Source organism: Ascidiella aspersa, chromosome 1, assembly GCF_963924565.1.
Source record: "Ascidiella aspersa chromosome 1, kaAscAspe10.2, whole genome shotgun sequence".
NCBI lineage: Eukaryota > Metazoa > Chordata > Ascidiacea > Phlebobranchia > Ascidiidae > Ascidiella > Ascidiella aspersa.
The window spans coordinates 34094827-34208849 of record NC_139447.1 but is presented as its reverse complement, the minus strand read 5'-3'; the positions used below and the strand labels follow the sequence as shown (position 1 = coordinate 34208849).

At 37.8% G+C, this 114023-nt stretch overlaps 7 protein-coding genes across 10 annotated transcripts; 2 read left to right on the top strand and 5 right to left on the bottom strand.

Moving 5' to 3' along the window:
* The first annotated feature begins 298 nt into the window (after positions 1 to 298).
* LOC146169929 (protein STPG4-like) lies at positions 299 to 7810 on the top strand. Of its 2 annotated transcripts, none has more exons than XM_083389220.1 (6): positions 299 to 476; positions 3311 to 3382; positions 4460 to 4776; positions 5439 to 5493; positions 6202 to 6309; positions 6982 to 7810. In XM_083389220.1, exons 1-6 carry the CDS (start codon positions 321 to 323, stop codon positions 7093 to 7095), a joined length of 822 nt encoding a protein of 273 aa, XP_083245346.1. In that variant the 5' UTR covers positions 299 to 320; the 3' UTR covers positions 7096 to 7810. The 2 variants fall into 2 exon arrangements, with proteins under 2 accessions (XP_083245346.1, XP_083245347.1); XM_083389221.1 differs by lacking the exon at positions 299 to 476 and adding an exon at positions 2691 to 2853.
* A 4159-nt stretch (positions 7811 to 11969) lies between these two features.
* On the bottom strand, positions 11970 to 15589 carry LOC146169928 (uncharacterized). The gene is made up of 3 exons (XM_083390482.1): positions 15027 to 15589; positions 13770 to 14059; positions 11970 to 12360 (listed from the first exon to the last, which is right to left on the bottom strand). The coding sequence occupies exons 1-3, from the start codon at positions 15585 to 15587 to the stop codon at positions 11997 to 11999; spliced, it is 1215 nt and encodes a 404-aa protein (XP_083246608.1). The 5' UTR covers positions 15588 to 15589; the 3' UTR covers positions 11970 to 11996.
* An 8359-nt stretch (positions 15590 to 23948) lies between these two features.
* On the bottom strand, positions 23949 to 46534 carry LOC146169927 (RNA cytidine acetyltransferase-like). The gene is made up of 24 exons (XM_083391896.1): positions 46302 to 46534; positions 45463 to 45634; positions 44539 to 44661; positions 44161 to 44222; positions 43858 to 44029; positions 43315 to 43438; positions 42784 to 42938; positions 42454 to 42552; positions 42066 to 42202; positions 40691 to 40781; positions 40027 to 40202; positions 38979 to 39075; positions 38443 to 38559; positions 37852 to 37995; positions 36563 to 36721; positions 35585 to 35718; positions 34670 to 34806; positions 33632 to 33724; positions 32482 to 32702; positions 31719 to 31796; positions 29855 to 30016; positions 27819 to 27895; positions 26482 to 26562; positions 23949 to 24103 (listed from the first exon to the last, which is right to left on the bottom strand). Exons 1-24 carry the CDS (start codon positions 46499 to 46501, stop codon positions 23971 to 23973), a joined length of 3144 nt encoding a protein of 1047 aa, XP_083248022.1. The 5' UTR covers positions 46502 to 46534; the 3' UTR covers positions 23949 to 23970.
* A 1964-nt stretch (positions 46535 to 48498) lies between these two features.
* On the bottom strand, positions 48499 to 54855 carry LOC146169926 (uncharacterized). 3 transcript variants are annotated; one of them, XM_083383022.1, is made up of 14 exons: positions 54817 to 54855; positions 54112 to 54162; positions 53397 to 53457; positions 51721 to 53328; positions 50967 to 51059; positions 50683 to 50787; positions 50408 to 50527; positions 50177 to 50293; positions 49831 to 50006; positions 49578 to 49701; positions 49394 to 49513; positions 49220 to 49313; positions 49076 to 49153; positions 48499 to 48675 (listed from the first exon to the last, which is right to left on the bottom strand). In XM_083383022.1, exons 2-14 carry the CDS (start codon positions 54144 to 54146, stop codon positions 48515 to 48517), a joined length of 2892 nt encoding a protein of 963 aa, XP_083239148.1. In that variant the 5' UTR covers positions 54147 to 54162; positions 54817 to 54855; the 3' UTR covers positions 48499 to 48514. The 3 variants fall into 3 exon arrangements, with proteins under 3 accessions (XP_083239148.1, XP_083239152.1, XP_083239140.1); XM_083383026.1 differs by lacking the exon at positions 54817 to 54855 and adding an exon at positions 54572 to 54771; XM_083383014.1 differs by lacking the exon at positions 54817 to 54855 and having other exon boundaries at positions 54112 to 54771.
* Positions 54856 to 56129: 1274 nt separating this feature from the next.
* Positions 56130 to 63432, bottom strand: LOC146169925 (eukaryotic translation initiation factor 3 subunit D-like). The gene is made up of 10 exons (XM_083382080.1): positions 63286 to 63432; positions 62248 to 62385; positions 61409 to 61681; positions 60654 to 60824; positions 59994 to 60218; positions 59109 to 59244; positions 58674 to 58810; positions 58227 to 58372; positions 57621 to 57822; positions 56130 to 56589 (listed from the first exon to the last, which is right to left on the bottom strand). The coding sequence occupies exons 1-10, from the start codon at positions 63406 to 63408 to the stop codon at positions 56473 to 56475; spliced, it is 1668 nt and encodes a 555-aa protein (XP_083238206.1). The 5' UTR covers positions 63409 to 63432; the 3' UTR covers positions 56130 to 56472.
* A 4189-nt stretch (positions 63433 to 67621) lies between these two features.
* Positions 67622 to 69211, top strand: LOC146169924 (gremlin-2-like). Its single transcript, XM_083390834.1, has 2 exons — positions 67622 to 68137; positions 68480 to 69211. Exons 1-2 carry the CDS (start codon positions 67745 to 67747, stop codon positions 68666 to 68668), a joined length of 582 nt encoding a protein of 193 aa, XP_083246960.1. The 5' UTR covers positions 67622 to 67744; the 3' UTR covers positions 68669 to 69211.
* Positions 69212 to 75516: 6305 nt separating this feature from the next.
* LOC146169923 (glycoprotein hormone alpha-2-like) lies at positions 75517 to 106599 on the bottom strand. The gene is made up of 3 exons (XM_083389120.1): positions 106470 to 106599; positions 104718 to 104896; positions 75517 to 77304 (listed from the first exon to the last, which is right to left on the bottom strand). The coding sequence occupies exons 1-3, from the start codon at positions 106552 to 106554 to the stop codon at positions 77215 to 77217; spliced, it is 354 nt and encodes a 117-aa protein (XP_083245246.1). The 5' UTR covers positions 106555 to 106599; the 3' UTR covers positions 75517 to 77214.
* Positions 106600 to 114023: the final 7424 nt, after the last annotated feature.

Sequence of the window (114023 nt, the reverse complement as noted above, 5' to 3'; positions counted from 1 at the left end):
ATGGGATAGAAATTCTTCCAATTTTTGACCTAGAAATAAGTGAAATGTTCTCTTGAACAGTATTCCTTTATGAACGTGCCGCGAATTTAAAAGTAACCAACAACTTAGCAGGAAACCACAGACGGAACAACTCAAGTTTTTACAGTTCTGTTGTTCCAATCCCTGGCAAAACTGGAAACTCAAACTTTTCCAGTTTTAAAGAGCCTAAGAAAAAAGAAAAAAAAATAGTTGTGCAACTCTTTGCACTGCTTTAAAATTAGATTTTCAATTTCTCCAAAAAACGGGTTGTAGCTGTAGAAACGACTGAAACTTTCCGCAAAATGGCGAAAACCTCGATGGAACTCAGGCTTAATCCGGAACCCGGGATGAGCAGAACTACACCCCTAGTGGCCAGGAGGCCATCGAGAGCATTTTTGCGGATGTCCGGGATCAGAAGTTCAATCTCACTCCGGGAGCTGAGGACCATTCCGAGAAGAGTGAGTTAGTTTGTGCTTTAGTTTATCTTTTATTGAACTAGAGCAGCGTTTGGGAACTATATGGCCGTTTTGGTTACGCCATATAGCTGTTTTGATGAGGGAATTTTGCCCACAGATAAATCATAGCTATCATTCTAGCGTGGTGTGAATAAAACTGCACGCGGCCACTGCCCCTTTTCAAACTGCACTTTACTTTTTTAAAACTAGACGAGTAGCATATTTTTTTTCGAATTCTGTTTGTCCATTGGTGGCTGTTGTTCCGTTAGACGGAATCTCTTATTGTTCCAAAGGTCATGTTATATCATGCCATTCTTTATTTAATGTGTTGTAAACTTGGCCAATGAAATTATTTGCGCTTGATATGCCCTGTCTATTAAATAAGAACAGCAAAACAAACACCCGTATTTAAATTACCATTTTGTTTCAACATAACCTAGACTAGACGATGAAACATGTTATAGGACTCTCATCGAAATACAACCAACAGTATTCCGTTTTTATGACTAAAAGGTTCAGACTTGTGTTTGTAGCAGGTTGGCTCCTATAATACTACAGTCGTAAAGGTCAAATAACATAACATGGAATATATTTTACCCACGTTATTACGTTATCAAACTCCAATGAGTGGATTGATTTATATCTATCCTATTAGGGGCACGACAATAGGTTGATAACAAGACTGTGGAGTCGAAGCCGAACACGAGACTCGACAGTCAGAAATTTGGCTGGAATTTTACAACCCGGTTGCCGGATTCGTTTTTAAACCGACTCCGTATCCCTGCTACTGGTCACAAAATTGGCTTTTATATTTTTTTTATGGATAGAATTTCGAATTCATTGTCCAAATGCTTTATTGTTCATCGAAATCTGCACAATGGACAAGAATACCTATAATTTATCTCCATTTGTGTAGCCATTGGACCATGAAAACACATTTTTTGCGGCATTTAAACGCAGTCTAACTTACCAACGTTTAAACGGAACTTGTCTTATGTATCTTATTTATTAGATAAATCTGCAAATACAAACAACGTAAACTATAGATAGTTCTTATGAACTGTTTGATGACAGTTATTTTAGGTTTTATCATAAATAAATCACCAGCGCTTAATGTTCATATTCTTTGCTTGACTATTTCCATTGCTGAACTTCATTAGTAACGCTACTTTATTTGATATTAACTTGGTAATCACATTTTAGGCCAAAAACGGCATCATTAATTTTGTCAAATACTTAATTCGAATGAATCTTTATAATTAGGCTCATACTAAGCTTGTAAATCTCACTTAAAAATATACAAAAAGTTTAATTTATTTAAATAGTATGACCATACATTAAAGGGATCAACGATATATGGTAAAATCCCTACATTCAAACTGCGAAGGGCAAGGTAAGACACAAAAGCACAGCATTTAATTGCCTCAAAGGTTGAGCAAATAAACCACCAGTATTTGTATTCGTTCAAACAGGAGACAGTCCGTCTGTACGTCACACCGCAATATGTGACGCAATAAGCATAGCGAGAGAGAGTGAAAGACAGAGAGACCCACGCGCCGGTTTTACTGGCACGTGCTGTGACTAGAGTACAGTGCTGCGGTCGGGCCTTGTATTCGCTGTGTATGGCGACAACCAGGCCTGAATGGAAGTTTATTTCTGTGTAAACAGACCCAGGGTCATTACGATATTGCCACAGCGGGTTGGAGAGATAGGCCGAAGGGCGTTCTATATATGTATTGTCGCTTCTTTGAGTGAGCCAGAAAGCATAAGTGTCCAGCGAATTTGGTGACAGTTATGAGCAAAAACGCGTTGGAGTTTAATAGTTTTTTATAGGTCGATTGGACATTAGATATCAAGTTTTTCACAATTTAAGGTAAAAAAAGAAAGGTTTAGTTATTCCTTTTATTAAAACATTCGCCCGTGAACTACTCCAATCAAAACATTTATCGGATGCCCGCTTTAAACCGCGTTTTACCTTAATTAAAACCTTTTTAATTTTGTAAGTTTACTTTTGCAACAAGATGCATAGACAGAAATAAATCGAATTAGTAACACAGGATCAGCAGAAATACTGAGTCAAAACTGTACACTAATTGACTAATTTAATTTTAGCTTGTAAAGAATACTTAAATTACGACAGAGAGTAAATAAAACGCTACACAATCGTTTGCACCAGTTTTAGATTTATTATTTGTAGTATCCAATTACAGTGAAAGTTTAAAGAAAGCAATTAAAACCTGACAATGTATGTCACTTAATTAATGGAAGGACTTAAAACAAAATTACCACAATGACAACTCCAGGGTTGTCAGGAAGACTTAACAGCGTCGCCGAATCTTCAATTTTCCCTCCCTTGAAGGCTTACTCCACCTATACCAAGGTTAGGTTCACGAGTCGGGGAAAAAACGAACAACTCTACTTTTTAGCATTAATTTGAGATAACCCGCTAACAGAATAACTCGCGTATTGTTGTTTTTGGTGCTGAGTCAAGTCGACTAACAATTTGTGAAAAAAGTATTAAATATTTTTCATGTTGTTCGAAATCTCGTTTTTATCGATAGCATGCCAGAGAATAATAAATGTTGTCGAAATGGCAGAAAAAAACAGAAGCTGCATACAAGATATGCAGCTCATTAAAAAATGTCACAAGAAGATAACAACCTTTTTAATCAAAATAAGGTATTAGATGACGTCTTGATAATTGTAACGGTACTCCTAACCTAAACAAATATAAAAATGAAACATAATTCTTATCTGCGTCTCCAAACCCAGTCCACAAGAAATAGACGTGTAATTATTAAGTATCGCTTCATAAAAATAAAGCTTGTTTTTTGCAGGGCCGGAACACACCGAAAGATATTTTCACTGCTCCGGTGAGCGACAGGGAATGGTGGAGGGTCACTCTCAAGGTGAGAATAAGCCCACGAATGTTTTTACACAGGGTTTTTTGTGTTTGGTAACGTTATTGACTTAGAAAATCCCGGATACGAAAGAATATGCAACAAAAATCTTGCCCGTTCCGCGTATTTCTGAATTTAAACACGACACTTTTTGCTTCCACCCTTAATGGTTTAAAGCAGGGCTGCGGAGTCGGTTAAAAATAACCCGAGTCCGACTCCGGTCAAATTTGCGATTTTGTCGAGTCCCGAATCCAGCCCGGACACTACAGCCCGTATTTCACCAATTTACGTAACTAAAATAACGTTGATATTCAGCAATCCACTCATAGGGTTGTCGTATAATTCATTCACTCACAATACATGGTTGGAAAACATTCCGCCATATAATATTCCACCTTTACAATTTCCATTTGGCGGCCATACCAGTTTTAAAATTCGGTACTGCGCATGCGCATGTCGGACTCGGGACTCGGGTAGTTTTACAAGGTCTTACTCGAGTCCCGAGTCCCGAGTTCGACTCCAAAAAAACAAACCGACTCCTCGAATGCCGAGTCCCGAGTCCGACTCCGCAGCCCTGGTTTAAAGTACTACTTCTAAAATCGTATTGGAATCTGTCGATATTGAGGTAACAATGGGTTATTTACCTAAATTATTTGCACTTAAAATAGTTTTGTTTCGTTTTGTCGTACGCTTATCTGAAAAATACCCAGGTTCGATAATTAATGTACCATTTTTTTTTTGAACCAAATAACTTAGATTGAAAACTGACACTTGAAGTGGGACTTAATTTCGGAAATGAATTCAACTTGATTTGAGTTAAATTTTCTCAAATGGCTTGACTTATTAATTTTCGCAAAATGTCTTGACTTGGATTTGAATTAAATTTTCGCAAAGGAATTGACTTGGACTTGAGATATTTTTACAATTGGATTGTCTTGGATTTGAGCAAAACTTTCGCAAAAATGGCATGACTTAGACTTGATAATTTTCGCAAATGGATTGACTTTCATTTGAGTTAACATTTTTGCAAATGGCTTGACGGGAACTGAAGGCGTTTTAAAATACCTTATTTAAAATTCCGCGCAGGAGACTCCGGTACCCGGAACTTACGACATCAAGGACTTTCTCCAAGAGAAGGAACTCGACCGCATCAAGCCCACCTACAACTTCAAGAACGAGGGAAGAAAGAAGAGCGTTAGGTCCTCCAGGAACGGAGAGGTCCTCCTGCCCGGAGCATACGAGCACAGCGACTTCCTTGATCATCTCGAGAAGCTCCCGCTAACCTATCAGTTCAAGGGAGCTGGAAGAAAAAGAGAGCTTCCTGGAATCAAGGACCGGGAGTGCAACGTGTCGCCTTGCCAGTACAAGACTGAGCGGAAACCTGTGGCTAAGCTGCCCATCGCGTAAGTTTCGTGAACGTGTTTTGTTTTAAGACGTGGTAAAAATGTCCAAGCCCATACAGAAGTATTAGCAGTTTGAACGTTTCAAATAACTCTAAAGATAATGGTTGGAGGTTGTAGTAAGACGTAGTAAGAATGTCCAAGCACTTGCATAAGTATTAACATGTTGAACGTTTCAAATAACCCTTAAGATAATGGTTGGAGGTTATAGTAAGACGTAGTAAGAATGTCCAAGCACTTGCATAAGTATTAACATGTTGAACGTTTCAAATAACCCTTAAGATAATGGTTGGAGGTTGAAGACGTGGTAAGAATTTACCACATACTAAAACCCATACTGAAGTAGATGGAAAAATAAACCATGTAATGCATCCAGGTCTTCTTCCAAAATTTGAAGCATTGTCTTGTGTATTTAACTTAATTCAGTTAACTATTCCGAGTCCGTCTTCGACTTCGCAAACCTGATATAAAGCATTTTTAATGTTTCTAATTTAAACTTGATTTTGCCTTCCTAACTGAATTTCAGCCATTGTTTTATGGATTTAATTTATTCCAGATGACTTCGCTAAAATCCCAAAATTCAACTATAAACATTAATGGAGGTTAATTGTGTTTTGTTTAAGTTCCGCTACCTTAAACGTTTACGGTTCATTTTGTGTTTACAGACACGGAGCCTTCAAGTCGCAATCCTCACGATTTCCGACGAAATATTTTAACCCGGTGAGTTTGTTTAAAAAAAATACAACCTTTACAGCCCACTAGGTGGAGGTAGAGGTTTGCACAAGTACAAAATTAATAGTCAGTTAAACTTTAACCAACGACAAATACAGTTAGGTTCATCTGACGCATAATTAATAAATGATGTGACAGAAGATTTAACAACGGGATTACCGAATTTTGTATTTATTTTTCAGATAAGGATGTCCATAATTAACATTTTATTCCAATAGAGATACCAGTTTTTTAGACAAAAAATATCGCGATCTAATTCGATACCAAATGACGTCATTACTATGCTTAAACAAGGAAAATAGACGAAATTAAAACGTTTAAAGCACTTTGTTCAGGTTATTAGGTCAAATTTGCTTTAACGTTATCTCCAGCTGTTAACTTATACTAATTTTTTTGATAAATTAAGTAGAAATCACTGGGTCGCAAATCATGACTTAAATTCCTACATTTATTTGGTACCAGATCGTCGCCCATACCACCCTAGTGTCGAACAAGTTACGATACTGACCCTTTGCATCGGTTCCTATCCGATATTATCGGAAAATCCTTATTGTGGATATTTTTTCAATCGGAATTGTGTATATCACATCTAAAGCCTAGTTTAAATTTGTATATACTTCGACTAGCAAATAACAGAAAAACCCAAGCCTGTATATTTGGTGTCTGTAAAACATTAACGAGTTGCTTATTCCACAGAGAGAAGGTCCGCCACCTGGCAGTTACGAGCCACGAAGTGTTAATAAGAGCCCGGTCGTCTCATCCTGCTTTAAATCAAGCTCACCTCGCTTCAGAACGTCGCAAACGGTCCGTGTTTGTTTAGTTATATATCTCTGCCTATGAAATTCCCTACGCCTAAAGGTTGACAAACATAGTTCATAATTTCCACTATTTAAAGTAGTTGTATTGCTATGAACTTGCGTTTAACAATAAATGTGAAAAGGGCACGCTTGGACAACTAGATAATTCTAGATTTCTAAGTCGAATTAAAGCAAAATGCGGCTAATTTGTTTTAATAATTCGGTAATTCTAATTCTAATCCAAAATTGAGAAAACTAAAATGATCTAATTTTAATTTTAATCTAATTATAAAAAATTCTTGTATAAATCCAATTGTCCAAGTCTGGTACAGGGCAACCCCGATACCGGGACAGAAACATAATTACGAATAATAATTAAAATATATTTGGGGATTCTTATTTACTCTTTACCACTTTGGACAAATTTGGTTCGAAAAATGCCAACTATATTAACACACAATAAAAAACACACTTCAAGTGGTTAGAACTTAAAGTTTCAAAATGTTATTTCTGTTTGTTTCTATTATTTCTCAACTGGTATCAAACGATCTTTGTTTAAAACCCAGACAAAAATGAAAACCGTAGTTTGCAGTGCTAAAAACACCTTTAAAACATCAGTTTTAAAGCGTGGCAAATATAAGGCGCATTTTCACTTTGTCTTTATTTCATTTTCTTCCAGAAAGTTCCTGGTCCGGCAACCTACGCCCCCACAATACAAACCCCGCAGCCCAGCACCCTTATGAAGATGGGAAGAATGCACGGGCTGTTCTTCAGAAATGCCTTCGAAGTTTAAACCGCTGCCTACATGTCTCGCACAAATTTGGTCGCTTTGTTAACGGAGCTGTTCCCATAGGCTTAGTTAATTGGCTAGTTCTCTTTTTGAGTCGTTTATTTGTGCCTTTTTATATCGTATTTTGAAAATGCCATATTCAATAGATCACTTTAATTCTGGTGTAAACCGCACGTCGTATTTCTGTTGTAATGTTTTTTCGAGCGTATTATGAATTGCATGGCGCTATGAGATTGCATTTCTATAGTAATTTAGCAATTTCAAATAAAAAATCTTATTTTATAAAAAAAGAACTACAATTTCAAGGGCTAAAGCTAATTTTTGCCTGACAACGCGGAATACATTACCATTGCACGTTATAATTTTATCGATATTGTTCTTTAAATTAGATCATAGTTATTACGCCATTGCGTGTTACATATGACCGTCCCACCTGAAATATCAGGCAACTGTATCAGGTTAAGATACAAATGATCGATCAACCCCAGTCACTATGTCCATCTATTCTACCAACACCTTACACACCATATATGGTACATGTGATTCTCTCAATATGTATTCTATTGTATGTATCGCTGTGGTCGCCATTTGGCCTTAAAAGCACTTTCACTTGTCAGGCACAATTAATGGGCGTCGTGATTGTCTAGATTCGCCATCACATTCGGTTGCGTTTTGAACGGGGTATTTGTTCACTGAGCCGTTCCTATTCTTTGCAAAGCCAAGGAAACAAACAGAATTTTGTTACGTTTTGGCAAAAGGCCCGATCGTATATTTATGAAAACAACGTACCGTCCTTTGTTTTCTCAGCGCTTCAAACAGTTTTTTAAGTTTTAAAGAATTTTATCGAGTTGTGGGTTTCTTGTTGGTATTGTAGGTTAGATTTTAGGCCTAAACAAACAAAATTTATCAAGCTTATGTTTAAAACTTTAACCACTGCTTAAAATATTTTAAGCTTTTAACCATTCTGGCGTGGCTAATTCAGTCAAAGTTTACTAGTTTTTAGTAATGGAATGAGTTCAATCATCAATTGTTTTAATTTCAAACTTTTAAATTTGATGTTAATTACTAAGGCTTGAATTGGGCAAGTAAAGACTTAGACTTAAATACATGAATTGTCATTTGTTGATGATGACATGGAATTAATTTAAAAACGAATTGTTTATAACACTAAAACACGCTATTCTCTTAAAGCGCCCAGGGTCTATGTAATGGGTAAATGTGTAAACGATAGAAAAAAACGCAGTTCAAAAAAGTTTCCTTTTATCCTAGAGCGCAGCGGTTTCAACGCTGGTGGGACTATTGCTTACAACTACAAATATCAATATACAAGTGTTCGCTTAAAGTGATAGATGTATGATCCTGCGCAAAGTCAACCATTGAACCCCGTATCACTTTAATGTCAAAAGGCAAGAATCACGAGCAGCCCATAATCCGGGATTTTGGTTGGGAAGGGCAACGAAATAAATTCAGAGATGACGACATAATGTTACGTCAAAACGTGACGCCACAAAGAATTGAAATTAAGAACACCACATAGTCCGTTCTTTTTTATGTTGAACAGGTGTACTTTTAAAAGCTACATTACAAAACGACGTTGCCAATTCGCGGAAAGCAAGAAACAGCAGCGAGCCTTAGGACTAAAATGATTTTATTAAAATGGTATAAGACACTAGAAACGTATTTGCGTAGTTAACATAGCCAAAATATATTTTACGGGGGGACATGGCCACTTGCACATCTGGATCCGACCCTGCTATGGGCTGCCTGTCAATCTGGGCTAAGACAAGGAAAAGTTGCGCCATTAACCAGAAACTTGCAGGAAACGTTGGTCGCGTGATGCAAGGGCAACAAGATTAATAGGGAGACGAGGAAGTGGATTACAACAAAACAGCGTGGCCTCGTCGTGCTTGCACGTGATTTAAGCCAGGGTGGACACATTATAAAAGACCTATACAGCAACAACATCTAAATGTGACATAAAATCGTCGGGATAATACCTAAACTTGTCACAATAAGGCCTTAACTCGTCGAGAAATTGACGAAAATAACACCTATAACTGTATAGCGTAGGAAGAGGGCATGGAAAGATTGGGATCTGGCATCAGTTCTTTTCGTATCGACGTTTGGGCTTATCAGTTTAGGCGCCGGACTGTTCCCCCTGTTTGGGGTTAGGGACGGGTAATGGGGTGGGTTTGAATAAGGGTTTTCGTTGAAATTCAAGGGAGTTGGTCATAAGGTTCGGATTGTAGGTAGAAGTTTGCTAAGGCCTCATTTTTGCCATTTAGGTAATATTCCGACTGTACAATATTTCCGACGTTAATGTTAATGATTTTTAATTTGTCCTGTTGCTGGAGTCAAAATTATAACCTTGAAACAAAAACAAATATATTTAATCCGCCACCGCTAGCCGATACTTTTATCTTTAATTGTTAAGATAAAATTTTCTTTTTGTTACAAAAGATTTAACTTTCAAGGTGGGAAAAAGTTGTACAATAAATGTGTTAATTTGTTTATGTTGGGGCCGATATAACAACATAGCAGACTTAAAAAAAAAAATGGGAAAAGAAATGATGGTGTTCAACATAATATTATCACTCTTGCTTGTTTCGAAAGTATGCAAAGTCAAACTTTTTTTTCATCAAATAACTCCCGGGTTGGTGGCTAAAGAGTTTTTGTTGTTGTACCACCGAATCAAGTTGTATTTTATTTCAGTTCACGATCGCATATGTTGTTTACCACAGCCGCAATTTTGTCCACCGCTGTTTTCTGACGAACGATTGGCTATAGCTCAATAACGACCACTTTAATCATCATGTACAGGCCGTTCAGCTATTCCTGTCCACATCTAACGGTTTACAAACAATATTCACAGAAAGGATGTTCGACATTTAACGGTCGTACGAGCGCATTGTGCACATAAACGACGTGAAAAGTACGTTCTATACAAAACCCGTTGCAAAGTGCAAACCGTTAATCGGTAAAATTAATAACGGTAGAAAAATCTAGCCTTCAGAACCGCGTTTTACTGTGTATGAAATCAAGTTGACTTAGCATCAAAAATGAGTGTTTTTCAACTCTTTTGGTCGCGTACCACCTAATAACTAATGTTTTTACTCTCGCTGGTCATCACCTGGCCGCAAAGGGGTGCAACAAATGTTCCAATGGGGTGCTGTAATAATAAATCAGAGACAGAAAATATATTATTATTATTTCTTTGCTTAGTTAAATGTAAAACTAACTCACATTTTGGTGTTGTGGTACCGTTACTGTGTTATCAGGTACTTGTATAAAATAAAATTACAGAGCTTTTCCTATTTAAGCTATTCTAAAAGGAGGTGCGAGAATTGGTTGGCGATTTGATAGGGGGCGGTAAAAACATTAGCCAGTTTATATTAGTATTTTTTGATAATTATTACTTAAAGTGGAAGTATTAGTGCGATTGCAAATCATGCCTTAAATTCTTATTTAATTTGGTATCTAAGCGGCAACGACACTACTCTTGTATCGGACAAGTAACGATACAAACCCTTAGCATCGGGTATCGGCTCCGATCCGATATTATCGGACATACTGCATGGAACAAACATAAGCTGAATGTTTCACATTTATTGCGTTGTAACTTTGAAATGAAGAGTTAGCAACCTTGATAGAAAAATGGCACAGTTGTGATACTCCTAAGATACGCACACATATTGAAACAGCGCCAATTGGCAGGCTAAATAATCTCAAGCACTAGCACTTATTGCATGAAACAAGAAAATCGCAGCACAATTTGAAGAAAGTAAGAAAAAAGAGAACGTATAACAAACACATAGGACGTGATATTATGAACTTGCAGCAGTTTTACCCAAAGGTGGTGATAAGGAATTTTAGGAGAACAAGTAGCCAATTGGCATTTTGTGTTTGAAAAAAACATTTAAGGTAAGCGGACGTATTTTGGCGAATTCGCAAAATAGCCTATTCGAAATGTAAAACAAAAAATTATTTTGACAAATCTATACTTCAACCCACTTTCAGTTTTATACGGCAACAACTGCAACAAGTTGGTAAAAAACAATTTTTGGTGGCCTTGCTTAATTGATTGTTTGGATCAGCTTAAAGGCGAAATAGATATATTTAACTGAATGAAATCTGAAATTAATTTCGTTGATAAACTACAAACAATTTCCATTAAATTTGTAGTTATTTGAACGTTTGTAAATGTGTATAAAATAAAAAAATATGTAGTTAAAACGTAAACACAACGTTACGTTAGTTACAAATGGTCTTTGTATTTTGCATTTCAATACAACCCTCTATCATTTTGCTTCAAGCATGTTATAAATTTTGGTCCTTATTTTCACATCTATAGGGGGCGTTTGAAGGTATTTTTCGTAGGGCCATGGGCCTGGATAGTCAAAACACAATTACAGGAGTGCACAAGTGTCACTTCAGACATAATGGCACATCCTCGCAAAGAAGACTGACGTGGCCTTTTTACCAGCGACATGGAAGTGCATTATGGCGAACATTAGGCTATAAACGACCTGAGCGTCGTTTCCCAGGGCCAAAACTCATTCTCTCGCAGAAAATGGTAGGTGTAGCAAACTTATATTTGATTACGATCGACTGAAAGAGACTCTCGATCGATTGGTTCGGTAAAAAAGTCGCAAGAACACTTATTATACATTTTGAGCGTTAATCGCATTCCAAGCCAGCGATAGAGGTTAATTTGTTACGTCAAATAACGCCTTATTAGGCTTGTCCAGACAACAATTGGTCTTTTTAATGTTTCGCTTGTGTGTGACAGCTATTAACACATATCCGACGCGACCTACCAGGTGTTGGCTACCTCTGGGCTATAGCATTTGAACAGCCCTACTTTCCATCAAAATCTTGATTTGCAAGTAAGAAATACTGAAATACTACGAAGGCGCGTCCTCGACCGAAGCATTGTAAGACGCTTCTTTAACGCTGCTCATTAGAAAAGCCGGTCCTGGCGATGCGACCTTCTGTTCATCAATCGAGAGCAACTGTCGAGGACTGGCCGGGTCCTTAACGCTCGTTTGTGTCGTCACAAAGGCCGTCGTGCGGCTGCTAGTCCTCCTGAAGGAGCGCGGGGCAAAGATGCCCCCTTTGCTCCCGCCGGAGCAATTGTTCTGCCACCAGGCGAGCATCTTTCTCCTGAACTTCTTGCGGTTCTGGTGCGTCGCTAGGGAGTGGATCCAGGGAGCCAGGAGGGAGTTGAGCGAGATGAAGAGGCGGTCAAGACGGTAGAAGATACAGATTCTGCGCAGGATGAGAAAACAGACCGCGTTAGTATTAGAAAGAAAATTGTGCGCCTTACAAAAAAATAATACAGCAAACCAGAGAAAAAATTGCTATGAATTTATCAAAATAAATAAAAAAAATCCAGAGAAAAAATTGCTATAGATTTGACGAAAAAAATATACAAAAAAACAGAGAAAAACTGCTATAAATTTGACAAAAAAAATAATTCAGAAATAAATTGCTATAAAATTACCACAAAGAGTATAAAACCATCCAGGGAAAAAAATTGCTATGAATTTGACAAAAAGCAAAAAATCCAGAAAAAAAAATTGCTGTAAATTTGACAGAAAAAGTAAAAATATCCAAGATTGTCTGATTTTTATAAATTTAGGCAAAAATTGTTAAGTTCGACATTCTTTAGTCCATCCATATAATTTCACAATAGAAATTGTTCAAACACAACTAAAGAAAACTAGTAAAATCGCTTCAAAAAACAAACCTATCCATAAAAGAAAATGTAATCCACCACTAAGATAGTGGATTTTATTTAATGTAAGCTAAATTTCGCAACAGGATGTTTGACATTAAGCAGTCGTTTGAGCGGGTTAAAATATCGATCAAAAAGTACAATAAAAGTCATGGGGTGCTGCTGAATGAGAGGGTCAAATGGTCAAAGGCATTTAAATGGCTTGCTTCTCGACACGATAATTTTTGTGATGTTTGCGAAAATTGTTGTCAAAGCGTTCATTGTGGGATGTTGCTGTTATTTGCTTAGGGGAGGGGTAATTAGGTGGAGATGCGTGATTTCTCAATACCTTATACCTGTGTTTCACTTTGCAGCGACATAAACACTATGCCTTTAGTGGCGTAAGTAATGAGCGAAGCTTTTGCGACCCAATTACCTTTACTGAGCTTTTTGTAAGTTAACAAAACATAAGACATACATACATAAGTTTGAATTAACAAAAGCCATGTCTTACGTAAGGCATCAACAAAATTTCCCAAGGGTTAAGTCTGCAATACTAACAGATAATTTGCCTTTGTTTTTTCCAGGTTTGAAATCACTGCGAAGTGTTTAAATGTTGATGATTCAAAAAGCTTTATTATGTATGAAAGCTTTACTTTTCTTATGTATGTGGCCATTGGCTTGATATACTCAGGATTGAAAAATCGATATTAAAGCGATTCATAATAAAAAAGTGACAAGGTTTGCTACCGAAATATAAAAAATACTCAAGTTAAAAAAAGTGTAATTAATGTAATAAAAAAGTATAAATTTCAGATGATGTTTGAAACGAATAAAGAGCTATTCAAAACATTCAAAATGCTACCTACTTCAGTATTGACTTGATATTCTTATTACGTCTTACTACAATCTCCAATCAGCATGCTCCAAAATACAAATTTGATTTTCAACGTGTACTGACCTCTGCTTGCCCTTGACTTCCAGGAGCACCTCGGTGACCGTCAAAAAGGTGTAGAGAAGTCCGCAGAAGATGGAAAAGACGATCAGGTGGGAAAACTTGGTGATGAAGCGCCTCACCATCCTTCTCTTTGTGTCTGAGAAGGATCCGAAGACCTGAGGAGTGCTCATCCTCTGCGCCAGGTGTCTGGATGTGGAGAGGTAGCGGCGGAAGATGTGCACGAAGATGGCGATCACTAAAACCGCAGGGAGCAGCATCAAGAGGAGCGGGAAGAGGATGATGTAGATGCTCATCTGAGGGGAAACACAACGATGGGTTAGAACCAAGAAAGCGTAAATCGAATAAAAATACAGAGTCTCGAGTCCGACTGCGGCCAAATGTATACGATTTCGTGCAATCCGAAAAGGGCCCCCAACTGAAATAAGGTGGATATCAGCAATCCGCACCTTGGGGTGTTGTATAATTGATCCACACACAACACATCTAAAAATATCCCCCTATAGGGCCTATATGCTATTTGGCCGCCTTATCGGTTCAAATTTGGCAATGCGCATTCACACGTCGTATCGGGACTCGGGTAGTCCTACGGAGTCTTTTTCGAGTCTCGAGCCCCGAGTCCGACTCCCTAGGCCTGGTTAGAATCGCTATTGTGATTTTCGGCCAAGCGTTTTACTTGATTTCATGGATATTTCCTATAGTAAAATGTATATTTTTTCAGTTTTACAATTCTATATTGCAAATAGTTTAGTGGAATATTGGATGCGATTTGTATAGAACTTTCTTCTATTTTTTGTGATATATTTCTCCCTAATTTACTTTAACTGAAATTTTGTTTTTTAAATTAATATTTTTGTGAATGAAAATGTTAACCCAAAACCTTTTCGAATACGTGACATAACAAAAGAAATAGATTATTAAAGGTAACTGGAAAAAAAATATTCCAAGATAAAAAAAATATTTTCATTTTTAATCCCACCAGAAGCTTAACTTAGCTAAGTATTGTAACGCATAGTTTGTTTAAACCCTTGTAGTCTAAGGACTGGTCTAAGTTGAGGTAAAAAAGATTCTTTTTTTATTATCATTTTGTGCACACGAGAGCTTACGCGAAATAATTAAGTCTCGAATCGTCATTTTATGGTCTACTAACACTTAGCGGTTAACCTAAACCTAACCCAGCATTTCGAGCTCCTAATAGAGACCTAAGCATCCGTTTAACACAACGCAAAACAAGGAAGCTAATAACATCAAAAGCCAACTCACCTCCCAATGTTTAACATCACACAGAATCCGCTGGTTAATCCCGATCACTAGGGTTACAACCAACAGAGGATAGAGCCACGAGGCACCTATGCTTATCCAGAGCTTTAGCCTGGACATGCGCCGGTGGTAGTCCATGGGTCTGTGGCAGTAGAAGGCAATGTCCAAGCCCAGGGTTGCAAGGGCTACGTAGGGCGCCATTACGCAGAGAATGTAGATGGGCGCCCAGTAGGTGCATATACGAAGGCACACGGCCAAAGTGAGACCGCTAACTTGGTAGGCGCCTAACACGTCCAGTGTGTTGGTTACGAGCAGCGCAAACCCGCAGAGAAGATTGCTGACCGCCAAGTTTACGACAAAGTACTTGTTCTCCGGGTGATTGGAAGACTTGTGGGCTAAAGTCACCTTGATGGAGGCGACGTTTGAAAGCACGATGGCCAGACCGAATACAAGTCCGAGTATTAGTTCGTACACTTCCCTGGGACATGGGGTTAAGGGGTCGGTGCTTGTAGAATTGGCCGTTGGAAAGGGCGACCCGGTAAACGATTCTGTTGTTAAATCCATGACGACTTGGGGGGGGGAGGGCGTCTTTGTAGTTTCGTTTTTTCGAAAGCAAGACAGCTTATTACTATATTATACAAGTTTCCGCATTTCCTTTTGTTTATGCGGAAGTTGGTCTGCAAAACAGTTTAAGGTTAACTTGTTGGCAATTTGGACGTAATGAAATGTTTATTATTTTGCAAACCTGTAATTTTTATCTGTCCGTAGGCTACACTCTAAAATAACGTTAAAGTTTAAAAGTACACACAGTGTTGTATGAACCTTGTTATTATTTTTAACATTCAGATGTTCAAAAAGCATGAAGTTCCCTTTAATACGTCACACCTATGTTGGATATATCTATCTGGGGCGAACTTAAGCGCAGGTCTAGAATCCTACCTCAGCGTTCAAACAATTGTTAAATTAACGCACATTATTTGGGTTAGCGATTGGGTATTAGGCCTATTATATTTATTATTTGATAATAATGCCTAACTTACACAAGGCCAAACGCTAACTTGCACCCTAAAACCCAAATAATGTATGTTGTGGTAGGATTCCAGACCAGCGCCAAAACTTATTTACCCACACCTTGCATTGTCCTCACACAATAAACTTGATATGTTTATCTGCATAAGAGCAGGATTATAAAAAAAAAACTCTATGCACAAACCTCTGTCTATGCCCTCAAACTAAAAGGTCAATTCGCCAAATTATATCAGCAAATAGTTTATTTTTACTGCAGCTAAATCGGTATGAGTTCATGGCTCCTGTTAAAATGTCACAACAATCACATCGATATTAAGCTGAAGGTCACAAGTTTGAGACCTACAGGTGGCTGCGTTAATTAGGTCACATCTCAGAATAATCACCTGTTGCGTAACAAAGTCGTCGCAATTGTTGCTGTAAACAAAAATCTTACACTAGTAACTGCAAGAAACTCAATGTCGGAGAACAAAAAACGAACGTTGGAATATATTTAAAAGTATAATTTACAAGAAATATCAAACCACAAAGAGTAGTTAACATTGTAGCCTATATGTGGGCTAAAAATGTTCTCTGGTTCATTTTTAACTGATTCAGGTTCAAATCATTACACAAAAGGCTAGAAAAACATTTTTTGCCTGTTTAATTTTTTCCTTTTGCGAAAAAGACATGCTTACACTATGGTCATTAAAATACAAAAATCGAAACTAAGTTCTGTGCATAAACGGTAAATATTAGCTACAATACCGAGACGCACCATGAATAACAACAATATAGGGCGCTGGGTTCAGTTTATGTAAATAAATTTGACCCGTTCATTAACTAGTCTCGATTTTGGCGGTCGTCAGTTCGCCTCTCGTTTCAAAACAAAGCGAAAGCAGACTTTTTAATGGCTATTTGAACCGGTTTCAACACAGAGAGACTGCGACACTGATCAATTTCGACAAAACTCACCAAACTTAAAGCAATTAGAGGCCAGCGAAGGCTAAACGTGCTTGGATAGACTTCCACCTTTAACTGTAGCTAAAAGTCGTGCGCAATCAGCGACAAAGACCCGCTCGTATATTTGTTTACGCCGACGACTGGCTGACTGACTGACACCCGGTTAGTCCGCGTCGATCTAAACTGCTGAAAAGCACGCTTGCGTTTATATATATAGATAGATAGCGGCTGGCTACACACAAGCACATTAAACAACTTCCTGTCTTGCTGCTACCGCGCCATGGTGGGTCCACCACGCTTATGCAATCGCTTAAACACAACGCCGTCCGTCGGCCTTACGAGCTTGCCCTACCTGGCTGGAACGATGTTCGAGGTATGTTTGACAGCCTTGATAGCCTTGTTTATGTGGGCTTATGCTCTACTGTTGCTGCTTATTCGACCGCCTTTTCCGGGTTTCTGGCCAGCTAGAGCCTTGTTGCAATTTAAAGCAGTGCCTTGTCGGATGGCAAAAACAGGAAATTGGGTTTGGCCGCACTCGTGCAAAAATATATATCTGGGAGATGTCTAAAAGCGCTTTATTATCCCATGTGTTTTACAAGGGACTTGAGACTGTTTATGCTAAGCGACTTCTTTCTTTTTTTAGTTTTTATATCATGCTTATTTACACCCTTTACCCCAGTTGTTCGAAAAGGAAATTGTATTACGTTTGGGGCGATTTGCAATATATTTTCGAAACATCAAAATAAGGAAAACACGAACAAAAAAAAGACCGACGTCAAAAGCCAAAAAAACTCTAACGAAAACTTAACAAGAAACCGCTGACGCCCCAAAACTGTTTCACGGACCCCATTTGGTCTGCGGGTTTAAGGTAGGAATGAACCGCTGATCTTGATAGTTTTTTTTTCTTGCTTAAAACCGAACTTTTTCTTGAAGATGAAATCCTGGCTGATTTTAAGGTGACTGTAAACGCAATATTTCGAATTACTAGAATTGCCGCGTCCACTGGTCCAACCAAATCAAGTTGCGCTTTGCTAAGTGCTCTGACCAAATACAAAAACAAAATTCCAGGAAAACCACTACGCGACAACACTGAGGGGGGTAATATGGGGGTCTGGTGTCATTGACACTCTATACGTCTAAAATACGTCATTAAGTAAACAAATAAGCATGTTTGCCGTTCTTATCATGCTTGTTCTTAAAGAAGCTCGGTGAAACATTTTCTGGATAATGTGTAAACCTACTGCTGTTGAAACGATTTATATAAACCTCACGTCGTTTCACGCTTTTTTTCCATTCGGAAGTTGAATTTTAAAAGCGTTGCCCGAACTCGCCATTTGTTTAGCGAGAAAGCTTAATATAAACCAAAATCTCATATTTCTCCCATGGTTTCCAGGTGCAAAGCCAGCTGTTTTTTAGCCACCGCCAATCTATAGATATGGAGAAACCCACTGTTACAATGACTTAAGTCTTTGTTTGTAAAATAACTGAATTTATTTAAGACAAAACAAGAGCCTTAATTCAGACTTAAGGTATTTAGGCAAATTAATTTTCAAAGCTATCATTTATATATCTAAAGTTTTGAAAGTAAAAAGATTTGCTTCGTTTTTGTTGTTTGTTCGGAGAATATTGCTTAGAAAGAAGTGATTTTACTTATTTTAATAGTTAAACATTTATTAAGGCGCGACTTGGAATAGACTTGTCATGGCATTAAATTGGCATGTTACTGACTCGTTATTCAGGTCAAATGACTTGACTTGGACTTTGGCTTTTTTGCAAATTACGTGATACTGAGACAGCACTGACGAAAGCTCAAATGAAAGTAAACCACAAAAAACGTACATTTGAAAAGACACGTCTTGCAAGTTTTAACAATCTTTCGCGACAAAAAGCAGCAAATCATATTCAAGAAGAAGTAAAGCTCACAACCTTATAATTGTCTGTTCTTAACACCAAAAAATAAAAGCCCAGTTGCAGCGGTGATTGGCGATTAGCCGGGCTGACAAAGCCATGACTTGCAATTTGGCGACCCTACACCGATGAAGGTATAAGGATGAGATGCCATCACTAATTGTTGCGCCAGAATTTTAACGGCAGCCATATTAGTCAGGTTGATTCTGCAGACGGAACAGTTGGGAGTCACGAGGCTGCTAAGTCGTCTAAAGTTGGTGATTCACAACACGCCGCCTGATGAACGATTTCGCAATCCCTTGCATTTCAGCGCTTGGTTGTAAAGCTAAGCGTAAACATTCTATCCCGAAATAACTTTTTATATGGCTAGTACTGTCATTCACAAATTGTTTGGCTATTACTGTCAATCATACTGTTTATATTAGAACTGCATAGTCTACCCGTTGGTTTTATTTTCCAAATTAGTTGTTGCTTGCATTTTTTTAATTCTTTACCACCGCTTCGGTTGCGAAAACAAGCTAAAACTTGGTATTTATTAAAACATAAGTCCTTTGACACTTACTCTGAATCCAACGATTTAGAAAATATAGAAATTGATACTGCGCTTATAGTTAAAATGGTTTCCTAAAGTTATCGAAACGTTATGACTCGATAAATTCATATAGGGTGATGTCTGTACACGTATGCTGTTATTTTTCCCTTTTGTTTATTTTTGTGGTTTGCGTTAAAATATAGGGGAGTATTAAAGATAAAAAAAAAGGAAATAACAAAATATTTGCAGTAATTAAGAAAACATGACAATTCTAAAATTAAAGTCAAAACCTTTCGGTGCCAAAAAATATGACAAGCGTAAGCGTAGCATTACGAGGCACGAAAACGATTTTGATGGATTGCAATACTTTATACAGTTCCTATTTTCTACGCAGTGCAAGTTTCCCGGTCAACATCCACCATCATGGTAAAAACGATCACATATTATTATAGGGCGTATGTAAAGAGAAATTAACAAACAGCAGGATGTTTTTGTTGCTTGGTGTGACGTGGTTGTTGATTTCTACGTAAACAACGCTTTTACCGACTCATTATGGTCAAGTTCGCATGCGCAGTTTTACTATAAATAAAGACCTGGTAAATATCTGCGTCAAAAATTTCGGCTTTTTGGCAACAAAGTTTGTTAGGTTTCGAGGATTCCTCAAAAAAAAAAGTTTTTTAACCAATCAACCTTGAATACACAAATTGATTGAAGCAAACTAAGTATCTTATTGAATACACAAAGTACTGTAGTTTATTTGTATTGTTATTTTTTCGTTTTTTATGAATTTACTATAGTTAGGTTTTCATTCAAACCAGTGTTTTACTAAATAAGAAGTACGTCATGCATTGTTTAAACATTCATAAACCACTGGCGATACAATATGCGGATAACTCGTAATCAGGACAACGAACTTTAACAAAGAAATATACCATCTCCCAAGATTCCTTCGTGTTTTTGCTCATTAGACGATCCCATTGTCTGGTTCTCCACACAGGGCCAAAGAGCGTGATTGACGTGATTCCAATGACGTGAATGGGAAGTAGATTGTTCGTCACTCTATTAAGCCAGGTTAACGCCATTTCTGGTTTCATGTCAACCTTAACAAGATAGTTTATATGACGATGGAATACCAGAACCTTTTCATAAAATAGGGGGCCTGTATAGATTTTGTGGATTGTCTTCAAGGTGTTATTTATAAAAAGCATAGACTATATTTCTAACAATGGTTTTACGTTTCCTAAACACCGAAGAACTAGTTTTATAGGCACGAATTTTGTTTAAACATTGACCCCTTTTGTTCAAGCCTTTTATTTGCGCTTTATTTCCACTATTGGGGGTTCATTCGATTTTTAATAGATTTTGGTCCGATTTTACAGAATTTCACTCGCTTTGCACCAATAGTTTTGTAATTTTCATTGCATCAGGTTTTTTTTAAGGTAACCTAACACTGGTTTAAATAACTTCCCTTTCTTTTATGATTTTAGCATTCATGTAAACAAAGTTTGTAATAAAAACTCAGCATTTTTCTTTGTTAAGTTTCCAAGACAGCTACAAAGTCGGCCATCTTTTCATGTTTTTGTGATTCCGCGTTCGTGTTTTCCTGTCATCTGTCGGCAGCCCCCGAACGTCAACAAAGCAGGATTGGCAAGCGCGTACTTCTGCAACGTTGCGTCACTGTACGCGTTTTTTTTCGCGTGTTGTTGTTTCAAGGGATATTGGGGCTTTAACAAAATGTGCTAAGTTGGCAAGTGCGCCGTTCTTAAAAGTGCACAAAAGTGCGGCTTTGCAATGGTTGCTGATGCAACTATGACTAGGTACTTTATAGAACTGTGCAACATGCAATGGTTTTAAAGGTTACTGGTGAAATGTCGATTCTTTTTCGTAACACTTGACCAAACTGCCCCCCCCCCTAAAGATTACCCATGATTTATATTTAAATGTAAATTTGTGGGCACTAGGCCTACCAGTAAACTGTGAAATATTCCTTTCAGGTTAGGTGCAAACTTTGGTTTATTTTTTTATTGTCCAGAGTCGCATCGTTTATGGTCGGCCCATGATTTTTTTTGTCAGGAATGACTACGGTACACAAAGTTTCATCTAAACGTGCCGTCATAAGAAAGTAATCTTGAAAAACACTGCACAATTCGTTTAGGCCAATATGAAGTTTTAGGTTAGAGAGTTGATGCTCTCAATACAAAAAATAGATTACAAAAAACAACGACTTTATACTGTTTAGGTTGCAAAACTTTTTATTTTCGATGGTGCGATGAGACACACGGCACCCTTGGGCCAAAACAAATCCATCAACTTGGGGTACGACATACTAGAAACGTAATCGAGATTCGCGCGCAGCCAGAGGCCTAAAAACTGTTTTAAACGCCAGCGTTAGTGCATGGCTTGGGGGAAATAAGCGCGCGTATAGGATGTGTCAGTTGCATAATGGGAAAACCAACAGCTGGTGGGATGCTGACGGTCGTAGGCGTTGGTAGTGACGTCTTAGCTTGGAGACTGCTGAATTTTGGAAGTAAACAACTATTGTGACTCGACAATTATTTGACAAAAGAACAAATGGATTTGGAAAGGTTGTTGGTGGCGTGATTGAAAAATAAGTCGCATTTTCACCGGTGTACAATTTAAAACTTACACTAAGTCTAAAACTATTGTGTGATTAATAGCGACATCAAAGATACAGTCATGTCTCAATTCTTAAAACACTTATGGCAATGGGACTATAAAGCATTGTGTTTCAATTATTAAGTAATCACTCGAAGAGCATTACCTCTATAAGAGTTGTCAATCAATCCGAAATTGGGTCGCTGTCTTATCATGGTTAAATTTGTTAACATTGGTTCTGCGCAAGATTCCTTGAAATTTGATAACATTGGGGAAGCAATACGAAAACATTGCATAATTTGATTATTCATGCTGTTTGTATAACGTTTTGTCCACATACAAACAGACAATAAAAACTATTGAGTCGCCGAAGCTTGGCTGCCATGCTTAACGTTAGTTCGCAGAGAAAAAAGGTTTGGAAACATTGCTATAAATAAAACAATGTGAATCATTTATTGCGCAATCGCAAGAACATTACCAGTATCAGAATTGCCAATCATCAGCGTACGGCCTGGACTCGGTAATGTCATTGTTTGTTGTTTTGCAAAGCCTGTATATTTGCGGCATTTCCTCACGGATCCGTGTGGGTATGCATCTTCTTAAATCACCGAGCTATTTTTAGCGCTGACTGCATACAGCTGCTTTTAGCGCCATGCCCGGCAAAATAGACTGCGTCACGTAAAACTAATGGTGTTAAAATCTTGTCATTTTAATCAAAACACTTTATAATAACATAAGTGTAACCTGGATTTCTTAACCGTCCAGTTGTAATTAGGTCATTTTAAAATAACTTAAGTCTAAAGTCAAGTCATGTTTAGAGCAAGTCAATTTTCAGTGAAGTCATTGATTTGAAAATAAAAACTTTAAAGTGTTGAAAAAAAAAAAAACAACAAAAAAATGTCAAGTTAAGTAATTTTTCACAAATAACTTAAATCGAGTCAAGTCTTTTAAAAACACTAATTTGATTTCATATTAATCAAGTCTTTGACTACGTCACAACAACACTGTTAAAATCACGTCAACCTCATCCTAAACACTTTTTAATTAGTATACCCGTTGCTCCTATTCCTGGTATTAAGTGGCCACGTGCATATATTTCAATTATTATTAGTCAACTATATTTAAATTTGTGGTCTTCATTATGACAGAGCATTCCTTGTGAAGTATTTCACCAAACGTGTGCAAGGGGCTCACGCATTGTTGAGTGCCTATATAAAAAGGTGACACTCCTAACACTGGGTTAAAGTCTATGTAACGCAATTTAAAAGATTTTCCGCTCACGGTTCAAATGCCGATATTTTCGCATCGCAAGAAGTTCGACTTAAAGCGTAACATTCGTACAACCCAATGCTGCAAAGCTACTCGAAAAAAATGCAGCGCTGTTTCAACGATGGAAAATTACTCAAGGGTTACGTAATCCAATCCTTTGGTCCGGAGAAAAGTCGACTGCTATCGTTTGGAAAACCTGCGCAAACAACTTCTTATCGCGGTGTGTTTGGCAATTTATACAGGTGAAAGTTTGCAGAAAATAAAGTTTGTGTTAAAAGATTTGGAGACAAAGAGCTACTTACTTAAGGCAGGAGTGGACACTTCCTTATGCAAAGAAACCCCCATATGAGTTAAAGCAAGTAAAAATAAATAGGATGATTGTTTTAGCAACCGAAAGATGACGACCTTTCGATAATCCATTGGCACAAATATTTAAACATGTGCGCGCGATATTTTTGTCGCATTATCTTGCCTAGTTAAACAAGGTTTGCTCATCTCTTTGACTGTACGAAATCAGAACGCAAAAAAACGAGCAAAGTTTGACTAAAGGTTCGTTTATTGGCGCCTAACAGGTATTCGCGACTGTAAAGGGCCACGCCCCCTTTTCGCCAGTTCTGGATCAGCCAATCAGCGTCGATCAGCCTCGAATTGGCTTCAAGACTGGATCTTGGCCTTCTTCGATTTTGCTCCGGTCTTCTTCTTTCGCTTTTTCGCTTGCTGTTGCTTCGCGTCGCCCGTCGCGCTGTCGCCTGTCGCGTTGCCGCCTGTCGTGTCGCGCTTCCTCTCACTGCAAAGAAGATTGACGCACTTCCGTTAAGAGATGTATTGTTTCGCCGTTCGGTAAATCACGAGAGTGCCAAGCGGTGCTTTTGGGCAGCAGCAGCTGTACGAAACTGCTGGCAGCAGTTAGACTGGCATTGTTTTCAACGAAGAAGCCGCTTTAAAGTGCTTGTGTCTAATTAATTAAAATAACAACATGGAATGACCACATCACTGCAGTTTGCCAATTAACCTGTATGCCACTTAAACTCAAACATTTAACCGGGGCTACAGCTAAACCGCCGAACGACATAAAACTGCAAGCTTTTTTCAAGAATTCTATGAAGACAAAAAAGTGTGTTTCACCCCTCAAAAGGTGAAAATGAAAATAGCTTCCATGTTTTGCTCAGTTGAAGATTCGACTCACTATCATTAAACTATATTGGTACTTATGAAATTCTACAGCCGAGTATCAACAATGTGCCGTTGAAAATATATCATTTGGTCATTTAAAGAATTGGTTATTAACAGTTCGTGCGCGATAATTTTTTTCCAGTTCGTCAAGCAGTTTTATTTATTTGTGAAGTTACATAGGTTTCGAAAAAGTCAAATCAAATTTAGTTAAATAGGTCAAAATGTCTTGACGTGACTTAAATTTACTTAACTAATTCAGATAAATTACTTAACACGTCTTAAAGTAACTTAAAAATTACATGCTGGTATTACTCAACAAACATTGGATACCATATAGCTTTTGTTCGTTAGATTTAACGAAAGTTATTCGTTCAGATTTTTTCGAACTCGGTGCAACTAAAGTGCAATCTAAACAACAATCGACCATTGTTACGTCAGCTTGAAATGATGCCTGGCAAGTTTTAGATACATTGGTTGTCGCACAACATAATTTAAAATATTTTTTATGTGTTTTTTACCTTTTCAAGAAATAAACGACCCTTTAATACATGGGTCAAGTTTAGATGGGTATTTTTATATAACAATTGGTGCTATTATTGCACGAAAATTAAGTTTGTTGCTGTATTAAGTCTATTATGTTTTTCCAACTTAGCAACAAATGCTACACCAAGATATACGAAGTGCTGTCTAGAAGCATTCGTATTGTTAAGACTTAATAAAAAAATAAAATGCCATAAAAATAGTTTCCCTGTTAAAAGCCAGCGACTACCAAGATTCAGAGCCTCGTTTGTTATTTTTAGGTACAATAAAGGAAGAAAATGACTTGGCCAATCTTTAAGAGGCTTTCATTCCGCATAAAATTCACATTTTATTCTCGATGTACCAAATACCTTTCAGGTCACTAGAATTGACAAAAATAGAAAAAAGGGGCGCATATAGGACATGAACTGAATCTGACACCGACCGAAAAAAAAAAACACAACAAAAAAGGCCGATTTTTTCGGAGTAAAATGGTGATACAGGGCGGATACGGAAGTTGACATTGTTGTGTAAGTGATTAAAGCCGAGATTGCGACTTGTCATGAGTTGATTAATTGCGGTAAACGCGAGTAAATAACAACTGCGGGAAGTGGCCGTTGTCACACTGATTGTCACGCACGGGCCAACGTCAAGCGCCATATTTGGTCGTTCGATTCTCTTTAATCGAAATATGTTTTAACGGTTTTCGGCAAATTTAGATCTTACGTTGGTGGGTTAACGCCACTTTTTCGTGTAACGAGCTAAGCATCTTTCTATCAATTTAAACGCGCTTGTAACTTGAGAGAAAACATTGTTGGAGAGAAAAGTGTTGAACATCAAGCCGAAATTTCCTTAAAGTTCCATAATCCATAGGGTCACTCTTATACGATATCACTAAGTAAAACTAAAAATCGTTAAATTGATCACATCAGTTTATAGTAACTGCAATTTAGGTAAAGCAATGCTGCAAATATTCTCAGGAAAAAATCAAACTGAAGATACGCACACACAACTTGTTACCAACCGTTGGCTGGTTTGTTTACATTAACTCAGGGGTGAACATGAACATACTTTTTTCATACAGGGCAGGATAACTAAAAGGCCTGCGGGCCCGATAACTGTTGGGTTTTACGGTCGTGGGGCGAAATAAAACTTTTTGCCAAACTTTATCAACTTGTTTATCGTTAAAGATAGGGAATATAAATAACTATGCAACAAAAACTGAAATGGTCACTCAGTTTAAAATTGTATTAAAATTTGGTTTGGAATCATCCGATCACAGTTTAACTGTACTTTATTTTCATTAAAGAAATATGCCGCGGACCGGATTAATTTACCACAAGGGTCGGATCTGTGGGCCGTAGTTTGGTGACCGATGTATTAACTCCTCGTCGGGTACGTATAATAAACTACAGGAGGCATCCCGCTGTAATTCAAATGCTAAAAAGCGGCGACGTTAACATTTCTGCTTACCTTTTAACGCTTACGATGTTCTTGGTCTTTCCACTTGACAGTGCATCTTTCCACGCAGCGTCAGTGCCTCCAATCTCGTATCTACAAAGTATCAAGAAAAATATATACCAATGTTTTTTTATTACCGGGGGTTATATTGCCTCTTACGAGGTAAAAAATGACCAACATTAGGGCAAGTGTGCAAAATGTCGGTCCGTGTGATCCGGTCCATTGAAATCTTTTTTAATGGGAAATCCATTGTCTGTTGTTCTTTAGTAGTTTGCTCTTGCCCGAAAAGCGTTAACTATCAAAGTATATTTGACGTTGGGTAAAATATAAGCATTGGCATTTATTATCGGCAAAAAAGTGCAATACTTGTCCAAATGAAAATAAAATGGACTGTTAATAGTTTTATAATAATTTGCCTATTTATTTCGTGGTGATAACTATTTTATTCCTAAAATAGACTGTATTATTATTTTGTTACCGACAATGGTGTGTGCAATAATATTTTATTGGCTAATAAAATGAATTCTGTTTTACAAAGGCAGATAAAGGGAAATGTTATGGAAAATGTCATTTCTTTGCACGCTTAACCGTTTTCAAAGGGTAAACAAAAGAAAATGGTTAAGAATTGCACGAGCGAATTCAGCATGATTTCACCTGAAGTATACGAACTCATGGAAGGCATTACGTAATGGCACGTTTACAAGCTTGTAATTTATCATCTGTTGCTTGATATAGTTCCTACAACAATACATTACAAACTATACAACCCGGAATTATAAAACAAAAAAAAACTTTTGATGTATAGGTGTATTATTTTATGCTACGCGACATTTATATATATTGTTTTCGATTTGGAAGAATACAAACGGCAGATGTCACCAGGGTGACCATATTGGCCTTTTTACCGATTTATATTGACTACAAGCTATGCTTCTTTTTGAAGAATGTGCCTTGTAGTTTATATTGTGAGAATTTCAGCGAAACAGCTCGTCAATTAACCGCGGGGTCGCTAAAATAACACATGCTAGGAGACCAGGTGGGAAAATTTGGCCTGTTACACTATCAGTTGAAGCGCAAATTTTTGAATAACTGTATTACCGCCACGCAAGTTTGACCTTGATAAACGCCCCCTTTAATGCAACCTCCCAAATTTTGAATCTGGGAAGCGGATATTTTAACGATTGGTTTGTTCTCATATTAGTTGGAAGCAGTGTGTTAATGTTCAAAATCAATTTGGCGTTTTTTTTCTCTTTTTTAGGCCTTATTTCAAAAAAAGTTTGAGCAAGTTTTTGCATCTGGTAACCCTGGATGACACCAAAACATTGTTCGTTATCCAACACAGAACGTACTGTTTAAGGTCCATCGCCAACAGGGTCTTTTTCATTTCTTCTTTCTGTTTTCCCATCGCCTCATTGGCAGCTTCAGCCTACCAAGAAAAAAAAACGACCACAGTGTTATGCAAAATGCGATGTTGGTGTGTGTGTGTGTATGTATATCTTTTATTCAGTTCTGAAACCTTTTTATCTGCGATCTGAGGAATTTTTAACTTGTTTTGTGCTTTAGATACTATCAAGTAAATTTTATGGACGCCAAAGAGAAAGCCTATAAATCGTGTGAAGACCTGCTACAGTTTTACCTAATGTGATAACGCTAATTTTTATAGTTGGACAAATTCGGCTTCAGCATGAAATTAAAAATGCTGTTGGAATTCAAGTATTTAAATATACAAGTTTTTTTTGTCAAAAAGACTGGCACCTGTTGTAAATGATTTTAAATCAATAAAAATTTACACATTACAGTGTATCCATATGATTCATTAGTATTGCGAGAAATATGTCATGAAAGGAATACATTGTACGTCATCACTATGGCAACTTTGGCACAGATGTTCGTTTTATAGCAATGTTTTAAACAAGGGTTAAGATTTATAGATATAGTATTTGTAATCGTCTTGAACATTCCCAAAACAGTAAACTTGGAGTAGACAATTTTTTTGTAAATGTTTTACTATTTGTATGAAATAAATCAACGGCCTCAGATCGTGTTAAAGAAATAAAGCACCATCTGCATTATACAACACTAAATTAATTTTAAAATATCGCGAACACAAAAAAACACTTGGGCTCGCCAGTTGATGTGCGTCACAAATGCGCACGTGTGACGTAACAATCTCCATGTATAAATGTATTGCGGGGGACGGATGTGGTCAGTTCTGGAGGCTATTGTGCTGGTCTGGCAGTTTGAATAGAGTGAACAAACACAATTTCAATTGAGCTGATAACTAAATTTGAATGAAGGAAATAACTAGACTTGTTCACGTTTTTCAAGCGAAGAACAAAGTCGCAACACTTGAATGACGAACAAGCGGCCACACGAACGAAGAAGGCAGACATTTTGCGGAACTAAGCGGTAAAGTTATTCTTAGTGATGTGCCATGAGAAAAGAAAGTACTTGCCGAATCCGGATTGAATGTCGAAAAAACCAACGCCGAAACAAACAAAGAAAAATCAATTTAGGGCGGCGCGACGAAATAATTTTGCAGCATTATCAAAATAGGATGATGAATGCAAACAATTTAAAATTTACAAGTTTAAATTGGCCCTGTTGATTGAGTTAGCATTTTTTCATGAAAAAAATACCAACGGACAAGTTAAACTGCAAGATTTGAAGGGTCCGCTTCGAATTTCGCATAAATGATGGCCCAGGCGGCAAAATGACGTCATTGTGCGTGACGCATGCGCACGATGCGTTTTGTTGACAATTTATTTCGACTTGTCAACGAGTTTTAACTCACAAAGCCACTGCGTTTTTGCTCATTCTTACATAGCAGGAAGCCCGACCGAGCAATATAATGTCGCTATTTAAATGGTACTTGAAATATTGGCTTTCATAAATCGATATATGCGAAGCCTAATATATGATTTGCGTGTGTGTGTTTTTAAAACGCTTTGGCATAAAACTAAATGTTGGATGTTTCGAGTTCCATTAAGGATAATCGCAATAGCTTTTGAAGGACATATACCAGCATCCAAAACGCGCAGCTGGACTTAGCAAATTTACTTTTTAATACTTTTTAGCACTTAATTGGTGTTTACGTCTTACCACTTGCATACACAGAACAACACTTTAAATTTGAAGATCTTAAAATATAATAGGTTCTCGTGCGTATCTAAACAATAAACGCTGTAAAGACAAGTCTGTTTAAATTGGACGTTTTAACCCGTGTAGAGTTTAACATGTAATTATGCTGACGACCAGGGGCGCATAATTTCAAACATTGAAAAAATTGCAGCCCTGTGTGACAAAATATCACTAAGTCTCCAGTAAAAAAAATAGCTATAGTTTTCAATCTCCAAATGGTCATTAAGTAGAATTCTCTACAAACCAGCTCGCTGTGCAGTGATTCTTCAAGCGGGTTCATTTCGATGTCTTCTGCCGCGTGTGCGCCACCCAGTGTCGATTTGAGCGCCTCGGCGGCGGCCATTTTGTTTATGCCTTCCAAGTGTGACGTCAGCTTGCGGATGGTGCGGTTAAAAAGGCCGAGAACCTGAAAAAATGTTAACATAAAACATTTGATATAACCACCAGAATGGTTATGAATAGATCAGCGGTTCTCACCCAGTGGGGTATGGCTCACTGGTGGGCCATAATAACATTTTAGATGGGCCACAGACCAATTTAACAAAGATAGATTTATTGAAAAAATTAGTTTCATTTGTGCCACTATACTTAATTTTACAGGAACAATGGCTTGGGGGGAATTGAGTAGAAATGTAAATGTTTTGTTATATGCTCCGCTATATTTTGTTCTAAACCTTTTATAGTTTGTCCATTTATAAAAAATTATTGGGCCAAGGGCAACGAAAATGGGCCACAAAAGAAAAAAGATTGAGAATCACTGGAATAGATTCCGTCCTAAACCATACATTATAAACCAGAATTGGATCAATCGTTTTTTGTAATTGTAATAATTGAGGGATTTTTATTCTGCGTAATTGTTATTGCAATTTGCTAAAAAGTTTCAATAATGTTCCACGTTGTTTATGTTCTTTGGGGAGCGATGAGACGTAAACTGTTTTCCATATTTCAGCAGTAATTGTAATTTTGTGTTTTTTTAACGTAATTCAAAAACTGGGAGTAATTATAATTACAATTAAACTGAATATTGTAATTGATCGAACTCTGTTACAAACTGTCTGAAAGAAATTCAGACAACAAGGGATAAATGACCATTCGGGGAAGTTCAAACAACAACAAACAATACAAGCTATAGGACAGAAACTATTACCAACAATCTCAAAGAACTCAAACAACAACAAAATAATGAAGATGATTTGGGAAGAGATTCAAACAGCAACAAAACAGTACAACTGACTTCCACAATATTCGCATAACAGAAAAAGTAACAACAGACATTGGAAGATTCAACCAAAATAAACCTTAGAAATCGTGACCAAGCAAGGTTATTTACCGGAAATAAAACAGGTAACTTACAAGTTCTTTCCAAAGATGATTTAAATATATAGTTAAATACTTTGTGCTAATGAAAACGGTCAAGCTTGTAACACGCGAACTACAATGTTTATTTGCACAAACATAGACCATGACATCACAATTGGTGCCAAGATGAATTAATATTAACATATTCTATCATGTTCGCTACTTAAGTATGCACTTTAAAACCAGTGCTTCCCAACCTTTTTCAGTTTCGCGACCCACTTTTAATGCAACTATTATTGTGCGATCAATAAAGAGATATGACCAGGGTTTTTTTTAAGGTTTGGTTTGGGTGACCGCTTTAAGAGACCGCAAGTGTTTCATTTAAATACCAAAAAGTTGCAAGTCCAAAATTTGGGAAACCGCTGGAGAAATTTGGGGACCGTTTCGGTCCCCCAAAACACCTTAAAAAAACACTGGATATGACCAAACGAATGAAAAACAACTTAAATTTACTATCAATGTGAAACTTAAGCTTGCATATTGGATACTATGTGATCAAGCATAAATGTTACCTAATGATAAAACATTAATTTCCCGATCTAATAGAAAACTGTAACACCTAGAAATAATTTGCGACCCACCTGAAATAGCTTAGCGACCCATTAAACCAAAGATTTAAACTGTATGCTTTTTTTCGACATCTTGAACTTATACCTTTTTACAACTTTGTGAATACACAACCAAATTATTATATGTTAAAGCTTTTCGTGCGACAACACAAAAAGTCATTTAAACTCTCTGTAGGTCACCTGTGAGGATGGAAGGTCAATCTCAGCCGACACTTGATCGACGGATTTGTGCTGAAGGCCAACGCCGATTAGAATCGCCTGAAAGAAAGCGAATAACATTAAATGACAGTGGTTTACGGAAGAAGCATGACATTTGACAAACACTTTATGCACATTCTACGACAAAAAATAAGAAAAAGGTTAGTCGGTAGTGACTAAATTTACTGTTGCGCCGTCTGCATTCCCTATTACATTTCGAAAACTCACGCCTAGTATGATAGGTGGAAGTCGGATATTACTAAAAGTAGTTATACATTGGAAATGTCGCAAAGCGCTTTTAGAAATTATCTCATTTGCCGTTATTGGAACCGACTTAAAACACGCATGTTGCATTTCACTCGCGTTTATACATGTAATATGTGTGTAAGAACTCTCTAAGCAGGTTTTCCGCAGACCAGTAGTGCTTTCTTTCCTAGCCATACAATAAGTTCATAAGCCATACAATAAGTTCGGTTAATATTATTCATAAATTAATTTCCATCGTGCTTTCCTTAATTTCTGCGGGACACATAAATTCGATGACATTATATTTATTTTAAAAATGTTAACGTAAATCTAAATTTTCAAATTGACGTAGCACGGTCAATACTGAACCAAACGTGCTCAGATTTGTTTATGGGGTTTTAGACGTAACCTAACAATTCCATGGGGGTCCCCACTGAAATTCGACAAAAAAGGTTTTTTTGGACAACCCTATTATATATATTCTGCTCCGTGGCGCCACCTTCTGGGCTAGCGAGAGCCCTGTGTCGATCTTTTCGGTGAAATAGAGTCGGGCGAGGTTTGGGACGAGGTCCATGATCAGGTGGTAGTCGACCATTGATCGTGAGTACATCTCCAACCGCTTGGTGTCGTAGCTGCTGAAGAGGAAGTCCATCTGACTTTTGTCCAGCCGCACGTGGGCGCTAGACGCCTCGTTGGAATCGGACACCTTTTCGTTCTTGCCTATTTTAAATAATATATATAAGATTCACTTTTCGAGTTTCTTATTAAGAGGGTGGATCTTCCAAAGGTGATTCGAAAACTCTCGATTAATTGAAATAAAAAATTTACGACAAAATTAACCGTAAAATTCACCTAATTTTATTCAAATCAGAGTAACTATCTATTATTTTTTTTATTGTTTTGACATAAAAAAAATCTTTTTCAGAATATCAAAATGGTAAAATCAACTGCTGGAAGCGTTTGTTTTGTTGTCGAAGTTTTTAGCAAGCAACTATTTTATAATACAGAAAAAAATCGTAATTTGTGTTTTCCTGTTGTCGAGATATGTCATTCATTAAAGCAAGTGTGCTCCTAAAACAGAGTTTCTCAACCTTTTTTTCGCGGCGGCCCAAATACTAAGCGTAAACATACTATCGACGCTTCGGCGAATCAATTATATTTATTAATATATCTTCGTGTTGCTTTCACAACTTTCTCATTTTTTTAAGAAATATAGCTCAGAATCAATCTCAATAATTTTCCAATTAATTGGAATTGTTTTCGAAGGTTCTTAGTCGCAAAGCGCAACATTCCATCGTATGCATCGCGCTTTTGTGCTGATGAGACTCAAAAGACAAGAACATATCGCAAAACAAAAAGAAGTTTGTTTTGTGAAAATGCAACAAGATTGTTTTGTGCAGTGGATCTTTCAAAACAAAATGAAAATGTGTTTTAAGTTTTAAAATTTAGATCCATAGACAATGTCCTGTTATAGAAAATGCTTAACCGCGCTGTTTTTCGTTTAAAGTTGAAACATATATGGCTCCTTTTCCAGATAAAAGGGAAAGTGCCCTTTAAATTGCCTTCAATGGTCGTTTAACTGGCTGAAAAAATCCAAGTCAGTCAATTCGTTTTGTGGCACTTCTTTCAACAACAAAACCGAACCATACCTTTCTTTCTCCTGTGTAGAACCTGAAGTGCAGTGGAAGGCTTGAAAGTTGAGAATTGAAACGAGAGCAGAGAAATAAATCGGCGACGAAAATCTGCAAGAAACAAGTTCTAGTATTCGTTGAATATAACGCACTGCACACGTTTACCAGGAGATTTGCAATTCAACATGCGAGTAAGGTAGGCTAGAAAAACAATTAGCATGCAGTGAGGTTCGAACTCACGACCTCTGGTAATACCGGGGCCGACGCTCTACCAACTGAGCTTTACAGGCTCAGAGGGGAGCGTCGATAAAAAACACTAGGCCAATGCTTCTGATTCGATTCTCAAGAAGAATGAAACTAAAATACTACCTCTAATTACATTTAGTCAACGTTTACCCTGTAATCTATTTACATGTACTTGTACAGTTTGTCAAAGATTAAGTTCGAGCTGAAAATCACCGACGTTTTTAGACAAAGTAGGATTTTATTAAAACTAAAAGGCTCGATATTAGCACGCAATTAACCTGAAATACTCGGTTATAGTAGATCTTTTATAAGAAATAACTGTAATGTCTAAATCGCAGTGCTTGGCAACCTTTTGTAAAACAGTACACACTTTTACGTTTACTAATGAACTTGTACATCCCAGTCCACACAATGCACTGAACTTATAGAAACATACACCCTGTTGTACTGAAAAACGAACTATTAACCGTTAAGACCTAGTTAGTACCTCACAATAACGATTATCAAATTAAATATTTAGGTATGATGTCACAAATGGAATATAGCTACGCACGCATAAATACACCTTGTGCCATGTATTGTACACTCGAGTCAGTCTGGTAATAAACCCTGTTTATACAGTATATTATGATACCTGATCATTGGTTTATTGCAATGTGGTATATTTGTACACCCCAGAACACCCAATCAATGTGCTACACTTTTTAAGAATTTTTGTACAATACACCCGGTTAAAAACACTGGTCTAAAAATAACCTTATTAACCTGATTATAACATTTAACGAGTGAAATATAAAGCAACCCTCTCACCTGCCGAATATGCTTGCTGCCATTTCCCACCGCTCCCTGCCTGAAGGGACTTGATCATTACACAGGTGTGCTCACCAGTAAGGTCGTTGGCTGTCTGGCGCAAGTAGACGGGAGTGAAACCGCCCTTGCTCCAAAACCTGGATTGAAAGACGGAAAAGTGAGTGAGAAAATTTTTCACGGGTGAAAACCTGGAATCAGAGCCTAACTTCCCAGCGCATTCGGTTGCGAATTTCCTTTACGTTTTTCCTGAAGAATACAGTTGTAGGGGAGAAAAGGTATTCTTTAGGAATAAACGGCAGTGTTGTAAACAAGTCGTTTTTAAATGAATGGAGTGGGACTTGTCAAGTCATTTATAAAATTAACTCCCAGTCAAGTCATTTATAACATTAACAAGTCAAGTCAAGTATTTATCAGAGCAAGTCAACTCCAAGCCAAGAAATTGATATAAAAATGAAACGTTAAACTATTAAAATGGGTCAACTTGTCGTATTCCTAGCAATAACTCAACTAAAAAATAACAAAAACCAAAAGTAGAGCAAGCTAATTGTTAACGTCCAAAAAATAAGATGAATAACCCAGTTATATAAAATCATCTTAAATTAAAGCACTTAAACTTACCCAAAGTCATTTAACTTAATGAATTAAGTCCAAGTCAAGTGATTTGCCTAAAAGACTAAAGCCAAATCAGGGCATTTGAAAACAATTACTTAAGTGCACTTGGGAAAAACACCCTTGTATGCTTTATTGTTATTGGTTGTTCAGGTTTTAGAGCAAAATACGATTTTCTTTTTTGAAACAGACTGGACTAATTTTAAGTTCCTAATAAAAAAAGTAAGCCATTTTTTGTCGGGCAAGTTTTATGTTTATTGAAAATACATTTTGTTACGAAAAGTACTTTTATTCGAGTATAATTACTTAAGCAAGGGAGCTGTGAGTCCGTAGGACACCCCGAGGTAGTCGAGTCTCTCAGGGCGCCGCTCCTCCAGTTTCCATAGTAACGGGGGCAGGTTCTTCCGCGGAGCCAGAACCTCGTCCATTAAACCGACGCTCTGAAGAAAAATACATAAAAAGGGAAAAAAATACTTGTGGTGATGTAATTTGGCCTGTTGGCAAACAAGGCATGAGGAATTTCTAACCACTGTTAAATTGTAACTATTTTGTTGCAGAAGTAAAACATTAAGAGTATTTTTGTGAAACAACAACTTATTTAGCTTGATAATTAATAAATTGCAAAGCTATAAAGGTCGAGTAGATTGACATCACCTTGATTAAGACGTTTAGATACGAGCTTGTATCATCTTAATGTGACTGAGAAGTAAATTAAAGCATTGCTTATAAAAGGTTGGACGACATTGTTATCATTAACTAAAGATGATACAAGTTCGTATTCAAACGTCTTAATTAGCAAAAGTACAGTAGATGATGGAAAACGTTAAAAGTATAAAAGGCGAGCAGGCTACCGCGGTATGTTTTCAGGGTTGCCACGTACGTTTATGAAAAAAATTTAAAGACATTAAAAAACTTTAAAAATATCTTAGAGGTTTACTAAAATTAAATTGCCTGACTTTTTTTATATTTAATTAGTAATTACACTGCCACGTTGAACACAATAACAAATACTAAAAAGTTGTTTTACTGCGGAACTTTCTTAACACATAACAAGTTGCACATTAAAAAGTTCAAAGACGATTCAAAAACCTTTGCAAAAACACCGGATTTTTTTCAACAATTTTTTTTTTTGACAAATCCAAACAATTAAATACATTTAAAGATTTAACTTTTTTGTGGCAACCCTGGTTTTTCTGAAGTGGTCGAAGCGCTTAATCAAAGAAGAAGTCTTACAGTTTCGAAATCTAAAGTTTAAAGTGATCAAACCATAGGCGGAAAACTTACGTCATCACTGATGACGTTGGCCTCCTGTTGGTCGGCGGTCGATTCTGCTTCGTCCTCGTCCAGGTTGGCCAGCTGTCCCTCGTAATATCTCTCCAGTAGTTGAATGGCTCGACCACCGTAGCCCATCCCCTGGTAGTCGGGGTGGGTGGCTATACGAACCTACAATGCAAAAAAAGTTATGTAGACCTGAATGATTTACTTCACACATTACTTGAATTTGATTTTATTTGTAAAAAAAAAAAAAAAAAAAAAAAAAAAAAAAAAAGCAAAACTTGCCACTGAAGTTGTTTGTTAAAAAAATAACAAAATTGATTCGGACTTAAAATGTGAAAATGGACTTGGCTTGGATTTCGGTTATCTAAAAACGACTCGACCTGAACATTATTTATTTGATAAAGAATTGACTCGGAATTCAGTCATTTCGCAAATTACCAAGTCATTTGCTAAAACAATTGATTTGGGCCTGAAATGTGGTAGTCGGGGTGGGTGGCTATGGAAACCTGCAATTAAAAAAAGTTTTGTAGACCTGATGTGGATGTTAAGGATCGACTGAATTTGCCGAGCACGACGTATGTTAAACAGAAAGGAAATGTTCTTGCTTAACTTAACTTGATTGACAAGACTTGAATTTGGATTAATTTAAAAAGTAATATAACTTGACCCTAATTTACTTCACAAATTACTTAAATCTGATTTAGTTTTTACGGCGAAATTGGACTGAAGGTATTTGATAAACTTGATAAGGACTTAAAAAATCGACTTGACTTGCACTTTTAAAAATCAATTGACTTGGACATAAGATATATGATAAAACACTTAACTTGGACAGGGGTCATTTTGTAAATTACTTGAGTTAAAGTTAAGTTGTTTGACAAAACAATTGATTCGGACTTTAAATGTGAAAATTAACTTCGCTTGGACTCACGAAGTTATTTAAAAAAAATAATTGATTCGGGCTGGAAATTTAAAAATGGAATCGACTTGCTTCTATAAGTTATTTAAAAGCTGACATGATTTGGACTTGAGTTTTCTAAAACTTACTTGACTTGAACTGAAAATATTTGCTAAAAGACATGACTTTGACATCAGTCATTTGTCAAATTACTAAGTTATCTTAAAAATAATTGATTCGGACATGAAATATAAAAATGGACTCGACTTGGACTTTGGTCATACTCTAGTTGGAGGTTATTTAACACAATAATTGGTTTGAAGTTTAAATGACTTAATTATAGACAATCGAAAGTAAACGATCTAATACACAACGAACCGTAAATGAAAAAACTTACGATTCTTGCGCCGGAGAGGGCGGCAAAGTCGGGATCCTGGAATTGTTCGCTCACAGTCCACGGGATGAGGTCACCAGAGGCTCGGTTGCCACGCGACAAGCTCGCTGTGATCGACTTACGACTGATCTCGCCCTCGAGACAAATCTGGAAAAATTAATGCTATAACTGTTTAAACTGATTGAAACGAATTGATCTTAAAACAAGGACCAAAGTGAAAATTTATTATGTGTTGTAGAAGCATTGACACATGTCTGTAGAAAACTCTAAAAAAAATAACGACGGAATAGAAAAGGGGCTTCTTGCTTTGAGATATGCAAACTCGGATTAAGGATTCTTGTTTGGGGGCATGGACACACAGATGACGTCACAAAGTTCCGTTAAAACGTGACGTCATATGTCAGTAACATTAAAACAGCACAAAGTTCGTTTTTTTACGATTGATTTTTGACTTTAAAAAAAAAGCCCTTGTTTACAGCGGTTAGTAATTTCAAAATGAGTTGTTTGCCGAAACTGCCAAGCAAAATCAAAATTTATATGGGAGGCAGCGAAGCACAATAAACCAGATAGAATAGCAATAAATGGATTAGTTACCTGTAGAACGCATAGTACGTCCGGAAGTGACGTTTGTTCGCTGGTCACGGGTGGAAGGAGACAGAAGACGTGATGTGCTGGTGCGTCGGACAACATCTGAAGGTCGTTGGGTGTATTCTGGAAGCGAGAAGCTTTTTAATTGAAATAAAAATATAATTATTGTCATTTTGACTGTTGGGTTGCCCGAAATATCGCAAATCAGTTTAAAAAAGGGCAAGAATTCTTGAAAGGCAAAACTGGGTACCTTGTTTGTTTGTCATATATGTATATATATAATATCACTATACAATGAGGGATGCCAAATAATAACGCAACATTCCTAGTTTTCTACTTTGTAATTTGCTATAAAATGCCATATTAAAACTCAGTTTCCAAATGCTAAATCTTTGTTATGCCTAATCAAACGGATAACATTAGGATTTCACGTTAAATATATTTTTCATCACAGTTTGGCACCGGGTCGGAAGCACTTTTCCCCAAAAATAATCGGTATCGGAATAAATAGGAAGTATCGAACATCCCTTGTAATTACTCACCCTGTAATGCGAGGCGACGTACAAGGACATAAGTCGTTGGAGAAAGGCCTCCGACGCCTTGTGGTAACAAAACAAGGTGTCTCTGTTCACGTAATACGTGCAGACGCAAAACATAGCGTTAAGGCTTATCAAGTTTGCTTGTTGGAATAACGATAAAGGGTAATAGACGCAGCAGAGGAATGGAGAAACACAACATTGATCAAATAAGAGTCCTGTTATAAATTATTTTCCAAGAGATCGGTAGCAAAACCATACAAGCGAAGCTTTTGGCAATTTGTAAGATTCAAAATAAACAGTTACCTCATAAAATGCAAATCAACCGCCTAAGGAATTAAACCGTAAAAAACGTTAGATTTATAAGATTTTCTACTATATGGTAGCACCAGCTTTTTCCCTTATAAACAATAAGTATTTTATTGAAAAAGTTGTGTAGTACGATACTATTTTTCTCTTTCCTAACTAACTAAAATAAAGCAAAGGTAGGTGCAGTGGCTGTAATCTTCCCATTGGCAAAAAGTAGGCAGTAAATATCTAAGTGTCAGTGATTGTTTGAACCCAGTCCTCGGACAAAACCAATCTCCAGTATAGCGAGTTAGTGCCGCTACTTTGGGTAGGGCCTTTTGAAACCACGCATCGGCGCAAGGTTAACACTTTTGCTTTTGTTTGCGGTGTAAATAATGATATCAGTGTAAAACGGTTTGTGTAATTTTAAGTTTTACCGCCATCAAAAACCACAGGTTACCCACGAAAACAAAAGGCCCACGAAAACAAAATGGTCAGTGAAGATTACCGTCAAAATTAATACACTGACGAATTTATGCTCTATTAAAAGTCTTTTGTAAAAACATAGGGTTTTTTAGACTTTTCAACATGCAAACCAATTCACAGACATTCAAATACCTTGAAAGCTTTCTTAACACATAATAAGTTGCACATAAAAAGTTCAAAGACTATTCAAAAACTTTACAAACTCATGGGATTTTTTTAAACAAATTTAGAGATGCAAAGACTTCGTGGCAACCCTGCAAAATAAAAATCAAAAGGATATAGTTCGCAAGCGCTGGGCGGGGGAAGCCCCACCGCTATTCTCGAGTAGGGGGACGACCCGCAGTCGAGACAGAGCAACCGGTTGAGCCAGTCTTCGATCGGATCAGCGGGCGCATATCGTACGGACTCGTCGAGCGTGATTTCGTGCAGGCTTCGACCTACGGGACTCTCCGTAGTCTAAGAAGCACAAAACGAACATTTTTTCGACAACAATCATTGAAGTTCAAAGAAATTTGGATAAAATGTCCGGATTTAAGCATGCACAACAAGATTAAGTTACGGTTTAAGCGTCCTTAAAGTTACATTTTTGAGCGATCATTTCAATTAAACATTGTTTGACATAAGCTACGCTTGATTCATTAATTGCAAAGGGCAATTGTGACGTCATAAACACGACTGGTTCACTGCGGCGAAAGCCGTATAAACACAAATGTTAGACTGGTGGTTGATTTTATTCCTTCACAACTGCTGAACTTTTATTTCATATTGCTTATTTCTTATAAACCTTTAAATGTATTTTATCAAATACTACATGGCGACACCCAGGTTGGGAAACACTGGTTTACAACTATGTGGTTTATAATCTCATACCTAAGTTAAAAAATACTTGTAGCACAATTGTTGAAAAAAATACTACCTATCATTAAACAAAGTTATTACAGAACCTGTTTTTGGGTTGCCGAGTTTGAGGTTAGACTTTGCTGACGAAGTTGCTTGACGAGTTTGAGTGACAGAGACCGTCCGGTTCCTTCATATCTGAATGGGTGAAAAAATCACAGGTTACGCGTCAAATCAATGTTAATACAACAAAACAAGGTTTAAGTCACCTAATTTGGCTTTACCTGCCAAAGGCCGTTAGTTCGTAATGGAACGTGTGGGTACCTATTTTACTTTACGTTTGGAAAAATATGCTTCTTAGATCTCTAAGAATCCGTTTGAACTTTATTTCGGCCTCGTTTCCGTTTTGTTTAAATAAAAATGTTTATTTTATCTGAAAATTATACCAGTTTGAATATTTTGCGATTTTTTTGAAAGGATTTCAACAAAAATTAAATGTAAAAGAGTGTGAACATATTTATTTACTCTGGGTGAACACGTGTACGTGTAGACTATCTAGTGCAGGGTTTCTTAAACTTTTTGTAACGCGGACCCCTACATTTTGTTTTTGCCTCGTGTGGACCACTTTAGGTAAAAACGGTTTCAAAAACGACGTCATAAATTCAGTTCACAGTACAAATAGACCTCATAAATTTGCTGATTTCGATCCAAAAATTGGAAAGTGAAATGGAGTTTAAATCATAAACACAAAATGTCGTACGCATGTAGCCTACTTTATGTGGCCCGCAAAGAATATGCAAGAAATATTGTGGCCCGCGATGCTGTCAACCTTGGACCACCCTGGTCTAAATTCATTTAGTGCAGAACCGTTTTATTTTTTAAATAAACTCTTTTCTTTGATAAATTGATTACTTCTTAAATAATAAATAAGATTTCAATTAGGCTTTCACGGACCCCCTAAAAGTGGTTCACGGACCCCTAAAGGGTCCATGGACCCCAGTTTAAGAACCCCTGATCTAGTGTAAGAACCAGTGTTGTAATGACTTAAGTCATTGACTTGATTTGACCTGGACGAATGACTTGGGTTGAAATGAAGTGTTTTCATTAAGCATTTTTTTATAAAATCGGGATATTGATCTTAAGTTTTTCACACAAAACTATTTGCTTTGTATATGTTACGTTTTGTGTTATTTTTTACTTGATTGTTCATACATTTGGAAGAGTTTGCCAATTTTGATAGTTGAACGTTTTATGTTTATGACAAGGACTTGACTTGGAATGGACTTGCCCTATTTAAGACTTGATATTTGTTCAAAAAACTTGACTTGGACATAAGTCATTTTACAAAAGACTTGGGAGTTTGGTCCTTTCCATGTGACTTGTTCAAAAAACTGGTAAGGGCATCTTAGCTAAATTTGAATAATTATAGACTGATATTCAACACGCTAAGACGTTTTAATATGGGTCAAAACTAAACTTTACCCATTAATCGTGGACGACATAAAGACAAGGTAAGGACCCATCAGTTTCTGTACAAGTGGGAGGGGAATGGCAGCAGCTTCGTCAATCACAAGTAGTTCAGCTTGACTCAGTTTGGCTGCATCGGTGGGGTGAATGTACTAAAGTTCCCGAACAAGGCATAAAATTAATAATTGTGCAAGAGTTCATTGAAATATTAAATTGACTCTAAAGTAGTGAATAAACACAATACATTACACACAAAAGAAAAAAAATGACGAATTTAAATGCGAACTTGTGTACCACCACAAAAAGCACTAATGCATTTTCAGTACAGTTCATGTGTTCTCAAAACATATTAGAAAGTAAAACTTTTTCATCATTTTTAGATTTTTTTTTCATTTTTTTTTACCTGTATGGTCTGTCTGTGCTCCTTAAAAATGTTCACCCTGACCACAGCTTTGTTGAATTCTGGGTTCGTAGATTGGATTAGTTCATAATCCAAATGCTCCTGCAAATAAAAATACATGTCGTAAATGGAAAAATGGGCCAATCTGTCACAATTACAAAAATGTTGTCCTTAACCATTTCGAGAAACCTATCAGCAAATTACATAAAAAGTTAAATATATACTGTACTGCCAAAGATAAGTTAGCCGTGCATTTCCAAACTGTTTAAGCCTATAAATATTTGGCAATTTTTCATTATCTGTAAAACTATATCAGGTAATGTGCGCCCTAACCTGATATTCCAAGGCATCAAAGCCTTTGAAGACAAACTCAAAGAGAGTCTTAAGATTTTCTGGACTTGGCGAGGTCACAAAAATGTTGGAGTAACTGAAGGCTACTGCTGTAGCAATCGCAAGTCCAAGAGTAGCTGATTTTCCTCTACCTCTTGCTACAAATAATAAATAAAATTTTAACTTAATTACAAAAAACACAGATCTACAATTCGGCATACTTACACCTTGCAAACTTTGTAAAAAAATACCTAAAGTGGTACTATACCATGCAAGGTTTTAACAAAAGAACATGTTGATATCCATCAAATTTATTAATATAATACAATTTTAAATAACATTATTGTCCTTACATGTAAAAAAGAAGATTATTATTGCTTGATGTACATTATTCAAATAATATACAACTAGTCAGCAAAACAACACTTTATTAAAATCAAATTTATCACTTTTACTTGAAAATGCCATTATTGTCCTTTAGTAAGCAACACAGCGTATTATTGCTTGATAAATATGTTAAAAAAAGGAGCTTACCAGCTGTCATTACAATGGTGCTGCGAAGAGTTTTCTCAGTTATGGCTTCAACGAACTTTAGGAGACCCTTGCCTTGGTCAACCGTTTTGCAGCAGTTCACAATGGATCCAATTGGTTGTGTATCCTAAAGAATATATATTAGTCTAGATCTGTTACAAATGCTAGGATAAATTTAGAAATTCTAAAGCAGTGGTCTGCAAACTGTGATGCTGACCTTTTAGCAACTTTTAGTGGGTTGCATGTAGTTGTGGGCAGATTGATAGCCGTTCATTTATCGCACTATATATATTTTTATTTATTTTTTTTATGTTATCTAAGAGTTTTTATTTTGGCTCAATATTGCATCACAGACCAGGCCTGCCCATCCAAATAACTATACTTTTAGCCAAGTTTAACTATGTAAATACAATTGTTTTCGCCCTTTGCGCAAACTTTTTTTATTTAAATAATTTTTTTTACCCTATTCTGTTTGTTGCTCACTCAGACTTAAAGGATAAGCTTTATTTTAGAAAATTTCCCATTTGTTAAAGCAAAATATTTCACCTGCAAAGAGTCTTTTAATTCTGCCAGTTCTCTTTGTGTTGGGGTCATTGAATCATCCGCCAGTTTCGGGGGTATAGGGGTGATGTTAAGGGCGTACGAAGACACAGGAAGAACATTAAGGTCATCATCAATCACTAAGCAGTTTTTACACGAGGCAACAGAAAGAAGAAATCTAGACAACAAAAAATATTTTATTATACCTAACACAATAATCGTATATACAATGCATTCAGTTTTTTTTAAACCAATACTTTTTTTAGATAAAGTATAAGATAGCAAACTTATCAAAACATGATTATTTACCTTTCATTGAATCTTCCTACAACATCATGATGTGACTCTGTCCTATAACGTGAATGTACATCCTAAAATAAAATACAGACATTTGAAAATAAATTATTTGCCATACCTGAACTGGGAGTCAGGCAATGACTTTTAAAGGTCGCGAAGAAAGGCTACATATATAACATAGGTGTTTAATCTGTTTAAATGGTAGTTTTCTGACTTTTGATATACTAAGTTAAGCTAATAGCTACAACACAATTGTAATATGATACTCAAATATATATTTAAAAAAAATCATGTAGTAGCAGATAACCATATATGTACTGTTACTTGACATTTGGGGTATCTCATTTAACAAACAAAATAAACTAAAATTTATTATATTAGTAGGTTTACCATGGTTAAAGTGTAGAGCTGCTTCAGAGATTTCATGGAGCGTAGTAGAAAACAAATGATGCCACTTCCTTCAACAGTTTCAATGGTACGGGCAAGCAAGTTAGGAGTCAACGCTTCAAAATCCTACAGTTTTAAAGAATTTGTCACAATTTTAAAGTTGTAAATAATACAGTTGCCTATCAAGAAGATTTTTTTAGGCAAACTATTATTTCATAACAATGGATACGCCGAAACATATACAATATTGCCCATACATGCCACTGTACCACCAATACTGGGTAAGACATGTGGTGTTATCTATGATTGTAAATACTTTTGGTGGGAACACACAACAAGACCGATAAAGCAGCAATACCTATAGCAGAAAAATCTATAAAACCATAGTATTAAGACCAACGACATCATACAGCCAAAACGAAGTAATATCCAGTACAGCATAAGATCCAAATCGTCTGAATAACAGCTAAATCTGTCAGACTAAGGCCTAAATTCTTTGGAACAAGGCCTAAATTCATCGGAATAAGGCCTAAATTCATCTGAATAAGAACTAAATTCATAGGAATAAGGCCTAAAGTCATCGGAACAGGGCCTAAATATTTTGGCACCGGATTTTTGGTCCTGTTTGGGGTTATTGGTGGGTAATGGGGGGTGGGGTTAGAAAATGGGTTTGTGTTGAAATTATTAGGGGAGTTAGTGAAGGTGTTAGTCCTATTTTGGCCTTATTCCCAATTGTGTTTTATTCTGACATTGGTGCTATTCTTACCTCGGTCTTATGGCTGGAGTCCACTTTTGGTATTACTTTTATGTGGCTGATTTTAATCATCATGTTAGGGAAACCATGTTACAATGTGTAAATATTAAATCAAAATTATCAAGAAGAAGAAAAAGATACTTTATGTGGTAAAATTACCTTATTGCACTTACTTGTAAGACACACATCCCATATGTGTTTCCAAGGATCTTGTGAGTTTCTTTGTAATAGCAGTATCTAACGTTGGTTGCAGCAACAAAAAGTTCAAACGGATCATTTTCGTTAACGTCCAACGTACCACTGGATATTCTTTTCTGCAGCTGCTTCATTTTCTTTTTTCTGTGCCTGTTAGGACAAGCAGTATTTTAAAAACTACAAAAAAGACATGCATTGGATAACAGGCTGTTTTATAATTGTTGTAGGAGATGTCTTATAACTGGCCTAGTTGTGCATTGTCGCCACATCCACCAAGAAATACACTACATAAGTTGCAATCCAATCTCTCTCGAGAAAAAACCCAAATATATATATAAAAAAACTAGAGGTCGACCGATAGCGATACCGGATTTTTTACAATTTTGTCAACCGATACCCGATACCGATACCGATTTTTTTATATACCTAGAAAACGTTCAAAATTTGAATAAATTGAAAATAAAATCCAAATAACGTTTTAGTTTATATACCTATATATTAATTATTAAACTAATATTTTGCATATAAACTTGGTGTGATGCTAAAACCCAATATTTTTTCATTAAAAAATTGGTAATTTGTTTGTTCTACAGGAAAAATTATATTTATTTTCGCACTAAAATATCGTCCAAAGTATCGGCTCATATTTACCGATACCGATATATCGGTCTATCCCTAAAAAAAAACAATTTATTGGTAGTGGAACATATTATTAGTAAACCAATACGCCTTAGTATAAACTGCCTTTAAAAAGATCAAGCTAGAAAAGATCGGTTAAATTTTAATTTTAAAAAGTAATAGCAAACAACAATTTTACGTGCTAAATCCAAGCTCTTTCTTGTAGCACCAGAGAACCGATGGCCTGGCCTTTACCTGGGCCTTGGACAGCATGTGATGCAAAATGACAACTTGGTTGCGACACTGGTCACCAACGATGAAAAACATGCTTCTGTGTTTTGTCGCAACCCCATTTTCAATCAGCACCCGAATCCTGTTGTCCACTTTCTTTCTCACCATTTTTTTATTAAGATATGATTATATACTATAAAGAATTAGAGCAATTATATAACTGCTTTTCAAAGTAAGGTAGCAAACCTAATCCAAAAGCACACATATTACTGAAAGTATAGACCAGTGGGTCACTAAACTTCTTTCAGAAAGGGCCGAATAGTTATAAAGGCTGAGTATGGTGGCCTGGGTAAAAAAATTGGCACCAGTTTGGTCTATTACCCTACGGCATTTTTTACAGTAACGAAACAAGTTGTCAAAATTGAAATTGCAAGGAAGAGTTGAATATGAGAGAACAAATATAATAATAATACTTGACCCACCCAAATGTCACCCCAAATATAAAAAAAAACTCTGCAGGTAGGATTCTAGACCGGCACCAATTTTTTTTTTGTTGAACCTAATTATCCTTATACAAAGTAAATATAAATACCTATATGATAAAAAATGTAGAGCGTTCATAAAATGTTGTTCACATTGAAATTTATTTTTGCATTACGTTCAACAACATTTCAACTGTTATCTTCATTGAGGAAATATGCTGGGGTCCAGATTAATTAACCTGATGGGCTGGATATGGCCTGTCCGTGGGTCGGTGGCAGTTTGGTGGCCCCGGGTACTATTATAGACGAACCACAATTCCAAACGTAATTTACCAACCATAAGAGGTTTGCGAAAAAAATGTGTTTTTATGCAATCGTAGCTAAAGTACTAACCACCCAATGAAAAACGACTGCGCTGGTCTAGAATCCTACAACAGCCCAAAGAATAAGGGTGATTGAGTGTGCTCAAGTATTATTATTTAATAATATTGCTTAACCTTCCAAAATGTAAACCCGCACCCTAACCCAAATAATGTTTGTTGTGGTAGTATTCCAGACCAGCGCCGAATGGTCAATTTAAAGTGAGGAAAACATACGCTTTTCAGGATTTTAACACCTTTTGTCGACAATTTTACCTTAATGTATAACCTTAAAAATGACTTATTTGTTGCTTTGGTTTCACAACTGGGTAATTTTTGTAAACACACGTGGGTTCACCTTACCTGTTCAAGCATGATGTGCAATACTTTTAATTTTTAAGTATTTACATATTTAGGGTATTCATAATTATTTTATTGAAAAATATTATGTTGGGTCATAATTATGCTACCTCAAAAGTTCAAACTAAGGCGGTAAAGATGTTTAACTTTTTTTAAATTAAATACTCTAGGTGTAGGGGAACTACCATGGGAAAGTCCTGACAAATGACTATTTTTTTTATAACATGCTACGAAGTTAGACAACTCAAATTAAACCCGATTGTTGTGAACTTTGTGTAAAAAACAAACTCTCATTTCAAATATCTTAAGATACACTAATATATTCTTTCGAACTCGAAAACAGTTTTTTTAACATAATCAACTCATTATCAACTCTACGTAATCTAACACCCTAAAACAACCACCAACTGTTTTTGTAACTGAATGCATATATTTTGTCCGCTCAAAAGGCAAATCAAAAACAGTGCAAAAACACCTCGAATAGAAAACATGATTGAACAATGGTTCAGGTTACATCATAAACTGTAGCACCAACTCTCCAATGCATACTACAAACACGACAAATAATTATTTTTTTATTTGTATTATCTCAACTTGGGTGTCATTTTCCGTTCTTGCAAGGAAGTTGTATTTCTTTGGTATTATTTAAAGACGAGCAGAAACGTCAAGGTTTCTTCGTATTAATCCAAATCAAGCACAATAACCAATTTTACCAGTTTAAAAAATTCCAGAATTCATAAAAGTAAAAGAACATGAACACAATAAAATGCTTTGTGGTGACTTTTGATGCAAATACTTTGCTAACAAGTAAACATGTTATAAACTTTTGCACTTACATTCAACAATCGAATTTATAATAATTTGCCGTCCAACTGATCAATACAACCACTTTTCTGGCAAGAAACCGCATTGGGTTTTGTAACTTTTTTTCATTTCTTTGCCCGGCTTTGGCCAACACATCAAGTAAAACAATCTGTGTGTCAAAGAATGCTCAGCACTGCCTCTTGAAGCAAAACATCTTTTGGAGGTTCTACACAAGTTTTAGGATTTTGCTTTTCTGTCGTTGACAGCGCACTTATGTTCGATTGCTGGGAATTTATGCTTTCCAGTGAGCCGCTTCGCGATCGTTTCCTTTCTTCATCTTTAACATTTAAATTAAAATAAAGAATAAATCTAAAGTGAAATTCTGTTTGTTGACAAAATAATGCCATAATAACAATACTTGCATTTTTTACAGCCCTTGATTAAGGAAAAATAAAACAATACAACCGTTATTTGCTTTTAGAGTATATGTAATAGAAAATGCTTAAATTTTTTTTTTATTTGTTTATTTGAATGCAACTCAATTAGACTAATCAAACATTGTTTTTGCATTAATTGATATAAAGTTCGGAACAAAAGAGGTGATTGAGCCAAGTTTATTTTAGAGTTATTTTTTGAACGACTGTACTAAAATGATAACAAAAAGATCTTCTTATATAAAATGGACTAGGATTCTAGGTTCGTCTGTTTAATTACAGTTTGCTCAAAATGAGTGTTACCTTCAAGAAAGGAAACAGTGGATTGGTTTTTGTGTATCTCATCTGGAGTCAAGTAATCTTTAACGGCACTTGGATCCTCTGTAGAACGAAAAAGGTAAAAAAATGTTTCAAAAAAAATTTAAGCTTTGTCCCATGAAATCTCACCTGCAATTTTACGTTTCATTTCCATGATTGCAGCACGCTCGTTTTGCAGGTAGGTTCGTTGTAATAAAACAACATCGGCAGAACATTCAACTCTCTGAAAATATTCATAATAATTTTGATGAACTACTTTTTTGAGCCTTACAGAATAGCACATTTTTTAAATTGGAAGCTTACGGTAGTCTCTTGAAGTGCCAAGCGATGGTATTGTGCAAACATGGTGTTAACTCGCGACATTAATCTTGTTGACAACGTATCGAACAGTGGTTCACTTTCTGTGAAGTCTTTTTTATCAATCTGCAATTGAAAATACTTGGTTGAGCACAGAACTTATTTGGACAACTTAAAATTTAATAAAAACCTCTGGACTTCTGCATATATGGTAGGGAAGCAGACGTCTAATAGCATCTCGTGTGTTTTTAAATGGAGTTGCAAAGTCTGGTGAAGAAACAAAATCTTGGTTTCTTTGAAGTTGCTCCATAATCCTGCAAACATAAAATTATATCATAACAACAACAAGTTGCCACAAACTATATTATTTGGCCAAACTAAAGTATTAATAATGGCCAACAAATAATTGCATATAAAAAACAGTATGAAAACCAGATTCTTACAGGGATGGTCTTTTAGCTGGAACTGGGCTTTGCTTAACAGCCACAGGCTTCTCTGGAGCGGGTCTCTTAAGGATCTTTGCAAGAGTGTGAACTGTTGTGATAGCTCGTTTGGGTTTCGGTGAACTCGATCTCGGAGAGTTGTTGGAAAGTGAAATTGTTGGATGCTCAACCTTTACCTTCAAATAAAAAAGAAAGTGGTAAAATACTGTTGCTGCCTTAACATGTAAACCTAAATACTAACATTTTAATCCTCTTTTTAAAGAAACATGTCTGGAACCCTTGTCAGATTGCAGGTATAAACTTTAACGGGGAACTTTTTTCATTTTGTAATTAAAAGCATATATACCTCTGTAGTGTTAGATGGTGCTGATCCTGAAGTTGCAGAAATACTAGGCTGCTGACGAGATTTGTCTACTTTTATTCGCAATACAAAAGGCTGGCCCAATTGCAGTTGTTGGTAAACCTATAAAAAATGATCCGTATTAGTGACTATCAATAAAAGATGTTGTTGCAATTACTGTATTGCCACTGTAAACTGATTAATAAATAAAATACATGTTAGTGTTTTATCAGTTACCTTTTGAAAGAAGAGCTGAGGATTTCGGAGGTAGTAATGCTGAACTGGGGTCTCCATTGTGCGAAGTTGTGCGCGAAACGCTGAGAGAAGCTGCTTTTGCTCTCTAGACAGACTAGGGACCTAAGAAAAAAAAAGTAATATGTATTACTCAGAAGTTCGGTAAGTTCAACGAAATCTATCTTGGTACACATGTGTTAAAGGGGTCATATTTTCACTGTTACAAAAAGGAAATTCTACATTGATCTGATTTTGGGATAACAGTTGGATTATCTTACCTTTGACAACTCTAACTTTTGTGAAACAATTTGCTGAACTTGTTCAACTTGCTGATATGTCAAGTTAGGGTCCACTTGAAATGTCAAATATGTCACTGCAGGTTTCTACAACAAAATACAAAAACAGTTTGTTTTATACACAGTTTACAATAATATTTGGAGCACAATTCATTGAGGTTGTAGTTAGATATACAACAAATATCAAAGCACATACTCCAGTAGGTAATATAGTTCGCATGTTTTTCACTATTAAATGCATTTATGTACAAACTTAGCTTCCATACCTGATCGGATGTTGCCGAATCTTTTGCTACATCTCCTGTTGTGGGTTTTGCAATTGCAGGTTGTACAGCTGGCACAGCTTTCGAGGCTTGATTCTGCAAAAATCAACAAACACTCACTTAATCACATAATGCACCGGTTCTAAACTTTTTCCGGCCAGAAGTTTGTTTTTTTTTCCTTGTAAAAGTTTGGCGATCCTAGAATTTGGGTTATTTATTTTTGCACAAAAAAGGTAAAAATTTGACTGCATATACAAAAAAAATCATAATTCAGATAACATATAAACAAGAGTGTAATGTGTACACAAAGCATTAAATCTTTAAAAAAAATAACTATGGGGGTATTACTTAATTGCAAGTATAATATTTCTTATTAATGATTTAGGCAACATGTAATTACTGACACATGCCTGGTGTGAATAGCACATTTTTTACCACAGATTTTGATAAAGTCAATAATACTACGTTTTTTTTAGGATGATCATTTTTTTGTGTTTTTGCAATATCAGCTTTACCGTTTTAGTCCTATAAAATCAGTGCTTATAAATTATATATTATCACAGGAAAAATGTGATTTTTAAATCATAATCAACAGTATGTACAGTTTGTATAATAAGATCAAATGAACAACTCAGGGAATAATAGTAGCGGGAAGCATTTTATTACTGTACTCAAGTTTGGTATTCAATCCAGGATAATTGTGCAACATCCCTTTTTTGAGAACCTCTAACCAAATGAATAAAAAGGTACAAAATACCTGTATCAGAAGCTTTTGCAGGCGGTCTTTGTTGTAGTTGTTAGCAGGCTGCGAGGCAGTAAGAAGCATTGTCTTATTAGCAGGGACGCCTTGTGCGGAAACCACAGTCTGCATTGTAGATCCAACTGAACAGCTTGGTGGGAGGGAAGCCTGATAAGAATGAACAGCCTGCCCTGGAGTTGGCGACTTGCCATTGTTAGAGATCGGGATGTTCACACTTGCTATTTGAATTCGATTTATCGGAGAGTTGGCGCTGATTTTTGGAAGAGCGACTTGCACATAAGTTGGTGTCGGGGAATTAGAGGGGCGTAATACGTTTTGTGCAAGGGCGGGTTTATGAACAATTGTCTGTGGTTCTGCGTTGGAAACCTGGGGAGCCTGGTTTTGAGGTTTGGGTGAAAACGTATAACGAGCTGGAACTGGTGTCTGAACACTATGTGGGTTTTCAACAGCGGGCTGTATGCTTCGAACATTGGACACAGTCTGTGGCTGGCTTGGTACTGCATTCTGAACCTTAGTTTGGTTAGCTTGTGTCAACTGATTCTGCTTCATTCTTTGCTGTATAATGTTGGCGGCCAGCGCTCTTGCCACCTTTATATTAGAAATGTTAATGGTCTGATTGCCGATCTTTAAAACGGCAGGATTTCCCGCTCCAGACTGCTGGCTTGCTTTGCTTTGCAACAACGCCGCAAGTTTGTTAGTTTGTTCTTCTTGGGTGCTGTTATTAACGGGCAACACTGTTTGGGGTGGAGCAGCAGCCACTGGAGCAGCTGGAACAACATTGTTGATGTAAATCGGGACACCCGTCGGTTGAACCTGATTAGCTGCAGGAACTGCCAGCGTGGCGTGTGGCACAGATGTTTCAACTGGTTGGCTTCGGTTTGCTTGTATCACAACAGGTGCAGGACTGCGGCGGGACATCTCATTGCTTTGAAGATTGTGTGTGACAATTGGGCCTTGCTGTATGACCACATTGCTTACAGCACTTGTGGAAATCGGTTTTCCTGTGACAACATACTGCAGCTTTTGGTCTTGGTTGACAGCTACGGCCTGTGCGTTCGAGTAAGTCCCGCTAGAGTTTGGGATTTGTATTTTGAAAACACCATACTGGCTTTGTTGAGTGTTGCTGGCAGTCTTATTGGGCGTTATTTGTGGCGTTGCAACTTGAATCTGTTGGTTTGGCACGAGTAACGTAGACGGATTAAAATGAGAAACATGATTAGACTGATTGGTGTTTGTAGATTGCTGCAGCTGTGACAACTGCTGTTTTGGCACGGTTTCTGATTGGGGAAATTCGCTTGAATAGCCGGTTTGTGTTTCTGAAATAATTGCATTTGTTTTAGTTTGTATTGTTGGTTGTTGTGAAGAATTTTTTGTCCCAAGGTTAAAGAACTGAGTTGGGTCGAAATTCTCAGAACCGCTAGTCTCCGATTTGTTTGGAACTGTTGGTGGCAGGTTATTAAGTGGCTTACTTATTGGGTAAGGGCTGCTGTTATATGAAAAACCCAAACTATCAAAAGGAAGTTCTCCATCTTCATTTCCCAATATTTCAGCCGCTCGCAAAGATTGCTGAAGAATATCGAACCCACCCGAGGCATCTCCAGCATTCTATAACAAATACGTTTGGTAACACTTATAGTGGGCAAAATGTTACAATAAATCACAATTTAACATACCGGTTGCGATGAGTAATCATTATTTGTCTCACTCACTAAATCTTCAAGGATATTACCTTCCCTGAAATATATGTGGACTTGATCAAAAAAATTGAACCAACACCATACACATAGCCAACTTATTTGTTAAACCCACTTAATACTTTCAAGGCTTTGATTAAAACATAGAAGATAAGAGTATCACTTGTCCACTTAGTATTTTTAAGGCTTTGAAAAATCGCAGGTAAGTATGTCACCTAATCACCAAGGTAAAATGTATCAATTGATTTTTAGTTAGTGTTATATAGTTTCATTTTGGGGCATTTTTGCAGAAATCACAGCTGCGCAATGCTAAATTTTAAAGTGTGCAATGTTTCAGAAATTGTTTTACGATATTCAGGCGTGTAGCTTACTAATTCAAGTACATACAAAAATCATTAAGCATTCTTATGTGTGTACCAAGGTGCCTCAGAATGCAGACCGTTTTAACCTTAAGGGCATCATAAATTTGAGCAAACACATTGCAGCGAACAGCCAACAGGCATTTAAATGTATTTATTTTATACGACGACAAAATGTTTAAAAGAGCACCAGGTGTAATAATGGACACTCGTTTATCTGGTTGTTGGTTAGTTCACTAAAAACTACACGGAACATTTATGAATGAAGCAAATCCAATAAAATACTAATGATATATAAATGTTTAGGACTAAAAATGGGCAAAGATTAGTCATACCCGTATTCTCCATACATGGTGTTACTGAAAGCCATGTCATCGTGGTGAAATCTGCCATTAAAAAAAGATTTTGAGAGGTTGTTGATATAAGACACATAACAGCATAGAGTAGCTTAAAGTTGAATTGCATAGATTTATAGAATAACTCTTCTAAATAGTACATTGTCAAGTGGTGTAGGTATTGTTCAATTCAAACAAATGTAGAAGAGGATACTTTGTTTGAAAGCTTGTTTAAAGATACATAACAACCAAAAAATAATTAGATGGCTATGCAAAATCAACCAAAAAAGCTTGAAAAACTTAGAAAATGTGTATAATCATTCAAACGGTAAGCAAAAGATTAGAATTGGTGTAAAAATGGCGTTTTTTTTAATAAAGAATCGTGAACGGCAAGCGGTACGGGCCGTTTTCACAAGCAATAATAAGAGCAACGTGTATGATGCGTGCTTAGCTGATTTACCAGGGCTATTTGTTCATGACGCGCTGCGAAAAGTGTAGAAATAGCACGCAAGTGAAAGATGACGTCATGACAACGCGAGTTTCAATTTGTGATCGTTGGAAAGGCGGCTAGCGGAGCGGCGTTCTTTCCACACACTACTAAGCATCATAGCAACGCCCTTCACGTTAAAATTTCGTTATACAACGCAAACGCTGCTCCGCAGCAGCAACAAACGAGTGAATATAATAAACAAGAAAGAAACTTACCTTCATCATTGAGGACGAGCTGCCTTTCTCGGGAACCGCGATGCTGAGTTGAGGGGCGTAATATCCCGGCCAATCAGCGCCGTTCGTTGAAATGACGTCACATTTATTCATTTCCGCACGATCACGTGGTGTATCGTGTAAGTTGCGCTCAATGTAAAGTAACCAGTCGTTGAGAAATTCCCAACACGAAAACAACCCTTTTCAGCCTGTCGTGTGTGATCTTTTGACACCTTTTGAAGCGAATTTAAGGACCATTTTCGTTTTTAAAACATGTCAAAAGGCGTACCCAGCGGTCCCCAAACTTTTCTCCATTTATGATGTAAAATAGGTTGCTAAATGCGCAAAAATAAACATTTGAAATGTGTTTTAACTTACACGCATGTTTTCTTGATTAATTGTTATAATTATTGTATTTATAAGCGCCCACAAACCCCACATACATCCGGTTACCACATGTGTTCACTGGCGCATAACTGATTCGACACATGCACTGTAATGTAAAATAACAACGATTTTTTTGTTTACTTGTCGAGTAGGCTGCAATTCAATTACTAACGCGCGCCTTTTAGCTCCTGCTCTATAACCATAAATATATTTCCCGCAATAACTGTTTTAATGATTTGCCTTGCAAACTTTTTAAAATGTTTTGTATCACTATTTATAGCCTACGTGTAAACTTTCATCAAACTGGGGTTGTTTTTCAATCTCGGGCGCAAATACGAAACTGAAAATTAGTCCTTTTTTTAGTCCACTAAGTGGCGACAAAACATTTGCGATACAAAAGCAATTATTTTTGTTCATAGAGTGTAAGAGATAAAATAATTTAGACGGGGCATAGCACATTGGTATAAAGGTATTAAATGTTTTGCACTTATGCTACGTGATTTAAAAAAGCGAAAATTACAGTTTTTTAGTACATGGCATAAAATAGCATTTTTAACCGCATTACTTTCACCTTTGCCTGATAACTAAAATGACAAGCCGTTTGATCCGATAATAACATCATAAAGGTTAATTACACTAACGTAAAAAATTGCCGGTAAAGGTAACAATGCCGCCAGAATTGTACAAGTCAATAACCTAGACTGCTACGTAGCATCAATTCTTCTTATCGCACGCATCTAGTGATAAAAACATCCTATTAGCTATCTAAAAACAGGTGTAGTTTTATCGTCAGTTTTTATTAATCCAATTCTATTTTTGTGCACCTTCGGACAAAAGCTTTAATTCTTGGTAACTACCTCTAAAATTTGATTCTCTGGTTGTTTTAAACTTTCTGCTGAGTTTAAGTTAAAATCAAACAAACAACGTCATACCGGAGAGCAAGTATATTTGTATTTCCGACATCCAAAACAAGCCATAAAGATTTCTTGTGACAACACACCATCATAAGTCACACAACAAAGCAGCACAAAAATGTATTGCTTCAAGTAATATTGTAGTTAACAAGTTAAGCACAAAGGTTTAGTTCTTAATTTGGTCAAAACAAAAAAAAGATACTCCGAAAAAACAGTTTTCTTTTCCTAATAACCCGAAAAATAAATAACCCTTTATTAAGCAATAAAAAACTTCTATCCTGTTTTGACACCCAAATCAGCAAATAGAAACACCAGAGAATTTTGACTGCAATGAAAACGGAGATTTTCCTCCTCCTATTTATTTCTCCTCTTCGTCATCTGAGCTGTCACTCTCCTCTTCGGAAGATTCTCCCTCGTCATCACTAAATGTTCCGGATGGTAGTTTGTATAAGCGGATTACCGGCTTGTTGGGGTCCTACGAATCAATTATTTGATTGTTCAAGGTTGCCACACACTTTCATGAAAAACACAATCACAAGTACCGGTATGTAGAAAAAATGCTATTACAATGGCACTTTGACATAAACTAAATTGAAAGACTATTCCAAGACTTGAGACGACTTTTCAACTTTGCGACAAAGTGTGACTGGCGCGTTCAACAACAACAAATCATTTTTACGAAAAACTTCCGAAAAACGCCGAATAGTTATCATTTGGAGGTGAAAATAGTGAACTTTAATTGCAGGCCTAATTTATCAATCCAAACGTCTAAATTTATTGCTATCAATACGCAAGTCCAATACTTCATTCGTCCGAACGAATTTGTTTGGCGATTTAGAAATACTGGCTTAAATATCGCTTCGCAAAAAATGTATTTGGCACAAGTTTGGGGCAGATTTGAATCGGACAACAAGTGGTTAATTCGTAGGACAAGTATTCAACCAGCCTTAAGGTGGCATTTTTGGTAGTTTTATTAGATAAGAATGCCTAAATTGCCACTGGTAATTTACTGCCGTTGTCAAATATCTAGCATTTTAATTTATTCAGAGTTCATTATAATTTTTGCACGTATTCTACGTGATTGAAAAAGACGAAAATTACAGTTTTCAGTACATGGCATAAAATAGGCATATTTTAAACCGGAACGTTGTTCCGCATTACTTTCCCCTTTGTCCGATATCTGATATACAAGCCGTTCGATCCGATAATGACATCATTACAGAAAAAAAAACTTTTTGAAACTAGGTATAATTTTAATGAACAAAAAAGGTTATGGACATATAATTAGCTTTCGCAAAAAATGCTAAGTTACAGATTGGTAATTTTCCAAAAGAGTTCATGTAAATAAGATCAGCAAATAAAAAATAAATCAGACATGGGTAAAAAACTATTTGGTATTTTACTATTTTATAAGTTGCTGGTAACCGCCTTTCAAGGATAAATCGATTACAACTAATGAAAATGACATCTTGACATACATTTAATACAGACTTTGATTTACATTACCTTCAGAATCAAGTATTTTCCCTCTGGTTGTTTCATGCAAAGGTCAATGATACATCGCAAGATTCCCCAGGCGTTGGACACCGACAAGTTGATTTGTGAGGCAAACTCCTTGGGGATGAACTGCTGTGTTCCAATGATTACATGACGCGAGGAATCTTGGATGTTGTAACGTGACACATAACCCATCTTCATGTATTCAGATCTATTTGAAAAAATCAAATAGGGTTTATTGTTAAAGAACTTTATAATAATGTGGATAGAGGTACACAAGCTCGACATGTTACAACTGGTTTAAACAACCAATTATAAAACCTAACCGCTTTTTGAGAATACACATGCTGTGGAAAAACAATCAACTTGAAAAAATATTTCAATGAAATTATGGCAGAATTAATTTAAATCTAACCCTTAACTGATACCAAAAACAATCCCGCAGGAAAAGAAAAAAACGATTCTTAAATATAAAAATTAAACAGTGCTAAATGACACAGCTTTGAATGGAAAAACTACACGGACTTCGCTTCAAAGATAGACACATGCAGCTATTTTTCTGACAAATTACGATTCTTACAGAACTGAAAATATTAATGTGAGAATGAGCCTCACCCTGCCAGTATAGCACACATCGTCCACTTGGCCAGTTTGCAGCTGTTGTTCTTTAACTCTGTGGCCAACACGGATCCCCTCTGCGAATCCAGTTTCCTTCTCCATTCAATTCCATTGCAGTAATGATAATCCCATTCGTTAAGTGTCTGTAGAAAGACTGCTTGTATTAAAAAGATGCTCTACATTTCAATCATATTAATGTCATTGTCAATCCACTCTTTATTCGTTAGGTTTAAGTGGTCTTTTTTCTAAGGGCTAACTTCTGTTTTTCTCTAAGTAAATAAATTGACTTTGAGGTTGTGTGTTGTGACAGCCCATTACATTTTAAGAAAAACAACCTATTTGGCCAAAATTGGTAATTTGCTGATCTTGTCGCTAACTTCTTTAGCCGATTCATTTTAAGTAATCTATAGAGACAATTGGGAAAGTTAGCAATGAATAACAGACCTTAACGTTAATAAAGCTTTCATTCCCAGGTTGTCCGATGACAGCGTCGTGCTCAGTTCTTGCGATAAGTTCAAGGTTGTTTCCAAGATTCCACTTTCGATATTTGTATCCGACCGATGCAATGTTGTCAGACTCCTCTGTTGGAATAAACACAAATTTTAGTAGGAAAGGAAATTCAGTTTCTTAAATAGTTCAGTTTTACATTTGCAGTTCGGAAATAGTAGATTGCGACATGTAGAATACACAATGTGTGTATTACACAATAGGCGTGACAAAATAGTTATTTTTTATCAACCATAACCCTTTTTAATTTAATAAATCTAACACTTAACACCTAACACCTGAAATTATGAACTGAAATAAGACTTATGCATAATTAGGAGTATAAACTTCTTTGAAATTCTTAAAAACGCCTAATGGAGAAATAATTCATACCTTGAACAAACGGATTTTTGTTTGGAAACTTGAATTTTTCACCAGGACGCAAGACTTGTTGGGAAAAGTTGTGGTTAATGTAGGTGGCTTCCATGGCAAGACTGAGGGGTGAATTGAGTTCCTTCTTTTCTTCAACCTTCACAGAAACAGTTTGTTACTTTGTGTCTTTAATTGTTTTTACTCCGCAACCAGCAAAATCTTTTTCGATTTAAGACTGTAAAGATTTTAACCACTATAACCCTAATTGGTCAGTTTTAACACATCGGCTAATGAAGTCATTAAATGGCGTTTAAAGCTTCAATACTTTCAAGGCTTCCATAAATCAATTGATAGAGCGAAGTTCCTAGTTTGGCTGAAAGTTGTGTGGTCGAACCTCACAACAGGCTAGTTGTTTTTCTAGCCTGGCCTTGCTTGTACTATCATCCTGATTAGGCTGAATGATGTCAATAAGCCATTCCCATCCGACCTGTGTACTAAATAATGTGTCGTTATCTTTGACCTGTACGACCCCAGAAGGACTTGATCACTGACTACATATTGAGTGTTCAGTTGCTTTCAAGTTGGCCATATTACTTTATTTCAGGGCTGTTCCTAGCATGATTAAATCTCTTGTCAAATGTCATTTTTACCTGCGGTGGTTCGTTGGCAGTATCACTAACAGTAAGAAGACTTGATCACTGACGGTACACATCATGTATTCTGTTACTTTTCAAGGTGGCAATATTACTTTATTTCAGGGACATTCCTAGCACGATTAAATCTAGCCAAACGTCATTTATACCTGCGGTGGTTCCACATTGTATACCGTAACTTTCTAGGTGGCAATATTACTTTATTTCAGGGACATTCCTAGCACGATTAAATCTTGTCAAACATTATTTATACCTGCGGTGGTTCATTGGCAGTTTCACTGACAGTGAGAAGATCAAAGTTGGAGTCGTCTCGTTTGTCGAAAAACAGCTTGTTTCTGCCGACTCGCTGAGCGATGATATCCCACGAATACTGAGATCTGGTCGAGCACATGAGCGTTGCCAAGATTGCATCGGTCGCATAAACATTGCCAGGTTTTCTTGACAGTTGACGAATGATTGGATCATCAGTAGTAGTAACCTGCAAACGTAACAGAAAATTAAAAGGGTAAAAACTCACCACAATAAAACAAGATGTTAAAAAACAACTATTAAGACCAGATGGAATGTTCAATTTTACTATACAATGTAAAAAAAAAGAAAGTAAATCTTTGAGCCAATAATTATTTTCAAGCAAACCATACAAAAAGCCTGGACTTTTATTTAAATATAATATAACCTTGGTGATTTTAGATTCAATGCTTTGTCAGGTTTGTGACATACAAAGTAGCTTATATAAGTCACAATTATACAAACAATAAATAGTTTTTCTTTAGTAATGTTTAAAGATTTTATACAAGATTGTTTTACATACTGTCTATGATTGTGAAGCTTCCAAGTACATTTAAAACTGAAGCCCTTACAACAATCTGACATGCTATTAAATCTCAGGAAAATCTACAAGAAAACTATTTACCTTGTGGAACTCCTTGTTGAACCTTCGTAGTGGCTTCTCTGCCTTGACTGACACCCGGTCATAGGTCTTGTCGTAATGCAGAAGTTCACCACAAGTGTACAGGTCTTCTGGGTCGGCAATATCTGGAAGCTTCAACTTGCCAAGACGATTGAAATCCATTTCTTCAAGAACCTAATGATCGAAAATCATTAGCAGAAAATAATAGCATTTTTCGCAAAAAATAACAATGCAGTTTAGATGCCTTAGATACAGATCTCAAGTAAAAGCATTTACAATTTAATGATGTATATTTCAGTTGTAGTTATAGACAATTGTTACACAGTGGAATTTAAATATTTTGGAGGAAAATTTTATATTCTTTAGGGGTGTTTATTTTATCATCAGTATAAAACAAAGTATTTTTATTTAAAGATGTTTATGATGTCATGCAACATGACGCACAAATCATAAAATGTGCTGTCAGTTAAAAGGCCTCCAAAATAAACTTTGTACTTTTACAAACAGATCCTAAGAAAAGAAGCATTCACATATGGAAACATAACAAAAATAAGCTGAAATATTTGGAGCACAGTACACAGGTTGTTTTTAATAAATAATTTCAATAAAAAGATTAAATCCATTATATTGGATAAAATCAACATTTCGCGATTACAAACGTTTCGGCAATACCTCATGCCATCATCAATGTAAAAATACAAGTGAAGATATAAACGCTAAAACACGCACAAAAGAAAAAAAGGACTTAAACAACTTACCTCCCAAGTTTCATGCACAGTAACCGAGGCGTCTCTGCGCTTCTGCTGATTCTGCAGCTGCCTTTCCTTCCACCTGATTTTACTCTGTCCGTACTGTCGCTGCATGTTCCGCTGCAAGCGCTGACGCTCCCGTTCCTTGCGCTTCTCCAGCTTGGTGAGCGTCTTCTGGTTGGAGACCCCGCCCCCTGCCTCACGCTGCTGCCGCTGTTGCATCTGTCGTTGACGAAGCTGGTTGAAACGGAAGCGGTTTCTCTGGTAGGCGGGCTTTTGGATCTGCAAAGAAAGGTTGGATGATAAGTTGAAGCAAAATATATGGAATAAAATTGACATGTTTCCCTGTTTTTAAATGTTTTGAAAATAGGTCAGGCCATCATCAGAGTAAAATGAAGAGAGAGAAATGGGTCTATTTTATCAAATCTTTTGACTTTTGAAAGTTTCATTTAAATTTAATTTAAAGTGCTATTAAATTTATGAAAATTCATTAATGTTAATTAAACAAAGGCTTTGGGATGTAAAAAAAATTTTATTTTTTAATTTGCAACAAATAAAAAAACAAATTTTCAGCTTTAACTTCATAAGTTTGTATATGTTTTTTTTAGGCTTTAGGGACCGCATATAAATATAGCATGCTTTTTTCAGTTTCTGGTAAACTTGAAATATTTCCTAGTTAACAGCATAACAGTATACAGAAAAACTCATTTATGGTATGAAAAACCAAATACTGTTTGGCAAACTTCACAGGAACCAAAAAGTAGCTAAATATCCTTCTTTGAATATGAAACAGAAACGCAAAACACACAACCTAAAAAATAGATTTAAAAATTGCATATAAAGTATACCTTTGTGTTGTCGACAAGCCTGAAGCTACTTTCATCTTCATCATGGAAATAGGCATATTGGCTTCCTCCACCAAATTGTGAGTTGTACTTGTTCATAAACCGACGATCCTGGTATGTGTTGCCACTCCAGTCAGACACCTATAACAAAGGTAAAAAAACAGTAAAAAACTGATATAAACAAAACAAATATTACCAAACCTATTGAAGTCGTTGCATAAGTTGCTTTATTTGCACTTACAAGCGGAAAAACTTAATTTAACTTGTAAGATTGCAGAAGCAACACTAAAGAACATAAATGAGCTTAACTAAATGTTTGGAGCTAATATAAAATAATTTTAAACATCATAAATACGTAATTAGGTATATATACTTTTTTCGTCGGGATTCCCAAGAATTTTCATTTTATAGTCCCGTTACCTAAGAGTGAAACAATCCGGGAAAAAGAGGAACCCTAGTATATGCACATTTCTTAATTGCTCGTTTAAAAGCCTACCATTTTTTTACAGTGAAGTAACGGGTTTTAAATAAGGGTAATACTAATTTACGGAATGATGAATGGTCAGAATGATCTGAACGTTCACTAATTTAAGTGTTACCCCGTTAAAACAATTATTAAACCAACGCACAATATTTGGGTTAGGGGGTTAGCGTTTGGGTGAAGGTGGGTCAAGTGTTATTATATTTAATAATAATACTGTAAGCGTTCCGACCATTCATCATTCTGTAAATTAGTGTTACCCCAAGTCAAATTGTAATAAACAAATAAATTTGGGAGAATAAATAAATATAATAATAATACTTGACCCACCCTAACCCAAATAATGTGAGCAATATAAACCACCGCAAGAAAATGTGGGAGGATTCTAGAGTCTAGAATCTAGACCAGTGCCACTTCATTAAAACACTATCGGAAGAATACATGGAGAACATAGACTGGAGTAAATCTTACACTGTTCATTGTTAATAAATACATACATATTCCCAAAATTTTCCATAAAATATTAGTGATTTAAATATATTAAGCATAGCACAACAAACCTTTCCGAGGCGATCGCCTTTGCTGAAAGGCTGGTATGGCATATCTTTAAACTTCTCTGGGATATGAACTGGTCCCCATCCATTTGCATTGTCCTGAATTTCAGGCGGAATAAACTTGGCCATTCTTAAAACTACAGCACAATAGGGATTCTTAAAAACAACATAAATTATTTAGGTATACTCACTATAGTTATAAAACGACATATTTACTCTAAACAGCCATAAAAAACACTAAATTTATAGTATGAAATAGAAAACTCGATTACGCAACACACGTGCCCATACTTCCAAAATTGTGCGGAAAGCAATAACTACGGTAATAATAAGAAGTGCAGAATGATTAATCAAGCGGCATAAACATGAAAAGTACGCAGTATCTAGATGCACATTCTACCCATAATTTTCAAACTCATTGCAGGAACTATTTATTTTTTATTTAGGCTTCTAAAACATGCAGAGACAATTTATTTTTTTAACAATTTTTTTCGTAAAAATGCTACCTAGTTGACGTTTTAACATATACCAATCATGCGTAACAATTAGGCATAAAAATCACAGCGAAAACGAAAATCTTATGACACCAAACAAATAGAACAACAGTACCTGACGAGTAGCAATAATTCCACTTAAAATCAGGTAGCGGTTGCAACACGATAATATCAGACTTATCTATGAAAAAGTAGACTACATTTCATTTATCACTTCTTTTTTTATTTTTAGTACTCCATGTAAAAAATTGATTTGTAAGGATTGTAACTTGATTTTTAGTGCCCGTCGCTGAAATAGGCGCGAAAGAAGTTTTAAATGACTGTTAACAGTGTTGTAAATAAGTCATTTTATAAAAGACTGTCCCAGTATGGCCATTTGCAAAATAACTGAAGTCCAAGGTTTTCAATAAATAACAAGTCCAAGTCTATAGCACGTCTGTTTCATGTCAAGTCATTAACATCAAAATTAAATATTTTGAACTAAAAATTAGATGGATTCATTTCGATAATAATTAATAAACGGAGCGGAAACTAGGTTGATAGCTTGAGCGACGCAACCGGCATGCAGCGCTTGGGGTGACCGATGTTCGACCTTAACAAAAGTTAAAAACGCTACATATCTATATAATTATTTTATCTAGTTGTACCAAAACATAACAAATATCAAGCAAACTGGTTCACGCAAAAAATGAAATAAATAGTCTCAATTTTATTAAAATTGTGTTCCCCTTTCTTTTAGTAATTTGACAAATCTGACAATTATTTGTAAAATATACTTACAATGTGCCCAGTAAACAAAACAAAACAAAACAAAAATAGAAACAGAAGGGTTTTTTTATTTTTATTTTTTTTTATGACGGGCAAGACACCGGAAACTCCCAGAAAAAAGTCCCGGAAAAAGATCGTGTCTAGGACGTCTTCCATATACATTATAGGCTACCTTAAATTCTTAAGGTTTTTGGCCTTCTTAAACCTAGATAACCGGCCATCAAACTGTTTCTTAAAGGCCTGAATAACTCTAAAGGCTGGTAGTCGTGGTCCGGCTACCTACAAAGACTAAGGCTAGTTGGCCTGAAATAAATATTGTAGGCTTTTCAAGTTTTTATGACCTAATTAACGTGAAAAGAAGGAGATACAAATACTTATCAAAATCCAGAGCCTACTGAGCTTCATACAAAGTGTCGTAAAGTTTGAATTTACCAAAAAGCTTAGCTTAGTTTTTCATCTAACAAACATTATGCCTAATAATGTACTAATACCCACATTTTAAAATTATTTGGGGAGTTTGGGCTCCTGTTCTTGATTTATTGGCCCATGACCTGTATAGACCGAAAGCCGTTTCCGACAAACACAGTTGAGAATGCCGTAAGAAAAGTTATTTAAATACAACTTTCCTGCAGTTAATCCATTTCTAATAAGAATCGCCTAATTACCTCAAAGTTTATTAAAATGTTCAAAATCAAATACAACGCAATAAACGACGTTGTTTCAATTGTACTGAGTAAAGGCCTTGACGATTGAATTCGACTGGTAGACCTATTCTTAGGGGTATTGTCAGCTACTAAGATTTGTTCAGCTATTGAGATGATTGAAAAACATTTTAAAATAACAAAAATAATTTTAGCTTTAACTGGGGCTGTAATTGGTGTTAATAGCTTAGGGCCATAATTGATGTTAACAGCTTTTTCGCAGGCTTTACGAAACGTAAAATAAAAGATGTGTTCGACTTTCGTGCACCAAAGGCAGGCACTCGTTTGGTGGCGCTCGAGGTCTCTTATAGTGCAAATTAGTTCTCTGTAAGGTTTGGCATGTTAAAATTCGCACGTGTGAAAAACGTCCAACGTGTTGCGTAATCTCCCTATGGGGTTACAGTTACACGAATAGGTTAAATCCTTTTGCTTGTTTATGCTTACCAATTCAAAAAATGGCCTAACTATGGGGTATGGGATTTTAGCATAACACGGCTCATCTTCTTAAATAAATAGCATTGTTTTCCTTTTTTCCCATCATGGCTCATTTGCAGGCCAAACTAATGAGGTGTGAGGTTGGTTAGCTGTTCGGCCGTTGACCCTATATACCAGGTATTTCTCCTGGTGGGAAAGGTAATCCCCTCTCGCCACTGCAAAATATTTTGCCCCAGCAAACCAGGCGTGATGCAGACATGCCTTACTTAAAGAGCTTGTTAGTCTGCACGACACTAATTACCTTGGTCGTTTATCCGCATCGAAACCCGCCCAAATTGGCGTCAAAGAAGGGAGAAATGATTTTTGGGGATTACAGTAAACGACGCGTCGCAAAACAAAGCCAAACACCACAAGCCTGCCACGTTAAACCAAGAAGATTTGTTTTGGGTCGTGCCTTTGCGTGTTGTGCAGGCCATATACGATCCCAAACAGCACGAACGGCTGTACATTAGATTATTCTACTTGTTTGCGACCCTGAAGATCGACTGACGTTTCACCGCGTTCCAAAGTCACGTGGCTCGTCGCTGATTGGCTGATTGCTGTTTACGGTTCATTGCGGTTTGTCACGAGCAACGTCGTCGCCCGTCCTTTGTATATGGACGGTGGCAACAGATTTGGGTCACAAAATTTTGCGAGGTCTTGCGGTTTATTGCCAGCGGTAAAGCAGGCTGCCGCTGCTGCTACTAACACTGGCCCATATATGGCGTGCGGATCGATTTTAACGGCTAAGCCTTAAAATACTGAAATACCTCGAAAAGAAATTTTTAACGTTTGACCTAAAGGGAAATCAAAAACCTCAGAAAAATGGATTTAGCTGAAAGCATAAGAAGCACCACGAAGTAACAGTTAAAAATGTAAACCTTTAAAAATGATTTAAATCATAATGTTTAAGGTTTAACCCCGGCAGAAAGTTTTACCGCGAATAACATGGTTTATGTTTTCAGATAGGGTACCTGCTTCCACAGTAATACAATGAATTGTTTTTCACAACAAATGTAAAAATAATTTCAAAATTATTTCTTAAAAATAAATCGCAATTGACCATTCGCGTCACATCCAACAGAAAGTTGCGTAAATGCGATATTCGTGATAAAATGTATAGAGATTATACGCTGGTTACACCTAAAGTTAATGGCAAAGTGTTTTTTGTAAAAAAAATCCTAAAAAGAACGAAACGAAATCTCTTGATAGTTTCAGTTATAAAGGTCAATTTCGCACGACATTCAAGCAACGAATGCACTTATTCTTAGTTTCACGGCCTCTTATCGCCAAAGTATTGCGCACATGGAAACGTCAACGTCAGTTGGCCACTATTTTAGTGGATCGACTTTCAAAACAGGCGAAAATCAAGCGTTTTTGTGACATTTTTGCGCCGACGAAATTTCAGTGAACGCGCTTGACCCGAGACTTTGGTTCTCAAAGGTGGCTGCGATTTGGAAATAACTCGAGAGCTTGCGTCGCGTTGATATTCACTTTCACAAAAGGAGGCACGTCGATGCGTAACGACGTCGCGTGCGTAACGACGCCGTGCGTAAGTCGGCGTGAGAAAAAGGCGCCTTCAGGCTTCTCGCGCGCTGCCTACTGCTGGAAGAGACTCAGAGAGAGAAAGAAAGCGGCGCTTGCATAAATGATTAATGCTCCGGTGCTCTTTCTTCGATGTGCGGGAAATGTCAGATTATTGCGGCGGCGGGAGGCCCAAGGACTTCGGGCCGTCTTGTCCTCAGCGTCGTCGTCGGTTTATTTATTTACGGGCGGCTAGCGCGAGCGGTCGCGTCTTATCAGCGCGCGCTGCCATTTCGACAACAGCATCAGTAGATTCATCAGCGGCGCTCGGGTATATATAAGGCCACCGCCGACCAAACACCAGTCATCCCAAATCAGTCCGAGCAGCAGCAAGCAAGCAGCAGCTTTAAAAAGGAATTCGGATACGCAGGCTTTTGCAAGTGAATAGCAAACCGCAACAAGCCGTCTATATTGACAAAACAAAGCAGCAGATTCAAGGAAAAAATGGAGTACCAAAAGTGCACCGGAGTTGTTCTTTTCGTCCTGGCGGTCGCAGCCGCTTTGGCCGGGGTCGGGACCGCCGAGAGCCGCGGAGAGTTCGACGACGTTCTTTCCCGCTTCAAGCCGGAGCCTGTAGCGGTCCGGAGCAAGCGAAACATACGCGCATCCCGAGCGCCTCTCAATATCGGTTCCCGCGCTTTCGTTCTAACCTTGCTCAACCGTTTGACGCGATCGGCCGACGAAGCCGACGCCGAGATGTACCGGGTCAGCGAGCCCAAGGAAAAGAAGTGCAAGACATGCGGCATCAGCTGGAAGCCGATGACACTGTCCAAGGAAGGCTGTCACAGCAAGACTGTTCCCGTACCCCAGTGCAAGGGAATGTGCGAAACCTTTCAGGTGAGATCCGACTCCGTTAAAACGTTTAGCTTTATAGTAAAACTAGCCTTACCTATAGTAGAAAGGCAGTAACTGTTAAACCGGGTCACTTACAAAAGTTGCACGACTAATGCACTGTAAAAACTTACATAAGGTTTACCTATGTAAGGCAAATTTATGCCGAAGTCTTGTAAACTTTGTAGAAATCGCCTTTAAGCCTTTCGGCGCTTAAATCATATTGTAGGAAGCAATTAAAGGTCGAAAATCGGCGAGCGAGTTTCAAAAGCGCTGATTACTTCTGGCTAAAGCCTCAAACGGCGCCCTGGAAAGCGGTGATTAACGTTCCTTTTGCTCTATCTTTAGATTCCCGACGTAGCGCCGCGACACATGACCACCAACAGCTCGATCTGCAGGCCAAAGAAGGTCAGGGTACGTCGCTTCACGCTGAAATGCCGCGACGGCTTCGATCCTTCTTACTACATCAGCTACCCCAAGTCGTGCATGTGCGCCAAGTGCCTGTCCGACAACATGGCCTGCCGTCTTCTCTACTAGAGCAAGAGAAAAGAGCCCTGAAAACCAAAGGACAAATAGCGTTTTGCCGCCCGGCAAAGCCCATCCGTCGCCCAGCGAACCACTGTTTCATGTTTTACGTTATTTTGCACATTCCCTGAAAAGGCACCGCGCTGTGCGTTTTCGTTTGTTTTTACCGACGGCGACACGAGGTCAGAAGAAATGCCTGTGTTCTGATGATGATGGTGGTGGTGGTTGGTTGTGGGCCGCACTTCTGAAACACCACGGACAGTTGAAGGCGGTCGTTTCCGCCTACTATGCAAGCAGACGCGATCCTGGGGAGGTCTTACATCACCCAAAAAGCGGCAAAACTTTCGATTGAACTTTTGCTTCTCATCAAAGACGCACCAAATTAATTTTGCGGCGCTTTCGCAGCGCCAAAGAATCATTTTTGAGGCGTTTTTTCACAAACTTTTTCGCCCCCTTCGGTTTGCGTTTGCGAACCTTCGTGTCGCCATTTCTGGTTTTTCTTGTTTTTGTTCTTTTTTTTGCACACGTCTTCAAAGTGATTCGTCCTGCTGTGATTTCTCTACGTTCCGCTTTGTTTAATAAAAAAACGCCCACATAAACTTTTCAATGTCCGTTTATTTTAAAGAGTTGTGACGGAAAAAGATAGAAGAAAAAAAAAAACTTTAGGGACTATACATTTATTTAACTAATTCATTAGGAGATATCTTAATACCGAAAATCGTAAATAATGCCACGTTAAAAAACCTATGTTATATCGTTAAGGAAAAGGTGCCGTAAGGACGTTTCCAGTAAAGCTAAAACCTTTCTTATAAATGTTCACAATTGTTCCAAAGAATGAACAATGCTTTAACGGTAGCATATTTATCAAAACACAATACTTTGGGTACCAAACATTATAGCTTATAACTATGGGCGATTATTTTTTGACTTAAATTTTGTCAACATTTACACGTTAGGTTAACATAATAACGAAATTAACAAAACCTGTAGTGAGTTTTTTGCAATTGTTCAGTTTCATGCGATTGCGAAGTTAAAAAAATGTCAAACCATTCGGTAGATTTCACTATGAACACACAGATTGCGAAATAGTCTATCGCAGTGGTTCTCAACCTTTCTGTACCCGTGATCCCTTTTTAATGTCATCAAATAGTCGCGGACCCCTTACATTTTCTGGTGTAATATGTGCGTTTAATTCTTTTTAATAGTTCAGTATATCCGCGTAGGGCACCGTATGTTGAGTGAAGAAACAGAAAACACCAGATTGCTTTATTATGACACGTTTATTTTATTTGCTGCTGCATCTACGAAGCAAGTCTTGAAATGCGTGGTTGTGTTCATCTTTGCGAACGATAGCATAAAGTTAAACCTAGGTCCAGTACATGTGAACTCTTGTAATGCTGCCGTTCACTTTACAATCTATTTGTGTTAGATCACAATCGAAGTGTTACGTCATACTGAATACGATTTACAACATGTTACAATGTGATTTTATCACTTACCAAGAACGTGATTAAGCACATATCCCAGCTTTAATTAATTTAATTTAAAAGTTTTTTAGGACCCCTTAAAAACGTTTTGTGGACCCCCGGTTGAGAACCACTGGTCTATCGTATTCTTTAATTGAGTGCAAATATATTTACATTAAAATGAAACTTGCCCGACAAAATATTGTGTTAACAATTCTGTGATTATATAATTGCAACTTTTTACCGAAGGAGATCGATATAAAAATATTATTGGAAATTAAAAAAAAGGTATCTCTGCACATTTCGCGTACACCATTAGCATTCTCATATGTGATTTATGATGCCGTAAAAAGTCCTAGACTTTTGAGTTCCATTCTCACTAAAATGCCGAATCATGTATAATATGACCTTTTCGATTTTTGGTTACAATTATAAACCCGCAGACAAAGTTATTCACAACATTGTAGACATATTAGGCAACACGACAATATTCTCCACACTAAAGCTAAGACACTCCCACCAAGAATCAGCAAAAAACTATGTTAACCATCAAAATTTTTAACCGAATATTTTTGCCGTGAGTGATGGAAATGGGGCGACTCATGAAAAATACCGCCGTATGTCGTTTTACTCGGACGAACGTCCGAAAATAACTATACGCAATTTCTAGGAAATAAAACCGGTTTAAAAAACTTACCGCATATGGCCTTAGAACCCGCGAAGCAAGATTTCAAGAATAAAGTGCAAAAAAATCGACCGCAAACCATAACACGAGCAGATTACTAAAATAAGCAAAATTTCTTTCAAAATGACCCCAACAGATCGACTCGGAAGGTCTCCCTCTTAAACGATCACTCGAAACTTACGTTGCCGAAAAAACAAAAATATTTTGCGACGAAAAACAGGACGTGGAAAACCGGTCACGTGCAACTGAGATATGCGCGCGCGATTCCCTCACATGGGTGAATCACAGCGGGGGAACGGCGTTAACCCCAACTGGGGTCGGTTAACCCCACCGCGGCGCATCCTGGGTGACCTAAATTGGTGTCGAAAAGCAATTAGGCGCGATTTTCTTTACGCTTGCAAAACCGGCCATCTCTCCCCTGCTGTAATGCTACCGGTGTAGACAGATAAGCTCTTTGCATCTGAAACCGGAAAAACAACTGGTGTTTGGAACTGATGAATCTGTTGATGCTGGTTGAAGGACTACCAAATTATATGACGCAATTATTAAACAACGAAACAATTTTTCTACCCAAATTCCCTGCTATAAATAGCCCGATGACATGAAGCGGTAATCGACGAAAAGAAAGTTATGTTTGAACATAACGGGGTGCGGCGTTAACCCAATTGGGGCAGGTTAACCCCACCGCGGCGCATCCTGAGTGACCTAAATTGGTGTCGAAAAGCAATTAGGCGCGATTTTCTTTACGCTTGCAAAACCGGTCATCACTCCTGTTGTAATGCTACCGGTGTAGACAGATAAGCTGGTTGTGCCTGAAACCGAAAAAACAGCAGATGTTTGGAACTGCTGAATCTGTTGATGCTGGTTGAAGGACTGCCACCAAACGTTGCCGGTCGCTAAAAGCGCTTCCGCGGTGAGTTGATTGAATAGGAAACTTTGCTGATTGTTGGAAGTGCACATTGTTTTACCGATTCGCAAATTCCGGGGAAAAGACAAACCAGCCGTCAAAGATTTTGAAAAGTCGCAAGTATATGGGAAAATGGCAGTATTACGAACTTACTTTTAAAAAAATGAGTTAACTTTTGGTAAAATTCCGACTAAAGATTGAAAAAATACAGCTTTTTTTAAAACAAGTCTACCACTTTAATTTGTTCATAAATTCACTTATTTTTCCCAGCTATCGACTGGGTACACGAAGGAACATGAATCACGCTGTTTATGCATTGTGCCTAACAAACATAATGTCAGTAATATATCAATAAATATAAAACAAAAATTACCCAAAGCATTTTGATTTTCATATTTTGTGCAAAACTTAGTCAAATTACATAAAACAACTAGGCGGGGATGCGATTTGAACTCACAACTATGGCAAAATCGTCTGTGAGTAGCATGTTCAGGGAGTAAGGATTATATTGAAATCATAGTTGCCTGTTGGGTATGGGCAACTTTATCGTGATGACTGAGACTCGAGAAACACAAGGTGCCTGCCAATGAAACGAGATATTATCTTGTTGCTTTCACTTTATTTAACAAAACATAACGTGAATTGATTGAGTTTATTCTGTGAAAGGTACACTCACATATATGTGTTAATAACTGTGATCTAGCGCTTCTGAAGCTGCGTTTTGACCAACGATTACGGCTTACGTATAATTAGTACACCGAAAGCCATTGCAGACTCACCGAATCTGTCGATCAATGATGCAAGCAGGGCAGGCTATAGAAAAAACAAACTATTGATTGCGTTTATGTTTATAAACAGTGCTCTGCAATTCTACATACGCACCTCTATTGCGCTACTTTATGAAAGAAACTTTCCATTTAAACGCAACTGGAATAGCAAACTGTGCGGGCAAAAAAGCACGCAGAAAACCGTGTTTGTGTACATGTTGAAAGCAACGCCCATCTTCAGGGTGCAATGTTATTGCAATTATACTGCACGACTGTATAGAGACTAGGTCACGGATTTGGCTAACGTTACTTCACGTCGTTAAATTGCTGGCTGTTCTGTAGTTCTTATCGTCTTCTGGAAATCGGTCAAATTCGGCGCACACATACAAATCGTTAACAATTCCGCTCGAAATTGTCTGACCTTTGCAACTGCGAAAGGCTACTTTGGGCCGCCGCCGTTACCGATTCGTACCCGGCGCGTCCAAATTTAGAACAGCACAAGAGCCAACTGTCAAGTTTGGCAGCACATCTATCAAGTTCGCCGGTCACGTTTTGGGAAAACTCATGACCTAATGCGGGCGAAAAAAGCCGCGTTTCGCCGCTTTCGTTTGTAAAATCGCATTTATTGAGTGCCGAGCGATGTTGCGATTTTACGGAGAGTTAACTTTCCCTTGTAAATATGCCGCGTTTTGGTACGTTGTAAGTTGTACGATTGGGATATAACCGGTCTTGGCATGTTTATCATCGGATGTGGCCGTTTACTTCTTTGGGATATAATTGACACGATCAGCGGTGCAACCCTAAAATTTTGAATTTCTCCCAAAAATGTATTAACTGATTGTTTAGAGTTTGTTGATATGATAGTTTGGCTGGAGAGGGTATGCAGCCTAATCGTGCAAGCTATATACATGATAAATGTGTGATTGGCGTGGAAATTTAGTCTCTTTGCAATATTTCGTTTACATTACCTGTAATAAATAGTTTCGTTTACATTACCTTTGCATGAGAATTGTGTTTTTGGTATAAAAAATTGTTCTCTAAACAATATTTTTCTTAATAATGAATTGCAAAGCCAAAAGGTCGAGTAGATCGACATCATCTTGATTAAGACGTTTCGATAGGAGCTTGTATTACACATTAACTGAAGATAATACAAGCTCGTATCGAGATGATGTCGATCTACTCGACCTTTTTGGTTTTGCCATTCATTATCAAGCTACATTACAGATCCGTGCATGGTGTACCCAAATATTTCTCTTATTTTTTAAACATTACCTGAAATATTGTAGCGAGACATTTGTTGTAAAAACAAGAAAAAACAGATCTTTTCGCTTAGTCTACCTTAAAATAATTATTTTAATGTTATTCCAAAGCCAACGCACCTAAATTACCTATCGTCTTATTAGCTATAAACTCAGGCTCCAATATCAAACTCGTTTAAACAAGGAGGGCTTTATACCTAAGATCGATAATATCGCCACGAAAGATTAGTAGAGGGACTTTGTTTGTTCTTCGCGACGCTGCCACCAAGAAATCGCTTGATTGGTTCGGACCAAAAATGCCGCCAATATCCGGAGTTGACGAGATAAGGCTGTAATTGGCCTCAACCTATACCCTACAATGCAATCTTTGAAGATAAATCTGACAATTTACCCAGTGGTTTAGCGTTGCTGCATCCGTATTGATAATTTATGCGCAAAATTACTATAGGTTTTGCTTGCTTACAAGGGTTGGTATTCTTTTAAAGATTGAGAATCTCATATCCGAATAGGCTCTTACGTAAGGCTGTATCTATGCTATGTCACGGTTGTTGTTGATAAAACCAACGATATGAACATATAATGTGTCAATACTGTATCGTGAGAAGACAACCGTGTGGGTTTAGGCTTTCAATAAAAGTTTATTATTTTGTTTTATAAGAGACGTTAACCATGAAAGTATATTACTGCTGATACCACACCTTGATTTTAAAGTGACAAAGGTGGTGTCACAATATATTCCGTGTAATTTCAGTTCCCCAAAAGTGATTGGCATTGTCAAAGTTATATGACGCAATTGTAAAACAACGAAACAGTCTCTTTTACCAAAATTCCCTGCTATAAATAGCCGATGACATGTAGCAGTAATATACCAAATGAAAGTTATGTTTTGTAAACATTTCGGCCGGCGTTTGTCATGGGGTTTATTTACACGAAAAACGACGCAGTGTCCTGTTTATTGTGTTTTACCTAGTGCCCATAAACCCTGACATATGTTTACGCTGACCGTAGTCCAACCGCGGACAGAGGGCGATTATTTGACATGTTTTTTGTGACTCTTTTATTTAAAGATTAATATTTAAAAAATATATAGATACAGAGGATAACGTTGCACCTTATATTTAAATTTCTAGTTTGGCCTGAATATTAAAATTTTCTACATTGCACATGAAGCACACTTGTGTAAAAGCATGACAACATTTTAACCTAATTTGTCGTTAAGAGTGCCCAATGATTTCCAGATTTAGAATTATACAATCAGTCTACCAATAAAGATTATTTATACTATGTTTCGTTTATTAATGTATTACACTTCGGCCAATCGGTCATGTTTTTTTGTAGAACCCCGAGTTGAACTAGTTTACCACGTAAAGTAATATTTGAGTGATGCTGCTTCAAAAAATCAAACCATATCAAAATCTATATTACTTAATGCCACAATTTTTTTTTAATTTCTGTCGTGGCCTTCAGAACTCAATCTCACGTGTCGTTACAAAAACAAAATTAAAACTGTTTAACAAATTTCCCCTATTTTATGCGGCTCTTCAAACTCGTAAATTTGTGACTCGGTCCGCGAAGCTCAAAAGTTTGCCCTACCCCCCTATTTAAACCAAACAACAACAAATAGACACTATTTTCGATGAGCCGCTTGCAAGTGTATTTTCGCGTCTTTGCACAAACGAAAAGCAAGACAAAAACTAAAGGCCGGTCGAAAAAGGTTGACGGACATTGGAGATAAATAAACAAAGGCATACAAGACGAGACACCAGCAGAGAAAGTGAAAGAGGCGTGGAACACATGGGACAGGCTAAAAGCGTAAAGAGTACGAAAACTTAATGAAAATCTTGGCCGATACGTAAATAAACCTCTTGTCTGTCACAGCAAAGGTCGCTTGCCAACATTTCGTGTTTAACGATGGGCTTAAATTTCACGGTTTGCTCGGTCGCGCATTTCTGCTTATTTTTTTGCGCCGGCAAAATCTTGCGGCGTTGCGTCGAATTTTTGCCGGAACGTGATGACGTAACACGAAATGCCGCGAAACTAGTTTCATTTTTGAAAAGTCCAGTTTTAATTTTAATTGAGGTTGAGGTAAGTTTTTCGCGCTTTGCATGCGAAATTTACGTAGCCTACTCCATGCTATGACAAAAGGGAAATGCAAAATCAAAAGCGATGAAATTATTTGTGATGGAGTCAACAAAATACGATTATAGTGTCAGGTAAAAAGAAGATAAAAAAAGACTAAAATAAATAAAATTTTCGTGCAAGTTAAAAAAAATATTTTTCAAATTCTTTCAATTGTAGTTAAACAGTTTATTTATACTTAAAAACAATTTTTTTGAGACTTTCAAGGTGCGAAAGCGCACATACGCCCATGTATCTAAATTGTGTTAGGTAATACAAGACAAAATCCTAAACCTGTGTATCGTAAGAGATTGTGAAAAAGCTGAACTGAAAAGCGACAAAAAATACCAAGGAAGGAAAATATTCACAGCCGTTAAGCTCAGAGCTTTGTGGTATGATTCTGTGAAGCAGCTGCAAACACGGCATACGCAAAAATGCGAAGTTGACTTGTAGAAAATGCGGCAAAAAGGACGTGAGAAATGTAAGGTCTGCCTTGTTGAACCATGCACCGGCTCCAATCGCCACGAAAATGGGATTATATATGTGCTCATTTGTATTTGGCGGAAAAAAGTAAAAACTTCTGCTGGGGCGGGCTTATAACGAATACCGCTTTACAATATAAAATGTACTACATGTTTAAGTTAGGTTAGTGTTTCTCAACATAGGGGCCGCGCCCCAAAATGATTAGATCTATTGAGATTGGTTTTAAGCGATATTTCTTCAAATTTGAGAAAGCTGTTTGACAAATGCGAAGACATGTCTAATAATAATGAAATTTGACCATATTTATACAACTGTCTTGTGTTTTGTTCATCTGTTAAAAGTTCAATGCAGTTAAATTTAAGCTTATTATTTGGGTTGCAACGAAAAAACGTTGACAAACACTAAGTTAGGTTTTCTGTAGTTGAGCGTTTATTTTTTAGGCTAGAAACCTGTCCTTGGCCACCAAAAGTGCTTTGATTAACAAGGTTTAGATTAACAAGGTTTAGAAATGCATGTACGTCGAACTTGAGGGGCCCTTTCAAATTGGTACGTAAAAAAAACAACAAAATACAAAAAGGTACCGTCTACAAATTATGATTTACGCAAAATATCTGGGTTAGGTTTAGCATTTGGGTGTGGGTGGATCAAGTAATATTATATTTAATGGTAATAATAATGCCTGACCCACCCAAACCCAAACGCTATGTGCGTTGCGTTGTTTGTAGACCGTACCTTTTTATTTTTATTTTTTGCGTTACATTCTGCGTATCAAAACGGAAAAGGCCCCAAACTTTTTTGGGTGCTGAGCGATTGGGTCCAGCACATGGATCAGCAAGACAAGCGTGGAAAGGGCTCCAAGATGGCGTCGTACTAATCGCTGCACGGACCGCACGCGCAAACAGTGGCCGAATGGATCTCCTTGAGGATCTCTTCCGAACCGCACTGGATCAGGAACGGAACCTACAAAAAAGACAAAAAATGCCGTTTACCCCACAGTGGCGTATATACATTGTGGGTAAAGGGATGACAGATACTTGATATTTACTCCGATACCGATATCGGAAATTTTTTGAACCAAGTGTATCGCGACCGGATACCAAATGACGTCAATATAGTGCTCAAACAGGCAAAATACATGGAATTGAAATGTTCGAAGCTAATTTTTGCAGTTCACTATGCCGAAATTTACTTTATCGTTCATAAGTTGAGTTACCTGAAATTGTGAACCTATACTGTTTTTTTTTATTCATCTTACAAGGTAGAAATTGTTCCGTTGAACTGCAAACCATAACTGAATTGTTTTTTGTTTATGTGTGTAACCTGCAAAGAGGGTACACATGGTTGGGACTTTTTGGGCGAAACAAGTTGGTTTTATAGCACGGATTCTTACTGTATTTAGTCATCGTTTGCATACAATGCAAAAGGTGGAAATACAAGTAGCAAATGTGGAAACCACAGTATCGTATATGCATCCAAAAAGTAACTCAAAAACATTATACGCCATTCAAAAGAAAACTTCAATTCACCATTTAAAGGAAAGACCGATAGGTTTCGAAATTTCGGGCAGCACTGTTTACCAATTCCTGGTGCAAAACAAACTTGCTGAAAGCCACAAAAGTTTCAAACATTCCGACTATCCTGTTTGCCAATGGAAACTATAGTCCCAGAAAACAATCCCGACTTTGATTTTGCGATGTGATTACGATTCGAAATTTCGCACAGCCTTGTTTCTGGATAAAAGCCGATTTTTAAAGTAAAATCTGAAAATACACAAACAATTTATTTACAGTTTGCTCGTGGACAAGACAATGCTGAGTGTAATTTGCTAAAACATACTCACAAATTCACTAACCTGGCTGAGCAGCCACCGGCAAAAAAAAGAACCTGAAAAAAAAAATACAAAAAGAGCCTTGACTAGCAAATTTGCAGCATTCCAGCTATTCCGTTTGGGCGCACCCATTTTGACTCGCGGAATGCCGAGTGTGATTTGGCGATGCGATTCTGGCCGATTTTGCGACTAACGAGAGAGCAGGGCAGGGCTACGGTTGCCCGCACATACGTCGCTTATCCCGGCTAAGTTGGCTTGCGTGCGGCGCCGAGATGAGATTGCCGTCAACAAATTGCCGACGACGAGCCGCAAATTAAACTCAGCGAGATGCGGGCGCGTTTGGCTGGGACTTGGAAACACATAGAGGTCAAAGGAACACGGTTTCATCAAGACAAAAGTCTTTAACGCTAGGGCTTCAATACGTTTTGTCAACGAGAACAATTAAATTTTTTTTGACGTTTTTCTTAACGGATACATTTTGCCAACGAGCACAATTATAATTTAACAAGTTAGCCAAAGGCTATTTGACAAGGGGCTTTGTAGAACGGCAATACAAAAAAGAAGTAAAAAAAAGTAAAAAAGAAGTAGTCCACTGTAAAATGTTTATCGACATTTTTACATGTCCGATACTTTGACAGTTCTTAGTGTCCGATACATTTTATTGCGATGGACGTGAAGTATGACGATCCTTCCGGATAAATGACGAAAATGCCATGACCAAATAATCAAATTAAAACATTGAGAACGTTTTCCAGGTTTTTAAAGAAATATTTGTTTGTTTTTTTGTTTAAGAGGTTTCGTTATCTTGAGTTGTTGGATAAATTAATTTTTAAGATTGAAATCACATCGTTGGATATGGAATTACTGTACTTATTTCGTAGTGGATCGACGGCGATACCACCCAAGTATCGACTCTGAACCATTATTATCAGACATCCTTACATGCAAGTTATAGCAGCTGGGAGTGATAGAAATCTTTTTTTATGTCTAATATCTCGGTGGAATATACTAGATATGTTACTCAGCCAAGTCGAGCATGTTTAAATGAACTCTAAACTAAACAAAAATAAAGAAACTCGATACCAAAACTGTACGCGACATGCACAGAATGCTTCACAAAAATAGACGTTGGAACAGATTTTGACAACTGGTTAACGCAAAAGGTTGCAACAATATGAAAAACCTAAGTCCACATTAACGAATTATACGGCCTAATAATAGTTTGAATTATTTTTTAACAAAACAAATTGAACAATTAACTGGTTTCAACACCAGAGCATAATTACATGGAATCTCAAAACTCAGAAACCCGTAACTTACTATAAAATTCATTCATATGTATTTTTAACGCAAAAACTTGAATTCCACTTTAAAATATCTAACAACAGAACATACCTGTACAATGGCAACAAGACGGACTGAAAATAGAGAAAGGTTTTGCGCTACAGGACAGCACACAAGATTGAGGATCGAACGATTGGGAAGAAACATTTTTAAGGAACAACAGCGAGGTAGAACATCAGGCACATGTTGCGTTGACAGTCACGCTTTCTCATTTAAAAAACAACCCATGATCGAGGCAAATGATCATCACATTTCTGGCATTTGTGCTCTATATTTTTAAATTCACACTTCTAATTTCGCCAAGAAACCATGAAAAGAAAAATACACGATTTGCATATCAATACAGCCTGAAGGCCAATAGCACTATACGCTGTACTAAAACGATTAGAAAACACCTGAATCCACTTAAAAATAGGATTGCATGCAAACTGCAGAACGTTAAACGAAATCGCAACATTCAGGTTTATAAAAGTGAACCAAAAAATCAGGCCAACAACCCAAAACGGGCCCTGGCAAAAAGGTGCTGGCCAGAATTTTATGGCCAAACAACAAGATCGCGCCTCTAATGCACAGCACGTACCACAGGTCCCAATTGACCATAGAGTGGAGATTGCGAAGGGATCCGACGGGTAATTATGAAGCCGCTAAGCGATCAAGGGACAAGATATAAAAGGCAGGTGATAGTTGGGGCTTCGTGGCCGCTCAATTCGCGTGCATTAAGCCCCGTATCGGCGCGTCGCTGTTTATTTGAGATTTGGCTGACGTGGAATCACACCGGGCCATCGTTGATGCTAGATGTGCGGTCGGAGGGCTTGTTTATGCGTGCGTGACAAAATCCAGGGGTGTGCGCTGCTGTCAGGCTGCTGTACACCAAGTGATGGACATTCGCACAAAATGGCAGACGTGTGGGTTTAGGCGGGTTATAGTATGATTTGAATTCCTCGGAATTTCACTTAACGTCAGCCTTATATGCGAAACGTATAAGATGGAATAAAAACGAGATCACAAAGGTCAGGTACGCGGGAAAAACCGACTGATTGCTTCCTGTATTTTAGGAACCACTGATGGAAATTCAAACCTTATCTGCAAATGACAAAGCAACGAGGACACTCTACCACAATAGCCATCGATGTAATTATATTTTTTGCTAACTCACGGTCCAAAAATTGATAAAAATCTCTACTGTAAAATCGAATCCCGCTTTTAAAAGCCCAATAAGGCCAAATCAATTACTTTGCGAAATCTGTTGCGACATCTTAAAGCTAATGCAAAATGATCGTCAATTGCGCCTGCGATTTTCATATTTACCCTCCATTAGCAGATATGCGACCGACTTATCTGATTTGCGACATCGGGGAAAATTTCGACGCTTTCGTGTAAATTCTGCTTCCCGGAATTGTTTTGCAAAAGCAAACAAAACCACCGAAAGACAACTATTTTTCCGTGAAACTTTACTGACGTTTTGGCGTTTATGCACACCGCAAACAAGGTTTCCAATCAGGAATAAATTTCGAAAACAAAATACTTCGACCGGTATGTAAGTTGTTTTGTAGACCGAATCAGCATTGCTCTTTTTCGTAGAACATTTTTGATCAATTGCTTCTAAAACCTTGGAAAATAATGGTGGGAAGTTTTAGGTAGACAAACCACACGACTTTTAAAGCCAATATATATAAGTAGTAGACATTTTTTAATTACATCTGTTAGTTGTGCTTCTTTGCCTCTAAACTATTTTTATTTTAACTTTCTTCTGATAAAGTGTTGTAGAAGACGTAGTAGCAAAATGAAAACCCATGGAAGTAGGTAACATTTTGAGAGATATTGAATAAAGATATATTTCAAATGTGCAAAATGTTACCTAATTCTATATGGGCTTGAATATTGCAACAACGTCTTCTAAAAAAAACAGCTTATCTGAAGAAAGTTAAAATTGGCCAAAAAATTAGAAAATGACTTTGGATATATCAAGGTTAAACAAGGACAATTAATAGATACAAAGCGCTACGTAGAAGACAATGAAGGCATTATAATAAGTTTGGCGCAAACAAGATTAGGCATTTGATCTACTTAGCGTCGCCATGATCCTATTGTTCACGTTGCTTCTAATCTTTTGGAACCCGATTAATCGCTGTTGCGTAAAAACTTAACGATTTTAAACTACAATGCGACTTTTTGACAATTTCAACTTTCACAGGCTCGATTTAATTTATTTTTAGGGTCTTATAATTGTGTCCGTAATTTATAAATTTAGGTTATATCCTAAGGCTGCATAGGGTCGAAAAGATGCCGTATTTAGGAAAAGCCGATATGAATAGTAAAAGACTGTCAAACAATTGGCCCTGTTTGAAACTATCATTTCTTATTTTGACTGATGAAGCATGGTTTTGCGAAATCACGTCAACGGTAAAATGCTATTAATCAAAAGTCCTTTAGCTTTTCAGTTTTTGAATAGTTACAAATACGACCATCACCTAATTCTAGTAGTACAACATAATTTATATTACAAAATTGTTTGGGCTATGAATTCCAGTTTATTGAAAACGTTGCCGTTTTACATGCACATTTAATGATATAGTTGTAGCAGCAACTGGAATGTTATTGTAATATAATGTAAAACGCCCACGTCAAATTCTCAATTTTACAGCCATAAACATTTTGTTGAGGCTGCAGTAATTCCATATAAAGCCTCGCTGTAGTATCTGTTTTGCCCATCTTAAAGAGTCCCACAGTTAACAGTCGAAGCCAGATTTTGTTGGCAGGTATAGGGCCGCTGCGGGACGCAAATCGCTTCTTTTCAAAACAACTGGCGAACTTTTAACGTTGCCCTGACGTTCCATGCACCGTAGTATGTTGTGCCTACAACACGGACAAGCGCAAAAGCGAAAGTTTCCAACTGCGATCCCGCATAGTTCGCATCAACCAAATCGACAACTCAATACACGCCCGGTTTGTTTTCGGTAACCGGTCCAATGTTGTAGCAGCGTTTTTTAATTAAAAATCAATCACGCAGTTGTATGACAGACGGACGCCTGCGTGCGCGTGTTAAAGGATAAAAGTTTGCGCGGGCGAAAATAATAATCCGACTGTTTGCAGATAACCTCTCCGAAAGAAGAGAAAAAATTCGAGGCGTTGTGATGTAGGTGGCCTTCGCTGACAAGCCTCTAAATGGCGGAAGCGTTTATTTTGACTGAACCTTTGCGGCGAGAAAATAATTTGAGGTGTAAGATTCAGCCCAGCATTTAAACGCAGGGAGGTTTGCGGGAAAACCGGTTGGTCAAAATCGTCAAGCGTCGTATTGTTTTTCTATGTGGGTATCGTTCACATGCTTTAGGCCTGGTTGGAAACGACATCACATTTATATCTGACAATAAAACTAGTTAGAGAAACGTCATTTTCCGTCTTTGCTGGTATTTTATGCCATTGGTTCAATTGATAGCTTGTTTCGTCGTTGTGTCAGAGTTTGACAGTGTTAAAAACAAGTTATTTTGGAATTAATTAAACCTCAGTCAAGTCATTTGTAGGATAACTTGAGTTCAAGTCTAGTCTTTTCTAATAAAAATCAAGTCAAGTCATATCTGGAGCAAGTCAATTTCAAGTCAAGCCATTGTCATAAAATTACATGTCAAGCTATTAAAATTGGTAACTCGTTCGAATACGAGCAATATCCCAATTAATAAATACCAAAAACGCACAGCACGTTTATTGTTTTATGCACAAAAATTGGAATATTTTATAAAGAAAATGCTTAATGAAAACAATACATTTTAGTAGAAAGAGAGTGGCCCAAATAATAGATAAAAGACTCATTCTTTTATTAGCAAACATTTCGGCAATTTTTTTGAATCTTTAATCTATTATTTGGGCCACTCTCTTTCTACTGAATATTATGAATAGATCCGTGTTTAGTATTCCTAAATACATTTTAAGCCAAGGCATTTGTCCAAAAGACTTAAGTCAAGTCAATTCATTTGTCCGAAAGACTTAAGTCAAGTGAAGTAATTTTGATCAAAAGTTTTAAGTCAAGTCAGGTCATTTCAAAACAAAGACTTATTTAAAAAATATATCTGCCATGGTGTCTGGTATTAAATCTAATTTAAAAATGCCAACTTTGACAAATCTGGTTGGATTGACAACACATTTATAACCAAATCTCTATAGAGCTCTTTCGTGCCGAATGGAATCTCGGCGAACCTGATTCGCAAGTTGTAAAACTTATCAAAAAAAAAAAAAAATACAAGTAAATCTGGGTTTTCTAAGTCAACCGAGCACATAGAAAGCCAGTTTGCACGGTTAAAAAGTACCCTAGAGCAATTTCCACCACCTTGGGTTGTAAAATGGAACACATATAAATGAAATGAAACGTATAGATTAGTGCTTTTAAAGGGGCAAATTTAATAGTGTATAAACGTATAACGGAGCGACAAAAAGGGTTTCTTGTGCTTTCGAAGCGGTCGTGTAAAAGTGGCCCATTATCGCGTTAAGGATTGTTTTGCTGCGAAGTCGTTTGCGTGTTTAGGTGAAGTGACAGGTCTCCACACGACGCTCCACTCTGTTTGTTGGGCCACAAACAGGCAGCCAACGAGAGGTTTTGGGACGCCACAAGTAATAACTGTGTCGATATTGCGGAATAGCACGCTCACTATAATGTATGCGTATTATTTCCTCAACTTTTTTTGTCCGCTGAACAATTTGTAAGGTTGTTTAAGTTAACAAAGGATCCCAAATGATAAACAAAAAAGCATCCCTGGAAATTATTTTTTGTTCTCGTTACATTCGACCTTCTTCAGGGTGAAAGCACCGAACCCTCTTACACAAAAATAGAACTATTTTTTTTAACTGGAGAATGATATCGCTTTGCGAACAATTGGATAACCAATACAATGTTATTTTTTTATTTTTTTATTTTTTTTATTGTTATTGCTTGTCTAAATAACACGTCATATTTTACCTGACTCAGTACACACACACACTCGTTCACCTACACAATGCCATGTATTCGCGAAAGGCCGCAAAAACTTTGCACTTTTAAAATAAAATTTGAAACAAAAAAGAAGCGTAAAATTCGCCAACACGTGTCCAAGAGGCGTTAAACTTTTTGCGCGTTCCTAACTATTAACCTGTAAACTTACTTATGTCCTTTACTCTGTAGTTTCGGTAACAACCAGGCGGTCGAGCTGCAAACAAGAACCATATTAGGGCGCCGTTTTTACGACGTCTTTTCGTCTTTCGACGATTATAGTTCACAAACTAACGGACGGACCAGTTGCCAATCAGGCCCGAAACGCCATTGTCAGCAGATTTGACGATATTAGGGCGACGCTCGCCATGTGTAGCCACAGCTGCCTGCCACCTTAATGGATAACATCCCGAGACCGGTAAACTACAGGCCGTTGCGGGAAAGCAATCACCTCTTTGCAAAACAGCGCCGCGAACTCTTAACATTTCTCTTGTCGTTCTTTGGACTCTTAAGCGCGTTAAACCCAAAACACCCGGCCCGAAATGTCAAGGCTAAGTCTTCCAGCAGCGATTTATCATCCTTCCTATCGAAATTAGGACGAACAGAGAACTGAAAACGCCAATCAAAACCTCTAGAGCGCCTCCTGTCATAATCGGCATGAGATATTGCGATATTAGGAGCGAGCCGAAAAAATTCCGGGCGAGTCATGCGGTCGCGTCTGGCGGGGGGTATGAGGGGGCGCGGCCCTGACAAACGGCCCGGGCTAGGCATGCCGGGCGCGTTTGGCCGCTTTGCCTGTTTGTCGGTAAACAAACTTTGGAAAGAGCGAGCGGCCGTGGCTCTGCTTTGGCTAAAACAAGAGGCCCGACCGAATTGACGTAATACACGGTCGCCCGGCCTTAGGGATCTTGATCGGACCCGCGCTCTACATGTATTTCTCGAGCTTTGTCGTGTCGTATTGTGCTGGGCCGCGGGGCTGGGGGGAAGAGGCTGGGATACGAGCAGTGCCATTCGCGGAATTAGCGCCGTATTTATAGAAGGGGCTTTCGTGCAAGATGCGACGAACTGCGAATCGGAAAGTAACGATTGCATTGCGAGATTGCACTGAGGTTCGTTATGTAACTGCGGCAACGTTAAATTCCCAACGTTGTGTTTGTCTAAGATGATCGGTTTCGATTCTGAAGATGTCTTTTTGAGATTGTTCGTCACGAGTCAGACACATGCACACATTCGACACATCTGACACACACGTACAAATACACACAGATTTACACATTCACATTCGCATGCGCTCATTTCGTCGCTTGCGCTAGCACTGACACACACACAATCACACACACAACAGCCTATACAAAAACAAGATTGCTATACCAAGAAAACATGTGCCCACAAATATTTTGATTGCTTATTGGCCGTCACAAATACTTGTTGTCAGGTACGGTTGAAAATTTTCTTAATGGCATAAAGAAAAGTCTAATCTCTTGCGAAGCAATGCGTGAAAAACGCATCGAAACAGTTGAGTAGAGCATAATGGTTGGAGGTTTTAGTTTGACATCAAAGAGGGTACAGAAGTAGGTAATATTTCAACGTTTCAAATATCTCTTCATTCATTTTCACCATCGATGTTCTACATGGGCTTTTGATATTACTACTACGTCGAACTAATGCCTCCAAGCATTATGTTCACAACTAGAGTATTACAAGTATTTGACGCTTTGAACGTTTCAAATATCTCTTTATTCATTTTCAACATCGGTGTACTTCATGGGCTCTGATATTCTTGCTGCAAGTTTCGCTTTTGTGGAATGCAAATTGCGGCAAGCGCAAGAAACATCATCCGAGTTGTTGCAAATAGTCGAATTTCTGACTCAACAAAAACCACAAAAATCCCGCTCGTGTGCGCAGACCAACGATACCGCTGAAGCCCTCTAATCGGCATAAACGAAAATTGTTTCGTTCTTACTTGACCCCGGGAAGCGAACGTTGGAATTCGCGAGCTGTTTAAGCTTGATCCACCGCAGGCAACACTGGTTGAGCGTGTTATGGTAAGGTGGGCTTTTTTCGAAGGTTCATAGCCGGGGCAAAGCAATACGAAAAAGAGACAAGGCTACGAATCTGATCTAAGTCTTAGATAGTTGTCTGTGGGTGATTGCATAATCGGCCTCGGCCCGGCCCCGCTGCGCCAAATTGACCGCAAGCGTCGGTCGATGCTATTTCGGCTTTCCTGGGAACGTTACACTAAGCATGATTAATTATCTCTCAGCCGCAACTTGCAACTACCGTTTTGGATCTCTGAGGAAAATCACGCCAACAGAAACGTTTTTATAGAAGTTGGGTTGTAACTATAGTGTGAACCCGATGCAAAACGGTTCAACTTTGCTGGTTGTAGTTATGTCGTTGTGCAGACAACACGTCTGTTCTTTTAACTCTTTCTTTACCACTCACGTAAACTATATCGCTTTTGGAGACTTTTGCAATTAACGTTTTTGTCCCTTTTTTAGACGTTGGTCGCTTTTATTTGTTTTATGTCTTATATTGTTTTTTTTCTGTTTCGCCTATATTAACAGAGTTTAAAGGCACTTCGTGTAGCGCTTGGCATCCGACAGGCCGTAAGTAGGGGTCCTGCAAATTGTCGTAACACAGTACACCGAAAGCCATCGCAGACTCACTGAATCTGTCGGTCAATGATGCAAACAGGGAAGGCTTTTTCTATAGTCTGTGATGGCTTCCGGTTTACTAATTATACGTAATCGTTGGCCACAAAAAACAGCTTCAGAAGGGCTAGAGCACAGTCGTTAACACACATATGTGTGTGCATCTTTCATTGAAGTTGAATATGGTTCAAACTAAGTACATAACTTGGTAGCCGGTCCTGCTTGCATCTTTGATCGATAGATTTGGTGAGTCTGTCATAACTTTTCGGTGTACTAATGATACGTAAGCCGTAATCGTTGTTCAAAAAGCAGCTTCAGAATGGCTAGATCACAGTAATTGACACACATATGTGTGTGCTTTCATTGGCGTAACGTAATTTCAAGTTGCATCCAGAACAGCAATCGAGCGTGCAACAACAGACGCATAAGCGAAAAATGCGCAACGGCGCTCGCGTGTAGCCACCTCGTTTGTCCCTGCCGCGTATTTGTTTTCGTTTGCGGCGTGTCGCGAAATTGCGCCGACCGCAGACTGTCAGCCGGCGTCGCCGCCCGCCGCAATTAACGCGTCGATTTGCCGCCGATTCGCGCCCGCGACACAAACGTCGCACGCGAGGCGATAAATAAAATCGGTCGTTCATGGCAAGCCGCTGTTTCGATTCGACCGAGTGGGTTGGCTCGCTTTGAAAAGGTTTGACACCAAGCTTCACACCAAGGAACACAAAAGCCCAAACCCAAACACCACAAAGTCGGTTAGTTTGTGAAAATTATGAGGGAGTATTTGCGCACTGCACGACATTTTTCCACTTTTGTTCCTGCTTTAACTTTTTCGTTGTAACCTCTTTTTACTTTTCGTGGAAAAATGCACTTTACGGTGTTTTGATTTCATTGATTTTTTTCAACGGTCTCTCGAAAGAAACAGTTTTGTAACTCAGTGTTTACAAGCTTTTTTAAGCCGTGGAAACTTATGCAGTAAAATAAATTTGCAAAACACCAAACGAGAGTTTATAAAGCTTTACATTTTCCGTGTTTTAGGGAACACTGTGGTGTTTCGCGGAGCACCGGTTGAAAATCACTCTATTATAGTATATACTGTATATGTATATGATTTTACAACTTTGTGACTCATCTGCCAACTTGGAAAATATCTGCCCCTGTTTAACCTCTCACGCTGTTATTTATTTATTCACCGCTCGTTAAGTTGTTAGTCCCGTTTTACGTTCCTGTTTTACAGCTTTTATAGTTTCTTTCCCATTTGTCTGGACGGGAAACTGAATTTAGATTTGCATGTTGTTTACGTATTTATCAGTGTTTCAATTAATTCGAAAGCACACAAGCTCCTTTTTGCGGCTCTGTCTACCCGAAAAACGGGATTAAAAAAAGGCGAAAAATGTCGCGAAAAAATGGGGGAATCGAGATTCCTTCGAAGACGGTCACTCAAAAATGCAAAACTGACCTTTTTCGCCTTTTCTAAATCTCGCTAATTGCGATGTCAGTCCGATCCAAGCCGCCCCGGGGGGTATTTGTTACGTCACAAGGCGAGATGCGATGGGATCGCGGGGCCTTTTGTCCCGACAGTGAGCCTCAATTGACCTGTCGAGATAAAACGGCGCAAAAAACGACCAAAGGACGCGATTCCGGAGCTTGAAAGTCGAGATTTGGCTTCCAAGCGACAGATTTCGCATCTGACGAAATTGGCGGGTGAGAATTAGTTGAAACTCTTAGATTTGAAATCGCTGAACGTGCCTTTTAACGCACGACGCGATAAGGGATGGTTTCTGCTTTAAGGGCCAGGGATGGAACAAACAAAATTGCCCTCGTCCCCTTTTCAAGCCCTCACTTTATAGCGTGTCAAACCACCGAGAGACACTTTGTCTGGACTATGCATATATCCTTTAATATAGCTGTATAGCATATTATTATTCTTAATTCCTAATTGTGTCCAATAAATCGGGTTTAAATAAAGCGTTTTCATTAAATATTCTTTATGAAATTGTACATTTATCTCAATTTTGGAAGTAAAACAATTAGCTTGTTATATTATGTTGAGTTATTTTTTTCGTTGAGTTATTTTTGTTTTCAGTTGAGTTACAATTTATTTTAAAAAAAAACTCTTTAAACTCAAGCTCTTAACACATGTACCAGGGACCAACCAGTAACCATATGTAGGCAACCAGTGACCATCCAAAAAAAAGCTCCAAAGTGCCGAAATATTTTTTCATGTACGTTTGATTCGCGATGGCGCCTTACACGAAATAACCACAAAGCCCAGCGGCTTCTGATTGTCCAGATGGCCATAGCTGACATCTTAGATCAAACCGCGTCATACCGTTGTCCTTCAAAGGTGCTGGCCACACCGGCCAGCGGAAATTGTGCGCTTAACGCCGTGACGCTGATCGCGTGAAAAATCGCCTTATCGCCGCCGCATCGCTACGACACTTTGTCACGAAAGCGCCGCGGTTCGTAAACAAGGACGCGAAACGATCCGAACCTTTCCGAACGATCGGCGCGAACACGCGATCTGATCCGATGAGCGCGCGCAAATTAAGTCGTGCCATTTTCTATCGTTTTCTATACTATCTGCGCTTTCGTCGTTTCGATGCGGGTGGCGATATGACGCATATTAGTGGGAGTCTTTAGCCCAGGAAGGTGCTGTTTACGCAAAGAAAGATTAAAGGGTGCGATTTAGACTCTCCGAGATGCCCGCTATCTTTAGTCGCACGCCTCAATTTTATGGAGTCCATCTCCAGCCAACTGCCTCTTTGCCCGGACAATCTTGATCCGATATAAGGGGCACTTGAAGATTTCGATTTTTCGCCAGTCTCTGAAAGCATCTCGCGTGCAATAAACCCGATTTCTGCTGAACATTTGTATTTACACAAGCGATAAATATAGCCGCACTTCGAAAGGCTGCACAGTTCCGCTGCTAGTGCTAAATTGTTGTTCTTCGAGGGGCTGACTCCGTGTGAACCTAAACCAGCATTCAAACCTTTTTTTACCTGTAGACCTCTAGTACCGTTGTGGCGCACCTGGTGAGCAAAGTGAACTCGAAATTATTGCTCTTATTTTGGTTGAAAATTTACTAAAAAAACTGCCCCACTGTTGTATATATTAAAAGTAACTGTTGAATTGATGAGCTAAGCTGAACGAAAGTAATAAAAGCTAATAAATGTTTTATATTATATTGTTTCATTTGCCTGGGCGCACCTGGCAAGCGTCCATGTCGCACAAGTCCTCTGCGGCGCACTTTGTAAGAAGTGCTGTCATATCACGACTTGTGCAATTTATGAACTCATGCGATTTTCAATTAAAATCCCGATTTTTTGTCTGTTTTTAGAATTTAGTTATTTTGTCTGTCAGAAGCGGAAATAAAATACGATGTAATTGGATCGAAAAAAAAAATGATTGGAGACAAATAAATTGGACAGCCCCTTGATGTACCGATATTTCAAAAGCTTCCTGGTTAATCGACTCAATGTAGAGGCCGTCACACAAAAAAACACCCAAACGAAAAATGCTTAAAACTGAGCCTTGTACATATTTACAATATTTTGACCTCATTTACACAGCGGAATAAAGATAAGCTATTACTTGTAGAGTAGGCATATAAACGTCCTGTATAAAAACGGCATATGAAACGCGTATATAATAGAGGTATAAAATATAAACGCCCCGCCATGCTAAACTACCCTCAAGTAAATTGCAAACAATGTATGGCATCGGCTGTTTTTGTTTTTCGACGGAAGTTATGCCCGTAGTAAATTTCAAGGGTTTGTTGTGATAAAATTCCAACAATTTTATAGCAAATTTCGACGCTGGTGGTTGTGAGAAAACCCCGACAAGTTAAACAATTTCAGAAAAGAAAAACTGTCAATCAAAGGGTCACACTCCACAGTGCGTTGTGCCACAAATTACACAAGGGAAAATTGCTTGTTTAGCCAAGGCCTTTCTCTACACGCGCCGTGGTCAACAGGGTCTTAAAACACTTTCTGGCAAGCGATAATTGCGTGCAAGCGTTAGTTAAGCGCGATCGCAAAAACAGGCGGCTGTTGCCGGGTCGCGGGGCATTATGACGTACGCCAACCGCTGATTGTGACGTAGGAAAACATCGGCCTGGTTGACACCGATGGCTTAGCTGTGTTGTAAACTCAGGGGTCAGGTTTTCTAGGCGTTTTTTTGGTGAAGAAGTGGTGCCCACTGAAGAATGCGACTTCCGCGAATTCAGCTCTTTGGCAAATCAAGTCGTTTCGTCGCGGCCTCGGCGGCAATTAATAGAAGTTGATGCCGCGGGGCGCGTTTGTTGCGAAATCTCACAGAGCAAAAGTTGACGGGCGTCCCAGGATTTTTAACGACCAACGACACGCATATTAATGCGCATTCCCGCCGAGAGTATTTTTCGGCTTAGCTTTTAATTTGTGACGAGGTCCGTTTTCCTGCAACTATTTTTTTTGCTTATATTTTAATTTTCAATTTTTTTGAAAGCTATAAAAAATAATGTAATTATGAAGTTTCCTTTCAGGAAAAGTTAGGAGTTGCCCCTTGGTTTCTTGCACGATAATTTGTTTACCGATATTTTGTTGCACAAAAATTGTTGCCCGATATTTTTTTGCAACAAAATTGTTGCCCGATATTTTTTTGCAACAAAATTGTTGTCCGATATTTTGTTGCCCGATGGATTGTTTCCCGATAATTTGTTGCTCCAAAAATTGCCACCCAAGATTTGGTTGCAAAAAAATTGTTGCCCGATATTTTGTTGCCCGAAAACTTGTTACCCTATATTTTGTTGTACATAAATTGTTGCCCGTTATTTTGTGGTACAAAAATTGTTGCCCGATATTTTGTTGCATAATAAATTCTTTCCCGTTAAATTGTTGCGCGATAAGTTGTTGCCCGATAAGTTGTTGCCTGATGACTAGAGCTTCGTGCAACTTGTTTTTCGCCAGACCGCAAACTTTAAGCAACTTCGCGTTTCGATCTCTGGCGCTCCGATCGCGATCGCTACAACAAACACCGGCAAATACCTTTGTGACGTCACAAGCAACGCCGCGAAATACCGCGGTGACGGTTTTGCTCTAGCTGCAGGGGAAAGTCCAGCGACCTATTGATATAAATCCGTGGAATTCTTTGACAAAATCGATCGCAATTTGCACGTTTTTTCCCTTTTTTTCTTTTTTCTGTTGTTTATTCGTCGTTTTCTTTCTCTTCCCAACGCTCGCTTTGATTTTATTGTTGGGTATTTACGGAAAAACAATCCTGTGACCAAATATAGACACCTATTTTTTGCATATTAAAGCACGGCGCAAATCTTACTTAGATAATAAATTGTTGGCGTTTCACGGCCGTTACCTATATGCGTATAAACCTCTGCTAAAATAGGATTCGATAGTAGGCTAATGACCTGGAATCAAATACTCAATAACCAAAAATGATACAAAAGCTGCATTCCTTTAAGTTAAGATTTACAGTTTAAGCAATCAAAGGCTTAATCCTGCTTGTTTGACATTTGTCGTTCCAAAATTGCATCTTATTTCAAAGTAGAATTTAGTAAGTTACCCCCTTATCAATAATCAAATTACAATTCGTTGGACCACAGACTTTTGGTCCCAATCGTCGAAACCTTGACGTTATGTAGCCGTTTAAAAAGATTAGCGATAGGCTACATATAACAGTTTCATCACTACCAGTGAAACGAGAATCAGAATGCATTAGCGCGTGTGGTTCAAGTATAGTCAATGAGTGTACAACCGCAAAGCAATTAATCACCCGGATTATAGCGACCGAAATAGAACAGTTTTTATTAAAAACTTGTTTACATTTTAGTCATTTAGTTGTGATTTCCTTTTTTGAGGTTTCCAGTGATTCAATTCACTCTGAAGTTGCGAATTATGCCGGGAATGGCCAGTGATGGTTGCTTTGCGGAAATCCCGCGTTTTATTAGTTGTAGGCGTCGATTAATACGTTCGGTGTAAAATGTTGTCTGCGTTGAAAATAGACATGTATATTTATTTAACAAGTTAGCGACGGTTGCAAAACTCGTAAATACAGAATTGGCAAATTAAGGAGCACACAAACCGCAAGTTACCTCAGATAAAGGAAATAACTCAGCAAGTGTACAAAGTGGTGCAAGTTTTCAACTGGCAACGACAAAACTAACTGGAGAAGACCATAGAAAAAAAACGGTCTGATTTTCACTTTTGACTTAATCCTGCTTTACGGAAAGAGCTGGACTCTTTTTGTACAGTGGCCAAATATACATAATAGTGTATAAGCAAATTCGTCGCCGAGGAGTTGTTAAACCTGGACACAATACGCCAAACATCTTTGACATAGCAGTTAGTCGTTGCAAGGGTGTAATTGAGATTGCATAATATGCTTCTTGGCACATTAACAGGCTATACAATCACGCAGAACATTTTGTTCACCTTTGGAAATCCAAAGGCTTTGTAAAGGTACAACATTTTACTCGTCTTTATCTCATGCCAACAAATAACTTAAATACCAGTCAAGTAGGTCGATCATCGCTGATGCCAAATGCTGTTCGGATAAGTCGAGTTTCCGGAAAAGTTTCACAATTTTTAAAATCCTCTTAAACTTGAAATGTCAACGCCACAAATAAAAAACTCGCATTCAAAGAAAAAACAGACAGAAGCTAAACTAATAGCAAGATACCTGAAATATTTTACGCGATCCAAAGATTCTCAGATTAAAATAAACCGTAAGCCGGGCAACAAATTTGCGACGCGTCTCAAAATCCAAAGCCATGTCCGTATTGCTGGGTAGATATAACAGGGTGCAATTATACGCCTAATGGTAAAAATCAACGAATAATTACGGCGATAAGCCGTCTGATTGACAGGCGCAATTCAAATTCGTAATCTGTCGTACTACAAAGAACATCCTAAAGTTGTAATCCATAAATTGCAATAGAGTGTTTCTTCGGGAGGAATTCGATTTTTTGGGATTATTAAGTTTTTCAATATGGCTTTAACAATACGCTATAGCACCGATAAAAATCGGCAAAAATGGAATTTCCAAACTTGCGCAAAGTTTCACAACTCGTTCTAAAATATGTCGCTTAAGTTAAATGCGATACACTTGTTCGTTTTTCCAGCAGCAGAACAACTATGCGGCTTAAGTAAACTTTCGCGATCAAATCGGTTTTATTTAGTTGAAAAAAAGGGGAAAAATCCCCGATTATCTTAACCGGTGATCGCTTTAGCTGAAAACTCGTTCCTTAAACTAAAACGTGTGACTCTGAGCATGACGTCATCATACAATTCTCAATTAATCAATTTGAAGTGAAAATGTTTTTAAGAGGCTTCCCCTTTAATCTAAATCTTAAATATTGTTTGCTTATGAAATTATTAAACCGCCTAATACTTTGTTAATTTAAAAGTTATACTGTAATGAACAAACAGACGCTGAGCAACTGGAAAACTGAAAAGGAAATTAATAACAAAAATAGGTTTAGATATCAAAATTCGCCACACTCGGTACTATAGCTTAACTGGAACATGAAAGCGATTCCAGTTACGATAAACGACTACGTCATTTCGGTATCAGGTCGCGACTATTTTTAAATTGTCGGTTTAAATCGGGCCCAACCCGTTCAGAACAATGGCCTCGACACGGGATTACGTCAAATTAAAAGTGGCCCGTGTGAAAACTCACGCACTTAGTATAGTATAGTAGCACTTACGCTCCGTCATAAACGCCCAGGGTTCGCTTCTCATTACCTTTTTAACACAACACACAATTGCTTGCCCAGAAAAGCTTCCGACACTTCAATGAAAGTGAAACCGCAACACGTCTAAATATCCTCGAAACTACAGCACGACACACCCGCCCTGGCCCGCAGGATTAATGTTGTTCCAGCTGTGAGTTTTGTTCAGGCAATGAAGCCCTTGATAATTTTTAAGACGGACTCTAAATTGTTTATCACAGTTTTGAGAAGTGTTGACGAGAACTAAAATAAATTTGATAGCGGAGTGCACCCTGACTTTATTTGGTGAAGGAAATCTTCAGGATAAGTACAGCATTTGGTGCATAATGGTCGGAGGTTTTAGTTAGACGTAGTAAATATATCAAAGCCCATATAGACATGTAGGTAACAGTTTTCATGTTTCGAATGTCTCTTTGTTAATTTTGATGTTAAAAATGAAAAAAGAGATAACCAGAACGTTCAAAATATTACTTACTCCTATATGGCCTTTGATATACCTATAGCACAACATTAATATTAGAATTTGTTTTTCTTCGACAGATATTTCCGAATTGCAAAATCCAGGAGAATTTAAGAGTTAAACGAATAAATTTAAGGGTAAAACAAATTTGGGGATTTTTTTTGGTTGTCATCCGATGTTGCCCATTTTTTTTTTGAGCTAATTGAAAACTAACGAAAGCATTCTAATTGCTGCAGTATGTATGTCGTGCACTATAATTGTGGTGTTTCGATATACATTTTCATTCTTACAATTACCAATGAGTAACTACAAAGTGCGTCGATATTCTGCATACTTTATTTTGTCGAAAATTGACCAATTTCTAATGTTATACCAAGCTTTAATATCCGTCGATCAACCGCATTTTTCGCCTTGGCTGAAAGGTTTGACCTTATTTCGTCTGCCAAGATAACGTCTAACTATCGTATCGACGCATTCAGTATACGTCAGCTTGCAGTCGCAAAAAAATCCCAAGCAAAGCAATAAAAAACTCCGCTATTGCGTCACGACTTGGAGAAATGCGATGGCCGGCGGTTTTCTAGAAATGCTAAACATGAAATTTTAACGCGCACAAAGTTTGAGTCAGTCGCGAAAGGCGAGAAAATTCTTGATTTCACGCACCCAGAAATACTTCAGCGGCCCGGCAGGTAACAGGGCATGACTCACGCTGTATAGTCATGAACATAAGGTATGAAGTTTATACGCCCATGGTATATATTGATGGCACAGGGGCAATCTAGGGTCACCGTTGCCTGGAATAAATTATTAAGCAGGGTCGTTGGCTTGCGCAGTGGGGAGCCCGATTTAATAACAAAACACCTTAATAACCACCGAATGAACCTATAGGGCAGTATATCATAATTGTTTACGTTACGTTTGTTTATGCAAAAATAAAAAAACACTGTGTTTCAAGCTTTGTGTTAAAAAAATGACCCCATTTTCACCTAACGGTGTTAATTATCACGAGTATATATAACGATTTCATCACTTCACGCAAAGAGTTAATATGCGCCGGGTTTATGTCGCCACCTTGTGGAGAGAAGCAAAAAACGATTCCCCTTTAAGTTGGCTTTAAATTTTCTAGGTTTTCTCATTGATAGAGTGGCTTAAAAAAATAACAGGGGTGTTTAATTTGCAAATACACAAGCACACACACACACACCAATACACACAGTCGCACACACAAGCACATAAGCACGTTCGACGTTCGTCCTAATTTTCAAAACATTTTTTTTTCTTATTTCAAAAACATTTTTGACCCTTTTTCATTTTTGCAGTTACACTTGAACATTTCTATAGTCACTATCGAAAAAATTATAGCCTTGAATAAAATAAATAAGAGTAACTACAGGAAGTTTGTTTAATGAACTATAAAGGACGTTTGTTTAAGAAACTTCATGGCGTTTGTTTAATGGAGTAGGAAAGATCAGATGTGTGTTCAAAAGAGTCTGCAGGGAGTGTGTTTATAAGAAAAAGAGGTAAAGGCTGTAACTGGTAGCAATGCATTTGAACTGCATAAAAATACAACCCTACATAAAAAAAAACAGAATATACTTAATCCCGTGTAGGAATCTTTCGCGCACCCCGAAAGCTGTCAGCAGGCAAGCGGGAAAGGGACATTATCGGAAGGCCAGATCGACAGGCCTGTTTTTTTTATGCTGCCGTTCAAATCGCAAGCGAATCGTGCGTTTAATTTTTTATCTTATTTGGACGTGTCAGTTGCATGGAAGCGGTTATTATGCAAAGGCCGTTTTTTTTGCGACGACCGATAGCATCGGGCGTGACATTTGAAACATCGTCGGTGGGAATTTTTGCAGCATCTATATATTCGAGAGATGGGGAACTTATTTAGTAATGTGGGCGGCTTCCATTTCTTCAGCCGTATTGCGATGCTGTTGTCCAAAATGATCACTAGTGGGCAACTGCTTAGCAATTCTTAATAAATTTGTACGTCGTAATACACTTTAACGTTAACATTAATCCCTAATCGAAGCCTTTTCAAAGAAATAATTAAACTCCCCACATCATTTTTTTACTTTTGAGTTGTTATGTTGCGGTCTTCAGCAAATTCAGATGTAGCCACCGCATTAAATAACGATGCTCGCAGATTTAAAAAACACGAAAGAAAGTTTTTTTTTATGTTCCAACAGATTAAGATTTTCGGTTTTCCCAGATTACCACAAGCATTGAATCGTTCTAACCGGCCTAAGTGGACTTATAGTTGTCCAACATATGTCCCCACCCTTGCTCTAAATGTTAAAAAAAAATGCGGCGATCAAAGTTTCATTTTGCTGCAGATTGAGGCCACCCGTGAATCACGCTGGATAAACAGGCGCAAAATGCAAATTTAATGAGCTAAAATTCCACGAACTTTCTTCAATCAAAGGCCATCGCTTCTTTGGGTTGCGCAAAATCCATCGCGCTCATTTCGTTGATGGACAGGCGCGCGATCAAGCGATTGTGACATCACAAGGAGGTATAATCGCGAAGACAACAGTGAACAAGAAGCGTCAATATTTTCTTAAACTCCAATCGGGTTTTGGATTGGAACGATGGGTGGCTCGCTTATATAAGGCACAGGGGGAGGGGTCAAATTGCAAAACTGCAAGCGTGCTTGTTTTGGCATAAGCCGGGCGGCGCTTCGAAGAATAACAACATTACGCCAATGAAAACAGGCAGGCACTCGCTTTCGCCTGTCAATTAGACGGGCGCGCAAAGCAAGTGATACATGACGAGGCAGAAACAGAATAATCGGACCCGGGAGGGGAGGGGGGACCGGCGGGTGGGCAAAGTTTCGCGGACAGCAGGGCACGCGATCCACGACGTAAATACGTAGCCGCTGCGCTGGCGAGATGATTATCGCCTAACTCAATCTGTTGCCATTATAACGCCTGCTGGTGAATTTGCTTGAACGCCGCCGAACGATTATTTACCGGTCGCCAGATTTCGCAAAGGCCCAACTCTCTCTCTCACGCGACGAATTGGTCGGCGGGCCTTTGGAGCCGTGGTGACCGGTACCGCTGCTTTAGGCGACCTTTTCGACGATTTTTAGCCACTGTTTGCTTCTTTGTTGTTCGGGGAAACATAGTTTCGGACGCGACCCACGACTGGGCGTTGGTTTCGAGTTGGACTTGTTGCCCAAACAAGTCGAAAAATGTCAATCAAAGTCAGCTAGAAGCCTGCTGTTTCCGAAATTAACGCGCGCAAGCCTTGGTTCTCGGAAATTAGAAACCCGAATGTGTCGCTTTTCTGAAAAGTTTGGCTTTATATATTTGTCATAATTTGATTGAATATCAGAAGTGTAAAGGCGTTAGTTCCATCGGAACTAAATCAACATTTTGTTCTACATTTGAATTCTCCTTGCGTTCCTCTTGACAACTTTTTTAATGGCAGTTAACCTTTTGCAAAAAAGAGCGACGATAAATTAAAAAGAAACGTGTACCTTAAATGCACTTTGATTTTTATATGAATGGAAGAGGAAAGCGTTGGCTAAAAATTGTCCAAAAAACGCCAAATGAGGAGGTATATACGACATAGACTTGTAATAAAAATAAATTCTGGCGCTCCAAAAATTTACCTTTTCGAAATGATGACAAATTATCAATGTTTCTTATTACAGAGACATAAAATAAAGCATTTAATGAAATGTTGTTTTATGCTTTTGTTAGCACTGATACTAATACCAGTGTAACGTGATCCAAAGGCAGTGTTGTTCTTGTTTTTGAAAGGCACTAACTAAGCACAAAACAGAACAAGCACAACTTTTAGCTATCTTTGGAATTCGTCCCAAAAAAACGCTGGTAAACGAACGTTAAGACAGACAGACAGACAGACCCTCGCGCAGACATCTCAAACTTCTGGCGCGGAATGCAGACGAAAGCGCGCGCGACGATCGCGCATCTCCACTGTGACGTCATAATCGCATGGCGTCGAGATTAGGTCGCGATGCCGCCCACAATGCCATCGCTGCCGGGCGACGCTTAATTGCTTTGGGGTTTTATCGAGTTTCTGGAGTCGCGACATTCGTGACACTCGTAGTCAGATAAAATCGGACGCCATTTTCGGTCAAAGCTCGTTGGTGATTTGTTTTTGACCGAAAAACGTCGCTTTTTACGTGACCGGCGTCAGTGGTGGTAGGCTTATTATTGCACTTTGATGTCGGATTTTATCTTAAGGCCAGACACCGGGACTGGATCAGGGATATGGGGGTGGCATCGATTTTAGTGAGATCGACATTCGCTATCTGGCCTGTACGTGAGCAACATGGCATTTTAATTTCGCCGAAAAAAATGTTATTGTTGTTGTTATTTGCTTGTCGAATGATTTCCAGGAGCGATGACGAAGAAGAGCATTCGGAAAGATGTTTAGTGACAAAAACCTTGATCAAAACCCTTCTTACCGTTTTTTTGAGTTGTTATAAGTGATGGAAAAAGTACTTCAATTACAAAAAAACTCGGTACAAAACAACTAACCAACTTTATTGAACGTTTGCAAACGATATATATGCGTTCGCCTACGTGCCGTGTGGCATATATCACTTTCTTCCCAAAAGCAGTTGTTGTTGTTGTTGTTGTTGTTGTTTTTCGTGACTTTACGAACACAACAAGACGCTAATTTTGGAGCTTTTTAATAAAAACAATCAGTTGCGTTTACTTTTACCAAAAAGGTGTTTTTCATAAACGCATTTATATAGTTTGTTGGAATATCTTGACACAAAGTAGGATTTTTTGCGGTTACACCTTCAACTTTTTATAGGAAAGGGTTAGGATTGAGAATTTAATTTCAACACTTTGTAGCCATGGTTTAAATTTAACAAATCAGAGGTATTTCGCTTTTTTATTTTCACCCTTGTCAATTATTTCGTGTTGCATCTCGTCTATATGTCAAGGTAACACTCGGGAGAGCAACAACCAGCTTGTCTACAAAAAGGCGCACTTTGCACGTGCAGTCGTGCAAACTAGTCCAGCAAAACCTGACGTGCGATTAGCTAGAGTTTGCACAACAAGAGCTTATGGATTAGCAAAGTTTCTAGATTCCTTAACACGCCAACACAACGTAGAACTAACACACGTCCCGTGGCCAATCACAAACGACGATATTGATGATCATTTTGAATATGAATTTTAATACATATTTGACCTGCTAAATTCCTTGCCAGGCCGTTTCTTGTAATGGCTGCTCGTTTTTTCGTCGAATACTCATTTGAAATGTTAGCAAAGGGCCTGTTAGCCTGTTAAATATGGAACTGGTTTATTTCGTAAGCCACTATGTAAAATTGGATGCACGAGAAAGCCACAAATATCTTATTGGTTCACTGTTCAATAAATGAATAACATTTGCAAAACGTTGAAAAAATCCCCAAAAATGTTTTTTTTTCTTTTATTACAAAGTTTAATGTGTCTTCCTATGTTTAAACAAATTGAGAAATTTAAAAGTGTTTTTCACTATTAAGCCAATGCAAATTTACAACAAAATAATCTTTAAAAAATGTCTTTCGGATTCTACAAAACTAATCCACTAAACCACAAAGTCAATTGCTTCCAAGGGTACAACAAAATTCTCCGAAGTTTGATGAACCTTGTCGTGTATCAATGAAAAAATGTGCGCTCTGTGTTAAAACACGGAGAAAAAAATCCAAGCATCTAATTATGTAAGTTCCAACAGGTAATTAATGTCTCGTGTTGACTTAATCGTTACGTAACTATACATAACGTTACGTAAAATCAACCTCAAGTCTTACGCGACCATGCATAAACGTTACGTAAACATTTTAATTAATTGTTACGCAACCGTGCGTCAAAAGTTACGCAACTCTGCCGGCATAACTGTTTGCGGCTTGTTAAGCGCCGGTGATTTTGTGGCGTGGAACGGCGGGCAGATTTAAACCGACGGAAAAATCTCCTTGTTTGGAAGGGGAGATTTTAGTTGTATTTTTCCCAAGGTCAAATGAGACCAAAAAAGCATTTACGTACAAATTATCACTTTGAAACGCTATTCATTTTAACGTTTTGAACAACGATATAGTTTGAATTGGTTCTGCGTCTTATAATATTTTAAGGTTGGAAATATAACGATTTAGGGGCCGTAATGCAACTTTTTTGGTGGTAAAATCCAGATTCATATAGGGAAGTAGAGCAACACAGTAAAAATACATTTGCCAGCATATTTTGGTAGTCATTTTTATTCCTTACTACAAATGAAAATGTCATTTTGTGGACGTCGTCTGTCGCACTTTCCAAGGCAAATGCCGTGACACACCATTTAGCAAACAATTAGTTTTAGCAAAAAAAACGTAATGCACCTATACTTCAGTGGTCCTCAATCTTTTATGGTCGCGTACCTTACAGTGGTATTTCTACCGCCTACCATTAAAATAGAAACATTACACGAATTCACTGGTTAAAGCCAAAAAATAAATTACACAGACCTCGCTCTAAGCACTATAGTCGTGGAATTTATATTATAAATCAATTTGAGGTGCCTAAGTGAGAACATAACTTTCGGTATATAGCTGCGATAATAATACACTTTTTTATTTTGACCCAAAGACTTCTCACGAACCACCTGAAAAAGCTTTGTGTATACTACATATAGTGGCACGAGTGTTACGCAATTTAAATCGATTAATTTGCCTTAGTTCGCTTTGTTTTGCTATGTTTGAATTATCCTCGTATCCCTCACTTCATTCCTTGCTGTTGCCTTTCAACTTTTGCGTTTTCACTTATGAACACTATTTGTTTTACGCTTTTGCTTTTATGTCAAATGGAAATTATTTTGCTTTTGCAACTGCTAAATCCAAAGAACCAGGCAGTATTGTTTGTGGCGTGGTTTGATATAGTCGGTCTTTAGTGCGAAATGTTGAGCTTAGCGTTGGCGTTCGCGCCTAAACTTGAGTGCGTAATCCGGCCAGCGACGATAGTTAGACCGAAAACATCAAGAATTGGCGTAAAACGGGTATCATCACAAGTTGAGAACCGCTGTTCTTACGACTTATGGAAAAGAAAAAAAAGATTCGAAGCAGGTGGTGGCTATCTCGTTATGCAATCAAGCATTTAGATCCGCGGTCGCATCACTTGTAATGCATCGCGATAAGATCTGGACGATTCCAACGATTAAAAAACGACAACAAGTCTGCAAACAAGCATCGTCAATCAACGTTTTTTGTCGCAAACCACCGACTCCGGCCCACGTTACATAACCGGCCCGCTATCGCTACGTCAGATCCTTAAAGCAACATTGAAAGTTTAAAGATGATGCTCGTGACGTAGCAAAATCTGATGTCGATCGAACCGATAAGAGCGTTGCGCAACTAACAAGTCAACAAAATGCCGTGCAACGCAAAAAGGATTAGCGCTCGCCAAATATCGCCGCTCGAAACCTTTTCCGGATGTCGGAGATTGATTTTGTTTTCTTGCCCATATCTCTGCAGGCATTTTGAGATTTAATTGCCGCGATATTGTATTCTTTCGATTCGTTGGTCGAACCACGAGCCAATGCCGGAAGCCTCAATGTTTTTGCTTTTAGTGTAGATTGATCTGAGACCTCAAAAGAATAAATAACGTCCCTATATCTTTGTTTGCGTATACACGAAAGCGCGACTGTATAAATAAAGTCTTAAAGGTTCCGCACACTTCTTTATCATTTCAAGTCAAACGTAACAAACGGCAACTCGAGCGAAGGAGTTAAATGCAAGATGCTTTTTAGTAAAGTTTGTTTAAAACTGTTGTGTTTTGCTTTGAGATCCTTGTCAAAGAACACCCTCTATGTACTGTGTATTTTGGAAAACGGCTTGTTTAACAAAACTGTCGTAGTTAAATAAATCTAATTGATCACTTTGAAGCATAATGGCTAGAAGTTACGCTTAGGCGTATAAAATAAATATGTCAACTTATAAACGTCACAAAATGCTACCTATACTTTTACATGGGCTTTGATGTTCATTCTGTATATACGTCTAATTGAACACTGTTGCGCGATGATATTTTTGAACAATCAGCTATAGTATTTTAACCATGGTTCGTTTCTTAGTTTAAATATTAACTTCGATATATGGGTGGTGGAGTTGGTTGGGGCAGAGAGACAGCCATACGAAACCACTTGACATTCACATAAGTAGCGTAACATTCCGATTTACTTATACCATTAGAATAGACGACCAGTTGAGCGCAAATATGAGTCAATATATGTGGCTGAATATATCAAGGTGGTGATTATTTTGGGAGCTTTCAAGGGTTTTGTGATAGGACAGGCTTTCACCTCGGTCCTACTTATTGTGTAGCTTTGAAATTATTTAATAAATAGTTTTTCCTTTGAGATCAAAAAAATATCTTAAATGGTAAGATGTTCCTAAAAATTGTCCTCTAGAATCTAGAATCTAGATTGAAATGAAAAAATAATGGCGACTATTGGCCGCCAAGTTTGTTCTAAGAGTTACAGAAACATATAACATAACTGCAATCAAAAAGTGTAAAAAAACATCAGCCATAATACCACTTAGCACCGCCGTAACCAACCAACTGCAATTTTCGAAGCAACGTAACTCACAAAGAGGGCGCGCTCTCTATCGCCCCAAGCGACAGGCGGTGAGATATTAAGATGAGCAGACGTCAAAAAAATAACACACTCGGTGCGGAAAAGGGGCTAGCAGCGTTTCTCGTTGTTAACGACCTCGAAAAAAAACCTCATAGGCCACGATTAGACACGCAGGCCGCGCTCATAAGTCGTCGCGAATTAATATTTAATGTCCGACCGCGTAAATGAACCCTATATGCAAGCGGCAGTGGCAACGAACCTTGCAATGCGTGTATAACACTTTCGCTTTAAACCTTCCGCATGTCAAAGTGATTTTTCGGCAGTTTTTTTTTTTCAGGTTTACTTTGCTGTATAAACAAATTTTGTTTACCTTTTTAGCTTTGGTTTGCGCTGCAGTATACACACCTTCGTGTCAATTGTTTTGCATTAGTTTTACTTGTAGGACAAAATCCCAATAAAAACGGTACACATTATGTTTTATCCCCTCAAGTATTGACCAGTGACATTTTTTTGAGTTTTGCGTAACATAACAACTTTGGGTAACCAATGTTCAGCGAGTTTGCTTTAAGTTGTCAACAGAAATAATATCGCTATTACACATGAAGAGTTAACTTAAACTTCAATCCACAATCGTGTAATTTTAACTGATCAAAACCAGTTCGCTATACAAGGGATAAGATATCGAAAATACGTCACATTCAAATCGACCAATGGCAAGCCGGCAAGGTACGGAGCTCGACCAATGACAGGGCTGCGTTTAGTACAGTATTGTTACCGGTTCAACTGTGGTCTTATTTCACAACGTATAAATCTTTCGCCTTTAAAAAAAATATTATTACCGGTTCGCTTTTGACCATGACGCAGCACGATGACCTTGCAGTGATGTTGTGCTTCTTGCCCGACTTTCCCACCGTGTCACGGTCCGATGGGAATGATCTAGACTCGCAGCAGCCTCGGCAAGCGTTGATCTCGATTTCGACGACTTCGCATCCTTCGATCTCCACTCGACGACTGAAACCTGTGGTAAAAATTGGCGCTTGTAATTTCGTGTGTAAAAATGCTGCATAATACTCCAACTACCGAAATATGTGATGGAACTTTAATAGGAAAACTTATCTTGTTAAAACAGGGGTTTCTTAAACTTAAAATAAAGACCACTCGACGACTGAAACTTGTGGTTATAAAATCGGGGCTTTGTACGTGTGAATAATGCTGGCGCTGTATTTAGTTATTGCATAATACTCCAACTACCGAAATATGTGTTGGAACTTTTAGGAAAACTTATCTTGTTAAACCAGGGGTTCTTAAAATGGGGTCTGTGAACGCCTTTGGGGTACGTGGACTAGTTTTAGGGTGTCAATATAGACCACACGACGACTGAAACCTGTGGTAAAAATTGGTGCTTTATTGCAACTTAGTTTAAAAACGAATATGCTGTTGCTGCCAGGCATTGTTTCTATTGTGCAATTGTTCTTCGGGCAAAAAATTATTAAAGTGACAACGCTTTGACCACCTAATATTCGGTAATCTTCTTCAGGGCAATATAATTGCAACTAAAGGCGAAAACATATATATATATATATATATATATATATATATATATATATATATATATATACCAAAAAAAAAGGTTCTTAAACTAGGCTCCGTGGACCCCTTGGGGGACAAAGGTTTAACTAAAATCATAATTTATTATTGAAAATTGAAATTAATTTTTACACCATTAATTGAAAACCAGACTTTTGGCGCCTTTCCGTTAAATGGGTTTTTACTTTATTTAAGTTTCATATTTTTTGAACCGAAAACAGCACTTTTGTTCAAATGGGTGTAAAACACTAACGAAATCACATTTACCATTTTCTATTTATTAACAGCCTTCCTATTTTGTAAACAAACGTTTTCTATTTTTTTTTTTTTTGCGAAACCAGACAAAATTATTTGAAAAAAGTGACTGCAAATCTAAAGTAATTTTCCAACCGGTACGATGAAAAAAATTTTCACAGAACACATAAAAGATCATGTGGCAAAATTACAGCTTGCTTTAACCACAACGAACATTACTTTATGCAACAAGTGTTATGTAATGTATAGGCTCGCCTAAATAACACGAGCAATAAAACAAACAAAAAACGTTTTTTTTTTACATTTAAGCTGGAGTTCGTCATAAGCACATGGTTTGCTTTTTTGTGACGTCACAATCTGACCCAATTATTGCCAAGGCATTTCAAAAAATAGTTCGACAATTTAGAAACAAAAATCCTTAATCGCTTGTTTTATTTAAGCGTAATGATAGTTTTACTATTAAAGCGACTTTACATTGACCAATTGATGCTCTTTGCTTACATCTTGCTGGGACTGCTTTTTAAAGTACGCCTTTTTATACAGTGACCTATGCACATTAGGTAAATAATGATTACACTATAGGTGTAACTAATGTGGGAACGATTTATACGGCTTTGGTAACGTGCCCAAAATCACGCGAGTGAGCCATAATAAGTACCTGAGGGTTGCTCTAGCTTCGCTTATATATTTGGTAATTATTGTTATATTTGTTTATGCCTGTGTGTTTATTTGTACACTACAGTAATTACCTTGAAGGCCGCATTGACCGACTTCTCTTTTGCCAGAAACAACAGACGAGAACAGGGCGAGAGAAATTAAGAGGAATACCTTCATCGTCTTGGCAGTTTTCCAGCGTTTACCTACGTTTTAATGGTTTGCAGTTTCGGATTCAAAAACAGACTATACAGAGTTGGCCTGAAACAAAATGGCGACCGATAAGTAAAGAATCGAAGCTGCCTGGTTGAAACATTTTGCTGTTTTAGGTCTAATCCGAGCGAAATAACTGCAACTTAAAACAGTAGCTGGCGAGGCCACACTCTCAATGCCTGTTGCTCTTATTTGTTTACGAAAAAATACCGTACAGCGCCGCAGGTCTCAAGTTAACACAACAATTGGCGTAATTGGCATTCTCGCTAAGTCAGCGTCTACTTTGCGGTCAAGAACATTGGGCAAGAAGAAAGCGAGAAAATACTGAACTCGTAAAATCGACTGCTTGCTAGCTTTGTGGTCGGGTAGTTTAAAACACATCCGTCCTAATTTTAAATTCCGACCCTTTTTAAGGCACGTTAATTACTTAAAACCGCCAGCTTAGTAAATCCCCCTTTACCGCGACACCTATCTAATTTCCTCCTCAAACACAGTTTCAAAACTGCAAAAAAACGCGCGTTGTTGTCAAGCTAAGAAACATCCAGCAGCTTCCAGTCAAAACCTGGCGCTCGGCAGCGGCGCAAAACCTAAGAAAGCAGCCCAAGGCCAGTCAGGATTGGCGCAAAGGCGACCACGGCATGTCGTGATCAGATAGTAATCACCGACGGTAAAAGAGACGCACCGAGCTGCCTTAATGTCGATACCTCGGTGATCACTCATGCGCGACCGCCTTTCTCCTATCACGTGGTACCCGAGGCTGACTACGTCACGCTTTGTCGGTCGCATTAGGGCTACTAGTAATTAGGCAAGGTGCGTAATTCGTGGAAAAAATAGCAAAACCTACACCTAAGTAGTCAATGTGATGTCAGAAAACATAACGTTTCAGCGTAATGAACAGTAATTCAAAGAACACATAGCCAAGCCCGTAAAGGACAGTACTGTTAAAGTTTTATTTAATTATTTTAAATCTTTTAACATTTCGTATAAAAAAAACGGACCCAACCTATGTTTCGAATTAAAAGCTTAAAAAAGGAATATATTTCGTAGGAATATAAAGGATTATTTTAATGTTTTTTTTTTAACTTTTAACAAAGCGGCTTGGCAAGGCACCTCGGTGTTAAAATGAAAATGATCGAGTTATGTTTACCGAGCAACATTTAAATTGATAAAACGTCTTTCATCTGGTGTAAACTTGTTTCAACCATTACATCATCCATATAAAAGGCAGTTTTGGTTAAGATATGGGTTGCGACCCAACATGAGGTCGCTATTTGATTTGGTTGGGTCGCTGAGTGAAATTGTATTATATGGTTACATTTATTCATATTCGTTCTGAGCAACATTTATCCAAAATTTAAATATATTGTATTCAAAAAATGAAGATTGATCATGTCCATTCAATTCTAACTTAGTAATGCTAACTTCTTAACTTTGGTTACCAAAAGCTACAGGTTAAGTGAATTTAAACGCCCAAAAAATGTTTGTTAAACTTATGCTTTAGAATTTCGTACAACTCGAAAAAATATTGAGAAATACTGCCTTAAGGGGTCCATCTAGATAAGGGCACAATATGAGCTACTATAACCTCACATAGGTGTTAATCCAATTTTTAAAAAGCTCCCGGAACTGACAGGCTCCATAGAGGAGCCAAACCAGATAAGGGGTCATTAGCAACCTATCGATTATAAAACAGTTCTAAGCCCCCAAAACACATCGCTATAGCAGCCCTATAACTTTCTAAGCAACAGTTTATCGACCGAAAAACACTCTTTTATCGACCGAAAAACACTCGGCAGTTTATAGCAGTATTGTAATGATTAAAGTCAATGACTTGACTTACCTGCACTTATGTACCTGTTTGCAAATGACTTGACTTGACTTAAGTCTTTCGGACAAATGACTTGACTTGACTTAAGTCTTTTAGGCAAATGTCTTGGGTTAAAATGAAGTGTTCTCTGTAAATGTTTGTGTTTTTGTGAAATTGAGCTATTTATCCAAATTTTGGCACATAAAACAGTTTGCTTGCCATATGTTGATTTTTTTAGTTCAGTTATTGCTCATAATCGTACGAGTTTAAAAATTCCAATAGTTTAACGTTTCATTTTTACGACAAGGACGTGACTTGAAGTTGACTTGCTCTAATTTTGACTTGACTGGGACTTGACTTGTTATTTATTCAAAAAGACTTGACTTGGACTTAAGTTATTTCAAAATGACTTGTTTACAACACTGGCTTAAAGTTTTTGCTTTGGTATCTATAAAGTTATAATCAATGGCACAGCATGAAGGTTCTTACACAGGGATCATCCAAGGTTAAAGAAACAGGTACAGCTTAAAGCTTCTGGCATATAGGGAACAGGCATCGATGGCCGCAGGTATAATCGCGCCGTTCCGCTCTTGAAGGCCCCCGTTCAAACCCTAACCCGGGCCTTGCTTTTAATGCGCTGTCTCTTGCATCATTGCTCTTAAGAGACCGCGATTCAAGTCCACCGATCCCGAAAGCATCTCGCGAAAAGCTCGCCCGTCAGCACCTTATCGTCGCAAAAAATCACAACTCGCATGAAATATTAATGCGGAATTAATCAGGCGCGGCGCTATCATCGTCGGGCACCGGGGGGCGGCGCGTTTTTTTATGCTAATTGACCGACGGCGCTGGGAGAAATGAAAAATTGATGCGAGCTAAATTTTTATCCTTTCGAAAAAGCCGGCCAAAATGCCATTAGATTCCCGACGGTCACGGTCGAAAGTTACCTGATGAAAGATAGCGGACATCTGCTCCGTTGCGTCAGAGGTTTGCGTCATTGGATAGTGATAAATATAAAAATTTCCGTTTTTTTCGCCACTTTTATTGTTTTTTCCCCAAAGTGAACTCAATAAAATATTAAATACGCAGTTCATGTGACGCGAAGTATGGAAGAATATAACTGCATCTTTTGACAAACTATAACTATACTTCGTGGTAAAATAAATTGTGATGAAAAGCTAAGAATGTCAGCGTTATTCTGAAAGGTCAAAGCAGAATAAATATATTGAAAATATTTCGGACACCATTTACAATAAACACACTCTCCATTACAATAAATAAATCTAATTTAGGTACATTGAAATATAATATACGTATAAGTTTAATGGTGAAAATAACGGCCCAAATAGACATAAAAAGTGACATGCTTTATTGTTCAAACGTTTCGGCAAATGCTCATGCCATCATAATTGCCGTTATTTTCACCATTAAACTTATGAACAGATCCGTATATAGTGTTCCAATATACGTATATTTGTGGCTATCTGACAAATTTTATATTTAGGGGTAAAATAAATTTGCTTAGAAGACTCTGAATTGTTTCGGTTTTTTTATTGGTTCCTCCGAAGAAGTTGGAAACAAGTATGTGAACAATTTTTTATCACTTTATCAAAAATAAAATTAATGAACCAATAAGTACGCCATATTTCAAGATCAAGGTTATATATGCATCTCTGTGTGTACTATGTTTATTACGACTATGTATATACTATGTTTTCTCGGGAACAAGATAAATCGCCTTGAAAGCAACCCAAGTTTCATCATTCTCAGGATAGTCACTGCCGTGAAGCCTGATAAAAAGATTATACATATGTATGTCATAAAAATTTGGGGTTAATTAGCATTGCCCAGACAAGGATAGATTTCGCAAAGAAGCACCATGGCTTTTAGCTTCGACATGCGACGAATTATAATTAGCGGTTGGGTGGCAGAGCACCTACAGGCTTATACACGTCAAGGTAACGGCGTGGCGGGGTTTTGCCAATATTTGAGAAGCCTCAAACCACAACTCTAGGCATCTCTAATAACCCAAACGTGTTTTTAAATCGTCCCAATATTTTCATTTTATAATCACAGACGTCGACCAAATCATGCAAGCTATACAGAAGAAGATTTCGCCGTTTTAGAAATGCAGATGAATCTATTTTTTTCCTTCTTATCATTGTACTAAAATCTTATAGAAACCTCAATGAGTTAGATGTCCTCCAAAGGTTCTAAGTGTCCTAAGATGTCTTGGTTGGTCGTCAATTCCTTCTATTCTGGGCCTCGCCCCTTTTCCTACAATTGTTAGGTGGTTACTGATCAGTGGTCATGCTAGGAATTAGAGAAAAGTCCGAAAGGATGCAGAATCATCTTGAGTATCAGTCACGGAAATACTTCTGTACAGGTTCAATACGAGACAAAATGTGGCCAGACGTTTTAAGAAAACCCCTTTCTTCCGTTTGTAACTTTCTCCCTTTAAATGAGGTGTCATCCACCCTTAATCATCTTAATGTTGCAGATAATATAACTTTAATCTGGAATCCAGTTTGGGGGCGAAAACACCAGTTCAACCAGTTTCATAAACCATCTTGCCCGACAACCTGTCAGCGTTATCGCAAATAGGAAGGATTACCGGCACTAAATTTACATAGGGCCGAAAGCGATTTGTAGTCTAATTTGCCCGACGCTCAATGAAACGACGTCAACGTTTACGTTCTTGGTGCGTGTGACGTCGAGACAAGGAGAGAAATGTGACTCGATTCGAACTATTACGTCACACGCGGTACCTTCAACGAAAAGTGAAATGCTCTTTCGATAGAAAAAACTTGTTCTCGCGTGCCAAGTAAAGTTGACATGAATATTGAGGCAAAAACGGTCGTTGCTTAATCTTATATACGCCCCTTGTCTCGAAATCATATACACGTCCCTTGTCTCAAATCGTACATTTTGTGCCACGCTTTTAGTCTGATAGGGATCCTTTTGCCGAGAATTTTCTGGTAAATTCAATTCAACATTTTCAATTAAACCCAGAAAGACGACCACAAGCATATTTTTTAACAGTACAGCAGCTATTCTTCTTACAGACTATAAAGTGACTTTGGCTCTATTTGCCAAGAATTATCTGGCAAATTCGCTCGACAGTGTGACGATTGGTATCGCAGGCGATTTAGTTGTTTGCTAACGCGTTTAGAATGTAACCTTTTCAGGGAATCTTGCTAACAAAAACAAACCATCATAAACTCCGGGGATATTGTCAAACTTGCAGGCACTTTTTTTCTGAACGACCTTTTTATGTATATAAAATTTAACACAATAGTTAATTCGTCAATTTCTAATTAAAAACAAACAACTTTAAACAAGTAGTTGTGCGACTTTTTTATTAATATCAGTAAAGGTAACTGGTTGTTTAAGTTGTTTATTTATTTTTGATAAGAGTTGTTTTATTTTATTTTTTTTGGTGTTTATTTTTGATTTATAATTTCTAGAAATCAAAAATTCTAAAAAAAAATTAAAAAAGTTTGGTAAGATCTAAGTAACTTAAGGTAAAAGTTACGTATGGTGTCATTTACTGCGTAACTGCAATATTCTTAGTTGTTGTATAAAGTTAAAAAAAATAATAATTAAGAACTTCAACCAGCTAAGGTAAATCATTTTTTTAGATGAATCTAACAATGGAAACTTTTGTTGCCAGTCATTTTCTATGTTGTAAGTATTCGAAAAATGACACCGACAAGTCGTGTCGACCACACCGACCAACCTAATGCATCATGTCGTGACCATAAATGGCGTGTCGTGTCCGGCGCGTGTGACAACGCAAAAATACGGCGCGGTCAATTCTCACAAGATAAGACCAACCTCAAAAATTTATTTACCACCAGGGGTTCCGAGTAGGACTCCAAAGCAATAAAACATCATCAGCCCCGGCCAAATTCGGGTGCGTTCGTGCGAATAATAAGCCAGATGTTTGTCAGGGGGCGTCAGATCTAAGTCCAACATCTTGTTCCAGATGTGACGCGCATGGTTGACATGTACTGGTCTGCGTCACTTACAGGCATGCCGCGCACGCTTGGCACAATTAAATGGCGATCAGGCCCCCAATCCCTGGACGATTTCACGCCCGCTTTAGATTGACAGCTTATGTGACACTTGTCAAGACGAAAGGCGTTTTTTTGCGAAAGTCCTTACGCGGAAGGCGGCTCGCATCTAAAGCCTTGATTGACCAATCAGCAATCGAATCGAAAGGCGTGGAACGGAAACTGTCACTGCAAAGGCAAGTTAACAACGTTTTCCGGCACGTTCAGTTTTATACCAGGGCCGTTCTCAGTAACTTTGGGGCGATCCCAATTGGGAAAACAGTGCCCTACTGTTATGCTTTCTTGCTGTTGCGAATTTATAAATATTATTATGAAAGGAGAAAGTTTTCAAGTTGGCTTGTCGAACTTTTAACATCTTCTTTATTTTCAATCTGTGTTGGTCCCCGCTTTTTGCGATCTGTTACGAACTAAGTGTATACAGACTGTATTGTTTTTTAAAAGCCTCTTTGTCGATGCCAAATTAATAGACATAGTCAATTTGACAACCGAAAATCAATAGAAACCACAAAAAAGTACGGATAAGGCCTCAAGCTGTCAGTAGGTCATTTACAAAAGCGGTTATGGATTTACAAGGAAATTGGGATATATTGACTCGAATTGCCAGAGGAGTTTATTCAATAAACATTTTCAAAATTTTTCCGCAGATACGAACATTTGTACCCATGACCAAAACAGGAAAAGTCATTTATAACGTTTACCCATAGACAGGGCCACGTCCAATCCGTTTTCGCAATGTATTTACTGTAGATAAACGAGCCGGGCGAAATACGAAAGCTATCTGCCCCCAAAAAAGCTATATTTTGCCATTTAAAAAAAATAAAAAAATGCCCCCCCCCCCTGACGAAAAAAATAGACCCTCGAAATTCCCACACTACAGCAGTGAATTGCCACCAAAGCCAGATTTTTCAGCAGCAACAGGCGGACAAAAGGACAAGGAAAGGTGTATTGCATCGCGTCAACATCTCCCCAACAGCTCGCGACGCCGTTCCTCGACCGCCGAGTCGCCAGGCACGCGATTGCCCGTTTAAAGTGTCAACGTCGCGCGCTAATTTCGCGCCGCGATCTCTTAGCAAAACAAGCCTCCACTTTGACGTCACAATAAGCGCGATAAACGCGAGATTTGCGACCCCCCTCCCCCCTCAAACCGATCGTGATCAATTCCGAGGGGATCTTGCACGGAGGAACGCAGACCATCTCCTGAGATCGGGTTGTTTTCTTTTTGGTTTTGGATTTTTTGCTGATTCGCCATCGCTTTGGAGGTCAATTGATTTTCAGGCCTTTAAGGTCAGATTAGGCAGGTTGGCCAAACCGCACGGGAAAGTATTGTGTGTAAGGTGTAAATTAGCGTCGTAAGGAACAAAAGTGGAATTTTGTGGATGAAAGTAAGGTTTTAAGCAATTAATGCATTTAGGAAAAAATAATCCCCTAAATAAATTGTGGTTCAAAAGCGACAATATGAGGTTTTTAGAATATGTGATTTTATTTCGGATTAAACCTTGGAATTTGGAGAAATAGGTAGACCATTTTATAAATAGGTTAAGGACTTTAGGAAGAGA

What these genes read in the sequence shown, in the direction of transcription:
- LOC146169929 (XM_083389220.1), top strand. Translation starts at nt 321, where the DNA reads ATGGCGAAAACCTCGATGGAACTCAGGCTTAATCCGGAACCCGGGATG. An exon ending in GGTGGAGGGTCACTCTCAAG is followed by an intron (nt 3,383 to 4,459) that starts GTGAGAATAAGC and finishes AATTCCGCGCAG; the next exon opens with GAGACTCCGGTACCCGGAAC. An exon ending in GTGGCTAAGCTGCCCATCGC is followed by an intron (nt 4,777 to 5,438) that starts GTAAGTTTCGTG and finishes TTGTGTTTACAG; the next exon opens with ACACGGAGCCTTCAAGTCGC.
- LOC146169928 (XM_083390482.1), bottom strand. Translation starts at nt 15,587, where the DNA reads ATGGATTTAACAACAGAATCGTTTACCGGGTCGCCCTTTCCAACGGCC. An exon ending in GTGATGTTAAACATTGGGAG is followed by an intron (nt 14,060 to 15,026) that starts GTGAGTTGGCTT and finishes GTTTCCCCTCAG; the next exon opens with ATGAGCATCTACATCATCCT. An exon ending in GAAGTCAAGGGCAAGCAGAG is followed by an intron (nt 12,361 to 13,769) that starts GTCAGTACACGT and finishes CATCCTGCGCAG; the next exon opens with AATCTGTATCTTCTACCGTC.
- LOC146169927 (XM_083391896.1), bottom strand. Translation starts at nt 46,501, where the DNA reads ATGGTGAGAAAGAAAGTGGACAACAGGATTCGGGTGCTGATTGAAAAT. An exon ending in ATGGGATGTGTGTCTTACAA is followed by an intron (nt 44,662 to 45,462) that starts GTAAGTGCAATA and finishes TTAAAACTGTAG; the next exon opens with GATTTTGAAGCGTTGACTCC. An exon ending in CCAACGTCATCAGTGATGAC is followed by an intron (nt 35,719 to 36,562) that starts GTAAGTTTTCCG and finishes ATTTTTCTTCAG; the next exon opens with AGCGTCGGTTTAATGGACGA.
- LOC146169926 (XM_083383022.1), bottom strand. Translation starts at nt 54,146, where the DNA reads ATGGCTTTCAGTAACACCATGTATGGAGAATACGG. An exon ending in ATGATTACTCATCGCAACCG is followed by an intron (nt 53,329 to 53,396) that starts GTATGTTAAATT and finishes TATTTGTTATAG; the next exon opens with AATGCTGGAGATGCCTCGGG. An exon ending in AAAAGTTAGAGTTGTCAAAG is followed by an intron (nt 50,528 to 50,682) that starts GTAAGATAATCC and finishes TTTTTTTCTTAG; the next exon opens with GTCCCTAGTCTGTCTAGAGA.
- LOC146169925 (XM_083382080.1), bottom strand. Translation starts at nt 63,408, where the DNA reads ATGGCCAAGTTTATTCCGCCTGAAATTCAGGACAATGCAAATGGATGG. An exon ending in CTGTGCATGAAACTTGGGAG is followed by an intron (nt 60,825 to 61,408) that starts GTAAGTTGTTTA and finishes TTCGATCATTAG; the next exon opens with GTTCTTGAAGAAATGGATTT. An exon ending in CTGCCAATGAACCACCGCAG is followed by an intron (nt 59,245 to 59,993) that starts GTATAAATAATG and finishes GTTTCTGTGAAG; the next exon opens with GTTGAAGAAAAGAAGGAACT.
- LOC146169924 (XM_083390834.1), top strand. Translation starts at nt 67,745, where the DNA reads ATGGAGTACCAAAAGTGCACCGGAGTTGTTCTTTTCGTCCTGGCGGTC. An exon ending in GAATGTGCGAAACCTTTCAG is followed by an intron (nt 68,138 to 68,479) that starts GTGAGATCCGAC and finishes CTCTATCTTTAG; the next exon opens with ATTCCCGACGTAGCGCCGCG.
- LOC146169923 (XM_083389120.1), bottom strand. Translation starts at nt 106,554, where the DNA reads ATGAAGGTATTCCTCTTAATTTCTCTCGCCCTGTTCTCGTCTGTTGTT. An exon ending in CGGTCAATGCGGCCTTCAAG is followed by an intron (nt 104,897 to 106,469) that starts GTAATTACTGTA and finishes TTTTTACCACAG; the next exon opens with GTTTCAGTCGTCGAGTGGAG. An exon ending in TCATGGTCAAAAGCGAACCG is followed by an intron (nt 77,305 to 104,717) that starts GTAATAATATTT and finishes TCTTTTTTGTAG; the next exon opens with GTTCCGTTCCTGATCCAGTG.